General features: G+C 38.5%; 7 protein-coding genes and 1 long non-coding RNA gene across 26 annotated transcripts; 3 read left to right on the top strand and 5 right to left on the bottom strand.

Annotated features, from left to right (window-relative positions):
• Positions 1-618: 618 nt before the first annotated feature.
• Positions 619-7,962, bottom strand: tspan34a (tetraspanin 34a). 2 transcript variants are annotated; one of them, XM_077524703.1, is made up of 8 exons: positions 7,581-7,962; positions 4,180-4,255; positions 3,521-3,736; positions 1,999-2,073; positions 1,818-1,925; positions 1,363-1,515; positions 1,190-1,282; positions 619-1,044 (listed from the first exon to the last, which is right to left on the bottom strand). In XM_077524703.1, exons 2-8 carry the CDS (start codon positions 4,234-4,236, stop codon positions 988-990), a joined length of 759 nt encoding a protein of 252 aa, XP_077380829.1. In that variant the 5' UTR covers positions 4,237-4,255; positions 7,581-7,962; the 3' UTR covers positions 619-987. The 2 variants fall into 2 exon arrangements, with proteins under 2 accessions (XP_077380829.1, XP_077380830.1); XM_077524704.1 differs by lacking the exons at positions 4,180-4,255; positions 7,581-7,962 and adding an exon at positions 4,052-4,125.
• A 1,211-nt stretch (positions 7,963-9,173) lies between these two features.
• Positions 9,174-18,887, bottom strand: rab3da (RAB3D, member RAS oncogene family, a). 3 transcript variants are annotated; one of them, XM_077524799.1, is made up of 5 exons: positions 18,436-18,887; positions 15,300-15,533; positions 11,218-11,336; positions 11,022-11,146; positions 9,174-9,868 (listed from the first exon to the last, which is right to left on the bottom strand). In XM_077524799.1, the coding sequence occupies exons 2-5, from the start codon at positions 15,531-15,533 to the stop codon at positions 9,681-9,683; spliced, it is 666 nt and encodes a 221-aa protein (XP_077380925.1). In that variant the 5' UTR covers positions 18,436-18,887; the 3' UTR covers positions 9,174-9,680. The 3 variants fall into 3 exon arrangements, with proteins under 3 accessions (XP_077380925.1, XP_077380924.1, XP_077380926.1); XM_077524798.1 differs by lacking the exon at positions 18,436-18,887 and adding an exon at positions 16,569-16,763; XM_077524800.1 differs by lacking the exon at positions 18,436-18,887 and adding an exon at positions 16,569-16,653 and having other exon boundaries at positions 15,300-15,619.
• Positions 18,888-20,679: 1,792 nt separating this feature from the next.
• pld6 (phospholipase D family, member 6) lies at positions 20,680-28,615 on the bottom strand. Of its 6 annotated transcripts, XM_077524981.1 has the most exons (5): positions 28,043-28,062; positions 26,935-27,118; positions 26,166-26,231; positions 26,002-26,084; positions 20,680-21,807 (listed from the first exon to the last, which is right to left on the bottom strand). In XM_077524981.1, the coding sequence occupies exons 1-5, from the start codon at positions 28,059-28,061 to the stop codon at positions 21,530-21,532; spliced, it is 630 nt and encodes a 209-aa protein (XP_077381107.1). In that variant the 5' UTR covers position 28,062; the 3' UTR covers positions 20,680-21,529. The 6 variants fall into 6 exon arrangements, with proteins under 6 accessions (XP_077381107.1, XP_077381101.1, XP_077381103.1 ...); XM_077524975.1 differs by having other exon boundaries at positions 20,683-21,807; positions 26,002-26,231; XM_077524977.1 differs by lacking the exon at positions 28,043-28,062 and adding an exon at positions 28,414-28,615 and having other exon boundaries at positions 20,684-21,807; positions 26,002-26,231; positions 26,935-27,121.
• LOC144021012 (transcription elongation factor 1 homolog) lies at positions 28,108-33,126 on the top strand. Its single transcript, XM_077524982.1, has 4 exons — positions 28,108-28,227; positions 28,501-28,636; positions 28,714-28,784; positions 32,360-33,126. The coding sequence occupies exons 2-4, from the start codon at positions 28,521-28,523 to the stop codon at positions 32,422-32,424; spliced, it is 252 nt and encodes an 83-aa protein (XP_077381108.1). The 5' UTR covers positions 28,108-28,227; positions 28,501-28,520; the 3' UTR covers positions 32,425-33,126.
• A 3,406-nt stretch (positions 33,127-36,532) lies between these two features.
• On the bottom strand, positions 36,533-44,580 carry LOC144020893 (uncharacterized). Its single transcript, XR_013283991.1, has 3 exons — positions 44,423-44,580; positions 39,321-39,529; positions 36,533-39,215 (listed from the first exon to the last, which is right to left on the bottom strand). It is a non-coding gene; the product is annotated as an uncharacterized LOC144020893 (long non-coding RNA).
• Positions 44,581-52,738: 8,158 nt separating this feature from the next.
• Positions 52,739-104,781, bottom strand: plppr2b (phospholipid phosphatase related 2b). Of its 4 annotated transcripts, XM_077524283.1 has the most exons (10): positions 104,493-104,781; positions 98,290-98,370; positions 96,030-96,164; positions 89,057-89,164; positions 73,152-73,340; positions 58,462-58,582; positions 57,774-58,024; positions 57,130-57,306; positions 56,917-57,056; positions 52,739-55,259 (listed from the first exon to the last, which is right to left on the bottom strand). In XM_077524283.1, exons 4-10 carry the CDS (start codon positions 89,162-89,164, stop codon positions 55,157-55,159), a joined length of 1,089 nt encoding a protein of 362 aa, XP_077380409.1. In that variant the 5' UTR covers positions 96,030-96,164; positions 98,290-98,370; positions 104,493-104,781; the 3' UTR covers positions 52,739-55,156. The 4 variants fall into 4 exon arrangements, with proteins under 4 accessions (XP_077380409.1, XP_077380410.1, XP_077380408.1 ...); XM_077524284.1 differs by lacking the exons at positions 98,290-98,370; positions 104,493-104,781 and having other exon boundaries at positions 56,901-57,056; positions 96,030-96,409; XM_077524282.1 differs by lacking the exons at positions 98,290-98,370; positions 104,493-104,781 and having other exon boundaries at positions 96,030-96,409.
• palm3 (paralemmin 3) lies at positions 104,471-138,757 on the top strand. 8 transcript variants are annotated; one of them, XM_077524276.1, is made up of 8 exons: positions 104,672-104,972; positions 124,622-124,674; positions 126,947-127,027; positions 131,319-131,434; positions 133,602-133,668; positions 135,750-135,783; positions 136,987-137,376; positions 137,470-138,757. In XM_077524276.1, the coding sequence occupies exons 2-8, from the start codon at positions 124,630-124,632 to the stop codon at positions 137,781-137,783; spliced, it is 1,047 nt and encodes a 348-aa protein (XP_077380402.1). In that variant the 5' UTR covers positions 104,672-104,972; positions 124,622-124,629; the 3' UTR covers positions 137,784-138,757. The 8 variants fall into 8 exon arrangements, with proteins under 8 accessions (XP_077380400.1, XP_077380402.1, XP_077380399.1 ...); XM_077524274.1 differs by lacking the exon at positions 104,672-104,972 and adding an exon at positions 104,471-104,643 and having other exon boundaries at positions 136,987-138,757; XM_077524273.1 differs by having other exon boundaries at positions 104,676-104,972; positions 136,987-138,757.
• Positions 138,758-140,033: 1,276 nt separating this feature from the next.
• LOC144020972 (uncharacterized) lies at positions 140,034-141,168 on the top strand. The gene is made up of 2 exons (XM_077524907.1): positions 140,034-140,191; positions 140,587-141,168. Exons 1-2 carry the CDS (start codon positions 140,177-140,179, stop codon positions 141,133-141,135), a joined length of 564 nt encoding a protein of 187 aa, XP_077381033.1. The 5' UTR covers positions 140,034-140,176; the 3' UTR covers positions 141,136-141,168.
• The last annotated feature ends 3,011 nt before the right edge of the window (positions 141,169-144,179 follow it).

Here is a 144,179-nt window from a genome sequence, read left to right as displayed (position 1 = left end):
AAATATGTTTCAGTAGTAAGTGTGAATAGTTTATTTTGATTATTTTAAATTGTGGCATTGAAATCATTAGTATTTTATTTTTCTACATGTCATTCCAAACTATATTTTTAGTACCCTACATATAAACGTTTTAGCGACATGATTCGACTGGTCGAAAACATCTTGACGCACGGCAGCTTATGCCCTCATTTCTAACACATGAGGCACATTAAGTAGGTGTGTCTATAATAAAGTTTTATAAGGAGAATTACAGAGTCCCATCTGCAATAATCTGCTGAATAAATTTCCCGAAAGCTGTGAGCTGTCAAGAGATTTAAAAGAAATACAGATGCTACAAAAACCACAAAGTGCATTGACTGTAGGAGCTTATGTGATAAACTAGAAGACATTCGAACCCACGAGATTTATCAGGGCCATAAAGCGAGTGACCTGCATTATGCAATGACCGTGACTCATATACTTTAGTACCGTTCACATGCTGTTTAAGTACTTCAAATGACTTTACATATTGCAGGTGTGTTGGGAAGGTTTTTGAAACTGAGAAAGCTAATGAAAGATGCTGCTGTTAATAATAATAATCATGGCAAGAGCAATAATAAAACAAAGCAAAATCACCAGTCAATGTGTAAACTGAACATGAATGTTCAACTTTATTTCTTCAAGTAATTAAATATAAAAATAAACTCATCATCATATTAGCAATGGCGTGTATGTGACATTTTTTTGTTCGTTTTTAGATTCTGTTTACATTACAAGTTTAACGATTCCACATGTACAATGCCATCTCCTGACAGTTATTGAAACATAAATAAATCACTGTCAATCACTGAGACACTCGAGAACCAGAAGGTCAGACAAGCTCCATTGGCTGCTGATTTTTGATAAAACACAGTTTTATGCCGGTTTTCGGCCGAACCATCTTTACTCACTGGAAACAGCTGACACGCTAAATTATCGTTTGTCTTTACAAAATAAAAACAGTGATCATCATGCTTTGTTGCCTATGTCCTTGTAGAGAACCATTGAAACCACCATGGCAGCAATCTGAAAAACAACAGCAACAATTTTTATCCATTGTAAGTATTAGGACTTGATAATATAAATGCTCGGTGGGCGTATGTTTTGTGCGCTAATAGAGAAAAACAAGTAGTTTGAATGGATGCATTATAATTATTATTATTATTTTTACCTCAAGAGCGGCGATTCCGAGAGCCACGCCGGCAATGATGGTGGAGTTTTCCTCAATGAACTGCAGCAGCTTGTCGAAGCAGCCGTCCACCATCTGGCGGGAGAGATGACAAGTTCTAGCAACCCATTGACACAAAGATGGACAAACTGCTAAATAAGTGACCGCCAAAGTACCTTCAGTTCTGAGGCGAGATGCGCGGCCGACTGGGTGCACGTTTCGCCGATGGACGTCCCGTTGCAACACTGGGATGGATAAACGCCTCCATTTTGGACGTTGAAGGGAGAGCCGTTGAAATCGGTGTAGTTCTTGTATCCACAGCACATGAACTGTGAATGTTAACAGACAATATCGCAATCATGACATAGTCGTCAAGTACAAATACTTGTCAGCTATATGTGTTTATTTATATTTCTGGCAATTTCCACTTTTACTGTACTACATTTCCAGAATAAAATGTATACTTTTACTCTGAAACATTTCCCCTAACCATCTACTCATGACTACAAAATAAAGTCATATTTGTTCATTGATGTAGTTGCTTGAACCACAGAGCACAAATGGAAGATTAGCTAACAATAAGAGGTAGAACCGATGCCGAATAGTTACGTAAACAAAATGGTGGTCCTACCCCCTCCATGGTGGAGTTCCACAGCGATGTCAGGCTCTCATCCCTTCCGTACTCGGTGACGAGGCTTTTCTTGACTTCGTCCTCGAGACTGTCAAAGACCGTCTCCGCCTGGAGACCATGGACAAGTTCTTGGAACGTCTTCCACGCACCTCAAGGTTTAGAACCGGTCGTCTGTACTTACCAGATCCTTGAAAACGAGCAGCATGATGGCGCCAGCGACCTCAATGAGGAATATGATCAGCACGATACTGAAGAACTGAAGGAGGAGAAAGGAAGTGAAGTGAAATTAATGTCAATCGTGAGTCCACGCAATTGCACTGATTGAGCAACATTACGGCCACATACTAATTTCGTAGCAACCACCACCTTTTAAGCTTAACAAACATTTTATATTTCTACCTACAACAGATTCGCCCAGAATTAGCCCTAATACATGTTTACTTGAACTGTACAAAAACATTATATTATATGAATAATTCACTAAAGGAGTACCTTCACTTAATTTGTATTGTCTTACACCATCCACCAAGAACAAGGAAGAAGCTTACAAACAAAAGAGCAAATGCACAAAAATAGGTTTTGTGACTTTTGCTAGGAAATTTCAGGTGCTTTTTTTACATTCCCTTTAACTGAGGAATAAATGGTACGGTCCTGTCTGTTAATTTGTAATGTCTTACACCAGCTTTCACAAACCAGGAAGTAGCCTGCTAACTAACAAATGAGCAACAAATAAAAATAAGGAGGTCGACCATTGTTTTACTTTGGTTGGAAATTCAGTTCCTTTTTTAGCATTTCCTTCAACTGAGAAATAAATGGTACAGTCCTATCTATTAATGTTTAGAGTCTTTCACGAACCAGGAAGTAGTCTACCAACTAACAAATGAGCTAACAAACAAAAATATGCAGGTCTACCATTGTTTTTCCACTTTTGTTAGAATTTCAGTTTCTTTTTAGCATTTCCTTCAATGCAGAAAAAAAATGTTAACGTCCTATCTGTTAATTTTTAATGTCTTACAATTATATCATTTATCATTAACCAGGAAGTAGCCTGCTAACTAACAAATGAGCCAATAAAAAATGACGGCTACCATTGATTTTCACATTTGTTAGAGAATTTTAGTTCCCTTTTTGCTTTCCCTTAAACCTATTAAAAGATTTTATAGTCCTATCTGTTAATTTCTAATGTCTGAAATCATCCTTCATGAACGAGGAAATAGCCTGCTAACTAAATCCGCCGACAAACGAAACGAGCTACAAAAAAGGAGTTTGTTGGAAGGCAAAGTGGAAGCGGAAGCTTAAGATATATTGTTTTTGCTTGAAACTACGTCGATCACTACATTCATGGTGTAAATTGTCATTCATTAAATCGTTTGTGTCCGGATATACTTGTCTTGCTGTATATCGAAGTTTTCAAGCTATCTTAGTTTGCTAGCTGCTAACAAACAAATTGATGCTCTGCCCTCCACTGCGGGGGGCACACTTAAACGTGACGTCACACTGGAAGGGTCTATTAGTAAATTAATCCTCCATGAACGGGTAAGAAGCCTGCTAACTCACAAACAGATGGACAACACACAATCTCTTAAACTTTTTTTTCCAGGGAAATTTACAATACAACTTTACCACAAGTCCAACATTCTAGCAATGTTGCCGGAAACAATCCCATTTAGCGGGAGTCAATTAATGAATAAATGGATGCTCACCGTCAACAGCATGCACCTGCTCTCCTTGACGGCGCCGCAGCAACCCAGGAAGCCGATGACCAGCAGCACGGCGCCCACGCCAATGAGCAGGTAGCCCACGTTGGCCACCTGGGACACCTCCTGCGGAAGGGACTCCACTTCATCCAGGATTCCCATGAGGGAATTGCTGTCCACTTTCACCCAGATGCCCACTCCCAAGATGGCAGCACCTGCTACCTGAAAAACCAGCATGCCGAATGAGGCAAAAGCACCATGAGGCACTAGCGACATATTAGCATCATTAGCTTAGCATGGACTAAATTTAACAAACATCTGTCATTGGTCATTTTGTTTTTGTTAAATGGATTAACTTGCTTTTAATTGTTGTGGTTAAAAATTATGCTAACTACAGTATAGTGAGGCATCAGTTAGCTTAGCTTATTTTAGCTACTTTATGTTGGGACTTTCTATTTTGTAAATAATATTAACAATATACAGTTATTTGATTTGGAATCTTTTTTTACATATCATCTGTCTACAAAAAAACTACACCTTTTGGGGTAAATCTTGCGCCGCAACCCAACACACAAAAATGTAGTCAGCGGCAGTCAGTCACTTTCCAGCCAATCAAAACCATCTGCCGCTTCCTGATGATATGTAAAGGTTTATAATCAACTTACGAAGATGGTGCCATTGAAGATGAACATCATCATTTTGAGGAAACCTGAGCAACACATCTTGGCGGATGTTTTCACACTGCAAAATAAATAAATAAATAAATTGTTAGTTGTGATGTAGTAAATTGTAAATGATACAGTACATGCATCCAGCATTATTCGGGGGTTTTCAGGTATTTTTAAAGACAAAAAACAAGTGACACTAATAAAAATAAATTTAAAAAAAATATTGCCGTTCATCTTCCTACTTCAAAAAAAGTTTGTTAGTCATCAGGAAGTGAACCAACTCAATAAACAGTAATATGGCGCCGGTAAATGCCCCAACATGAGACTGCATCGCCATTACTCACATTTGCTTTAGATACACATTAACCAGCCAAAATAGCAGATAGGGACCTCCTCTTTCGTTATCTTAAGTTTCAGTTGGAGCGGGGCTTCAAATTGTTGTGGATGTTTGTTTCGCCTCATCATACAGTTCATATAGCTACCGCACAAAAACTAATAATAAAGGAGACAGAAGACAAAAGATCAAAATGTGGGCCTATTCCTAATTGGAGCAATTTTGGGCCTCACTCAAACTTTAGAACAGTGATTCTCAAAGTGTGGTATACTCATGACATTAGTAGTGGTGGTACTTAGCCACTCAGGTGGAACACGAAAGAATCAGTGCCCAAACTTTTTAGTTCATTAAAGTACATTTTTCCTCTATTTAGGGGCAGAGTTAATGTCCAAACTGTGCCAAATGTTTCCATGACTTGCAATATAACTTTCATGAACTTTTAGACGAAATAATATTAGTCGTAAATTTTCGTCAAGAAAAACTAAACAAAAATATTTTCATCAACACACATTTTTCACTAGACTAAAACTCTCATTAATAAACAACAACTGGGACTAAATCAGTTTGGATTTTTGTCAACTAATGAAAACGAGAGGAAAATGTTCTTCACTTAATAAAAACTGGACTAAAATCTATGGACATTGTAGTTCATAAGCAAAGATGAGGCAAAAGTGATATAATTTTGTCAAATTTTGACACTGTGTCACTGTGACACAGAGTGTCAAATCTGCAGCTAATGAGTGCAACATCAAAAAACACATGGGACCAATTGGAGGTGGAGTCGCAGTGAAAGGTTTAAAATAAATAAATAAATAAATAAATAAATAACTAAATAAATAAATAAATAAATAAATGTAAAAAAAAAAGGAAAAAAAAGAGAGAAGTAAATTATAGTTCTAACATAAGATTAATCCAACGGCTAAAACGTTTCAAACAATAATGTTAATCCGACCGCTAACTAGCTTGTAGCATAACATCTAAGTAGCATAAGTAGCATAACCGCTAACTAGCTTGTAGCATGGAGCCATAGTAGCCACTTGTTGATATACTGTAATTGTGTTTGTAAAGTTGTTTTCCGTCCAAAAGATGAGATTTAAAAAAAAAAAATAATTTTTTTTATGTTAAATAGGTTTAGATCTGAAACGTTCAATATAATCTGTTGACAAAGAAAATTAACAGGTAAAATGATTGTCCTGACTAAAACTAGACTAGTTTTTTGTTGACTAAAACTAGATGAATAAAATTACAATTTCTTGGACTAAAATAAAGACTAAAATGCTAGATTAATAGTTGACTAAAAGCTGACTAAATAAAAATAGGATGAGGTTGACTAACTTTGATAAAAACTAACATGTGTGACTGAAACTGGACTAAAACTGAGACTAAATTTAAAAATAAGATTAACACGGTGGTAGTACATGGAGCGCTCATTATTTTTAGGTGGCACTTCATGCAAGATATTTGAGAACAACAACTTAAGAGCATGCGCAAGCACATGCAAGTCAGCTCACACCGACCTTCAACCTTTGTACGCATTATTATGAAATCAATTTTATTATTACTCGATTTGATTAAGACGTCGGCAGGACAAAGTGTCTTTTTTTCCAATCAGGAGTAATCTCGCAGATAAAAGATACTCTCATAAAAGTTGATAAAAACTTGTTGCCACGTAAGCAAGCTTTGCGATTGATTATTGGGTTCCATTTATTCGTTTGGCCTCAGATAACGTATGTCATCAATGACGAGTGAGAAGCGGTGGTCACCACGCAGGTAGCACACTGATGTCATAAAACACACCTTGTTCCTGACCTGACGCACCTTTGTTAGCCTCTGATCCCGGCATAAAAAACATTTACAGTTGGCTTTTTTTCTTCTTCTTTATTGGCTCTTTAACTGTCAGTGACATCAGCCACCTACTTGGCAAATTTGTTCGCAGACACAATAAAATATTTTCCATGTCGTCAGCATCGGAATTTGTTTGAAGGTAGCAGAAATGGGAAAATAACAGAAGCAAACATTCAAAAACAAATTTTCCCCCCTTAGTTTTTTTTTTTTTTTTTTATTGTGGAGGAAAAAAAGATTAATCATGGAATATTTCAAATTATTACAATGAAATTAACAAATATATTTTTTCCCCAAGAATAGCCATAATGTTACAAAAATAACATTCCAGAGTAAAGTCATAATATAATGAAAAACATTACCATGTTACAAAATATATTGTGAGAATAAGTCATGTTACAACAAAAGTTGTAAAATAATGAGAAAAAGTCATAAGTTAAAACAATATGATAATGTATGTTAATGTCCTAACAAATCATGTGATTTTCCTCTCTGCTGCTCACAAATGCTTAAGGGGATTATTTGTATGGAATCTATGGATGGTAATGATATTCTGTTATGTATTAACCAGCCATTTTTTTTTTATTATTCTCAATATATTTCCTTATTTTGAGTAAACCTCATTGGGAGCATCACAATACATAGAAGATAGTAGAAAACGATCATTTATTTCAGTAGTTCAATTAAACAATTCATACATAATTTCTGCATTAAACATCTTATTCTTTCATGTGCAATCTTAAAATTGTAGTAGTGAATTTTTGGGTTTACGATAATCAAAATTATACAAAAAATTTAATGTGGAATAAATCTAAAGCTTGATCTTTTACTTTTTGAATTGAACTACTCTAATAAATCAGCTATATTTCATCACTGTTTAATAAAAAAGCACGTACAGTATAACAATAAATAAATTTAAAATATATTACATTTCTATATATTATTTTGGTAGATTAAAAGACAAAGCAAATTGAAGGTTTGGAGTTTGTAATGGATGGAATACTTTAAATATATATATATATATATATATATATATATATATATATAATTGTTATAATTTCAAGATGTTGGCATAGTTCATCTAACAGTTTGCCAGTTTTTTTTTAAATTCAGTTACAATTAATAAATGAGACAATTACTGCCATATCTGACTTTTGAAGAAGAGAAAATACAATTTCTGAGCTCTGCCTGACAACTTAAACACATGTAACAGAGTTCATACCTGTGCAGCAGTAACTTGTGTGGATCAATCAGAAGTGTGCACCAAAAAGTTTCCGCGTTCCTTTATCTTCTCTCCGGCGTCACACACATAACCAGATAGGGGAGGAGAAGTCAGTTCATGCCCTGCACGTCGCTGACTTTTTTTTTTTTTTGTTTGGCAGATAAGCAGCATTTCCTGGTGGTCAAAGTCCCTTCAGACATGGCAACATTTACGACACAATCACAAACAGCTTTACAGCTGATGTAGGATAAAAATAGAAATATTGACTTACCAATGAAAGATTTCTTATCTGGAGCACGTCAACTGGGTCGCGTCAAAATCGAGGCCAATAAAATAAACACAGTACAGGAGACAAGATACTCCGTAATATACTGAAATAAGGTCAATAGCTACCGAAGCGTATTAAAAACTCGTTCTCTCTGACTAATGTTGGGGGTGGTACCTTTGTCTTTTTTGTGTATTTGTATTTGACATTTTCTGTTTTTCAAATTTTTTTGTTCTGTTTTACAGATTGTTTTCCTGACAAAAACAGTAGTGGGGGGGGTTATCAGAAAAACAGGAGGGAAAATTACTCTTAAAAAACAAAACAAAATAATTCAGTAGAACAGAGAAAAAAAATCACAAAAAAAATAGAAAAAAAATATCCTGAAAAACAGAGCTCGTTTTTCAGAGTATTTATTATATATTACTATTATTTTTTTAACCTCTGAACTCCAAGTGACTTGTTGCAGACTCGCTAATGGCGGACTTTATCGCATACCTCCAACGTACCTTCAAATATATGACGTACTGGCTAGTTAAGGTTAGGCATGTACCGTAATTAGTAACACGCACAGTATTGGTAAAGTGTTGTAAAATTCTTTTTTTTTTTTTTTTTTTTTCCTACTGTATACTATCATTCTAATGCAGTGTTTCTCAATTCCGGTCCTCAGGCCCCCCTATCCAGCCTGTTTTCCGTGTCTCCCTATTCCCAATGCAGTTGATTCCAATGACAGCTAATCAGCAAGATCTGGAGAAGCCTGATAACGATCCTCACCTGCGTTGGAATTGGGAAACATGGAAAACAGGCTGGCTAGGGGGGGCCTAAGGACCGGAATTGAGAAATACTGCTCTAATGTAAGCTAGGTTTATCGTTTTATGGCGCATATAAGTATACGAACATGTCAATCGATCGGCATGATTTTAGTAAGCTAAAAGTTAAGTTTCTACGGATGCGTATTGCATGCGGGGAAAAAAAGAATTTGATGCTCTGTTTTTCTGATTTTTTTTTTATATATATATTTTCCCCTTTTTTTGGTGTTTTTTGGATTTTTTTACGATAGGAAAAAAAGGTAAAAACAGAAAAATAAATATTCAGAAAAACAGAATAATAAATAATACTCAAAACAAAGCCCCCCCCCCAAAAAAAAAAAAAAAAATTATAAAAAAAAAAAAAATAGAAGAACGGGTGGTTATCCCCCCCCCCCCCCCCCCCCAAGTATTTAATGTTGGATTAAAATTAAAACAAGGAAGGACAATGTTGGACCAAGTTTTTAGGTGGGTGAAACCCAAAAAGCTCAGTCATTTTGGTAATAAATAAATACTACTGCAATATAGAACAAAAAACAAAAAAACTATTTTATTCCGAAACATAACATCAGACATGTTGCAAAGCGCCCTTTAAATCCCCCAAGTTGGAGGCAGAAATACAAGAAAAACTTGGCAAAAGAAATATTGTCTTGCCATTGACAATTTACTATCGAGGAAAAAACAAATAAACACTCCAAAACAATTAATTACATAGCAAAAGCCCGCCAAGTACCTTGACATCAGTTATGCAACTTCCTAACGCGGCCACAAGGGGGCAGCATAACACAAGTACTGTGATCGTCACTGCTCCCAGGTTTGGTCAATGTGTTTGCCTGCAACAGGTGCCTGCTTCCACACACACACACACAAACAAAATAATGATAAATAATAAAGTCGCAAGCTAAAAGGCACGTATTTGCAAAGTAGCTCTTTGGCATTTCAGTGTAACAGTCACATTTAAATGAGGCCCGATTGAGGACCGATAGGTCGACAAGCATAGTAATGTGTGTGTTTGTATGCGTGTGTCGGCCATCAGCATGCACAGCCCCCTTGGATGCCGCGGGGCGTGTCCTTAAGGCCGGCTCCCTTGTGATTGGCCGACGGAGAGACGTCACAGTTGATGTTGTCGTTCATCTTGTCGCAGATGACGTCCACCAGCTTGTCAAAAACCTGATTCACGTTGATGCATTCTTTGGCGCTGGCCTCGAAGAACTCAAAGCCTATGAGGGCCAGCAGTACATAATACGTGATAGTGAGTTAGTAGTTAGCATTTTAGCCAGTCACAGTAGGATTTTGAACTTCACTAACAGACATAAGATTGGTCTCCCCTAGTGCTACCTGTACTGAAGTTGCAAAATCGTTATTTTTATGGACGTAGGAAGGAATTCCTGTAATCCCCATTTATGACGTCATTGGGAAAAGCCCGAGATCAGCCTCCATTTCTTTTGTTAGATTTTAATTTACTGAACGATTTAGTAGTAGTGTAGTGATTTGTTTTTGACAATAAGGTTTGTATTTAACGTTCTACTAGTTTTGGTGTTCACTGCCGTTTTCCTCAGAAGTTGTCAGCTGTGTGATGCATCCTTTTTATCAGCTGGTTGTTCCTGGATGTTGGAACATCAGTTGATAAAAAGGACAACTTTGTGGGTTTCTAATCTATCAAAGTGATCTTGGTGTCATTGGAAAATTTATTTCATGCTTTTTCAGGCTAAATGCATTAAAGAAATACTCATGGAATAATAAACTCGGCAGGTGTTTGAAGTCAGCAAACTTGTGACTCCACTAGTGGAGTTCAAAACAAAAACGGTGTGTCAGCATTTAGCCGTTATGATGCATGGAAATGCAATAAATTGTATATTCTTAAATTTATTTTTTTCCACTTAATTCTTTAGCCTTTAAAAGTTTTACTTCTTGAAGCACATCGAGTTACCTCTTGTTTATGAAATGTGAAATATAAATAAATCTACATTGTCTTGCCTTAATTTATTTTAGCATATAAACATTCTGAAAATTAGTCTAAACAAAATGTTAATCCTTCTGAATCTGCCTTGACGTTCTTTTACTTAAAGCAGCTCAAACTAGAGTATGCTAACCGTTAGCATGCTAACATTTTATTCAGTCTGATCAGGCTTCTGAAACAGTACCTGACTACTAGACAAACACAAACCAATGTTAGCATTTTATGAGGTGTTAGTAGGATTAGCATGCTAACTTTTAGCTTCTTAGCATAAGATGCTCCTATATTTAGCCTACGAAGATTACTAGCATGCAAGCTGTTAGCATACAATTTATTCTTTCACACTTCATGCTGATTACTAGACAAACAAACAAAAATCTGACCTGAGAAGCGTGTGCATGTTTTCCTGCACTGACCTAGATCTGTAGCGAGTCTCTGACCATCTTCAGTGGAGACCTGCCTCTCTTCCTCCAAGTCCAATTTATTTCCAACCAGGACCACCTGGGCATTGTCCCACGAGTATGTCTTGATTTGCGTTCCCCTGAGTAACAAAAATACAAGTTTGTGTTGCGGCGGCAAAAGCCTCAATCGCACGAACTAGGAACTGATTACCAGTCTTGTACTGCCACGAAGGACTCCTGGCTTGTGATGTCATATATGAGGAGGAATCCCATGGCTCCTCTGTAGTAAGCTGTGGTGATGGTGCGGTAGCGCTCCTGACCCGCTGTGTCCTGGGAAACACAAGAGCGCCTTACGGGAAGCGTGGTAGAAACGAGTGGACGCAGATTGCGATCGGACGATTCCCGTGGAAAAATCCGTTATGGACATATGTCGTTCTGCAGCCAACTCAAGACCAATAACGCAGTACAGTCAATTATACGTGATGCCCAAAAACCAAACGCAAGATCACACTTTTTACGTTGCAATGCCTGCAACTTCTCATTTTGGTCTGCAGCAAGCCTTACTACAAGACTAAAGTTCAATCATTTTCAAATATTCATACTGCATGGCACAGACACCAAGAATGCACCCTAGGAGGCAGCCACAAACTTGTAATGAATAGCAAAATCGATAAAGACGTGGGGGCATCTAAGGACTTCAAAGTAGTCATTTACGTGCTTATTTATTTGCTCTATGGAAAGGTGGCTCAAGTTGTGATGTGAAGTGTAATTTATATGTACTGTATATTCTAATGTAGGGATAGACCAATAAGTGGTAACGGCCTTTTTAAAAATCTGATGGCCGATATAAGGTAAATCTAAAACCATTTTATGTTATTAAAAATTTCAGTTCACTATAAGAAATGCTACTGGCAAAAGAGGTTTCAATTGAACTTTTTAAGACGTACAATGGGAGCTCTCCTTGAACATTTTGTTAGAAATTTAAAAGGATGTCTATTGTCTAAGAAAAAAAAAAAAAAAAGTCTGAAAAATTGTTCAATAAATTTTCTTTAAGACATGAAGACATTACAACAGGGTCAAGATTGACATTTGTATTTAAAAAAAAAAAAAAAAATGTGCCAATACTTAGAAATTTAAAAGGGTGTCCATTGTCCAAGATAAAAAAAATAATTTAAAAAAAAAATCTACGTTTTGAAAAGTCTGGGAATTTTTTTTTTTATAAATGTGCTTTAAGGCTTTAATGCTTTAATATGCTTTAATGCTTTAAGACATTACAACAGGGTCAAGATTGACATTTGTATTTAAAAAAAAAATGTGGCAAAACTTAGAAATTTAAAAGGGTGTCTAATGCTCAAGATAAAAAAAAAGTAATACTTTAAAAAATTCTACATTTTGAAGTCTGAAAAATTGTAAACTTGCTTTAAGACATTACAACAGGGTCAAGATTGATATTTGTATTTAAAATTTTTTATTATTATACTGTCAGTTGACAACCAATCACGGCTCTGCTTCAGAAAACAGCTTGTTTCTTCGAGACAGGAAGTAAGTATATTTGTCATTGCTGTTCTACTTTTTAGCAGCGTAGTACTGCTGAACTATAAATATTTAAAACAGAAGCTAAATAATAGAAGTTGTTGACGGATGTTGGCAGGCAAATGAAAAAGCATCACGGTAGCCTGGGCGATCCCCACAAGGAAACGTGAATGATTGACTTTGGAGACGAGTAAATCTCTCCAAACAGGAGACAGTGTTGCACCACCCAAAGCACACCAGGATATACTTTTTTTTTTTTTTTTTTTTTTGAAGCGCAATAATAAGTTGTGAAGGTGTACTGTTTGTCTTCTTTATGCGTAGTCTGCTGGGGAACTTGAATCATCATATAACGCTTCACGCGGCGGCACAGCAGATTTTAAAACAGATGAATTTAATATGCTGTTCCATTATGAAAAGTAATGCTAATGTTGTGGAGCAGAATGTAACAAAACTGAGCGGTTTCAGCGCTCCCGTGGAAGCCATTGTAACAGAATTTGATCATTGCTCCTGATGTGCGCGGAGTGCTTACTAGCGGAATACATTCCAACAAGGGTGGGGGGGGGGGGGGTGGATGTATTGCTTTCATCTCGCAGGAGTGCTGTGAGTGAGCCGAGTCTTGTCCTGGTGGGTGTCGGGCTGCATCGTAAGCACAGTGGGCCCCCGCCCGCTCAATGCCATGCATATTTCATGAAGTGTACTGTCTGGGGAGCGTGTTAAACATCAACTAGCATTAACGCCGCCGCGTGAGAAATGACTTGATGCCACATGCACGGTAGCCAGGCGGAGGCCAAACGGAGTTTTGGGGGGGCGACAATGGTCTCCAAGCCTCCGGGCTGCACACTAGAACCTTTTAACCTCAGCTTTTATTGGTTTAAGTCAATTTACAGCACTGACATTTAAGAGGCTATACTTTTTTTTTTTCCCTAATAATTTTGTTGATTTATTATCTGTCAAACCTGTTTTCCCTGCGGTGCTATTTATTTTAGCCTCTACACAGTAGAAACAAGATGAACTCCGCACCACGTATTATTGGCTTGAATTGTCCCAAATCTTTTCAAAATGACACCTTTGCTGGAGGCTAACGATTCATCTTTCACTTCATTTCTTAAACAAATCTTGATGACATTTTGGTCCTTTTTCGTTTATTTTCATCAAATCCCTGATGACTGTCAACGAGCATGCGGGCCACAGAAATTATACAATTTTACCAAAATAAAGTTGTAAAAAGTTATTGTTATTTATTACTATTATTACTATTCTCATTACATTTAATTTTTTCCTCTTAAGTTAAGATGCCAGTATAGCTCATGTCGAAAAACTTTGCAACCAGATGGACTTGGTTTAAGTCCTGCAACAGATTTTAAATAAAAAAAAAAAAAAAAAAAGCAACTACAACAGAGATGCTATTCCGCATCTTGACTACTGCCAGGGCCCTTGAGCAATTCCTAAAAAGTAAGACATTTTTCTTGGAAGTTTCTGAATTTATTCTCGTAATGATATACTTTTTCTTCTCCTAACTTTTACATTTCCGACTTTTTTCTTGAACATTTAAATTTTCTCCCATAATTTTATTATTTTGTACTTGAAACTTTTTTTTTTTTTTTTTGAAAAATACCTTTTTTTTCTTTTAATGTTGTAACCTATTTCATCCTAATTTTACGAATTAAGTCTCATGAGTAAACAACTTTGTTCTCGAAAATTAAAATATTTTCTTGGAATTTTATGACTCATAACTTAACATATGATGTTGAAACACAAATATGGAGAGTAGTTTCAGACTCACTGTGATATTCTTTAAATTGAAATTAAAAAAAAGCCTTTACAAAGCATCTTACAGTCTTGCTATGTATGTGATGGCGGAACACTGGCATGATTCATCTGATAAATTTGGGATTTTTCATTTTTTGTTTGAAGAGTTTAATTTTACATTGTGGCTAAAAAAAAAAAAAAAAAAAAGTAGGGTTATTTGGAAGTTCATAATCACAAGTTAAACAAGGCCAATAGTAGCCCACAGTTTGAGAACAAATGTGGTAAAAGTTTGTTTATTCAAATCTTTTTCTTTTTTTTTTTAAACAAATGTTTAGGAAGAAAAAGTGGTGTTAAATAAAATCTACATTATGCATCTGCATGTATATTTTTTATTTTTGCTTTTATGCCCTTAAATGCACCATATTTTGTCTTCTGTAATGTTGTATTTTTATTGCGTTTCATTGCCGGAGTGAATTGCCAGCATGCGTCTTCACGGTGCACTGGGGAGATGTAGTGAAGTCTACAGTATGTTGCTTCAGGTTTCTTTTAAATATTCATAAAGAGATCATAACTTCAATAAAGCTCCAGGGGTGTGAACACAAAGATTAGCAAATGTAAAGACCAATAAACATACATAAATAACACTTTAAGTGCTCTGTGCGCAGCCATTTTAGTAACCTAAGTATCTTTCCAGAGCCAGTATTCTTAAAATAATTAATAAATATAAAATGTAAAAGTACTGTTATAGTATCATTTAAACTTACTTATTTAATATACATGCTCACTACTCGCAAAAAGTTTGGGATATTGAGCTTGTGGGTGAAATTTCAGGTCGAACGCACCTAAAGGACACCCAGATAATTTGCCGCGTATAGTCAACGCTGAATCAGCAGCGCCCCTGCTGGTTGGAGACTAGTGGTGCGTTCCATTTTGCATTATAGCATTCATCATTTCCCCAAAACAAACGGACTTTTTGACAGATCGATGTAAAGACTGTCTGTTCCGCCTCACCCAGATCTGCAGCTTGATGCGCTTGTCGTTCCTGTAGATGGTCTTGACTTTGAAGTCGATGCCCACCGTGCTGACGAAGGCTGACGTGAACGAGTCGTCCGTGTAGCGGAACAGGAAGGACGTCTTCCCCACGCTGCTGTTTCCGATGATCAGCAGCTTGAACATGTAGTCGAAGTTCTGGTCTGCCGCGTCACTCTCCTCTCGGCCCGGCCCCGAATCGCTGGCTGACGCCATCTGTCAAAGCGGGAGACGGAGAGGAAAGACGCTCGTCAGGGAAAGCGGCGACCGACATCAGGATGTAGGATGTGCGATGACGTGGCCTGTAGCAATAGTAAGTACAAACATGTTATCATAAGCCGTGTTTGCTAGTCAAGGTGAGTCAAGAGCTCCACTGGCTCATCGTGTTCTTGGCAGACAATTGACAAATTCTTTCATCTCATGTTATTTGGTCATTATTCATCATTTGCTTGGATTTGGCATGCATGTCAGGAGAAGACAATAAAAGCAAACATCATCATGCTGTCAATACCATTTTCACATTGTATGATGCCGATATTTGGCATTTTCACAGGCCGATAATGTTGGTATCTTACTGAGCAGTGAACGCTTGCGAACGTAGAGAATTTAGGGTTTTCATAAGGATTTGTAAGATGTTCACAGATATTTCGAGCATATTCAAACAATTTTTCATTGTTTGCGAAGATCTTTTGAAACCTTTTACGAACCCTGACAAAAACACCAAATAGAGATCCGGACATCACGCGACTATTTCTCTGAACACGCCCCCCCGTGGTACGAAAGTAGTGACGCAGCATTAACCCCTGGACATTATCTTATTTTGAAATGACTTGGTCAGAACCATCAAAAGCCGAAAACCGGTCACAATAACGCCGAAGGGTTTTTAAGGAACTACAATGGAGAGGAGGAGGATTAAAACTAGCGTTTATCCGTTAACTTTCCTCCGAAGAGCATTGACAGTTACTTAACAGTTACTCTCCTGCCACCTGGTGGTCATTTTAATATTGTAATAACTACCATTGCTTTAAGAAACCTCTTCAGGTCAAAGACTGAATCAAAGCCTTCTGCATAAATAAATAAATAAATAAATAAATAAAATAAAATAAAATAAAATAAAAAAAACACACAAAATGTTTTTGGGACAATGGCAATATTTAAAATAGAATGTTTTTATACATTTTTGGGAGCAAAAGAAATAACTATACAATCAAACTACATCTACACGACTAACTGATTCAGTAATTGACACACCTGATGTGAAGTGATCTCTACACAAGCATTGAGGAGGATCCCAAATTTTCCGTCGTCTTGTTTACCCTTTTTTTTTGCTGCTGTGATCTGTTGGTTATGCATCGATTCCTCTTTTGTTAGTTAGGAAGAATGAGTGATCCTTTTTTTTTCCCATCTTCTCGTTGCGGCAGCTGGTCCACAACAGCTGTCAATAATTGTTCAAGTGTGGCGTTTGCGCTTAGCCAAAGTGGCAGACGTGTTTTCTATGCTGCCAAAATGGCTGCGCCAACGCCTATTCTGAGACGTGTGACGTCAACATCCGTATCTCTATTAGCTACATTCACTTTTCATTTATGGATGTATTTAAATTTTCACTTTAGAAAAATGATGCCGACACTGGGAACTCCCTACACTTTTTATTTTTAAAAATAAAAAATAAAAAAAATTAAGAAATTGTGTATTTTGGAAAACTTTATTTACAGCAGAAAACTGTAGGGAGCTATTTACTTGCTAAGTTTTTAATTTAGCTTAACACATGCTGCGGACCCTGGGAGCTCCTTAAAATTTTTGAAATATCGGTTATTGGTCTCCTTTACTAATAATCCGTATCGGCCTATCACTAGATGACATGAAGCAAATCAACATTCTCAACCAAGTTTGAATTACAGTATATTTTCGTTGTTGTCGCTGTAATGAAGTTGGAATGCACATATTCCTCCATCTGATAACTTGCTGTGATCCCGGCCGAGAAGGCCCGTGATGACACCGTAAAGGATTTCAGCCGCTCTACAATTCAAGTTAACGCTCACCCGTCAGAAATCCATCCCCCGGGTAATAGCCGAGTAAATGGTAAACGGAAGTGTTGCTTTAAAAACACTCCATCTTGGCTTGTCACATGAACGGCCATGAATCACGGCCTGGCCCGTGCCCCGCCCACCATCCCTCTCTATCCGTCGCCCGAGACTCCTGCTGGTCATTTCTCAACACGGCCTCCAAAGCTTATGGCGGCGGTCGATGCTGAGCGCTGCGCGTCTCATCCATCATCACCCACTCGTTCATCTTCAGCCATTCACCGTCTCCCAGCATCATCAGGATGCTGAAGCGTGCATTCGTCCTCACGTCCACCCACCATCCCCTCTCGCTCACTCGTTGTCTGGGGACCTGCCTGATCAGCATTACCGCTCCCACCGACATAAAGAAGGTCTGGCTCAGCAACACACACAAAAAAACATACAAATGTTGCTACGCATTATTGAGTTTTACAAAGTGTCGGGTTGAAACAGGAAATGTAGAGGATTTAGATCAGAGGTGTCAATCTTCAAAGTCCACGGTTTTAGTTTTAGTATTTGTCTTTCTTTTGGGATGGCTGCGGACAAACTCACAATGCGAATTATTATGCTAATGACAACATTTTCTATTGCTTTGGCTCCATCTAAAAAGCCCAGTTTGAATGTTTAAATGCAACTTGAAGTTGTGTTTGTACCACGCTTGTTTATTTATTTATTTATTTATTTAACTGACAGCCAGAAGCTGAGCTGCACTGAGTTTGTTTATGGACTAGGTATGTGGCTAGAGGGCAGTGCAGCTCCACGTCAGTTTTGAAATGAAGTCAAGAAAAATGTATGACAAGGTGTTCACAGGCCACATAGATTGATGTGGAGTCCTGGATCGGGCCGCGAGCCTGGAGTTTGAGACTCATGATTAAGATGTTGTTGACAAGTTTTAAGTACTTGTGACAAGCCTGCATGTCACGTGGGGACATGACACTTGTCGACGATTAATTCAATTATCCACACGCGCATTTTGAGATTCACAGGCGACATGAGCAGGTTTCACCTTCACCAAACTACTTTTGTTGTTGCTGTTTTTTGGAGCACGACGTCGGTACCTTAGCTGAGTTCGCTCCCTCCGTTACGCGTCGTCCTCTGCCTCCAGATGGGGATTGTTATGCGTTGCTCCAGGATCTGTGCATGTGTTCACCGCCGTGAAGTCAACTGTGCGGAGTGGTCAAGTGCGCTCTTGTGAAGACAAAACGCTTCCGGTCTTGTTTTTCGAAGTAAGACCGTAATTGAACTTGGAAGAATTGGTTGTGAAACGAGAGCGAGAAATAAATGAACGTGATGTGAATTGATTGATGGAGTAACATGATGCGTCATTCGAGGCTTTAAGTTTTCAGTTAGTTATAAGCGAACTGCGCATTAAGTTTGCGCATGCGCGAGGGAAAAAAACGAGGCTACCAACTACCCTATCAATTTGAATGGCGGAGAGCAGAGTGGTGACAATCTTTGCGTAACTGTACACTTTAAAGCTTGAAAGTCAACTTCCCCGGTGTCAGTTTACCACATGCCATGCATGTTAATAAAAACAGCAACTTTCCAGCGGTTGAAACGTTTCTATCAGAGCCAATTCCAAGATGCAAGGGCACTTTGATTTTTTTTTTTTTTTTTTTTTAACTCTAACTTATTAGACACGGAAAAACCCATCAAACAATTATACGTTGTTTTTATATTGTGGTTATTTTGAAAAACTGATATTTTCACAATTCAGATCTTGACACTAAGCAGAAAGCGATGTAGAACATTTTTGTTTCTCAAAATGAATAACCTTTATTCTACATATTGTAAGGAAGAGAAATTGTTACTGTTTTAGCTGTGAATTTATTTTTATTTGTCTTTGCCCGTCGAAAAGTTTATTATTAGTAGTAGTGGTGGTAGTCCCGACTCCCCATTACTCACATCCCTTCTCCTTTTGACAGCTACACTTCTAACAATGCCCACCTTAAATATAGCATTGCAATCCATGTCCAGTTATTTTTAGTATGTCCCGACCCGAGAGCTGCTAAAATTAAAAAAAAAAAATGTAAAAATGTATGGTGGGCCACAAATGGCCCCCGGCGGGGGCCGTAGCTTGGACATCCCGCTGTAGAGGACTGACTGTATTGTGCAATTTAGTCTATGACTCACGACTCTCTTTAATGAATTAATAAATTAATTAGTGAAAATGTGTTTCACATACATCATGAAATTGACTAATATTGGGTAATGCTTACTGCACTTTTTTTTTTCTTCTTTTACAGTCTTAAGTATTTAATGGTTGTTTTCTTTTCGGTCTGTGTTTTGTTTTTGTTTTTTTTGTCTACAACTATCATCCATTCCTCTTGATATAGCATTGCAGCGTTTTTTTTATTTTTTGGCAAAACGTAAATTTGCCACGTCTTTATTTTGAAAGTGGACTAAAATATGTTTCCGGCACCGGTCTCCTTGGTGCCCCCAAACCGTTTATGCGTAAAATGCGCAGGAGTTACGCATCAATTTGCGCATATAAACTCATGACCTACTTAGTTAAATCGGTCCCTTTAGTTCCGTAACGCGGCAGCTGATTCCTTATGTTTGACATGGTCATTTAGCACACATAACTCGCGCGAAGATGTTAAAACACTGGCGCAAGTAGTCATGCAAGCATTTCCAAAGCAGATCTGTTGTGTTCATAATACTGTATGCTTGCAGCCTCCATCCGCTAGGGGTGGTAGAGTGGAATGTAAGGGGGGAGAAGGAGTGGTGTTGGTGGACGAGAGGAAAATGGAGAGTAAAGAGAGGGACGAGAGAAAGCGGTTGTCCTTGTGTTTTCATTACGCACCAATAACAAGATCATGCTCAATGCGCCGTATTGTTGAGTGCTGATAAAACTTCTATGGTAGAGTATTGCTGCTGTGAGGCCTTCTTGGGAATCTAAATTGAGCTGGAAGAGCATTAGAGATAAGAAAAAAACGACAGCTGTGGAGCAGAGTAGTTGACATGCTGAAAAACAATTTGGATTTAATTGGCACTGAGACTGCCCATAAAACACAATAAACATAAACACTCACAGTCTTAATAAGTCCTTTCTAAATGATGTCAACAATTCTCTGGAAAAACGGGTGTTACAAAACAATGCCAGGCAGAGTTTTTGATTAAGAACTACACAAATAAATAAAGAAATAAGAATAATTGGGGATTAAAGAGACACTGAACTCAGTGAACAATTTTCAGCATTGAAAAATTTATATTTTGTCCAGAATTAATTTGATAACTTCTTTAATTTTCATGTACAATTAATACCTTTAAAAAGTATTTTTTTTTCTATTTGCTGTCGACTGATGATGACATCACCTGTGCTGAGGAAGTTGGTAACGGCCAATCACGGCTCACCTGTTTCCTGGGTTTGGTCAGTAAACTGAGCCATGATTGGTCGTTATTATCGACTTCCTCCGCACAGGTGATGTCATCATCAGTCGACAGCAAGGAGAAACATTACTTTTTAAAGATATTAACTGCATGAAAAATAATGAACACATTATCAACAAAATATTAACTTTTCACTGCTGAAAATGGCGCACTGAGTCAAGTATCCTTTTAAGCTCCACCAACATGCGCTACATAAAACGATATATTTTTTTCACACAAATACTATTTTGTAAAATTAGACAGATTGAGGGTCCCGCATCCATTTTCTTTTCCGCCAAGCTTCAATAGGGCTGGGTAGGATTGAGGGTTTTGACTATTTTTGTAGTAATCAACAAATACAAAGTAACTATTTTTTCCCCTCAAAAAGTGAACGAAGGTTTGACTTTACTTAATTTTGGTCATCCACATAAGTATATATATATGTATATATATATATATATATATATTTATTTATTTTTTTTAAAGTAATCAAATCACAAATTACCGGTAGGTTGATCTAACTTTACAAGTTTATTTTTTATGTTTGTCTAATTTAACATATACCTAAAAATATATATTAAAACAACTTTTTTTTTTTTTTATTAACCGAACAAAATGTAACTGTATAAAACCGTGTGAGATAATAACATGAAGTAAATCTAAAGTTGGTCAACAACTCAGCATATCCACATGTGGCATATGGAAGAAAAATGAAAACGCTCATAGTGTAGATGCTTATCTCTCAGCATCCACATTATGTCAAGTGTCGTCTTTTCAAACTCATTTTTTTTCCCCCTGGCTATCTCCCAACTTGTGAGCTTCATTTTGTTCACCTTTCGGCCCATTCTGAGATGGCTCATTGTCCGCCCATAACCTACGGAACTCTCTGACGAAGGGTTGGACCAGACGCGGCTCCTCGGTCACCAGCACGTTCTCGGCGTTGGACTGCACCGCCGCCAGCGTCCAGTTGAGGGAGCCGGTGATGAGGCGTCGGCCGTCCACCAGGGCGAACTTGTGATGCATGTGCACGTAGCGGCCCACGTGGCGCACGCAGATCCCTGTGGAGAGTGAGGAATGACAGGATTTCGATGCATTATGGATGAACTGGTCTGCTCTGGAAACAATCAGGTAGAACAAAGTTGGAAAAAGAAAGTGAAATGGTGATATTGATCCTACTACATACACAACTAATTTGACTGAGACTCCACTTCCAGGAGTACAAAGCTACCGTTTGAGGGCCATTTGAATAAACTGACACTTAATGTTTTATCATTTGGATGAGAATAAAAAATTTGTATTTGATCAGTGCTGGATCATGCAGCAATTAAGATTTGTCACTACACCATGGTTATGGCTAGACATGTGAGTACCAGTACTGACATGGAATTGTCTGATTGGCTGTTAACGCCGTAATTTCAGATAGTTCCTGACATCAACAAACATCATATAGCATAAAAGATTATTTATCACAGAAACATGTTGATGGATGATCTACTGGTAATACTGAGATGCTGCTTTTTATTCCCTATTATGACTGAGTATTGCCTCTTGAGGAATAAAACGGTATTACCGGTCAGGTTGGCACAATCTTGTTCAGTAAGGGATTAACGCACGTCGTATAGTGCTCAACATCTCCATGAAAATGTAAAACAGAACCTCTGGCCTTACAAAAAGAGAAATATCACCACAAGAGTGCATTGCGGGAAAAGCAATCAGATAAAATGTTGGCGTCTCCAGCGAGTCTGGCCGTGTTGCGAGACGGCGTATGTGGCTGGCTCAACTCGTCTGGCCTAAGAAAGGCTGAAATACAAACTATTTATCACGCTGGATGAAAGCCAACGCCGATTCAGTGAAAGGCGGCCGTGCGCGTGCGAGGGATTTATGCGAGTGTCATTGCGATTATACTGCACTCACTGCACGGTATATTGGCAAGTGAGCGTGATTTTCACGGGGTTGGTGAATGTTTCTGGAGTACTTTTGTTGATTTCCACTGTTCCTCCGTTGCCCCAAATGTTGAATCACTTTTCTGTGTGATTCATCAAAAATTTAAGAGAACATTGGAAACTGCAGCAGGCTCTTGTCTCAACAAGCTGCTACTTGACCCTGAAGAGGCCTTTTAATAACATGCACTCTCACTTGCACCTCTTGGCCAAACCTTCACAAAAACTGCAGTAAAAATATTATATATTCATATTTTCTCCTACTTAAAACAAATCCATTGATTAAAAGTACTTCAGCCTGAATTTGAGTGCCATGGCCCACTTGTGTTCCGCGAGAGCGTAAGGATGTGCAGTAGGATATTCTCCAATTTAACTTCATTTGCGAGAAGAAATATTAAATATTTGCTCATCTGCCAGCAATATAGTGATAGGCAGACCAATGAAAAGTAGAGCTGTCAAAAAAATTAATTGATTTAGTCGACAAGTAATTGATTATCAAGTTAATTGACAACTATTTTAGTGATTGAGTAATCGTTTGCAGCCATTTTTTCTATTTAAAGTTGTCCAAATCCTCTGATTTCAGCATATCAACAGTAGTTGTTGACTGATTTCTGTAGTCCTTCATGAAAGAAAACTTTGGTGTTTAATTAAAATAAGACATTTGCAAATATCTGTTTTTACTTTGGAAAACAATGACTGAACCGGTTACATAGGACAACATCAAGCCCCACCCACATTTTTTAATCACTATACGAATAAGAAGTACAAAATAAACACCAATCACTGGTTATTATACAGTAATGAGGGGGGAAAAATGCTTTTGTGAAATGAATCCGATTAGTCGATTAATCGATTGAATCATCGATAGATTAATTAATCCTAAAAATATTCGATAGTGACACACTAATGAAATGCTCTTCCATTATCCATAGACAGACTTCTCGTGAGTTTTCAAATGAAGCATTTTCACATCAAGGAAAATCCCTTTTAACATTTTACAATTTCCACAATATAATTTGTCTTTTTTTTTTTTTAAATATTTTGACTTTGGTTTGTCAATGAAAAATGAGAAGAATGAAGGATACACTGGTTCTGAAAGGTTACCAGAGGAGCAGAAATGGATTGATGTGCTCATGTGACTGATTCAGCCACTTAAGCACGAAAGCACCATGCGGGACAAAGACAAGACACAACGGCTGGATTGAAGTGCTCAACATCCTCACAAACGCACACACACACTCGCAAACACTTGGCCTAATGAAATCTGCCGTCCGCGTTGCCAATTTCTTACTTACTTAAACCTTACTTAACAATACACAGCAGCGGCAATTTAGCAAATGCGGAAGGCTGAAAGAGAAAGGGAGATAGCGAGAGGGAGACAGGGCACACAAAGCCTTTCACAGTGTGAGAGTCCATTAGGTCAGACAGCTGCTGTCATCCCTCTATTCACCACTGAACAACTACCAGGGAGAGACTTCTTGGCATTGATGCTGCTCGTCCAAGAACAGAATGAGCGAGCGCCTTCCATTGAGAAGGACCTGAGTCATTTCCGCAAAACTCTGCCAGTAGCTCCACAAAATCGCCCCGAGAGCTCGTCATTTAATTTCATTTATTTAAAGGGGAAGTTAGTCCAAAAATGTTCTTTACAATATGTTCTGTAATGCACCAACACTACTCTAAACACGGTATTCTGATTAATTATTGTGTCTGTGGAATTTGAACTAAGCATCAAAATCCAGCGGTTTTTATCAATATTAGAAGTCGGCCATTTTATTACTTGTGACAATGACATCACGGTTGCTCAAGGTTCAGGTTATGACCAATCAGTCAAGGGCTCAACTGTTTTCTGAGTTTGTTCATGTGACATTCACAAGCTGAGCTATGATTGGTCGTTACCTGATCAATGAGCAACTGTGATGTCTTTATTTGTTAACTCATTCACTCCCAGTACGTTTTTGCTGTTTTACTGGATTTGGACTGATTTTGCAAGGCCCACAGAATATTGTGTCCTATTGCTATAAAAATGTGGAACCTACCAAAACAAAGATTAGAGTCTCTTCTTACATCAGGATAAAAAAAAGAAAAAAAAGAAAAAGAAAAAAAAAAAGAGTATATTTCTATGTTTCCATTTTGCAGCAATTAGCATCAGAATATAGCAAAGTTTCATCATTATTCACAAATCTGTTTAAAACAGTGTGAACATTTCTTGACAATATGTTATATGTAACCTAGTCTAAACATGATATTCTGATTAATATTACGTACATTTGTGGAATATGAATTATGCAGCAAAATCCAACTGTTTTTATCCATCTCAGGGGGCGGCCATTTTGCCACTTGCTGTCGACTTAAGATGACATCACAGTTGCTCAGGGCTCAGGCATGGACCAATCATCGCTCACCTAGCTCACCTGTTTTCTGAAGCTGAGCTGTGATTGGTTGTTACATGAGACCTAAACAACTGTTATGTCATTTTCACAAATGGATGTCTTCTAATATTGATAAAAACCGCTGGATTTTGCTGCTTAACCCAAATTCCACGAAGGCAATATTGACCAGAATACCGCATTTCGACTAGTGGGGCTGCATATAACATATTGTCAAGAAGTATTTATTTTTTATTTTTTGGGGGGGTCGACTTCCTCTTTAATGGCTATATTTTGAGTTATTTTTGAGGGAATAATAAATTGACACTGCTATATAAACTTACAGTGACTACTTTGCATTTTGTCAAAGTGTCATTTCTTCACTGTTGTCCCATGAAAATCTAGAATTAAATATTTACAAAAATGTGAGGGGTGTACTCACTTTCATATGTTAGCCTTATTTTATATTGAAAATGCATGAAACCTCGGGGGCTTCTTTTGTCTTTGTGACACTGTCAATGTGACATGACACAGCAGTTACGATTTTGGTTCACTTGCACGAAAACCGTTTCGTCTAACAGGCAGTACTGAACAAAGTTGGAAAAAGGATATTGATCTCATCATCATTTAATTTGTTTGTCGGGTCCCAGCACACGGTGACATAGCAAGTTTCTTTCCTCATTTTTATGCCAATATTTATTTAATGATTTTTGACAGAAATGTGTCAATATATCGTATTACAGTACATACTTTCTCATACTGTCATTGTAATCTTTCAGGCACTTTGTAGAAGTCTTGGATGGGATGAAATGCTCGATGGTTCATTCAACAGAATTTGAAAGGGGGTCTCATAACTTTAGGTCATTTTTTGTTGGAAAAATAAATATTTCTCCAGAGATTTAGTCAACGTGATGTAATAACTAAATCATCTTTAAAATTCACTTACCTGCCCTGCGGAGGGCTCCAACCTGAGAGCCAGTTATGATAGAGTAGTCTTTGTCCACCAGGACTCTGATTGTTATCTTCTTTCTGTGCAAGTACAGAACAGCCCTGCTTAGGTCCATGTTGCAAAAAGAAAACAAACACAAGTCCAGAGAGGAGGAAGCTGACAGGACGAAGCGGAGAAGACGGGCGAAAGACGTCTCTTCACCATGAGGCAATGGGCAGCAATGCGAGCTGAAAGCACACAAAAATAGCAACCGTTGTTATTTTATCTATATCAGCTTCAGTTTTTAATTTATCGAGATCATCCTCAATTTGACGCTATTGTATTTAAACGAGCTTTAGTTTGATTTTATCAACAAGGTCTTCATTTTCTAGTTAGTTTATCCACATGAACTTCATTTCCTGGTTGGTTTATTAACATGATGTTCAGTTCCGAGTTACTTTATCTACACAATCCCTCAATTAGTCTTTATCATGGTCTGACTTTTATGGTTGTCTGATTGGCCAGGATTCACAACAGTTGTTCATAGTCTACTTATAAATGTTTTTTGTGTTAATTTGTTCATTTGCATGATAGCAGGACCAAATATGGTTGCAGGTTTCCCACCCCTGCTGTAGCTAAGACAACAACAACAAAAAAGATGTGACATTGCAATGCTAAGAATGCAGCAACCAAGGTTACATCCATGTAAGCTGCTGTCACGCAGAGAAGGACAAACAATTGCAAGACTCAGTTGACGGCAGATTTCTTTCAAACACTTGCCGATTGTCACTTCTATTCCTCAAGGACGTCGCGCCGGCTGAAAAGACGTACTTGTGCTGTAAAACGCGTTCATTGAAACACAAAAGGCGTGCTGAACACAAAGCTCGCTCTCGCACTGTTTTGCCGTGAATCACAGCAGGTTCATTATGCTCTACACAAAGAGTCACCCACTTGGGGGAAGCAGGAGAGAAGATGTGCTCCATGCAGGCCACCTCTGAGGGGAAGAAGAGGACCTCGTTCAGTGTTGTCGGCGTCTTGAGGCGACGCAGGAGCCGCCATAGCAGCTCCACACTAACGGAGAAGGCCACCACTCCAAGGCCCACCATCTTCACTTTCCACATCACTGACGACATTGCTGCTGTAACAACACAATGGTTGCTCACATTACTGTACTTTTCAAAATGGCCTTCACGTGGATAGACATCATACTCCAAATAACCAGCAATTGTTGTCCAATTGACAAGATGGATCATGAAATGATTTTTTTTTTTTTTAACCTCCTTTAGTTTAGTTTAATTTTTTAAACCTCTATGAATGACCTGGCCAAGCTGCCAATTTTTAAAACAAATGTGACCATTAAGCATAAAAGTGTGCAAGCCACCCTTGGCTTATTGATAAAAGGTGTTGCTGTATGCAGTGCAGAACATTGAAAAGCAAAATCGACAAAACAAAACAACATATGATATCACAACGTAATTGATTTTTTTCCACTCAGGGAGCAACATAATTGTGTGGAAAATTACGACCAAAACTAAATATTCTTTTTGGAAAATATTTGTTTCAATATACATTTGCGCAAAGGCCTCCCTTAGATACTCGCTGCACATCTCTGTACATTGCTCATACGATGAAATATTATTCTATTGTGTACCATTGCCTTATGTTACCAAATGCAAAATTTTTATTTTACGAGTTTGTTAAGAGTTGAAAAAGTTTATAAAAACTTGAACTGAAACTATGAAACGAAACATGAAACTATGAGCACGTGGTGTCATCATCCAAATGTTTGATATTAAGTCACGTTTGAAAAAGCCAGCACATAAGACAACTTTTGGACTTTTTCAAAGTGAATTGAATGGACATTGAGGGCGAGCTAACGTGTTTTAGCTAGGTGAAGTGTCAATTTCGGCTCACCTTGCACGTGACTTGAGCGACAGTAATATAAAAGTATTATTTATTCTTGAATAGTACGTAAATTCAGTCAATAACGTGTCCGCGTTCACTACGTATGTAGTTTAACCTGAGCAACGGTGTAGTTTGGAAATTGGCCTTGACAGACCTGTAGCTTCTGACGTCATCCCGTACTGCGTCATTGCTACCGACGTGACGGATGTGTGTACAAGCCAATGAATGGCCGTGGACTGACTTGACGTCGTCCAATCATTTAACCGCAAATGCTGTCAAAGCCGGTTCTTGCGGAAGTGGATTTCCTCTGTAATGCAACGTGTGTTTCTCCGAGGAAAGGTAAACAAGAGCTAACTATAAGCTCCTTGGCCTGTTTTAAATCTTCGTTCTGTTCACGCTTGTTTCTCTTTGATTCCTAATCGGCGATAAGATCACTATCGTTACTTGTGTGTGTGCCATTTAGTAGACGTAATTGTTCTCTGGGGAATCAACAACAAACATGCCGGTGTTAGCTTGTTTACTTACCAGAAAGTTTGGGGCATCTGTAGTGTAATCGCAAACAGTTTTGTCCTAGTCGCTCATTTCTATGATTGATCTCGTGTGTTAAAACAGATACACAATATTTTTGAACGATGGGTCGCCGCAAGTCCAAACGAAAACCCCCTCCCAAGAAGAAGATGACCGGGGATCTGGAAACTCAGTTCACCTGCCCCTTCTGCAACCACGAGAAGTCATGTGACGTCAAAATGTCAGTGTCCGCTGCTTATTAATGTGATGTTCCTTTCATGTACTTGCTACTAACATCTCATTTTTCCCCCACGACAGGGAGAGAACCAGAAATACTGGAATAATATCGTGTACAGTGTGTTTAGAGGAATTCCAGACGCCTATTACTTGTATCCTTTTCCATTGCCTCTTGCCTTCCTGTGTGCAATACAGATGAATTGAATCATTATCTAGTTTTTAATTTTCCCGTATTTAAGAGCAGCTTCCATTTAAAAAAAATTGCAGTGTTTTAGCATGGCTTACAAAAATATTAATGTAGCTTAGGAATAAAACTTCTGCCTTGTTTTTAACAAAGTTGCGAGTCACCATAAAGTGCTGACAACTTGTCACACTGCATTTTTTGCGAAACAAAAGCTACGTTGTAACTTCTGTAAAATGTTCGTATTGCACTGTGTTCCATAAGGATCCGCACGCACATACTGTCCTATTATGTTTCTTCACGACAAGCTTGGGACACTTCCATTAGCTTTACCACAGCGTCCATTTACTGGAAGCTTTCAGCGTAATCTTCTGGCCCTGGTGTTTAACCGCTGATTTATTGGCACATCATAACTCGCTGTGCTTTTTGGTCTTTGTGCCGCTCCTAATTGAGCATTTGGTGCCTCCCTCCTACGTGCTCAGACAGCCGATGTAGCGTCAGAGGTTATTGACGCTATGGCGTGGTCCGCGTCAAGGGGATGTCAAGTGTAGCTGACACAATGTTGGAAAAAGAATAGAATAGAATAGAATAGAATTCAACTTTATTGTCATTGCACTGTCACAAGTTCAGAACAACGAAATGCCGTTTGCATCCATCCAGAAGTCCTTTAGCAAGAGTAAATTATATATTTTAAAAATAAGATCGATTTAGTATGTACACATTATGGCAGGATATGAATATGTATATAATATTGATAAACAGCTAAATAATTGTATATGACTGTCTCTACAGTATTTACAGATATTTATTTACAGTAGTGCAATTATGATCAGGAGACAGTGTTCAGGAGTCTAACAACAGTAGGGAAGTAGCTATTCTGATATCTCGTGGTCTTAGTCCGGAGGCTCCTGTAACGCCTTCCAGAGGGCATGAGGGTAAAGTGTCCATGTGCTGGATGACTGGAGTCTTTCGTGATTTTCTTCGCCCTCTTCAGGCACCGCCTCATATAGATGTCCTCAACAGAGGTGAGTGGTGCACCGGCGATGCGCTGGGCGGCTTTCACCACCCTCTGCAAAGCCTTCCGGTCCATAGCTGAGCAGTTTCCATACCAAACTGTGATGCAATTGGTCAAAATACTCTCAATAGTGCAGCGGTAGAAGTTCACCAGAAGATGTGAGGACAGATGGTTCTTTCTCAGAGCCCTGAGGAAGAAGAGCCGTTGGTGAGCCTTTTTAACCAGCTTGGAGCAGCTAGTTGTCCATGTGAGATCCTCAGAGATGTGGATTCCCAGGAACTTGAAGTTGTTCACACGCTCCACCACCATCCCTTTAATGTGGATGGGTGTATGTGGGGCTGCATTCCTCCTGAAGTCCACAATTAGCTCCTTGGTCTTCTCAGTGTTGAGCAGCAAGTCGTTGGAGTCGCACCACTCAGCCAGATGATCCACCTCCTCCCTGTAGGCAGCCTCATCGTTGTCTTTGATGAGGCCAATCACCGTGGTGTCATCTGCAAACTTAATAATGGTATTGGAACCACTGAAAGGTCTGCAGTCGTGGGTGTAAAGAGAATAAAGGAAGGGACTCAACACACAGCCTTGTGGCACGCCGGTATTTATAGTGATGGTAGATGAACAATAATTATCTAGTCGGACATGTTGAGGCCGGCTAGTCAGGAAATCCAGTAACCAGTTGCACATGAGGGGACTGATGCCTAGATCCATAAGTTTTGCAATGAGTTTTGAGGGGCTGACTGTATTGAATGCAGAACTGAAGTCTATGAACAGCATTCTAGCGTAGGTGTTTCTATTATCCAAATGTGAGAGAACAGAGTGCAGCGCTATGGAGACGGCATCCTCTGTGCTCCTGTTCTGCCGATAGGCAAATTGGTGGGGATCCAAGGTGGGGGGAAGACAAGATCTGAGATGTGCCAAGACCAGCCGCTCAAAGCACTTTGCAATGATCGGGGTGAGGGCTACCGGACGGTAGTCACTGAGGCTTGATGGGATGGAGTTTTTGGGTATTGGTACGATGGAGGTGGATTTAAAGCAGGTTGGTACCACAGCATGAGCCAAGGACAGGTTGAATATGTCTGTAAGTACACCTGCCAGCTCACCAGAACACGCTCTAAGAACTCGTCCAGGAATGCCGTCAGGACCCGCAGCCTTGTATACTGTAATCTTGCTCAACATCAAAAAGGCATTCGTGTGTGAAATTCTTGTTCAGAATGTCAACCGAAGACTTGAAGTCACAAGTTATTAATAATAAGTGTTTCTGTGACAGCAGAGAGACATTTTTATTGAGGTTGACAAGTTGTGTATGTTGGAAAAAAGCCACAGTGGTGATAAGCTGATGTCAGTGCTTTTTTTTTTTTTTTTTTTTTTTTTTTTTTTTTTTAAAGCATTATATATATCACTAAAATAGTATTCATTCATACAGCTTTAATTTATAAAATGCTCCTTTTATTGCCCATAATTTAAAACTTTTATTATGGTAAAATTGCAACGTTTCGTCTTGCAATATTGTGACTTCCTTCTCGTAATATTGCCATTTTATTTTCATAATGTTACTAAATAAATATATATTTTAAATTTCATCCTAAAAAAAATATTAAAAATCTCATAAAATTAAAACATTTTTCTTAATTAAAATGATTGTTGATTTTGTGTCTGAAATTGTGCTTCAAGGTAAACTCGACATTTTTTTTATGCAAATTAATATAAAATTCTTAAGATTGCAACAATTTGTGAAGTTATGACATAATTCTCATAAAATGGCATTTGTGACATTATTGCGACTTTCTCATAGCATCACGCAAAGTGATGTCGCCATTACAACTTACTGCTTGGAAAATTACCCCTTTTTTTGCCTCATATTGTAATTATTTTCATAATATTTTGAATTGCAAAAATCTGAACTTTTTTTCTTGTAATGTGCCATATTTATCCTCGTAAAGTAGTAACTTCTCTAAAAAAGGACGCCTTTATTTGTCTGAACTTTTTTCTTTCAAACTTGTATTATTACTTCTAGGATTTTATTTTTATTTAAATTTTGAGCACGCTTGTAAAATTGCAACTTATACATTCAACTTGGCTCTCATGAAGTTACCAACAAAATCCTCATGCGTTTATGACTTAATGCTCCCAAAAATGCTGCTTTATTTTAATCAAATGATGATTAAAAAAAAAAAAAGTATAGCATTTCTTCTTGTCAGCGACTATCATTATTATTATTATGACTATTCTTAAATATGCATTACATCTCAACCCCACTTCATTTTCTTGTACTTCTAACAAAATTGCCATAAGTCTGTATTATATTTGAATGTAATCCTCTGTTGTTTTTTCCAATAAAATAATACATCTTGGGAAAACTCTTTGTTAAGTAGGGGATCTTTATAACCATCTAATCATGATGTGATTATTGATTGCGCAGCTCTTTCAGCGCCAGTGTCACTTTTTTCCTCCTATTGATTTCCAGAGATGATTTCATTTGCAACGCAAATAATATCCTGCAACAAAGTCTTTCTCCTTAACCCTTTACTCTCCAGATCTGTCAGAGCCGGTTGACGTGTACAGTGATTGGATAGACGCTTGTGAATCGGCCAATCAATAGCCCCGGAGGAGGAGGAGCAATTTTTTTATTTTTTTTTATTTTTATTTTTTTAAAGCATAATCATAATTTTTTTTCTCCCTCTGCTTTTATTTGAATATGTTTTTTGCTTGACTTTAACAGTGGAAATGTATTTAAAAATGCCTGCAAGAATTCAATGCTGAGGTGTGGCTGTGTGTCAACGTGTGGATCTGGACAGAAACTACATTGGATGACCACTTCATTAGGAACACCTGCACAATTGGACATCCAATCGTAAATTCAATTTCACTATACGTGTGAAGAAATTGGAGTAGAGATTAGCATACCCGCTTGACAGTTGTGAGGATTGGCATTTGAATCTTACATTCTCCTTCGGCTTCGAACGACATCCTAAAAATATAATTCATTCTTTTTGCCACCAAAAAAAAAAAAGAATATTAACTGTATATTATTATGTCACAATATTATGCTAATATTTTGCTGCGATAATTGCTCCACTAACCAATGGTCAAGCATCATGTCCAGTAAATAATTATGAGCCACTGCTCTCGTAATAGTGACATCGTATCAGATCATCTCGCTGAGGAATCAGGTGTATGGTTTATGGATTGTTATGTTTTCTATGCAACTAAAACATGGTGTGTGGAAAAACTTCTCACTCTAGTTGCGAGGACCTGGATGATTGTCAAAATAGAAGCAATAAGAATAAATGTATCAAACAGATGTTGGTTGTTTTCTCTCTTTTTATTACAGGCATATTTACAAAGTATTAAAAAAAATGTTTGTGTTTTTAAAATGAGAAAAAAAAAGTTTTTTCTTAGCCTGTTATAAATATTGCAAGACAATAATACAGGACGTTCGATAGAAATAGTAATATTGAAGTAGAAAAATTTTGTTAAAAACAGTTCCCAGGTGTCTTAACATAACTTATATACACAATAAATAAAGAATTGCAGCACATTTCTTCACTTTTCAAATCACTTGGGTTGCAGGGGTGGTCCTGTCTTATCCCATTGCCAAGTACTGCTGGTGTTACCGTGACGACGGGTGAAGCTATAACATGATGAAACGAGTAGCCATTCAATGTTGCCAACTTACCAACTTTGCTCTATTTAGAGACTTTTCTGTACCCACCAATGACTCGCACTATCTCTAGTGGCTTTTTGCGGTGATATTGAAGACTGTACTTGTTACCGGAAGCCAACAAGCTGTGCTAACGCTTCAGTTCTGCTTACCATTTGACTTTGACGTGTTGAGTAATTCCGTGGAGGCTCGCTGTTCCTTGACAATGGTGCCAAATCATAGGCGGGGAAACTGTGGGTAGTGGCGGTTGTCATGTAAATTAGTTGAAATGTGATGTCACAATGTGTCCAGCAAAAACAACTTGCTTGTACACGTTTCCAGAAAAAGGTGGATAAATTGGTTAATTAATTTCACAATTTATTTGTATACAAACATTAAAAAGGTGAAAATATAAAAACAAAATACTCGTAAAAGTAGTATGTTCAGTTTGGCTCATGCGGGTCTGATTTAAGAATAATAAGATTGATATAAAAATGGGTTTCATTAAAGCTGGTTGTAGTTTTTGTTTTTTTAAAGTACACACATCGTTTTTAGGTCCAGAACGGCAATTTGAAGGGTCCCTTGAAAGGGTTAGCACTACAACATAGATGCTATTTAGTGTTAGCATTAAGCTAGCAGAATGAAAGGCTAATGTTAGTTACTACAAAATAATACACATGGTGTAGGCTATTTGTCTTTGTTTTGTGATTAGTTTGAAAGTACACTTCAACTGGGAGTGGCAGTAAACAGCTTTTAAGAAGCCTCTTAATAGAAAAATTGTTCACAATTAGTCAAAATTAGTTGAATTCATTGTTACCATATAGTGTTTGGATGTCAAGTCTGCACTTGCAAGTCAAAGCAAAAATAATCTCAAGGCACTAATGTATAATTTAATTGAAAAAAAAAAGATTATTTATTCATTCATTTTTTCTTGAAAAAAATAATATATATAATTTTACGCAGACTACAAATGACCTAGTGCCTCTCTCCAAATTAAGTCAAATGTGACGCTTGGCTTCCATTTTGACTCAACTTAATACCATAATTCCAATAGAACAAATGGAAACCTATACACATTGAAATAGTACAAGAAATAGCTGGAATGATTTGTTTTTGTTAGATTTTTCCAGTTCAAACTACTGATTTAAAATGAACAAAAACCCAGGTTATTGACAAACAGACTGAGCCCGGAACATATTGTAATCAACGGGGCTACAAATCTAAAATGTTCCTGGTCATTCCAAATACAAAAGCATTTCTACTCCATCACGTTTTCCATTCATGACCGCAGTACACAGACGGCAACAGAAGTAGCCTGTGACAATAAATGAGATGTGGAGTGGTCGCCCGTGTGTGTGTTTGTGTGTGTGTTGTGTTTGATGACAGAGCCCAGCTGGAGCGCTATTGACGACACTTTATGAAACATGTTGGAGGACGATTACAATGGAGAATGATTATCACTTAGCCTCTCCTCCCCTCCGAGTGTGCGCACGCGCGCATGTACGTGTGCCCGCCCCCCCTATTGCTCTTTATCCTCTCTCATTCAGCACGTGGGGTCAGGGGTCACCCCGTGTACGTTGTCAAGTCTGCCAATCACCCACACAGTGACTGCGAGGCAACTGTTGCCAAGGAAACAGCGATGTGGTTGCTAAGCACCTGGAGCTGTGCTCACAATAGTCATTTTGTTGCTTAGCACACGCTCACATACACACGCTGACAAATCCAAACAAAAGTGCGCCCACAGCTCTGCCCAATCAACAAGTTTACACGACGCCAGAGTGGAAATTGTCATTAAAATCCTTAATTGCATTCTGCTGCGACGAAATGTGCGCGGTGCTCACGCAGTGGTTAAAACTCATGCAACATTAAGTGATATGAGCGCCATTTATCACGCGCGCAGATGCTAATATATTGCTGAATGCGCAGCCAAAAACGCCCGCTCGTTTATATCTCTTAGCAACAATGCTAATGGAGCTCAAATGTCTTCTTCCAATAGGGTGGTGGCCTCCTGATTAATCAGCATGCCCGGCGACCCGCAGCTCCGCTTGATCAATAAAAGACATAAACATCCATCATTCCGGCTAAAAATAGTAACAGCGACGCAAAGTCGATGCTTTATTTCCCTATTGGCATGTGGAGCGCTTGGATTTTTGCTAATGTGTGGCGATTCCTACATGGCCTTGGTCCACATTACCCTCGAGGTATGAAGGAGTAGTTCTATTGAACCATTTCCTATAGTGTTTGTGCTCATTAGGGTGGGCCGGAGGCTGACTTTGGGGCGAGAGGCGTGTTACACCCCGGGTTGGTCGGTGGCCAATATTGGGCATATAGTGGCAAACAACCACTGACCTGAATATATGACTGGATAGCTGATCCCATACATGCCCGTACAGGCCGTTGAAGTCGCAGGGCGGCCATTTGCTCCTCCCACCTCGCAAGCAGACTACTGTAACTGCACGGTATACGTACAGATGAGACATTATACAGATCTTAGGCAGTTAGTATAAGGCCGGGGGCGGGTGGGGAGTTTGTGCTCACTATTATTTAACAAGCAAAAAAAATAAAAAAATAAAAAATAAATAAATACATACATAAAAATAATAATAATAATACTAATAATACTAATAATAATAATGAAATAACAAGTGGATGGTATGTAATGCTTTGAAGACCCCCTTTTTCTTTTATCACTCAGTTCCTTAGACCCCCATATTAGTTTGGCAGAGGCGTCTTTTGTTGAATTACAGTTCTAATTCTTAAAAAAAAAAAAATTATAATAATAATAATAATAATACAATTTTCCTCCTGTAAACATCATTAAGCATATCATTTACACATGTATTTAAGGCAAGTTATAAAATGTCAGAAGTCCTCTTGTTTATGTTTAACAAATTTAAAGAAATTAAAACACCATAGCTCATTCTGTTTCTACTAAGTAACAGTACTTAGTAGAAACAGATATTATTCTCCAATTTCTATACTGTAAATGTATAGGATCGAGATGCCGAGAAATGTTTCGAAGTATTGTTTTTTATTATTATTATTATTTATCATTGTAGTTTTTATTTAATTTTGAATTTTGTTTTTTTAAATTTAGTTTGTTTTGGCTTTTTTAAATTAGTTTTTTTCATGCTTCATTTAGGTTTTATTAGTTTTTTTTTAACGTACTGTATTTGAAGTATTTGTATGATGATAATTGACTGCGATTTTATTTTCGCTTTTTTGTTAGTTTTATATACAAGAAACATAGTTTCTTTTTGTATTATTTGTTTTAAATGGGAAGTCAATACCAAAAAAACGTCTTTACAATAAACAACATGTCGTATGTGCCCCCACGAGTCTAAACACAACATTCTGATTCATATGATTTAGGCAGCAAAATCAACCCGTTTTTATCCATCTCAGAGTGTGGCCATTTTTCCACTTGTTGTTAACTGAAAATGACATCACAGTTGCTCAGGGCTAAGATAACGACCAATCACGTCTCAGCTTCAGAAAACAGGTGAGCCATGATTGGTTGTTACTTGAACCCTGAGTTATTGTGATGGTGTTTTCATTCAACAGCAATTGATCAAATCATTATTTACTGTACGTATTCAGAGAGAAAAGAAAATGACCCAAGTAGTGAATGCCAAGTGTGCATGTCAACAAAACAAAAATATAAAATGGGAACGTGCAAATTTAGATGTTGCCCAACATATCAATTTAAAGCTGCCCTATGGAGGAATTTACCGCAAAATATCTTTGCAATAGCCTTTTTATTTGACCATTTATGACTCAAATATCTGGACAATAATTTTCATACTGGATTTGGGTTTGGATTTCCCGCCCTTTGTCTGCAAACGTAACGTGTACATTGTGTATGTGAAGAAGGGTGTGTGCAGTTTCATTTTTCAGCCACACGCGGATCGTGATTCGAAATCCTATTTCCTGCATTGAGCAGCTTTAATATTGTACACAGTACTACAAACAAATGTAAATTTAAAAATACTTCTTTTTCATGGCATAAGATTCGAACCGCAAATCTCAGATTTTCACAGTAGATGTACTAAGTATGAAGCTCTGCCAGCAACCCACCTAATCTTAAACATATCTTTGCCTTGTAATACAAATTCAGTATGAAAGTGAACAAATATTTTCTACAGTGGAGCCTCTAAAGTGCATTTGGGATGCTGGTCAACCTCTGATTTATTGGGTTTTATAAACATTTCCCTACAGCAAATAATGGAAATAAGCCACGATTAAACTGTTGCCATCATAAAACTTTTATTAACTGCAGGCTATAGTGGGAATAGTTAAGGTTATTTACAAGTATTCATAATGTTTCAAGTAACCTTAAAAAGTAGAACTCTAATTGCAATAAACTCCTATTAAATTCATCCATCTGAAAGCTGCACATCGCCATCTCTCAAACTTCTGATTTATTTGGATTCATAAACATTTGTTCCTCATGGGAAATAATGGCAATCGAAATAATCCAGAATCAAATTGTCACCATATAAAAACCTTTATTACCTGTACAGATCATTTGAAGCGATATTCTAACATTAACTGCCATGCAAGCAGGCACGTGCACAGATTGACCCCTCGTGACGCTCCAGACCAGCACTTTTCTGACAGACGAGAAAACTGCCATAAATGTCTGTGCACGTGCCTGCAAACAAGGTTGAAAATTTAATCGATAATTTCTGTAGAGTAGAAATAAATGGAAATGTAGTAAGATTGCTCACCCTCGTGTAGAGTGTAAGGGAAACCAAGATGCATCCTCGGGTGTAAAAACTACCTTATAATTAAATTAAAAGACAATTACATAAATGTCATTGTAAAAAAAAAGTCTATTTCTCAAAAGTACGATAGGTATCTGTACTTTGTATTGGTGGTTACTGAAAGACTAAAACACAAAAAAAAGGCATTTTTTTTTTAAAGTTTCTGCCCCCCCACCATTTTTTTTATTATTATTTTTAGTTTCTGTTTTTCAAATGTTTTTATTTGTTTTACGGAAAATTCCCCCATTTTTTTCCAGAATAGTTTTTGTCTGTTTTTTTCGGAATATATTTTTTACCCCGTTTTTTTCTTCTTCTGTTTTTCAGAATATTGTTTTTCTGTTTTTGGAATTATTATTTTTTTCCTCTGTTTATCGGAATATTTTCTTTTCCGTTTTCTCGAATATATTTTTCTATGTTTTATATATTTGACAGGAAAAAAAATATTCCAAAAATAGACCAAAAAATTCGATAAAACATATTTAAAAAAAAAACAGTCACGCCAAAATTGCACGGAAAAACAGTTCCCCCACCACAAGTGAATGCAATACACTTCCATATTATCAAATATATCTCCCTTTGAAGTAACCTACAAAAAAGAAAAAAGTGATTTCTCCACTAAATCCATCCATCCATCCATCCATCCATCCATTTTCTTGACCGCTTATTCCATGTGTCGTTTTTGTGCAAAATCCTACTGAACTCAGGCTGAATCAGGACATTTGAGCTGCTCACCAGTAACACGATTATATAGTGTCTGTCTCTCTCTCTCTCTCTCTCTCTCTCTCTCCTGCAGGGCACGAGTGACTGAGTAGTTGCAGGTTTTGTAATGAACGTGTGTGACTGGAGCGTTCATCTCCCTGAACTAATAATGCCTGTGGGGAGTTGAGCTTAGTGTTAGGAGGTCGTCGCCATCAGAGCCTCTCATAGGAGATGCGAGCAAACTCATTTCCTCTACAGGTGCTAAGAGGGATACGCTTCATAAACCTAGAATGGTGAACCGACACAAAAAACAAACAAACAAAAAACAAAACAGCATTTTAAGAGAACGAGTTTGACGACGATCGGGATTGCGTCATGTTCAAAACTTACTTGAGTGCGCCTTTTTGTTTTGAAAGCTCTTCGGATGACAAAGCCTCCACTCGACTACGCGTATTCTCAAGCAATAACATCCACATCTGTATTATCAACCCAAGAATACCCGTGGTCGAGAGTGGAGACGAGAGACCCTCCTCTTCCTCATCATCATCATCATCATCATCATCCACTTCAGTTCTGCTCTTGTTGTAAGGAGACAGCACCTAGGGGAGAAGACGAATAAGAGGTAACTATCAATAATAATGTGCCATCCTTAATTTAATAATGCAAGGCAAGGCAAGGCAAGGCAAGTTTATTTGTATAGCACATTTCATACACAAGGCAACTCAATGTGCTTTACACAAGGAAAGACAACACATAAGCATCAAGAAACAGTCGTTAACATTCAGTGGAAGAAAAATAAATGAAAATAGGTTACAAAATTTGCTTAAAAAAGAACATACAATCTTAAAACATTATTCAACAAACTTTAAAACATTTAACATAAAGAAGTAAAAAAAAAAAAAGTGTATTCAGAATCAAATTAGGTAAGTACTTTTTTTTTTTCTACGCCGACAGTTAAGGAGTGCAGAGAGGTGTTCTTCCATAGATGTCGCTGTGTGTTACACGCTGCCCTCCAAACATGTTCTTACCGCCCCCCCGTCATCGGCTTTCCCGCCTCAGGCCCGTCCCGTGGAGAATTATGTCGGTACACACTTGCCAATTAGAGAGCAGGACGTGTCAATCAGGCAGCACACGGTGGATGGATGGAAGGGGAGGGAGGGAAGTGGGGGAGCCGAGAGGGGGGTTGGAGGGTTGACGGGGTGTTGCATCAGCACCAAGGAGAGCTCCCGGTGGGAAAAATGGTTTACAAACATTACCGATTTGTTTTTCTTTCGTTGTTTCACCTCTTTAACCTTGCCGCAGTTTTACTCTGCTCACCAGATGTTGTCTTAAGAGACAAGTTGAATTGTAATGAATAGAATTGTCATTCATCCGTTTAAAAAAAAAGAAATGCTAATGTCTATTTCAATTAGGGAAAATAGCAGAATATTGTACTTTATAAAAACAGTGTTTATCACACTGTATTAATTGTGTTGCCCGATTTGGCCACCTATGGGCAGTATAAGACAGACAGAGGCATCTCAACTCCTCCAATTATTTATTCTTTGCAGAGGATAAAGAATGTATAACTGAGTATCCTCATATTTGTCTACGTGTTGATACACTGTTTGTGTGCAATCAAGTTCTTCAGTGGTTTCTGCACCTAAACATAGTTGCTATTTAGCATTAGCATCTAGCTAGCGGACTAAAAGGCTAAGGAAGATTACTTACTTACATCAGAAGAAACACATTGAGGTTCAGAAATGCAAGCAAAATAATAATAATGATAATAATAATAATAATAATAATAATAATAATAATAATAATAATAATAATAATAATAATAATAATAATAATAATAATAAAAGGAAAAATTGAGTAAAACCCATATTGGCATATTGTGTTGTCTGGTATTATGAGGTGTATGATTTTGTATTGCTCTACACTGTGCTGTACTATATTGTAATTGTATTATGCGCTCATATTAATTTTATAAAATGATATGTCAAAGTGGAGATTGACATATAGGACTCTTAGTGGAGGCCGTGACTGTACATAGGGGTTTGGCTGTGCCCCAAATGACGAGCCACGACACTGGGCTGCGCCAGCGATGATGTCACCAACAGCCTGACACAGCCAAAGTTTGATTAGCGGCCCGTGTATTGATGAACAATGCAGCTGATCTCTACGAGAACTCATCTGAATTCACCATCATTTCATTCCTACGAAGCTCATCTGCACCCATTCAGTTATGTGGGACCTGAGTTGGGATTCTCCACTGCCCGTTCCCCTCGCTCTTTTTCGCCTGTAGTGGCTAACCTTGATTCCCGACTCAAAGCACAATTCAGCATTTTACATTTTGAAAAAGAATTGGGTAGCAGGACAACTCCATGAACGTAAATTATCTGCGAGAGGACACCGTAAACAACGAACCACCACGTCTGCAAATGGAATGATGTCGAACAGAAAGTATGGCAACTATTTCTTGCTCGTTTTTGGTTTTAGCAATTTGACCAATGAGATCGATAGTGATTGACATGCTAACAGCTAGCATTGATAGTTGCACTTTAATCAAGACACATTTGAGCGCAAATGGTGGCGCAGCATGTTTAGACAGATAATATAATGTGCAATATGCTATTACAGTATCTTACTAAGTCACTTACAGTAACAATAGGAAGAATTTAAAGGGATACTTTACTTATTTTACCATTTTTGGCAGTCAAACATTAATATTTTGCCTATAATAAATTTGATATTTTCATTATTTTTCATGTGCAATTAGTACTTTTAAAAACACATTTTGCAACTTGCTGTCAACTGAAAATGACATCACAAGGGCTCAGGTCACCAATCACAGCGCAGCTTGTGAATGTCACATGACCAAACCTAGAAATCAGGAGAAAAATAATGAAAGTGTCAAATTAATTATAGACAAAATATTAACTTTTTATTGCTATTATGGGCTAAATAAGTGAAGTATCTCTTTAAGAAATCTATTCTTCTTCTTGCCTGTACACATATACAGTATTATACTGCCTCCTGGTGGCCATGGCACACCAGAAGTCGGACAGGTTGCAGCATTAAATCATTATGCAACTTTTTAATTCTTGAAATTGTATTTATTGATGATATTCTATGTTTTTTTTAAAGTACAATATTATAGAATGCTTTTTCATTTAAAAAAAAACAACACAAAAATTAAAGTTTTGTGGGAAAGCTGGAACAAGTTAATGTCATTTCCATTCATTTAAATTTATACGTTTTTTCGAGATACCTGTAAACCTGTATTTCGAAGCACCCATGTATTATTTGTTATAAATATTGCAGTAATATACACCAGAGAGAACTGAATTGAATCATCATTTTACAGGTTACTTTAATTTGCTGCCTAAATAGGTTGCATAAATTTTTATTTTTTTTTAAATCAGAAACTCGTGCTGCGATCCTGACAATGCATAGCTAATGCTAATGCTAAATAGAAATAGAACAATGCTTTTTAAGAAGTCGACAGCATAGCAATACAGTATGAACTGGAGCACCAAATTATGCCATAAAGTAGTTTTTTTTTTTTAAATGACTAATGTCTGAGCAGAAACACAGAAAGGGCCAAACTTTGGTCCGAGCATCACAAATAAGTTTAAATTTATGAATTATAGTTTAAGGCATACATTTTTGTGGTTGACTGAACCAAGTTAGCAGACTTTTTTTTTTTTTTCCAGCCATACATAGCTTCAGCGCTATTTGTGTAACAACACCGCCAAAAACTGTAGATGCTAATTATTAGCCCGTATGTCTATGGAGTTTCCCATACATGTTAGCATTATGCTAGTGGAGGCTTTGCGGTTGCTTTCAAGACACAAGGTGTCATTCTCTTTGTTTAATGTTTAGTTAGACATTAACCTTCAGCTGAGATTGTCTTGGAACATCTTTTCTGAAGAAAATATTTACAATTTATAGTTGCCAAAATGCCACTTAGAGGGAGAAACAATCCTAGACATTCAAAGTAAAGAATCTTCCAGTACTCAATACTGAGGAAACTCTCTCAGTTAACTATCCCGACTATCCACGTCCAAGTTAAGAAGAATGTCTTCTTTTCTCACTGGAATGACGAGAGTGCGGTTGATGGCTCCAGTAAAGCATCATCTGCCTTCCTTCCTGTGAGAGCAGGCAGAAGGGTTGGGTCGGCGCGGGGGGTTGTGCACTCCTACGTTGACGTCACATGACCTCATCCCGCATCCTCATGATTAGCCTTTCATTTATTGCTGCGCTAACTTTATTTCGCGGCGGGTGGACGACATCTGGTTTTGCCATTTAGGGAGCGGCGGAGGGGGGGAATCAGCTTCCTGAACTGACGTGATTGGAAGTGAACTGGCTCCAGCTGGGGATTTTCTTTTTTTTCTTGAAAGCACGATTGCTGTCTCCTGCCATCCGCCCGTTGTGTCCATCAACTGGGACTGGACACCTGACATTTCAACACGCGTATGATAGGGGAGCGCATGCTGCATTGCTGCTTAATTGCTTGGAACTAAAGGCGCCTGCTATAATGATAATGATGATGATGATGACGCGGTATGACTGGATTTGGGTGCGCAACATATGGCACAGGGGCCATTTAGGGTCCTTAGATTATTTGAGCCCATCCACGGCGCAAAAAAAAAGAAAAAAAAAAAAGAAAAAGAACTTTGATGAAAAGCCAAAAATTCAAAATACTCATAATTTGTCATAGTATTTTTTTTGTGTTATATGTATTTATGAATGGTCACAATGCTCCTACAAAAATTGGATAATATTGATCATATCAACATGGTTATTGGTGTCAGGCAACTTTTAAGTAACAAGCTAAATACAGACTTTATTGTACTTTACTGTAAAAGTTGGGTCCATTATGATGACCTGTGAATTTATTTTTATTTATTTATTTTTGAAAATTTCTGCATTTTTATTGAAACTGTTGCTATGTTTAAATCTGGGCTGGAAAACTTTTTTCTTTTTTTTTTCCCAGCCACTGTTTTTTCATATGTAAAATTTTTTACGGTTTTGTTTAATCTTTTCAGTGATCCTACTTTTATGTTGAGATTTTATTTAACATTTCATTTTATGTTGCTTTTAAATATTTTTTTTTCTTTGCCTCTATAAGGCAAGAATGAATGGAATATCCCTTGACTAAATATATATATATATAAAAAAAAACTAAAATCAATAATTTATTTGTAATTATTCATTAATATTTGCATTTTTAAAATATTGATTGGCTATTTTTCCCTCCAATTAATTATTATTTTTTTGCCTTCCTTGCTATTGCTGCATTCTTCCCATCTGGGCCCCACTGTTGAGGAGCGCGACTGTTTGCTTCCCGTCCAATCAGAACGCACACCCAGAACCTCCCGTGGACCGTCTCAGTCATGCTGAATCCACTTGAAGGATGCTGATGCTGTTGTCATTCATCAGCCGGTTGCCATGGGAACCCTCACCTTGTGTCAGTAGTAGAAATAAGAAGAGATTCAACTTACCGCTCCCGACCGCTTCGAAGAAGAAGCCGCTCCGTTTGTTCCACATTGGATCCATGCCGGAGCGTATGTGTGTGTGTGTTGGGGGTGGGGGGCACCCCCCTACACCCCACCCCACCGCCTCCTCTTCCTCCTCCTCTTCCTCCACCCTCATGCCGTTTCTCTCTGTCTCGTGCGCTAAGCGGGAATCACAAAACCACTCCTTGTTTTTTTTTTTTCCTTACCCCCCTCCCTCCTCCACATCGGAGGGAGAGAGAGGGATGGAGGCAGCATGCAACAGCATCAGCATCCCATGCAAGTCAGCTATACAGACCACTCCAGTTTTCATCCTCCTCCTCCTCCTCTTCTCACTCTCTGCTCCTCCTCTTTCTCCTCCTCTGTTTGGTTTAACAAGGAGGGGAAAAACCCCCCAAAGGAACTGGATCGTCAAACATATTATATATGATCAGGAGCTTGCTCATATTTCGATTGATTCTGAAATAAATACAACTAATTAGCTGGGGGGGTTGAGCCCTGCTGCGGATATTAATACATCGAACACAATTTACATTACCGTTAAAAATAAATAGCTCAGCAATAACAGTCAAATAGTGTCTATAGTTTTAGAGCCAGTTCAGCAACATATTGAACACGTGTAGGGAGACAACAGCACTCACAGTCATACATTCTTTATCCTCTATGTAGAACGACTCATATTAGTGACGTACTGATGAGCAGAAAATATTCCTTTGAACAAATCAATTCACCGAAAAAGGTATAGGCTGAAGCAGCAAAAACAGGAAGGAAATGTGGGGTATTAAAAAAAAAAAACACACACAAAAAAGTGAAAATATTTTTCAAAATGCTGAAAAAAACTGAAGAAAAAAAATTGTGAATATATAAAGTATGTGAGGTCCACCTTATATCAGTCTTTCTTATACTGCCTCTTTGTTAGCGTGAGCTTTTCAATAGCCATCTCGCAGAGTATAAACACACAAGCAGTTAATAATAACTCATAACTAATCTCTTTCCTGACAAATTTTGAAAATTTGAACGGGGTGTGTAGACTTTTTATATCTACCCTAAGTGTTAATATGAGTGTGGGTGATTGTATGTGCTCTGTGATTGACAGCAAAGCACTAATGACTTGTGAATTGTGATGGCAAAGCTTTTACAACTTAATGTGTTCCAAAGCTATAAACGAGCGCTCGTCTATTTTCCACTTTTCCATTAAGGCTTTTTTTTTTTCCTCCGTATGAAAAGATGTCACTGCCACAACATGATTTATTCATGTGGCATGGTTGTCACTTATTGGTTAGTGCATACGTACACTTATTAGAAGGTGGGCAGAACACTGCGAGCAACTTTGGCAACAATAACTAACTTTTTTTTCTTAGAAGTCATATTATTTATGTGGGGGAGTTCATGAAATATTAACACACAATTTCACTTACCCTGCAGTTCTCCGAAACAACACTAGCATGTATTGTCTTCCTTTTTGTGCTCAGAAAATCGTGGAGATAAAAATGTTTATACTTGGTTATGTAATAAGGTGAGCTTTAAAAAGTGTCATTTTTTAAAGCTTAAATGTGTAATTTGATTTTAACATGCTGAATGTTTAAAGATGCATTCATAATCATTTTAACCTTTAGTTAAAATTAGATAACGGTGTAATTTGACAATTTCACTTTGAAACTCATTTGTTCCCAAAAACGTATAAATATGTTCTATTTTAAATGTTTCAAGTGTCCCGATGACGTATTTATATGTTTTTGTTTTTTTTTTAACGCAAGAGCATACAAAGGCTTTGATGCAGCCTCTCAATTGCAAAGAATGGTTGAAGAAATGGTAGTTACACAAAAGGCCAGCAGCTGGCAGCTGAGCAAAGGAGATTTAAAAAAAAAAAAAAAAAAAACTACACTGACTTATAATATTACTATCAATCAGCTCATAATTGACACCACCACCCAGCGCAAAAAAATGTTTTTCACATTTTTGTAAACACTGTGTACAATACTGAAAACTTCATTATGTAATAATTTCCATTTTATCAGTGTTTAAATGCCCCTTTTGTCTTTTAAAAATATATTTAATTTAGTATATCAAAAAATAAAAACGTTTGTACTTTTGCAGTAAACTTTTTTTTAAAATTTGTTTTAGCTTAATTCTAAAATGCATATATTTAAAGCTACATTATGTAAAAATTTAAATGTTTATACTTTATACTTCAATATGTAATATAGTTTTTAAATGATTATTCTAAAAAAAAAAAATCTGAATTTTACTTTTAAAAATGCATACAGTGCATTATTCAGTGGTCTTTTTTTCAAGTCTTGAACCACAAGCATGCAAGGGTACTTTTAAAAAGTATACTTCATTTGAACTTTTACATTACCTTGCCTGAAAACGTGCTCTTCTTTTTCTTTACAGTGAAGCGTGTCATGCCGATTTTGACTGAAGCTACTACATCCCTCTTTAATGATTTGTGATAGCATTCGTATACAAATACAAGCATGAAATAAGCCGAATAATGAGGTCTTTTAGCTAAAGCTTTGACAAGAGAAACCTCCAATGCAGTGTCCTGACGTAAACACATGAATGAGTGCAGTGGGGTGTGTATGCGTGTGTCCATACTCCTAATCCATTCTCCCGGGACGTCTGTATCCGCTTGATGGTCTTCCTGAGCAGACATGCTGGATGTGATTGCTGCTGAGGCCTGCAAAGGAGAGGCAACTCCGAAACGACTCGAAACCGTGGCGGTCCCAGCTTAAATGGCATCAAAATAAAAATTAAAAATTAAAATATATTGAATCGTAAACAAACCTGCATCCGTTGTTCATTTCATCTTTTTTTTTTCGTATGAAATTTTGCACCTTATGGCTTTGACATCTCACAACTCAACTTCACAAGGGATGCCAATTTCCCATACATGTCAAGCTGTTACGATTATGCAATAGAAAACTACTTCCTGTAGCATTTTTTTGTTTTTTCTTTTGGTGTAACACAGGCGAGTTTTCTTTATCCTCTGTGCAGATTTCTAATAATCCTGCCGCATTTACAAGCTAAGAGAGGAGTTGATACTCCAGTAGACTATATTTGTATGTCTCAGTTATACTGCCCCCAGGTGGCCAAGGCGCAAAAGTAAAACAGAACAGAAGTCAAAATAAAATAAAAGTTATGTGAAATGATTTTCTACTGTATTGTGCAATAGTATTATGTCGTGTCTGCCTTGTGGAGTCACCCTCTATTGAAGAGATGATGTGGGCGTGTTTTCTTTAGGAATGATGGCAAATGTAGGTTACACTTACTGAAAACATGGAGAGGAAAAGGTCAAAGCCATAAGAAAAATGGATTCACCCCGGTTTATCACTCCGTAGGGCTCTGCACCAATTAGCGGTAACTCAAATTGAAATACTAACTGGCCGTTAAAAACAAATGTAGAATCAGAATTTTTTTTTTTGCAGTTGAGTGAAAATGACAAACAGTGTGTTGTTGTGTCTAGTAGTGTCACAGGAAGAATGTTAGAATGGCAACACGTGTGACATAATACTGTATGTGGGGGTGCAAAACGTGTAAAGTCACAGAAATGTGTGCATGTGAACTGGAATGTTGAGCTGGCTAATAAGCATTAAAGTCAACTGTTAAGCAATCAGCAAATCAAGCCCATCTAGGCCTTTGTCGTTACTTTGGCTGTTAGTTGTTTGGCTGCATGAGATTTCAAACTTGTACATTGGACCGGGGAGACGAACCCTCTTCAGTACACACCAACAACAAAAGAATTAACCTTGCTATTCCAATACTTTTGAAGGGGACTATATATAATTCAGTCTATTTTCATTGACAAGAAAATATAAGGTCCACTCCTGTGTGTTTTTCACCAGTGTGTGAGTGTGTATGTGAGAGCGACATGGCCAGAAATGATCCGCACGAAAGCCGAACTGGCTTCTGTCACGATATTTGACAACACAATGTTTGTCATTTGTCTCGCTTGTCTCAAAAGACAAAAAGAAGACAATAAAGTTTAAATGTGACATTTGCGGGGCCGAGATGCTAATAAAAAAAAAAAAAAAGAGCTCATTTCCTCTCGTAATCCATCACGTTCTCCAAGTCACACACATGCACACACACACGTGCGAGTGCAGCGTTAATGGTTTCCTAATTGTGAGAGGCAGACCATTGAGAATAATCAGCAGAGTGCAGCGCGGTGAACACCAAATTAGTCATCGGCTGTGACGTGCGCAACAAAGCACACGACTCAACCACTTACTTCGACATGACTTTCCAAAGCATACGTTTGCGTATTTTCATCAAATATCTACACCCTTTATGGTTTTGCTTTTGCTGGAGGCATAACTATGAAAGTAGCGCAATAACGCATACAATAGATCGAGCATTATGAAAAAAAATGTGACCTTCATCCTGTTTATGGTATACATTTGATGTCTATAATATTAGTGGACCAGCCATGACAGTTACTGTTAGTGTCAGTGCTAACTGTTTAGACTGGTACACAGACTCGTGGTTGTATACTTAAGGGATACTTTACTAATTTACTAATAAAAACTATACTAACAGTAAAACATTAACATTTTGTTTATAATGAATTTCCTAACATCATTCTTGCTCATGTACAATAAATGCCTTTAAAAAAAACGACATCTCGTGTTGAGGCCTCAATCAATCACTGCTTACCTCCCATCTCCAAGTTTAGCCCTCAACATGTGATGTCATTTACAGTCGACAGCAAGTGGCAAAATGCCTTTTTAAAGGTGTTAATTCTACATGAAATAATATGACGTTCTCAGATATTCATGATACACAAAATATGAGCTTTTTACTGCTGAAAATTGCAAAATTAGTGAAGTAGCCCTTTAATTAATTAGAACAATGTTTATTTTTATTAAGGTGGTGTGGCAGCAGTACTTCTGCTTTAAATATCATAAATAATGAAAATGTAAAGAGAGTAGAGAAAGGGGGACATATTTGTTGCTTTATCAAAAAATATTGCAAAGATAAAAAGGAGAGAAAATCATTTTGCTTTAAAAGCAAAAAAAGAAAAGAAAGAAAAGGAATTGATTCCTTAATATTAATTTATAATTCCTAATTGTAAAGGGGAGTGCAGGGAGAAAAAAAATGTAGCTTTAAAAGTCACAAAGAATGTAAACGATCACAGAAAGTGAAATTAGTATTACTATTTTTACTTTTGCTTTAAAAGTCATAAATATTGCTATTGCATATAAATGGAACAAACATATTACTTAGTGTGACTTAAAATCCCCCAAACAAAGGTTACAAATCTAAAAGCCGTACAAATGAAGAAATAAGTATTGCTTATATAACTTTTAAAATGTATGTAAGTGCTGGAGGATGCTACTTAATGTAACTTTAATAAAAGTACTGTAATACAAATTGTACATGCATGCTGGTGTGATGGGGATTTGTTTTAAATTTCTGTATCTTTAAAAGTGATAAATATTAGACATGTAAATGGGGAGCTGGGAGCAACGTTAGGCTACTTAGTGTAGCTTTAAAAGTCACTAATATTGTAATTCTAAGTGGAGCACTCCGTCCACCCAAACTTACTTACTCTAGCTTGAATAAAACATTTTCAAACTACGTGGAGTGCCGGGGAAGGAAAAAAATGTCACTTAGCGTAGCTTTAAAAGTCAGTATGGCAAATGATGATGCGGCAGGTAAAATGCGAGTGAGTCATGGTCTAATTGGCGAAGAAAAGGGCTTTTTGTTGCTGCTCGCTGGATTGACAAGCGGGCGACTGGCAATCAGGATAGACAAATTGTGTTGTGTGTCAATGTTAACAAGAGGGACAAATAGGACGCAGAGAGAGAGAGAGAGAGAGAGAGAGAGAGAGAGAGAGAGAGAGAGAGAGAGAGAGAGAGAGAGAGAGAGAGAGAGAGAGAGAGAAGCAGGTGTATCACTAATGGCTTTTTAAAAAGGTTACAGCGCAGAGCTCTTCTTTTCTAATGGGGCTCCGGCTGTGCTCGAGAAGCAATTTCCGGAAAGGATAATGTTGTGGAGAGAGTGCACAGTGTTCCGTGTGCGTGAGTGAGTGTGTGTTGTCGTTTACAAGAGTGACAAACACAACAGGCTGTGGGGTTTGGGGACGGGAAAGAGAGCGATTGGCTGTCTACATTTCAAAGTAATTGTTTTGCATTTATTATTATTATTTTTTTAATTTTATTTTTATTTTGGGAAAAAAAAGCTCTTTTCTGTCTTTTGCACAGTAAAAAAAACAAAACAAAAAAACAAAAAAACAACAACTCATGTTTCTGTTTGCTTCCCTGATGGATACAACGTCTGTTTGTTGCATATGGTCACCTGCTGGTCACACACTCTCCCTACACATTGTCTGATAAAGTGGTTGAACACTTAAATTGACCACTAAGAGGCAGTATTTTAGTAGTAGCAATAAACCGCCACACATTACAGGGCACTGACTATCGCATTAATTTCAAGAGAAAAATACAAATAATCTATTAACAACTGAAATTGCAACAAAATATTCTATTGATAACGCTTTCAAATCAATGAACAGGCAAGAGATTTTTTGACGTGCGCTTCACTTAATTTGCAGATACCATCCCGTGACTGCACTTGTGCAGTCACCTAACACCGTCAAAATTAAGTTCAAAAGAATTCTTGATCATGGACAAAATACAATAAAGCATAAAACTGTATTTTTATAAACAACTACCTCGTTCCCCTTGCCAAGGGAGCTAATCTAAGATTAAAGTCTAGACTCTGTTTCTTCTTTCTGGGACTTGGGTTTGGTTTGTTTTAAGATTTAAGGCTTTTGTGTGTGTGTTGAATCCTGAAGCTCTTCTCTACAAAGCCCCAGTTCTATTCCCAATTCTATGTTACATCGCCTTGAAAGAATAAAGTATAATAAACAAAGCTCAAGCTGCTCGCCACCTCAAAAGTCCTGAAACTATTTTTGTTACATCACCTAGTTCATGATGACATACAGTGTAGAAAAACAATATTGATCCCTACAAATGTAAGTGCATAGAAAAAAATCGGATTAAAATCTCATTCTTATTAACCACTCATGTAATAATTATTTTTTTTTTTAAATGGTAAAGTGACTTCGTGGACACCCCATGTATGTAAAAAAAAAAATAAAAATAAAAAAAAAAATAAAAAAAATAAAAAATAAAAATAAAAAAAATAAAAAGCTCTCCACATCTTTGAATTTGTTTGTATGCTTAATTGGTCCAAAAATTATTCATTTACTACAATTTCTCTTTGTTCGTCTATCTATGCCAGCGATGTATATAGTGATAGCATAGCAGTAAAATGTTCTTCCACTAGATGTCGGGAAAAAAACAAACACTATTTTTGCTACATCACCTCGCTCTTAATGACATACAGTATATAAAAACAATATAATATCCATAATTACCTTCATTGATCCTTTGATTTTCTGTATGTGGCCCTTGGAAGAAAAAGTTTAGACACTCTGTCATAAACACTGTTATTCTAATACATTACTCCCAATTACGAGCCCATTGCATCGTCCACGTGAAAAAATTGGACATCACAATAACATATGTGGGAATGCTTCAGCATGTTATCGTGATTTTTATTCTCCACACTTTTTTTTGCCGCCTATCAACTCCCACATAATACTTCCAATTTATATTGCTCAAATTTCAACTAGCTTAAAAAATTCACGCCTCACGGGGTATATATATCGTCCGATTCTGCATTACTTACAGTATTTCCACAATTTAACATTTAATATCAACTTTTCCTCATTCATTTTCAATGGGACAGTCATTGAACTTTTTCTAATTATCACTTTCCACGCCCACTTCCATATATATAACTTATAATTAGCATGTGTCTGATACTGCTCGGTGGCACAGTTGGTGAAGCGCATTGTCCAGTAACCAGGAGTTTCTAATTTTATAATTTATCTCTCAATGTGCTTTCAGCATTCCCACACAATTTCTCCAGAAATTTCATTTAGTCTAGTTGTGGGAATGCTGAAGCATTCCCACATATGTTGTAATGATTTTTATTCTCCACACTTTTTTGCCGCCTAACTACTCCCATATAATACTTCCAATTTACATTGCTCAAATTTCTACTAGCTTCAAAAATTCACGCCTCACGGGGTATATGTCGTCTGATTCCACATTACTTACAGTATTTGCACAATACTGCTCGGTGGCACAGTTGGTAAAGCGCATTGTCCAGTAACCAGGAGGTTATAATTTCATAATTTATCTCTCAATGTGCTTTCAGCATTCCCACGCAATTTCTCCAGAAATTTCACTTAGTCTAGTTGTATGTGTTAGAAATCATTTGACCATCCCATTGTGTGGTAATTGCAGTTTATTTTGCTAAATACAAAACATTTAACACAAAAATACCATAATTTGGACTTTAGTGTGTCCTTCACCCTCTTTTCTTTAGAAAAAAAATCTAACTGCAACAGTTTAATGTAAGTAATCTGCGAGGTATAGTATAATGAGCACCCTCTGTTATGATATGGCAGAGGTTTCTCTTTTTGTCCTAGGTGGTCTTGGCAAGGATCCTTCAAAGAAAGAGTTCCGCACAGAAGTGTAATTATACAGCAACACTGTGTTGGTTCAACTTAAGTGAAACGAGTTGCCTAACAGTTGTGCTGTCTTTCTGTGTGTTCACTAACACACATACACAAACACATTTAAAGACATAGTAGCGATATCTATCCTTTTTTTTTTTTTTCCAATACTATTGTTCTCTAATTGGAGCCTATCCCAGCTGAATTTAGCCAAGGTTGGCACACCCTGGACTGGTCGCCAGTCAATCTAGACAAACACAGTTAGTCCTTTTGATATGACGCAAAACAAGCTCTCACACATTTCCGTCCCTCCCATGAGACCATCATAAAAATGTGACGTTTCTGAAAACCTTTGATTTACTGCACAAAACAGCTTGTTTGTCTTTTCCTCTATGTTAGTTGCTTTCTATATCCTGGAATGAAGCCGGAAGAAAATGAACGGGACGTCAATAAGAAAACTGCAACAATAAATATTTGCGCGGCATAGGCAGGAGGAGTTCCTGTCAATTGGACTGACCCCCAACAAGTATCAAAAGAGAAACGTCAGTAAACACGCACATGAAAATATATTTTGTTAGCCTAATAGCATAATTGCACAAGTCATTTGTAACTTATAAAAACGACCAATGTGGTTGCTAAAAATTGTTTTTATACGGCTCACAGATATCCACAAATGCTGAATAGAACAACCAGATTCATTTGTTTTCTTTTCTAGCTTTCCGTCTTAAACAACTATGCTATTAAGCTTGAGATTTGTGGAGTATAAATGTCCTTTCTATCACATCACTCAGTGCACGACACAATAACAAAATGACAGTTTGTTAAAACCCTAAATCTGTGCTATATGATTGACAAAAGTGCTTTCTGCTTTTTATTTTAGCCCCTTTGACACTGACTATTAAAAAAAAAAAAGTATTTTCCCACCTTTTTCTTATTCAGCCATTCTCTATAAACAGCACAGGATTTACTGACTTGGGAGGTGGCATCACAGCTGTAACAGAAGCAGGACCGGTGCCTGTGTGCAAGGGAATACTGGAAAGGCAGAAATGGATTCAGCTTCACTTGCAATGTTGCAACGTTGCCTTGAACGCTAGTGCTAGCATTGCAGGAGCGCAGCAATATCCCGCCTTCACTCGGTTCACTGTTAAAGGCGAAGGAGGCAAATGACAGATGTTACAGCTGTTACGGATTTGATGCGACCAATTTTGGAGGATATCTGTGTGAAAGAGGCTTTACAGCAGGGTTGTCCAGAAGGTTGATATTGACACAAAAAAAAAAAAAAAAAAAAAAAAAATCACTGATGTCCGCAAAAAATAATGTTAAATAAGGGTTATATACTAAAAATTCATTCTATGTCCTGCAGTTCGAATTTCAATGGCAATTCTGCTTCCTTCTTACCACCTCATATCAAATTCAAGAATTGGATTGGAATTTAGGGGTCATTCTCAATTCAATTCCGAAATTTGTCCAGCCCTGGTACAGGGAGATCAAATTTATGAGATATGACACAGAGCTTATAATTGACCTGAAGCGAAGATAAGCAGGAGTAATTGATTAAGTAAGTTTATTTTATTGTAGCTGAGTACTTTTTTTTAAGCAGTAAAATGTTCTTCCACTAGATGTCAGAAGGTAAAAACTGACTGCATTTCACACTGAGATCATTATTTCATACTTTTTGTGATATTTTTGTTTGATGATGTGCTGTTGGATTTTTCTGAAACAATGCTTGTAATGTGTATTTGTTGACATATAATAAACATCTTTCCACACTGAATTGTCCTGAGCGTTAGAAAAACATCTCCAGTGGACCATCCACTGGTCTTATTAGGCTTTTCTCCCGGTCCTCAAAGCGTCTGCTCCACTTAGTTTTGATCAGAGTGTCTAACTTGTTGTGGAGTCTTGGTTGGGGACGCGGGGGCGGAGTATTGCTTCAACACAGCTGGCTAGATCGAGCCTTACCTCGGCTCTTTCGCTCCCAAGAGAGGAGAGGGGAGAAAAAACAAGGACTAACAAGACAGGAAGTGGAGCGGCCGGTCGCCGCCTTGTGACAGTTCGGCGCGCCGGCCGCGCACTCTCGCCGCCGTTCCGCCCGTGGACCTTTCACACCTGCGTGGACTTCACCCGGCGGAGAGGAAGCCGCCCCCCGTGGTGGGCGGGGCAGGGCTGGGAGGCGCCGTCGTCAGGCCGGTCTAGACTGAGCTGGTGAGGCACCTCCGCAAGGGGTGGTGCACGGGGGTGGGGTGCGGGATTGGCTGATGGTCATGTGATCTCAGAATATGGTAACCCTGGAGTCTAAAACCAGAAAACGGCACCAAGAGTGTAAAATGGTAGGATTTTATTAACTCCAATTGTATCATTTTCAAATATGGGAGGAAGCTGGAGAAATATAACCCACGCAAAAAGAACATGCAAATGCCACACATGCGGGCCTAAACTGAGATTCGAACCCTATTAACTGTGAGGCAGTTTTCAAAGGGATACTTGACTCACTGAACAATTTTCAGCAGTGAAGAGTTAATATTTTGTCCAGAATGAATTTGATAACCTCATTATTTTTCATGTAAAATTAATACCTTTACATCTTGACATCACCTGTTCTGAGGAATTAGGTAACGGCCAATCATGGCTCACCTGTTTTCTGGGTTTGGTCAGTAAACTGAGCCATGAATGGTCGTTACCTACTTCCTCAGCACAGGTGATGTCATCATCAGTCGACAGGAAGTAGAAACATTACTTTTTAAATGTACTATTGAACATGAAAAATAATGAAGTTACCACATTAATTATAGACAAAATATTAACTTTTTACTGCTGAAACTGGCTTAATGAGTCAAGTATCCCTTTAAGGCCACTAAAAAAAAATATATATTTCTTGATGTGGTTGGACACAAATGGAGAAAACTGGCAATGTAAGGGTTATTTTTAAACGGGAAGTCCAAATTAAACATTTCTAACAATATGTGATCTCACTAATCTAAACATGACATTTTGATTAATATTACATTTGCAGAATATGAGTTATGAAGCAAAATCCAGCTGTTTTTATCCATCTCAGGGGGCGGCCATTTTGGCACTGTCGACTGAAGATGACGTCACAGTTACTCAGGGCTCAGGCAACGACCAATCATAGTTCACCTGTTTACTGAAGCTGAACTGTGATTGGTTGTTAGCTGAGACCTGAGCAACTGTGATGTCATTTTCACTCAACAGCAAGTAGCAAAATGGCCGCCTTCTGATATTGATAAAAATGGTTTGTTTAAGTCATATTCCACCAATTCAATATTAACTCATTTTCTCCCCAAAACATATACAATTAATTAATTAATTACATTACATTACATTACATTTAAATATTGCTATGCTCCCAAAGACGTATTTATACGGTTAAAAAAAAAATATTTTTCAATGTAGAGCATACAAATACAGCCTCTGAACTGAATAGAATGCTTGAAGCAATGGTAGTCACTGCAAAAACAGCCAGCAGGTGGCAGCAGAGTATAGAGATCAACCAGGGCCATGTTGCAAAAGGCTGTTTCCCCCACTGTTTTAAACAGATTTGGGAATAATGATGAAACTTAGCTATATTCTAATGCAAAACGGAAACAGATAGAAATATACTTTTTTTTCCCCTGATGAAAGAAGAGACTCTAATTTTTCCTTTTGATATGTTCCATGTTTTTATAGCAATAGAACACAATATTCAGTGGGCCTTGCAAAATTCAGTTAAAATGGCTGGGAGTGAATGAGTTAAAACAGAATACCATATTTAGATTAGTGGGGCTGAATAGAACATATTATTGTCAAGATTTTGGGGGGGTCGACTTCCCCTTTAAAATAATGAATTTTAGAATGTGAGAGGACAAGGCCACCATGCTGACAATTCTACATGAGAATTTTAATTCTCATTTTAGGTCTTCCTCACCCACCCCTTACCTGAAGGCCACTTAACTTTTCGAGTGGACTCTCAACGCGAGGCAGAGTGAGCAGAGGAATCCCGGCTGGCGTCTCCAAAGGTTGCGGCGCAGGAGGAGGTGGAGGGTTCGGCACCGCCGTTTGGGCCGGCCGGAAATTGTTGATGACACAAGACACCTAATGGTAACGTGAAAAGGAAAAATGGCATTAGGAACAAAATGGAGGCGCATTCGGTCATTCCTCGTCTCACCAAGAAGGCGGCGATGGCTCCTCCGGTGATGAACCCGGCCAGGACGTCGCTCCAGTGGTTCCTGTGCTCCGTCACCCTCACCACGCCCACGAGCACGGCCAGCGACAGCAGCACCAGGCACAATGTCGGCTTGGTCAGACGGGTCCCTTTGGTGCGGAAAATCAGGGTCACATACATCTGGAATGAAAAGACATGGAAGGAAACAGAGATGAATTTCATTTATTACCATATGAGGGCACACTTTGCAATGCTAACACTAAATGGAACTCCTCATGACAAATAAGGGCAACTGATAAAATATAAATGAGGGCAGATTTAACACTTTAGTTGTTATCAGCAGCAGTCTGTACATAGTCATTCGCTATTGTGAATGTGTTTAAGTGGAGTCTACTTGCTGCTCATTAGGAAAGCTATTCTTGCAAACAAGGGTAATTAAAAAGTTTGTTGGCTATTCATGAAGCAAAACATTTCAGCTGGACCAATTTCATTATGTGCGCAGAGGTTGATGGTTTAAACTAAAAAGTGAAAAGAGGATGTTTGCTATCTATCTATCTATCTATCTATCTATCCATCCATCCATCCATCCATCCATCCATCCATCCATCCGCTGTAGGAAATAGAACGGCAAAGAAATTTTCAGTTACCACAGTGTAGATGGCCGAGTAAAAGCTGAGTGCTGCGTCTTTGGAAGGGAACGACTTGCGGGCCGACGCCACCAGGAAAGGATTTCCCGTGCAGGCACGTTGCTCTGTGATGTACTGCAGCGAGGACTGGCAGCCCAGCGCCGTGTAGTTGGGCTTGCAGGCGCTCAGGAAATGGGGCGCCTGGTTCCCTGTTACCACTTGGCCCGCGTTGGCGAAGATGGTGGTCGTGAAGAGGCCGAAGGAGTAGACGCCTGCGATCAGAGGGGTGCGTAATTGAATTGGGATTGAATAGCTTCACTGACTCCTTATAATTAAGTGGACCTTTTGAGTAACTAAGTAGGCATCCTCCTGGCAGGATTATTCTGATAAATGTGACACTGGAGAAAAAAAAAAAAGGTTCAAGATAAATCTTTATGAAGCTGGAATTTTGGAGACAACGTATGTATTATATATTATTAGGTTTTCTAATACTGCAATAAAGTGTAATGGTGAGTGCAAATATGAGTGAGTATAGCTCCGCCAAAAAAGATTACAAAGACAAAACAATAAAATCCAAACTAACATCAAAGGCTGTGTTTCTGCCTCGTCCGCAAACCGCCTGACTTTTAGCTTCGGTCCCAAGAAACGGAAGCCCCTCCTGAGTTCAACAAAAGAGGCGGTTCTTATCTGCAAAGAAACGAGGACTGACCCAGAAAGCGTACAATCCTGCGGAGGAGCGGGTTGAAATAGCAGCAGTCTGCGGTCACGATGGTCTTCTCCTGAGCGCCCTCCGACTTGACAAAGAAGCTGGTCACTTCTCCAATCAGAATCTGGGACAGAAAAGCAGGAAAATGATAAAGAGCGAGGGAGCGAGAAAGTGAGCGTGCCAATCAAATGGAGATAAAACTGCGTGGTTAAGCGCCGATGACCCTCACTGACTATTCTGTCACTTTCATGTAGCGCACGGCAAAATTATTCATGAGTGTTCCTCCCTCTCTGCCTGGCAGCGATTATGCTGTATGTTGCCTTGGCCTGCCTGCATTTGCTTTGCCTCGCTATTTGGCAGCTTTAGCAAAGCCAGACATTAACAATCTTTCGCTAGCATCTTTGTTCATTTTCATTTCATGAGCTTCTCAAAGAACAACACACAAACAACTGATGAAAAAAAGATGATGCCACAGTCAAATGCGTTTTTTGTTTTGTTTTGTTTTTTTGTACAGAGAATCCATCCATCGTTTTCTACAGTGCAGGCGAGAGAAGGGATACACCTTGGACTGCTCGCCAGCCAATTGCAGGTTTGGGCATAATCAGGTAGGAAAAAAAGTATAATAAAAAATAAAAAATCATGCTAATTACTTGAGAAATTGTAATTAAAGTGATACTTTACTTATTTAGATATTTTTGACAGTCAAAAGTTAATATTTGTTTATAATAAATTTGATATTTTCATTATTTTTCCTGTACCATTAGTACCTTTTAAAAACACATTTTGCAACTTGCTGTCAACTGAAAATGACATCACAATGTGCTCAGGGCTCGGGTAACGACCAATCACAGCTCACCTTGTGAATGTCACATGACCAAACTTAGAAAACAGGTGAGCTGTGATTGGTCGTTACCCGAGCCCTGAGCAACTGTGATGTCATTTTCAGTCGACAAGTGGCAAAAAATTTTTTATTTTATTTTATTATTTTTTTTAATTGTACATGAAAAGGCTCTGGGTGGAGGACTGGAACTGTCACGTGGGTTTGCTTCCCCACCTGGGAGACCACGTTCATTTGTGTGCATGTTTGTGTGAGTGAGTGGGGAAACAAACAAACAAAAAATGTACATGGAAAATATCAAATTAATTACAGATGAAATATTAACATTTTATTGCTATATAGGCTAAATAAGGGAAGTATCCCTTTAAATTATTTCTAATGAATCATTCATATAATTAAAAAAAATGTACGACTTAAGGATATACACGTTTTAATTTTATAGTACTAGTGTTTTGAAATAAGAGTTTAATTAATTCTGTGACAACACTCAAAACACTCACATCTCAAATCATTTTACCCCACTCAATAAATGGAAATGCCTTTAAGACTTTTATTTATTTATTTTTTTGTCAAGGAAAATAACTACAGAGTAATTCTGCACTTTAAAATAACATTTTTTTTAAAGGTGTATATACTTGTTTTATTTTTATTTATTTATTTATTTATTTATTTTGCCAAACTTCTGCTCATTAGGAGTGAGTTTGGTGAATGAAAAACAGAATAAATTCAACAAATATATCTCTTAATAATGTTTCTGAGCTGGATTAAATAAATGAATGTGCTGCATGTGACCCACAGTTTATCAAGCCAAGTCAAGTCAAGTCATCTTTGCCAACCACTGATACAGTCAAGCAGTCACTCAAGCAAGCACAAGATGCAAACTCTCAACTATGAGGCAGAAATGTCAACCATAACGAAAAGTTTCTAAAAGTTTCTTTTCAAATACTGTCTCTGTGGATCCCCTACCTCTGCTCGACAGTAAACAAATGGCTTGCATCAAATCAATGAAACCTTTTCCATCAATAAAATCACCATTAAAATGAAACTATTGTGATTCCATAAGGAATCCAATCCACGGGATATCGATCCACCATGCAAGGCCAGTTTCTCGCTGACAGCAGCATGGAATAGATGTAGGTTACAAGCCCATACAAAATACATGGCTCACGGCCTGCAGTGGCGGCTGATGCTAATGCGCCACATGTAGCTGAGCGTGTGCATCAGTGTGACTGACAGATGGATGCCGCCACCGCTATTGTACAGGGAGAGCCCCTAATGAAGGGTTCACCGAGAATGATGGGATCCTGAAATGAGTGCCATAGAAAAGGGACTGATTAATATTTTTATAAACATAAAAGTACAATAAACTTGACCAAACATCACTTTCCTCATTTTTTTTGCAGTCTTTTGGCATGCAGCTGTAGTGGTGTAAAGATTTTTTTTTCCCTACACTAAGACAGTGAGAATCAGGTTGCTTCAAAGAGCGGTCTTACAATTATTACAGCAATGACAAGCTTCATATTTTGAAAAAGGTTACAAGCTTATGCTAAGCACCAAGCGCACACGCAATTACACCCGGAGCTGCTAGCTAGAGCAATGGTGGGCGCTGGAGATTAGACAGCTGGATTATATGTAGCGTTCTTTACCTTCAAGCTGCTCCAATTTCCCATTACCGACTGGCCACAGTGAATATGGCTTCATAATTCATAAGAATGTGCAGGTAAAGTATTTTATGTTATGGCCAGTGAGTGTATGCAAATGGTTTGCGTACTATATTCTTGGGAAGCTGACATTACAAACCGGGGAGAATAATGGAATATTATTGTCGGTACTTGTAATATTACTAACGCCATTCAACGTCTGCACGCAGTTGTGCACTTCCCTGAGGGGAATTTCATAAAGCATTCAACATTTCAAACAACAAGAGAATTTCCCAGGATGCACATTCCAACCAATGTGATATGAGTTGTTGCAATAAATATACAGTATAATGTTATGCTGTGGCGATATTTAGAGCAGCAAAATGTGACAACAAAAATAGATACAGCAGTTGAAATGCCAAAGAAATTTGTAGAGTTCACAGTGAAGTTAATGGATTTGCAGTAACTAGCAATAAATAAATAAACTAGTAGTATATGCCCCTTATGATGATGACGCTGTCAGTTACTATGCAGTTGTTATGGTCATGTATTAGTCACTCTTAGTTTGTCTAGTCACTCTTATTTTGTAGTTGGTATGCAGTTGTTATGTCCCTTATGATGATGATGTCAGTTACTATGCAGTTGCTATGGTCCTGCATTAGTCACTCTTAGCTTGTCTAGTCACTCTTATTTTGTAGTTGGTATGCAGTTGCTATGCCCCTTATGATGATGTCAGTTACTATACAGTTGCTATGGTTGTTGATTAGTCACTCTTAGTTTGTCCAGTCCCTTATTTTGTCATATATATTAGTGTTCATTGAGAGAGTATTGTATGTGCCGCACTGTATGCACCACATTGCTGTACACTAATAAGTCTACTTGCCACATCTTCTCACTTAGCAACTACTCAGTTACAACTCCACCACCATGCTTTCAGCGAGCGCGTTCGAGGCACACATTCCACCTCTGCCGAGTTACCACTTTACCCCCCATCTATTCAAAAGTATCTCACGTCAATACTCATCCCTTCTCATAGGCATCTCACTCAGAAGGTCACTTGTTTCTGACTCAGCCAGCACCCGCTTCCATTACAATTAAAAATGAGATGTATTGACTGCCCCTTGAATGAAAGAAAGAAATCTTTGTTCAGACACTGTCTCTAAAAAAATTAAGACCCTTGGATTTGAGGCTGGATTTCTTGTTCTGCTTTTGTAATGTCTGCCTTCAAAACCAATCTCTTCCATTCAAATGATGTCATTTCACAGTCTTGCAAGAAGCCTGCTTCTGCTTGCTCCAATTTGCACCGTCTGGTAGCCTACTTACAACACATCTCCCAAATAAAATTGAAAGTACCAAGAATGCATTAAGCTTTATGTGATGCTTTGAAATATGAGTTTCTCAAGTTGTTTGGCTTTGGCTGGTATTTTCCTTGAATAAGGGCCTAGGCAGATCCAAATATCTATTCTTTATATAGCTTAGCCTTTAGTCCACTATCTTAAGGTCACTGCTAACGCGGTAGTAATTTTTATCCTCTCAAAGACTGACTACATGAATCCCACGTGAGTTTTAACTGACCCCAGGTAGCCAAGGTGCTCACATCATAATGAACAGTACATTGTATAGACAAGGTACGGGAATTGGGAAACAGAGAATCTTTATATACAAATACAAAGTAACAACAGAGGGCTGGGGGCAGAACACATGGAAGTCAGCTTGCAACTAAGAAACCTCAACGTGCTGAGAGAAAACCTCGACTAAGGCATCTCAATGTACTGACACATGCGTCACTCAGAAACTCCAGCTAGGGCAAGGCACAATTCTATATGACAAAATAAAGGCTTATATGATGTCATGTGAGTGACTAGACAAACTAAGAGTGACTAATACAGGACCATAGAAACTGCATAGAAACTGACAACCTCATTATAATAAGGAACATAGAAACTGCATAGCAACTGCAAAATAAGAGTGACTGGACAAACTAAGAGTGACAAACATATCTTTATCATATTGGACATTATACAAGACCGTAACACCACAATGGCCCCATGACCCAACTTTGACAAATCATGAAGCATGGAGTAATGGAAAATACATTAAAATAAAATAAGAGATTAAGTTCAGAATGACTGACAAGTTTTCTATTCCTCCCAAAGAGATCAGAAGGCCTCTCATGCTGTGAGAGGCGGCACTGCCGAATCAGGTTAGTAAGACTCAGTAGAAGTAGCGCTGGTCTCTTTTCGTTTTCTTTTTTTCCCAATTACGCATCAGCAATATTTCAAAGTGTTGCACGTCGAAGTGATGAAGTGAAGTTGTGAGGATGTCTGTGGGAATAAGACGTGCACAGAGACAACATACTCCAAAGGCTGAGTCGCTCCTAATTGGCTCGCTTTCACTTTGTAGCCTTTGCGGTGAGGTGACAGTCAAATGTAACTTTGTGAAAAGCGACTCCATAGTGTGGACGTCTGTTGTCCTTACTATATCTATTTTTTATTTTGAACATAAATACAGGTCAAAACAGACAGTATACATGCCTATGAACCATGATAAGATCTGACTGGACAGATAACCGTCCACTAAAGCCACAGGAAGGATTGATGCAGCAGTAATTTAAAAAAAAAAACACCCGGGGCTCCAAGGTCGAAGATGGAAGTACGTGTGACCATTTGCAGATGTTTCAATCGTTCCCATCATCATTTACACCTCGGGCTTGTTGTGCGACGGCACTAAAATTAGATACCCATTTACACCACAAAGTGTGAATTATATCTGCCACGCCACGGTGTTAAATGCATTAAATGCATCTTTGGCAGCATGGTTGACGAATGTTGGGAAAACGGACTGAAAGTAGCAGAGAAGGATCCTATATGAGAAGACTGTGCAAAGCCTCTGTAAATATCCGATGTGGACATTGCAAGTTGGGCGCTAGTCTTTCAACACACACATGCACGAATACAGGCTCACACACTCGTGCTGGTAACCATGACAATTGAGCTACAGCTCCATTATCATCACCCACATCCTCTTCTTGCATCTCCTATCTGTCTCGCCCCGTTTTTTAGTCACTTTGCCAGGGCAGCTTTCCCGACTCTTTGTGGAAGAGAAACTAGGCTACTGGAAACACTGTAATTATTTCAGCAGTGTTTATTTTTCAATCGCTTTTTTTTTGTTTTGTTTTTTTAACATGCTCTCCCCACTCTGAGAATAAGGGGAAGATTAGTTTAGTATGAGGTATGACCCCATTCCTCTTCGCCTCTTTCCCTGATCACCCGTTCATGTTCGTCTTGCGTCTTCTCCCCCTCCTCCTGGAATTATCCTTCACTTCCTATAAAACGGTTGTGTTTTCATCAAGGGTTTTATGTTGGACCCTGTGGGAACAGCTAATCTTGTGGTGCTGTGAGAGAATTGCCGGATTAAAGGCTCTGGTGTATGGGCTCAAGTGTTTCCTCCAGACCAGAGAGCTGGTCAGGCGTGTGATCATGGGGCAACATGGCTTCCTGTCTCCATCTTTCAGGCCTCTGTCTTACGTGATTGGCAGTGAGAGGATAAAGCCTTGATTATCTGTCGCTATCCCACGGATGATGATGATGATGATGATGATGATGATGATGATGATGATGATGATGATGCACTCTAAAAACTTCTAGGTCAAATCAACCCAAATTCGGTGAACTAGCTAACCCAGCTTCAGGTCCGAAATGGACAGAGCCAGCACTGGGTTATTTTTACCCACTTTCCTCCATTTTCCTTCTGATTACATTCAATTTACTCAAACTTTCAGTACACAACAGAACTGTCAAATATGAACACCAACTTCAGATCTTCAACCACCCAAATCCAACTTTGAACCCAATCTGCTAGGCCAAAAATAATTAATTAACCCAATTAACCATTGGTAAAAAGTAACTCAATCTGCTCCACATCCACAGCTACTCAGCAAGTTGTGTAGAAAAACAACCCAGCATTTTTTTCCAGTGTGTGCAATGCCCTTTCATATAACAAACCCGCTACCAACAATGTTGACATTACAGTATCACATTCACTTCAAAGAAGTACACATTTCCATTATTAATCCACTTAATCCTTTTTTGACAAAGATGTGACGTCATCCTCTCTCCCAAACCTTCCCGAGGAGGGAAACATCATGGGAAGTGATCTTCTACTAAACAATGCACTGGCAAGAAGACGGAGTTTCAGTACAAGGCACAAATCTTGTCTTTCACTTTGTAGTACTTCCAAAGCCTCTTCTGTCTGTCTGCCTGTCTGTCTGTCTGTCAACATGGGGGCTCCATTATTCATGAAAGATTGTCCCGCGGCTTCGCAAAATGCAAACTTCTGGACAATTTGCATATGGGCATTGGACGGATGTGCGAGTGTGCTTTTTGCACATCGACAGCGTGTTGCAGAGCTGTTGACAACTGCAATCAACAGAAGAATGCCACAGACGAGGATGATTACCTCACATTCTTTTGATCGACGAAAACTTGGCGAATGCACGGGGGTTCGCTTGTCAAAGATGACAGGAAAACGGCACGAGTTTCTGAATAACCGGAATTTAGCATAACAACAGAGCAGACAGGGGAAATGACAAGAGCTATAATCACGCAAGGCAGATGCATTGTAGCGTCGGCACACCTCATAATTGGAATGGTTTTGTGTATCCGCAGGAGCACGGCCTAGCAGAGTTATGTTATCTGAACAAGAAGATGTTAAACGGCAAATAAAACGTGTTTTTTCCTTATCGTCGCTGTAAGACCATGTGAATCCTCATTTATCTTTAAGCCATACTTGTTTGTCTGAAGCCGTGATAACGCTAACAACAAAAGTTGTGGTTGCAGACCACAGTAGTGTTGCAACATTATGTTTTGGGGAACAAAAAAAAAAATCTCATTATTAATTTTCGCCACCTCTCAGGAACATTCTGAATATATTACAAGAACATTTTGATTTGTCAGAAACAGTTGTGCCTCAGCCAAAACAAACACTCACCAGCAAAAAGAGTCCACTAGTATTTTTAAAAGTGAAGTTAACCCCCCAATTTGTTCTTTACAATATATTTTATGCAGCCCCACTAATCTAACTACAGTATTCTGGTTAATATTGTGTTAGTGGAATATAAGTTCATCAGCAAAATCCAGCAGTATTTATCAATATCAGAAGGCAGCCATTTTGCCATTTGCTGTCGAATGAATGACATCACAGTTGCTCGGCTCGCAGACAACAACCAATCACAACTCAGCTTCAGACAACAGGTGGGCTGTGATTGGTGGCTGCCTGATCCTTCAGCAACTGTGATGTCATCTTCAGTCGACAGCAAGTGGCAAAATAGCCGCCCCCTGAGATCTGAAAAAAAAGGCAGGATTTTGCTTCATAAGTCTTATCCCACAAATGCAATATTAATCAGAATGTCACGTATAGACTAGTGAGGTCATATGTAACATATTCTTGTCAAGAAATGTTAAGGTTGACTCCCCATTTAATATGTCTTGACCTAAATTCTAACATGATTTTGACAATGACCCGGAATGAAATTGGGAGAGCATTTACGCAATACAGGCAAGGCGGAGCTAAGATTCGAACCCAAACCTCAGAATTGTGAGGAAGACATGTTAACCACACAACAACCACTTTGCGGAATGGATTAAATATTCATGGTTTGGTATTTGCATATTCTGAGGACCTCTCCTACATTATTTGCTGTTTTAGTGCAGAAAGTATTTTTTGGGGGCCATCTGGTGGTTTCCTGATGTCAAGAAAGCACATTGAAGTGAGTTGGTTAATTTCATTCCAACATACGTATTTACTGGGGACGTCTATTGTTCACAGTTTTTACCTGTCCACTGCAAATTCCAGGGCTTTCCTCAACAGCGTTTCTATTCTCAAAGTCGAAGGAACAGACAATGCCTGTTCGATTTCAGACGTTCCAGAGCAAACTCAGATTTGCGCCACTGAGCCAAGCCCCTCAAGTGGCCCTCTTTAACTCCCCACTTCGGTCGGCTCAGGCAGAAAATACCGAAGCATCCAAGCACAATGAAGCATTGTTTACGTCCAGCTTGGTCTCGAAGATATGACAGCACAATTTTCATGCATCCGCAGCTCTCGCTAAACAAAACCTGGCATGTCTGGATGATATGGTTCGCCGCCATGATTTTCCGCAATCTCTCGCGTCATGGAGACGCATTATGCATGAGGGCTCTTCCCGGGCTTTAGCAGACGGCAACAAATAAACCTAGGAAAACTTTGTCCTGTTATATCTTCATTTTTTAGCATATTGTTTCCCTAATGATGTAGCGGTACCTTGGGTTGACTTTGGGTTCTGTTCCAATTCAGTGACGGTGTGAATGTAAGAGTGAGTGGTGAGTCAGTCTCTATATGTGCCCAGAGCTGATGACCAGTCCAGAGTCTGTCTTTTTAGCTTCCTATACAGTTATAGAAGTTTGTAATGTATTTAGCCACATTAGCACAGAAGACTTAGCATTGTGTGTTTGGGTCACATTCAGTACTAATTGAGCAGAAATAATGCCCCGCGCCCAAACTCACACTTCTGAAATATCATTCAATCACTGCATCCTATCCTATTTGCTTGTACTTATGAGAGCGTAGCACAGCACGAGTGCTTTGCCACATGCATATGAAGCGTGTAATTACCATTTGATCCATGATTGGCCAAAGGTTAATGACGCCATTTGGCAGGAAAACTGAAGCGTGTTACAAGCAGAGAAACAGCACCAAAAGGAAAAACATTACTAGCTGTTATGTTCTGGAGTTGGATCCCAAAACCGCAGACAAAAATAAAAGCTTAACACTTTATTCGCATAACATCAGGAGGCGTAGAACTAACTTGACTAGACCAGAAACAACGAAAAGGCGTCATGGATCCAGAGGCATGGAACTAACTTGAGCTGCGGCGACGAGCCGAGGAACAGATGAACAGACGAGCAGGTGGCCAGATGGACAGAAGAATAATTCGGCAACAACACACTTCTCTGTCAGACTTATATAGTCAGCGAATGGATCGGATTGGCTGCGGCCAGACATGTGGGTAAGCCTGATAGGTCGCTGAAACAGGACTGACATGGATTTATCTGATTCGCTGCTGACTGACACGCGGGTAAAACTGACCAGATAAAGAGTTTAAAGTTTCCTAACATCACATAGTTACACGCCCATAAATATTCCTGACATCACATAGCTTCTGACATCACATCGCTTCTGACCAGTTGAAACTAGATGCTGGTTACATGCTGAATGCATCAGTTCAAATATAGTCAAATAAAACCAAACATCAGACATTTGCCACAATCAAAACACAGTCATGACATTAGCAAACATGTCAAACAGCAGTTCACATCACTTTTTCGTCTCGAATTGCAATCCACTGCATAAGACAAGATTTGAAATAGGTATGTATAGACTTATATTGTATATATGTACAGGCGGAGGACCATAATTATCTCTTACAAGTATGACATAAAGGCCCAATCTCACAAGGATTTAGGAGGATTTCATTGAAGAAAAAAACTAATAATAATACACAGCTATTTGCAGAGGTTCGAAATCAAGAATACAAAACAGTTCTAAATAGAGAAAAAGACACACAAAAATGTTTAGAATAGCCTATGCGGTTGTCGTTCGCCATATTGCGGTTCACTTGAAACATTGCAACTCCTCTCAGTTAATCAGTACGGCACTAATAATAGTCATTCTTCACAGAGAATAAAGATTCTATATGTATATGTATGGTAATTCGCATTGGAATTAAGCTAGAGAATTGAAAAGCTATGTAGCTGTTTTAAACACAATGTAATTCTCTTTTTTAGTTTACTTTGTAAGTTTAGTTTGACAGTAAACATTGACTGGGAGTGGAAATAAACAGTTTGAAGAATTGTTCAGTCGTTACCAAAGTGCTGCTTATTGAGAAGTGAGGTGAGTTTACTTCCACTATATAGCGCTCGTATGTCAAGTTTGTGCACAAAACATCCAAAGGACGGCTTATATCTTAAAAAAAAAAGAAAAAAAGAAAAAGAAAAAAAAGAAACAGAGACAAATTGAGTCATGTATCCCATGGCAACACTTATAGGATTTGTGTTGGAAAATACTGCACACAGAACAGAGGATTCCCAACCATTAGTGATGATCTCTTATGCCTGCTTTTAAACACACACATACACACGCCAACAGAACGAGGACTCACTGGCAGAGGGGATGTGCGGTGACATCCACCCACACACTCACCTTTACTGATCCATTGAAACTTGCAGCATTATTTCCAAGTAGCACATAAGTGCCTCTATTTGCCTCTCAGGCTCACTTCCTCACTCTCTATCTGCTTCGCAAGCCGGCACAAAAACCGGCTCTGATTTCAATTCAGTTGCCACGTCATTGCTCAACAGTGGTCATCTGTGCTGTTCTTTATTTGACATGCAGAATTGGTTGACACCATTTTGAAGTGAAGTACTTTTAATCATCATTCATCCAAATTCAGGCTGCTGACTAGTCTATTGACAGTGTATTATTGAAGAAGACATCAGACTGATTGTCATGAAAAATTGATTACCGTATTTTCACGACTATAAGGCGCACCTAAAAGCCTTCTATTTCTTTCAAAAGCTGACCATGCGCTTTATATTCCAGTGCGCCTTATATATGGATCAATATTGAGCCGCAACAGGTCTCGCTGTCAAGACGCTATCGCTGACCCTGCGCGATCGTTGACGCGCATCCGCAGAAGATCCCGCCATCTTGGATCGCTAACTAATACTAATACTTTACCTCAGAGAAAATAATAAAACAGCTGTTTATTCATTTTGGGAGTGAATGGAGTTGTCAGAAAGCTGGTTTGGAATCTATTAATAAAGTTTGACTGACCTATCTGACTGTTTTGTTGACATTCCCTTTAGCGCAGCACCATCTAATGGATGCATAAAGTAACCCCAGCCTCTCCTGTAGCGCCTTATATATGGAAAAAAGTTTTAAAATATGACATACATTGAAGGTGCGCCTTATAGTGCGGAAAATACGGTACTTTTTACCAGTGTGAACATCACAGTTATCCATTTCAGGACATGCAGGAATGATAGAAAATGGATGGATCAATCGACATACATGTCTGAATGTGATCCCCTCAACATGCAACAGTGTTCCTGGCAGTTCAAATTATTCATTGACATTGGTGACATCAACCACAGCGCACAAATGATTGACACTAGCATCTATCTACATTCACCCTGCACATGGGAGGGCTCACCGGTGAGTTTCAAAAAGCAATTTCGAAGATGAATTTGATTGATGTTAGTGGAGGAATATGTCCTTTTGCGGTTTGTAACATAAAAGTCTGAGTCAGATTTGAGAGAGGAGTGAAATCTACTTTTTTTTTTTTTTCCCTAGCCATGTTTGAACACACAGGCTTGTGGGATGGTGTGCTTTTTCCTGAAGCAAGAGTGAACACAGATGCTCTTACTTTGGGAAAAAAAAAAAAACACTTCCCACTCCAGGCAAAATCATGCCACTCCGCTCCCACTCTGAGAACCTCACATAGCCTCGCGCTTGCCTGCAGCCCCTCACTAATCGACTGCAAGCTCGGCTAACATAAATACGCTGTCAAAGCTGCCATCTCTGTGTTAGAAAATCGTTCAGGACATTTCAGGGGAGCCTAAACTGCTATCTTATATGTAAACAAAAGATAGAGTGACACACATGACAGGAAGGCTTTATGCTTACTGTCAACTCCTATGACAAAGCATTTTGACTCTCATTGTACTAACTGAGTCATCATAATTATAAAAACAATCAACTAAGAAAGCCACTGCCAGAAGTATTGGGACATGTAGTTGTTACTCTTCCAGAATGAATATGGACAGAATCATGCTGATGCTCAAACCTGTCTCAAAATCTCTGTTTATCTCAAGTGGTGTTTTTCATTTTTAACTCATTCACTCCCAGCCATTTTCACAGAAGCAATCCCGTTCGCTGCCGGCTGTTTTACTGAATTTTGACTGATTTTGCAAGGCCCACAGAATATTGTGTTCTATTGCTATAAAAACATGGAACCTATCAAAAGAAAGATTAAAGTCTTCTTTCATCAGTAATAAAACATATATTTTTATCTGTTTCCGATTTGCAGCAATTAGCTATAAATTTTAAAGTTTAATAAAGTTTAATCAATTTTCACAAATCTACTTAGAATTGTGAGTAATTGAGCTTTTTTTTCAGTATGGCCCTGGTTGCGCTCCTTTGCTCTGCTGCCATCTGCTGGCCGTTTGTGTAATAACTACCATTTCTGCAACCGTTCTTTGCAGTTGAGAGGCTGCATCAAAGCCTTCTGTATGCTCTAGCATAAAAAAACTAAACAAAACCCAAAACGTATAAATATGTCTTTGGGACACTTAAAACATTTAAAAAAAAACAAAAAAACAAAAACGTATTTATAAGTCATTGGGAGTAAATGAGTTAAAGGGGTCGAGGTTTGAACCTAGCTTTCCAATGTGCATTAAAGGGCCTTCCACAAAATTTTCCCACAGAGTTGGAAGCACAGAATTGTCCAAAATGTCAAAATGTTAAAGGAAAATCATAAGAGGGTTTAGCCAAAGTCAGTCTATAAGGAATTTTCAACTTTTTATTTGTTATTTAAACCATGTGAAATCATTTTGGCGCAGGCTTTCTGACAATTGAGGGGTTCTGGGTTTTCACTGGGTATTCCGGCTTCATTCCACATTCTAAAACATGCACATGAGGTTAATAAGTTACGCTAAATTACTCATAGGTGTGAATGTGAAAGTGTGCAGTTATTTGTCCATGTGCCTTGCAGTTGACTGGCGATCATTCTAGGGTGTAGCCCGTCTCTCGCCCAAAGTCAGCTGGGATAGGTTTCAGCCAAATGAGCACAAATTATATAGAAAAGTGATCAACGAGACAAATTTAATAACTACATCCTAAGACTTATGCTCATAGAGCTTTGATAGCAATTTAAATTTACTTTACACATTGCAGCTCTGGTAAAATGAATTGGTTCACTTGTGTGAACGTGGGGGTGCGCCGTGCTTGTGTGTAATGTTCTGTTATGTCGCACAGAGGCAACCGTGTCGTAACGCCACTTTACTGTAGGACATCAAAGAGACAACAAGCCCAGGGGGACAAGGCAGACATGGAGACACAGCTTTGATGAGGATGTGCAGATGTTTCATTATTAATAATATGCTCGTGTGTAGCCAGGAACGTGTAACTACATTTGGATTTACTTCTCGTTGAGAATTGATTAAATGTGCGTGTTTTGGAGTGATTCATTGATTGCATTACAGAAATTACAACAGTAAATTCAAAAGAAGTTAATGAAATCACAATGACAAGAAATGACAATCGCATCTCAATTGACCTCTACATCAAAATGTGCTTTGCTCTCTATGTTGGCTTCTTTTCTTTTTTTTTGGTGACAATTGGATTTTTACAGTAATCAACCACTAGCAGCGGGGGAAAAGGACAGGCCCTGCCATAAAACGCAAAGCAAAACAAAATACAAAAAAAAACATGAGTGATGCCGATGAAAATGTGTTTTATTTGAACCAGATATTGTTCAAAAATGCAAAACACAAACTTTTCTTGAATGTAGTAAATGTTTCAGTGGGTCTCGGTCCGCTTGTTTGTCCGCACCAGGATTCGTTTGTGTGTATCTAGACCTGCACGAAACTCAACTCAACTTTAATAAAAGTTATAATCCAAATTTGAATATTACCCTATTTTTAAAAGTTTTAAAATGGCGGACGAATTGCTACAAATATAATCGATCACAGGTAAAGTTTTGGTTTGAGTTTGAAACTTGGGCCAAATGAGAATAATGGATGAATAATTGATCTCAAAGTACATTTCTGCTTTGAAATACAGACAAGTGAAGCTAGACCAGTGTCACGATACACTGTAAAAACAACTAATGAATTCATGTTTAATTCTGTTCTAAAGCTGTGAACAGATTTGAACAGACACTCTGAACACTGAAATCTGTGGAGGACAAATTTAGTGCCGGTTGCCATGGTTATGACACGGAACGCATGCACACACAAACCGAGAAGCGAGACCACGAGGACGCACTCCTACACACATCGCTCCCCTCTCAAACCACAAGCGCCATGTGCACGAGGAGAATCATGGATTGGTGTGTGCGTGTCACACATTTTTAAACACCTGTGGAAGCGTGTCATCTTTACTGATGGATACTGACTCACCGTCACAGTAGGGATGGCCGTAACCAGGGAGTAGACGAGAACGGGAGGCGCCTTGCTGTAGTCCTCTGGTCCTGGGTACGGTTTGGAGTACGCTTTATCGAAGCAGAAGAAGCCCTGGATGTGCACGGGGAAGGTGTCCGTGTATTCAAAGTAGTATGCCAGCAACACGGTCCCTGCCATGATGACCAGCTGGAAATAAAACATATTGGTCCCAGCTTTAGGGCTTGGATCCACTCAAAAAAGTGAAACATACACCTTTAGAATCCTCCACCGCGCAAAAACGATAGATTCCTCCGCGATGTGTCAAATGAATCAAGAGTGCATGGAGAGATAGCGAGGGAAGGAGGGAGGAGGGGGAGGGCGGGAGTTAGCGAGGAAGTCGGTGGGAGACGGATCAGGAGAAATATGTATCGACGAGCGGTGATAAGAGCCACGGAGCACAAGATAGATACCTTCAGCGGCGTGAGCGGGCAGAGAAACACATTAATGAGGAGGGGGGGGAAAGACTTTTTGGAAGAGGAGGAGGACAGGAGAGGAAGAGGGGGATGAGGCACAGATGGCATGAATTAGAGCAGAGCGGTTCAGAGAAGACGAAGCAGGACACGGACGAAAAGCATCTTGGAGGCAAGAGCGAAGGGTCGGCGAGATTACACGCTTGCATGACCTTTTTGCATAACCCAACTTATAACGCCGCACTTGTATCCTGCTTTTATAAAACACCAGCTACGCATTATGCAAAAGAATGTGCCATCAAGCATGAAATATGACCTTTTGAGCAAAGAGTCACAAAGCATAAAATCAAGAATGACGTAAGTGAATGCAGAACATAAAAAAACCCCTCACAATTCTGCACAAGCGAGACTGATGAGCTGAATATTCATTTGCACTCCAATTATTATCAGAACACTAATTCCTATACACAGACACCCGCGCAACTGTTCTAATTTTTGTCAGATGTGTCTGCCTGATAGAAAGGGTTTCAAGAGAAAGTTCCTAATCGGCAAAACAAATGCTAGCAACAACAGCAATAACTTTAGAAACTGTGACATTATAAAAATTCAGTGGCATTTCCATTCATTTCAACTAGAGTAAGTGCAATTTCTGGAGAAATTGCGTGAGAATGCTGAAAGCAGAATGCTAAGATTTGAATGCATATGGAATGCTTATGAAGTAAATTGAGAGATAAATTATGAAATTATGACCTCTTGGTTACTGGACAATGCACATTACCAGCTGTGCCACCAAGCGGTATCACACACCTGGTAAAAACGGTAAGTTACATGCACGGAAGTGGGTATGGAAAGTAATACTTAGAAAAAGTTCAGTCTCTCCCATTGAAAATGAATGGGTAAAAGTTGATGTTAAATGTTAAATTGTGCAAATACTGTAAGTAATGTGGAATCAGACGATATATATACCCCAGGAGGCGTCAATTTTTGAAGCTAGTTAAAATGTGAACAGTATAAATTGGAAGTATTATGTGGGAGATATTACACGGCAAAAAAGTGTGGAGAATAAAAATCACAATAACATATGTGGGAATGTTTCAGCATTCCCACTATAAGGAAATATGATTTATGATATGGGTGTGACGTACAAGTATTTTCATGGAACAGTTAAAACTCATATCTGAAGGCATCACTTTCATATCTTTAAAATGTCCGTATCGTCAACAGATCTCCTGGAAATGAATTAATCGTAACTATCAAGGCAAACGTGTATTTGAGGCTGTACACAACTTCTCTCTAATGTTTGATGTTGCAAATGAAGAATACATTATCATAATAAACAGGCAACAAAATTGGCATTTAAGTTAATATAGGATACACGTTTGTGCTGATTTTATACTTATTTATTCATTCGGAGAGAGTCCAAGTCTCCATCAAAGCTTCCACCTCATTCATTATGGAGATGAAGGGACCTGCAACACTTAACACTCACTCAGCCTTAATATGGAAGTGTCATGGTGACCTGATTCCCCCTTACTGTGTGCATGCTCTTTTTTTTTTTAAAACAGAGGGCAAGCTAAAAAGAAACCGTAATGAAAAAAAACAAAAACTGTTCAACATTTTGCCAAGTTTAATACACAGAATAGAGGTTTAGAATCCACTTTATATTTTTTTGTTATAACAATCATCATCCATTCCTTAAAATGATTAGATGGAAAAAAATAATTAACTACTTAACTAATTAATTTATCATAAAAAAATTAATCACATTAATCGTTTATTAACACAGATTAATCACACTATTAATTTTGACCTTTAGCTGACAGCGGATAGTTATGTTAAATGTAGCACAGGTTGTACTTGAGCAATAAAGATAACTACATGCATTAAAGTAAAGCAATTAATTCATGTTTGCATATGACATTCAGAATATATTTGTTCATCTCAAACTATTGGGGTCATTTTTCCCCATTTGAAATTAGGCAAGTAATTAACTGATTAGAAAAAGAGGAGGATGAGCATGTGTAGTGGATAAATGTTTTTGAATACTTACTCATAAAATTAAATGTCGAAAGAATTAACACATAACAGATGCTCTTTAAGTGTTGATCAAAAGCCTTTTTAACTCAGCGATTAATCATGATTAATCAAAATTATAAGATGTAATTAATCCGATTAAAAACTTGAATCGTTTGACTGCTCTAATACAAATACAGTGCAACCTCAAGTTTCAAACTTAATTGGTGGGTAAGCTGAAATGTTAATAAATCGAGGATTCCCATTGAAATGAATGGAAAGGCAATTAATCCGTTCCAGCTCCAATAAGTTATACTTTCCTTCTTTAATGTATAAATATAATGCAATATACAAATAAGTGGAAACACATTTTTCATTCATTCATTCATTCATTCATTCATTCATTCATTTCCCATTGAAATGAATGGTAATGCAATTAATCCGTTCCAGCTCCAATACGTTATACTTTCCTTCTTTAATGTATAAATATAAAACAATATAGAAATGAGTGGAAACACATTTTTATAAAGAAATAAAACATTTAAAAATATGATAATAAAGCACAACAGGAAAAGGGTTTGAAAAAAGCCTTTTTTTTCCCATGATAACGACATGGGGAAATTATGATTCAATTATTTTTTTAAATTATTAATTGTGTTTCTTTTCTAATTCATTGGTTGATTTCGGCATAACGATACAGTTTTAATAAATATTCATAAAGTGGTTTGTTATGTCATTTATGAATGTATTGCACGCATGTGGAACCAAAGAGTGAAGTGAACTGAGCAAATCAAAGCAAAAGAAAAAACAAAAAAAATGGCAAGATCTCCTATCTTGAAAAACTCAGGTCAGTTTAAGGCACCACTGTACACATCATATCTTGAAATAATCATTGTCTGTTCAAGAACATTACTACTGGAGCATTAACACTTGTTCAAGCACTAATGCAGCCAAGAAAGGCATCCACCAAAGCAGGAGATCCACGGTTCCCATGACAACGTCAGGAACGCTATCCTCCTTTCTTCGTTCAAGCAAGCGCACCATGAGCATGATTTTAAGTAATTAAAATACTAAAATACGATGGTAAACGCTTGCTTTAAAACGCGTAATCACGAAGGATGCCAGCACCCACACGCTTCTCTGAACACGCTGGCAAATCCTACAAACACCCACGGCTTCTCGTTTATATATAGGCCAACAATATCAAGCGGCTCTTTCCACGGCCTTTTCCCATGATTGTCGCCTTCGACATGAGTTGTGTGTGTGTTGACTGCGTGGGATTGCGTGTGCGTGTTTTTAGTGCGAGTACGTCTGTGGACGTGTGGGTGCATTCCTGCGTCTGAGGCGGAACTCATCCGTCCTCACCGGACTACAGAAGGCGCGAGGGAGGGATGGCGAAGAGAGAAAGGTCTAGGATGAGTGAGAAAAAGATTTACATTGTTTAATCGGGACGACCTTCCCAAGGGAGTTTTAGCATCCGGTATTACATTTCATAAGCATAATACCTGACTGATCTCATTGACTCTCATACTGTCAGTCCAACATTTCAGACCATTTCACCTCCACTTGAGCAAATAACCGTCTTCTGGTATGCAGGCTCATCTGAATATTCATAAAGGTCATGCTGATGATTTCTAATTTACGTCGAGTCACTTAGGAGTCGCATTTGCATAAAAGTCATTCTTAAAGCAGCAAGAAGACAAGGCGACTGCTGACAAACTCCGGCCAGGTCGAAGAGGGTCAAGCCGGGCTGTCGGAATTCTCAGCGGTGTTTATTAGTTCAATCTGGTCTCCAAAAGGGTGTAACCTTAACGTCAAGGGAAATGGCAAATGTCTTGAGTTCACACAAAACACCTGCTTACAGTTGGCTCATCTCAAAGGCTGTTTAAAGGCCCAGTATGCCGGTTTCACTCAGGAAAATGCACTTTTTAAATACAGGATGTACACACTTTAACTTTCTCTCAGTCTACACATCTGGGTTTATGTTAATCTTTGGAGGTGATTTTGTCCTAAACCCCCACACCCCCAGCCTGTAGTTTGTCATTCTGTGTTTGTATTGTAAACAGCGGGGCGTTTCTGTTCAAAGACAGTGTTTACACCCCTCCAGCCAATCGCAGAGCTGGGGGTGGCGTGTCGCAAACGGGGCTGGGCACACACAGATTTTTTTTTTTTCTCACTCACTCACTCACTCACTCATAGAAGCTTATGTGTGTGAATGAGTGAGTGAAGAAAAAAAAATCCGTGCGTGCTTTCAAATTGCCGCAGGAGTGACGTCATAACAGAACTCTAAATCCAATGGCTGCTGAATGCTGATACCTCAGTTTTTAAGCAACTCTTCATCTGACTGATGTGCAGAACACTATCAAGTTCAATGAGTATTGAGGATGAAAATGAAAGTGGTTCAGGAGATCATCTTGAAAGATGAAAGAACCCAATATTGACTTTGTCATATCAAAGACTTAACTCGATTTTCATCTGAGGAGGCTCAACAGTTTGATATCACATTGTAACACGTCAGACATGTCCAAATCCTTTAACAAAGTCTAAAAATGTGCACAGCTCAAGTGCACCACTCAAGATATTTTTTCTTGTAAGAAAAGTAGTCAAGAATAAACGCATTAAACAGCCTCCATATTATGTACAATGCGTACATTCAAAAGTAGGGATGTAACGCAACATCGTGATAATGTGATATTAAAACTGCCACAATATCGTTGTCGTCATGTTCACGATATTTAAATGTAACACATCTGTTAAAAAAAAAAGCAGGTTGATTTCCATTCGTGCAGTTCTAGCACCCTCTCGTGGCTAGTTTTTTAGCGCAATTTCATTTTCATTAGGGATGTTTTGGCCCTTCTATGTTTAAAATCTACGCTAATTGTCAGATAATGGGGAATGTAATATGCCTGTGAAGCAAGTCAATATGTGGAGGAACTCAATGTGTGCGTGCATTAACAACATAGCATAATAATAATAACATAATAAGAATAAAACATAATAATAACAACATTGATGTTGTGTACAAAAAGCATAAAATTGTGCTTTTTTATCATACGTATCCATATCCCTATTCAAAAGCAGACATTTTTTTGTGGTATTTTAGTTAATAGTTAATATGTGATACACAAGAGGTTAATTCAATTCAAAGAGATTTTTGATATCTATGCAAAACCAGACCAATCCATAAAATGATTTAGTTGCAAAACAGAAAACTCCAACATAATTATAAAATTACACTGAAGTCATAAGTATTAATATTTGTGACTAAAAAATAATAACAGGTGAGAGCACAGAACTAGAACAAACTTGCTAAGCCTTAATCCTAACTTTTCAAGAGAGAGAGAAAATTCATATTAATTAAAATTAATATTGCCTGCTTATATGGAGATGAATGTAACTGTGCCAAAATGTGGGTTGCTTGGTGGTTTCTGCAATTAATCTTTATTTTTGACAAGTTTTATGTTGTAGTAGTTTGGTTTTGCAGGGTTAGGAATTGCACCATCGAACAACCCCGTGTTGGTGTGGCTCTATTTTTGTCCAAACGTTGCTAGACAAGCTTTTGTATTTGAGCTCTTAAACTGTACACAATTGGTACAATAAGCATATTGGAGTGTCAACTTTACGGTAGCTTCAATCAGGTGAATTTGTAGGATGACCCTCCTTTGACTGGCCTAGTAAATTAAAAGGATTTATCCACCACACAATTCAGCTTTAATGAACACACCTCTCAACTTCAAATGCAGTGAAAAGCAAAGAAATCAGTGACAGTTGTGACAGGCAAAAAAAAAAAAAAAAAAAAAAAAGGCAAATCCCTCGTTAAAAGTCGTTCAACTGCACGAGTGTAAAATAAAATACGGAATAATAACATGCTTTTGGTTTGATGTCTCTTGGGGCCAAAATGTGTGCATGCATGTCTTCTCCAGATGGCAAAGGAGGGTGAGGAGATGTATGTGGGTGCTGGTGTTAAGTGGACAGCACCCTGCTGGGAAAACAAAACAAAAAACAAAAAACAAAAAAATGCACCACATGGCTCGGGATGAGGTGTTTGACCTTTCTCACCAAGCACCTGATAGGATTTGGAATGAGTTCATTATGCACCCATCCATTATCAATAGCCGAGTTGAGTGGGAAAGAAGCGCAATAATATATTGTACTGCAACATGCACCTCATATTTGTCACTTTTCTGTTTTTAATATGGACAACAAACTCTACTGTGAGATTTCAGTTTTTAGCTATAAATAGTTTTCAGGTTTAAATACCTGATGAGCAATGACTGTTCCAGTCAGCTCTTAAACTACAACATGATTTCAAGACTGAGCTTTCACTGGTCTTCACAGGAAGAAAGGTTGACGACTGCATGACAGCTACTTGAGACTGATTTGACATCATCTCTTATTTGCAGATGGATGATAAATACATGCGGAGCACATCTTAGTGGTTAGCGCGCCTCCTAGTGCCCCCATGCTGCATTGCAATACAATGCACAAAGTGAGAACAAAATAGATGAGCAGACAGCAAGAGCGGGAGGAGCTTAAAGAGGGGACTAAGAACAGAGCAGGATGGAGGAAGATGAAGTGTAGGAAATGGGGAACAAGACAGAAAGTGGGAATAAGGGTGAAGAAGAGGATCGCAACATTTTGTTTATGTCTGACCACCGTTTATCTACAACTCTCCGCACCCCTTTTTGCATGTCCAGCATTTTTTCTTGTTTTGTCTCATGCTCATCAATGATTTATCTGTTCTGAGAATTTCAAACAAAATACTGCAAGCACTAAGTCTCACTTTGTTGCAAAATTGTTGTAACATTTCATTCAATTATCACAAAGTAGAGTTTAATGTGAGACTGGTCTATTGTGTAATGATGTCATTAGTGTTTGTGTGGGGAATGTGAACCCCTTTGTAGATGATTTTTCATCAAGAAAGGCCAGAAGCAAAGACTTTTTAAATAATTTAACAATCTAATTCTGAACATAAAAGAAACCAAGCACCCTGAGAAACAAAACATAAATTATTACAATAAGGTTCCCTTTTTTCTTAAAATTTAGCAATGCAATATCTGGTTTTTTTTTCCTACGTTTTCACAAAAAATAAAAAATAAAAACAGCTAACAAAAGCGTCCTTCTGCTGCACACTGAAATAACACAAGATTAGCTGAAGTCATGAATTATGTCACGCACGGCAGCCATTCGAGATGTTTTTCATGTAAATTAAGGGGCACATTTTTTCCCTATGCACTTATACATAATTCATTAATCAAAATAACAGGACAGAATTGAAGTGAAAATATATCCATCCATCCATAGGCGACTGTTGGTCCTAATTAGAGTTCACCATGGAATGGTCGCCATTAAATCGCCAGGAAAGAAAGAATATAAAACAAACCAATTGAACAAACTGGAAATAACTCACATTAAGTTCACATCAAAGCATACAGCACAGATATTAATTTCTTAAGGGGATACTTCACTTATTTAGCCTATTATAGCAATAAAAAGTTAATATTTTGTCTATAATTAATTTGATACTTTCATTATTTTTCACGTACAATTAGTACCTTTAAAAACACATTTTGCAACTTGCTGTCGACTGAAAATGACATCACAAGGGTTCAGCTAACCAATCACAGCTCAGCTTGTGAATGTCACATGACCAAACCTAGAAAACAGGTGAGCTGTGATTGGTGACCTGAGCCCCTGTGATGTCATTTTTAGTCGACAGCATGTTGCAAAATGTGTTTTTAAAGGTACTAATTGTACATGAAAAATAATGAAAAATCACATTTATTATAGGCAAAATATTCATGTTTGACTGCCAAAAATGGCTAAATAAGTAAAGTATCTTTTTAATATTCATGTAGCTCAATAAGTAAAGTGAAGAACAAAATCAATTTTACAGTACAACTATAAATAGGTGGCACAGCCTTTATTCCATTCCATATTCAATGGTAATAAGGCGAAACATATGATCCGGCTCCACCTCCCATCTATCTAAAGTGGTAACAGGTGGGAAGCTGGCAGCTAACAAGTGTTTCCACCATCCTCTCGACAACCAAGAAATCCCAGCGCAGCATAATGTCAGGCAGGTGCTATTCACGGAAATAATGAGGGGATGAGCGCTGACTGTATCTTTGTGCACGTGGCGGGTTTTCATATTATCATCTATGTGAATGTGCGTATTGAAGAGGGAGTATGAAGATTCTAAGAATGTTTTTAATTAAATGAGCAGTAAACGAGCTCCGGAGATTAATCATGGATATATTTTAAGCGCGCAGTAACCGTCCCTTTCATATTAGTGTGAATTGTACTTCGTTTTCTTCTAGTTTGGTATACTAAATGAAAGAGCTTCGTTAGTGAGTGTATCTGGAAAAACTGTGAGTTTAAATTTGTTTTGGGGGGGTGTTTGGCAAGAGTAAAGCAGCGTGGAACAAACGATTTTTTTCTTCTTTTTTTTTTTTGGAAAAGAGCAAACACACAACAAAAGTGTTGCCTGGAGGTAAAAGATGTACGGAGGCACAGTCAATCCGGGCAAGGAATGAGGATGAAAAGCGTGAATGCAAAAGGAAAAGGAAGATGTTTTGTTGTAGGGAGCTGTGGGCCTGATGCAGCTAGATAAATAGGATGCTATTTATAATTGGTGCAGTCGGTGCTCTGCTGAATTCACTACAGTAATAGAGAAAGACGCTCAAGGCACCAGCACACCTTGTGCCTGCATGATGAAGGCTCACCTGGGGATGAAGATGATGTCATTCAGGTATACGCACAAATTTGACCGACATTATAAGTAACGGTGGGAATCGTCTCGTTAGGATTAATTTAAAGTTTGGGTTTTTCTTCATTTTTTATTGTATGCCAGGTAGGGCTGGGTCTAAAATATTGATATATCGATATCGAATCGGTATTCCTTTTCATAGCCCAATATCGATTCATAAAACCATGAATTGATGCTTTTAATATGGCTTTTATTAAACATGACACGAACAGGTGAGAAGACACAGTTTAAAGCTTGCAAGGAGAGAGGAGAGGAACTAACTGATACAATTCATTACTGCACTCCCTGAATAAAAAAATCCTCTCCTCACCCTCTCTTTTTATTTGGTTTTCACGCCCCTAGTTACATGGGTGCTTCAACTCCAAAAATGCAAATATATATTTACAATTATTCCTACAATGGAACCTTAGTATAAAATCTGCCACGGGCATGTAAATGTGTGATTTGCCACTTTATTTATATAGCGCTTTGACTGTAATTGATTTCATTTATTATAAAATATATATATATATATACATGATTAATGTAACTGTGTTGGAATCAATTATAAATGTAAATATTCACATTTTTACTAATGTACCAAGTAAAAGAAAAAAATTTCTACTATTTTTGCAGATATTGGTACTTTTGGGAAGGTCTTCCGTATAAAAGTAAAATTGGTACTGCATGAAATCCTTAACTGAATCAAAAATCAATGTGAATCGTAAATCGAATCAAATCGGGCCTTTCTGAATTGAATCGACTCGATTTTGGAATTCTGAATCGATACCCAGCCATAATGCCAGAGTTGAATGACTCACGATTTTTGTAGTTGACTGTAACGTAAGTTGATTTAATGTACTTTGACAATTTATTTAATACAAAACCGACACAAACTAAACTAACTAAATTCAATTACTGGTAACATAAACACATATGACAAGGATTAACGTCCTTATAACTTCATTAACTGCACCACACAATGCATTCTGGGAACAATATATGCAGGTAACTACAACACGTCCGGAACTCATACAGGCAAAGCGTTGCTGCATTCCATTTTGCATTTGTGCCCTTTTGGAACAATATATTTAAAATTGCGTATAATTGACGCCATATGTTTTTAGGTTATATACCACGATTTTACCGATCCAGCCCATGTGCCGTTGACCTAATATGAGTTTGACCCCCCTGGACTAGTCGAAGCTAGTGAAGCTAACTGCAATTCTCAGCCACAACCAGCCTTTTCTTTTCATAATCTCAAACACACGCAGACATCTAAAGACTATTTTCACTTTGTCAGGTGGACATTTTGCTGATCCACTAAGCAAGAACAGCAGTTAGTCAAATTCAAATTCAGGTTTGCACGCTTCTAATTCCAAGATATCAAATTCAATAAGGAGTCCGTCAGATTTTCAAAGGATTTTTGAGCTTTTATAATGTCAGAAAATATTCATACTTTTGGGGAGCGCTGAAGGAAAGGGAAAAGGCAGGCTCTCACATCCCCACTCCACAAGAACGAGCAAATGGAAAGAAAATGACGAGTCAGTGAGAATAAAGAAGAGGCTTCAAACTTGGAAAGTCGGAGCACAAGATAAAATGTGCTATCTTAGATAGTGGCAGACCGGCCTTAAGACAAGAAGTGATATGAAACAGAGCCCATCAACACATAGATATGAAGGAAATGGAGAGCAGCACACAGCAGATTGTAGAAAGATTCGCAGTAAGAAACTTGTGAAAAGCGACGGAGTCAGCAGCAACAATGCACTATAGGAAGCGAAACTAAGAAAGAATGAGAATAAGAAAATAGGTAATGAGATGGTAATGTAACAACAAAGGAGTGAGCGCCCTACGGGGAGAGCTATGTTACAGCATGATGCTTCAATAAGAACATGAAAAAAGGGGGCAGAATGAACAAAAGTCCTCTTGATCACATTTTCATTGTGTTGGCCAAAGCAGAGTGCTCCCAGGTTAAAAAAAAAAAAAAAAAAAGAAGAAGAAAAAGAGAGAAAGATGCTCATAACAAACTGCTGTATGTGTCATGAGGTGGGCATAATGGCAAGCTTCGAGGAAAGTCAGTTTGCTGGCCTGCAACAGAGCTCGGGATGTCATGCCGAGAGACAAGAGGAAATTGAAAATATAATGCAGCAAAAAAGAAAGCGTGAGGGCGAAGAGAGTTCTTTGCCACGGCACAACTTTTAGAGAGAAGAAAAGGCAGGTTGGTAATGGAGAGCGCCAATAGCTATACATTATTACTCAAGGCAATGAGTGCCGGAGAGCGATGACACTTGATGGATCTCGAATCTGTCGGGAGAGACCGACTGACTGGGGAGAGGCTGAGAGGCTGTCAGAGAGAATAACGGGCGATGAGAAGGTGCATCATCGAAGTGTTACATTAAAAAAAAAAAAAAAAAAAAAAAAAAAAAAAAAAAGAAAGCTTGAAAAATGCTTTTATCTCCAAAGGATGTCAAGAATAAGCCAATGTGAGAGGACAAGAAGGGAAATAAAAGCAAGCTTAAGATGCTGGCTGAACCTGCGGGGATTGTGGGATATTTGTGCAGCTGGAACAAAGGTGTGTCGTGTTGCACAATAAAGCTATTAATGCGTTGGATGCAGCACAAAGAAGACACGCAGACATTAGATCACACAATGAAACAGGTTTTTGCACAGTGGACCTCAAATTTTTTGGGGAAAGATATGCTTTCATGTCAGACATTTTGAAAGTCCATATTCATGATGATGAGGGGAAGTTGATGACTAGACATTATTACAGGATTGTGTGTTTCAGGGTTATGATCAATAAGTCTTGGTTTCGTTATACCGCGTTTAATGTAGTTACTACTCGTGCTGGGTATCGATTCAATTTAGATTTTCCCCCCAGATTCGATTCAATTAAATATCGATAAACAGCCATTGACCATCAATTCTTAAATATCTAGGACATGATTAAAAAAAATCCACAAATATTAAATTCCATATTAAACTAGACTAAGTGCAATTTCTGGATAAATTGCGTGGGAATGCTGAATGCTAAGATTTGAATGCATGTGGAATGCTTATGAAGTAAATGGAGAAATAAATCATGAAATCATGACCACCTGGTTACTGGGCGTTGCACTTTACCAACTGTGCCATCGAGCTAACCTTGCTCTCGCAAGGTTCATTCTCGCTGTATTTGTTAGTTCACAAACTCCGGAGAATACATCTTGTACCGCTCCCGCAGATAACCGCCGTTCCTGAATCACTGGTGGTTCGGACCAATCACAGAGCTTGTGTTTAGGGGCGGGATATGCAACTGTGACGAAACCACTGACTAGTAATTTGTCCAAATCAAAATGGACCAAGATCAAACCAGAACTTGAGCAGTATCACAAAACTACATAGTATATGCTTGTCGGTTTAATTCTGTCCTCCATTGTAGGGATTCCAGCTTTTGTTTTGTCACATAAGCAGTTATTTATTTCAAAAAACCCAAACTTTTCTACTCAACTCTTAAACTGTAAGCTTTTAATAATTTAACTTTGCTTTGTTGGTCACAATTCAAAGACGCCGAGTGGAGAACAAAGCTCATCCAGCTGATTGTTGCAGTGGCTCGGAGGACCTGCAGGCGTGGATTGTGTTAGCAGTGGCACAGGCTAATTGGGTTTCATTCCTAATTAGGTCAATTAATTAGGGAATGCAACTGAGACCACAAGCGCTCCATCGGGTCATTTGAGGATTATGCAGAGAGGAGGGGGGAAGAAAGTCGTGGGAAGAGTTGAGGATTACATTAGTCAAGGTAATTCAGCCACAGATGGGGTTTCCCTTAAGAAAGGAAGCGATTATGAATCGTCAAAGACAGCATTTGTGTGATAATGTATAGTCCTCCTGAGCGTTGAAGGAATACATTAAATGGATTGTTAACATCGCTGCACACAATCAAAGCTGAAATGTTGACTTAATTTACCTATTGGTAAATAAAGGTGAGCAATCACAAAGCAGTCCCTTCTGCAGAGAATCTGTGACGCTTGTCTGGGAACATATAAAAGTGAATGCCTGACAACTTCTTCAGACACCTCCTCACTATCCTTACTGCCAAATATCCATAACAACTAGGACAGCTTCGGTTTTGTTATCTTAAAAAGAAGAAGAGGAAAAAAAAAACCTTCTGGAACAAGTTAGGAGTTCAGCATCAGTTACCATGGCGATGCTTCCAGCTGAAAAGCGACCCATTGCCATGACAGCCAAGATTCCTTGCTGTCGTTGTGTATTGGCTTTTAAAAAAGACCAGTAGAATCTTTGCATTACATTTTCTGTTTTTTTCTTAATTTGGAACCACAAAATTATTTCAGGAAAATATGGCTCAAAAGTTGCACAATAATGACATCATGGAGAGAGCAGCAGAAATATCAACTCTACTCTGCATGATTGTTTTGCCTTGGCTTTTTGGGATGAACTATTGTTGCAAAGCACTGCAATACAACAATAAAAAAGTGGCTTTTACACATGTATGACAATTAAGCCGAAATGTACAACTTCCTAAACACAGTACATCTTTTCAAATAGAAATTTAGAGCTAAATTGTAGAAAAGTAAAAATGACTAGAAATATAACATTGCATTTATTGTGTAAAAAAAAAAAAAAAACACACAAAAAAACTGCACATAAAAGATGTAGTAGATGGATGCAACAGTGCCAACTTGTAAAGTGCCTTGCCCTGATCATTTGCAGCTTGGCTAATTTAATCAAATCAATCACATCTTATGGGAGCCAGTGGACTGAATAAAAATCCAGCTAATTGTGCCACTTTCCCAGCTGATGCCCCTTGTTGTTTTTAATCCGTCTTAAAAAGCTTGTGAAACGATAAAAGAAAGAAATGTGAAGCCAAGTGGATGAAACAAGAGACGGAATGAAGGGAACAGTGATATGCAAATGATTCATTTGCCCATCAGATGAGTTAGTTTTTTTAAATCTGTTCCCTCATTCACCAGCATTTCTTGTTAATAACTAGACTAAGTGCAATTTCTGGAGAAATTGCGTGGGAATGCTGAAAGCTGAATGCTAAGATTTTGAATGCAAGTGGAATGGTTATGAAGTAAATTGAGAGATAAATTATGAAATTATGACCTCCTGGTTACTGGGAAATGGACTTTACCAACTGAGCCGCCGAGCAGTATCAGACACCAGACACCAATGATGATACGTTATATGTATGGAAGTGGGCGTGAAAAGTGATACTTGGAAAAAGTTCAATGTCTGTCCCATTGAGAATGAATGAGGAAAAGTTTATCCATCCATCCATCCATTTTCTGAACTGCTTGCTCATCACAAGGGTCGCGGGGGGTGCTGGAGCCTATCTCAGCTGGCTATGGGCAGTAGGCAGGGTACAGCCTGAACTGGTTGCCAGCCAATCGCAGGGGAAAAGTTTATATTAAATGTTAAATTGTGCAAAGAAGTTTAGATGCAGTTATTCTACGGTCAAACTGACCTCGAATTGAACTATTGTTGAGCCACGATTACATATAACGTCAATGCAGTTAGTGTGGATACGTGAATCCATAATGGGCAGCACGATTGAAGCGTGTGAGGCAGTGCAAGTCTCAAATTGATAAATTTGAACTGCAAGATCATGTGACAGCCAATCGGCATCCAGAATGCACTTACTAATCAAGTTTCCATCAAATTGTTTCAAATTTTTAAGGCAATATCCGATCAAAACATTCACATTTCCTTTTTTCGATACGCTTCAAAATCCACCTGAATTTTGGGCCCTTTTTTTTTTCGAATTTCTAGCGTTTCCATTCAGTTTTATTTTTGCATTTCTTCAAAATTTGAAACAAAATGGGTTCATGGAAACCTGACTTATGTCACACACAAATATGGCGTCTTGTGCTGGTAGCGTGGAGAAACAATGTAGGACAAAATAATCATTTCAGTCTGACAGACAGACATGATAATTACGTCCAAATGTGAAGTTGGAATGAAATTAGAAGGCTTTCCATTGCTCACTGTTTTTGCTCCATGCACAGATTTCGCGAACAGCCAATCAGAGTGATCAAATCTCACGACGGACCGAAGAGTTTTAGCTTACTATTGGCCACTTGAATGACTAGCTAATGAATTTCAATTATCTAAAGCACGTCTTATCAGCCATCAATCCATTTACTGGATTTATTTCATCCATAATTAAAAACATGCTTTCGTAAGTCATTTTCAAAATTAAAGTGGGCTTTAACATTTTCACGAATTTCAATGACATTGACAAGCGTCGGGAAAACTCCAATATTCCAGATAATATTTTTTTAATATTTTCAGAAACTGTGAAGTGAGAGTTCTTAAATCATTTACGCACTTCAGTTCCGACATAGTTCAACAAAATCATTCATATTACTCTCAAATTGTGTAAGATGTCGGCTACGGTTATACCCTCGTTATTATGATTTCTCACAATTTTCTAAGCACTGTGATCATACAGCATTCAATAATATCACAGCGAAGAACGTGCTGTATCACCCCTCCCACATCGCGCATACCTAATTAGGACCAGCTGGCATGCTCTTGCGACTTATCAGGAGTTATATTTAAGAAGACAGGTGTGGACTGTTTTGCACAGCTCCTCATGCATGCGGCATTGAAAGTTCTTCACAAGAACATTACGCAAAACTGCGCCATCATATTTGGTCAATGAGGTCAAAAGTGTGTGAGTGTCTCACCTCTACAAAGAGGAAGCAGGGTACAATGTAGGTGCTGGTCTTTTGATAGCTGCTGTCACCGAGAAGTTTCATCTCCCGTCTCTGGGCCGCCAGCCGTGTGTCAATCATCTGTAGAGGTCAAGAATCACGAATTAAAATAACCACCGCAAATAAAATAGTGCAATTTTGGCACTTGAATTATAGATTTTATATTAGATTTATCAACAATAGCAATTGCTGAGCTCTCGGCACCAAAGCTGGCAATTTGTCACCCCTTTTTGTATAAAGTTCATAATGACTCTTTCAAAATTAATTGAAATGCGCCAAATGCGTATCATCAGAATTGCCGATCCATTTCTTCACGGAGAGCAGCAGCCTATCTGAGTTGTATTAAATACTGTAACTTGCAGAAAGTACTGTATATTTGTGTTTTTATAGATTAGAGACAGGGGTGGGATTAAATAAGTTTTCTTCTCCCCACTCCCTTTCAGGCAAAATCATAAATTTTCCTCTCTTTTCTCTTATTTTTTTTCTCTTATTTTTTTCTGTTTATATTATGAAACTACAGTATGAATTGTTGCTCCTGTGTTCAACTGTACATTATTGCCCGAAATAAAATGAGAGAACAAAAAAAAATATTTTACACTAGAAAGAGAGTAAAATAAAAATTGAATAAAATAAAATAAAATAAAATAAAACTCACTCCAGGGTTAATGTTCGCACTCATTACCATCTTGGGAGACTGGCACACTACCACCTAAATTATGCCCCTACTACTGTTTGCTTTTCTCCAAGAGACCAAAGACATTGTTTTTGGTCTGTTCGAATTAGGAAGATTCCATGCAATCATGGAATCAACTGCACTTGACACTACCAAGCAGAAAGGAGGAACTGTGTGGCTCAGGAAGTAGATCGGCTGTTCCCAAACTGAAGTTTGTGAGTTTGTTCCTACATTGAGTCGCTTTTATTTGTTTCCAATTCTTGATTTCACTCTCTTCCAAGTATAAATATTACTCTAAAACTGAGTCTATTTGGTCCATTTCTAAATAGAGTCAAATTGACTCTACAAAATTATAAGCGCCGTAAAATTGAGACTATATCGTGCACTGGATTATGAGCTGCATATTGGGCATAAAAATACCAGGGTGTGCTTCCCACTCTGTTGTGCACACGTTATAGCCTGACAGTAGTGTGACATAGATTGTTAAAGACAGTTATGAACTCAAGCTAAAGCAGTGGCAGTGATGAAACTAAAACTCTGGCAGTGATGCTCTGTGATTCAAAGGACTTCGAATGACAATTTATGGTGATAGGCAAGAACACACGGGCTCTCATTTGGAGAACTCTTAGTTGTCTCTCAAACTAAACAATGCACATTCAGGGAGGTCAGAAACAAGTGAAAACAAAAAGCATAAACTGTAGGAAATCAACCCAAGTGAAAAGCGAACACAGAAGCCACAATGCACAGCAAAATAATGTTTTCCGTATGATGAGGGTGTGCGCTCGAGCAGAGCAGACATGAATAGCTACCAATCGGAACGCTTTCATGTGTGCGGATTTGATTTAAAAGCGTGAAGAGTGAACACCCCAACGTGAAGCTCATCAAAAGATTCATGAACAGTAAACACAATTTCGGTGAGTTAAAGAGAAGCTAAGAATAAACGAGAACATGATGCTCCTGGGATTGGGAAAATACGCAAATAAGCCACATCCTTGTTTAAGCTGCAGGGGTTGCAGATGGGGGGGGAGTGGTGGCTTATGTTTTGAACTTTATGGTAAATCAGTTGGTAGCCATTTGTTATTGTTGACATCCATGTCAGCTTTTTGAAAGCATTGTTGTGTGCTTTGCATGCATTATGAGATGATGAGCTGAGGAGCGTTATTGTTATCATCAAGAAGCCATGTTGTTGCACCCAAACCAGGTTGCCGTGCACACGTTACCCAAAGACGGGAAAATTCTGATGTATACAAAAAAATACATTGGTAACCTACAATTCTCTGGCTCATTCTGTTACGTTCTGGGGTTGGATCACAAAGCACAGACACAAATAAGGTTTTAACTCTTTATTCGCATAACATCGAGAGGCGTAGAACAAACTTGACTAGACGAGAAACAATGAGAATGCATCGATAATCACGAGACGCCAAGCCCCCTTGGGCTGCGGAGATGCACAAAGGAACAGAGGCAAAAATCAGACAAAACACACACTTCTCAGTTTGGCTTAAATAGACAGTGAATCGATCTCATTGGTTGTGGCTAGACATGTGGGTAACAGTACTGACATAGAATTAATCTGGTTGGCTGTTGACCCAGTAAAGAGATTAAAGATTCTTGACATCACATAGCTCCTGACATCATATAGCCTAAAACCAGTTGAAACTAGATGCCAATTAGAACAGCTCAAAACATCAGTTCAAAACAGACACTTGACCTCAAGGTCATGACCCAAATTTGACCCTGGCGTGACCCAGTCATGAGTCAAGACCAAAACATTACCCCTGCATGACCCTAGTCATGACACATTCAATAGATTCAAGGCTTCTACTCGCAAAGAAACTGGTGGAAGCCCATTAAACACTGCTACTTTTCATTTCTAATATACACCTAATTAGCTGTTCGGTATATATTTCATATACACCCACCCATACACATGTATATTGCATACACATCCACCAACTATATTGAGGGGAAGCAGAGGTAATAGTGAACAGAAGTGATCAAAAACAAAAGCCTGGTAGAAAGAGATAAGAGAGACAAAAAGTCATGATGCAGACATCGGGAGAGAGACAGAAAGAGAGAAAGAGTGTGTGAACGCTCGCAGGCTCAGCAGCGGGAAAATAACAGCGAGATAAAACGGCAAAAGTTGTGGGAAAACTGTGCCACTTCCAAGAGGTAACCCTAAGTGGAACAAAAAATGAATAGGAGGTAACAAGAGGAAGGCCATCTTTGTAAAATGAAGGAGTTTCTCACATGAAAAGGGACAGTCTCAACTTTGAATAAAAAGGAAAAAAAGCGATTCCGCGATGTTCACATCTCTAAGATCAGACAACTTTAAATCATATTTTTATCAAAAGGCCACCAGCAAAATTTCAATATTGGAGATTATTTTTCGAATCTCACATTGTAAGTGCGTTTGTTTATCTCCATGATGACAACTTGAGATCTTCTTCCGCCTTGTCAGCCTTCACCCCGATCGATGGTAGTTACCGTTGTAAGGGAGGATTACAAAGCACAAAGCACCTGAACAACCAAGATAGCAGTGAATGAACGTTGACGCTTAAGTTTATTGGTTTGTCTCCGTTAATTCTCCTTTTCAGTTAACTCGTGTATATCACCAAGTGTAGTTTGTGGAGTTCTCTTGTTTAGGCTTCTGTTTTTGTCATGGAAATGTTCTTTTGTATCCATTTTACGTTGTGCAGTACGCAGGAATCTAATCATAGCTTTAATCACTATACACTGTTGTATTGACAGAAATTGGAGTGTGACGATATATCGATATCGCGGTAAATCACGATACCTTGTCTCCCAATAGATTGTCGATACGCCTACGCAAGTATTGCGATATTTGTAGTTAATATACAGCCACTATAACTGCTCCATTGTTCATTACTTATTGAGCAATTACTTGACGGGCCACTAGAGGGAGCGCCTCGTAAGAGTGGCGGGGAAATGGACGCAAGTCTTGAGGCAAAGAAGACTCATGAGCTTACTTTGACTTGTGGAAGAGATTTATCTGTCCAGCAACTGACTCACCCTTGCATATGTTTCTATGAAAAATGTGGATTATATATTCAATTTAAAAAAATTTAAATATATTTTATGCTTCAACTTTTTAAAGCACACAATTTCTGAGGAATATTAATATTGATTTATTTGGATTTAATATTTAAGTAATTTAATTTATTGACTTTTGCAATGTGACAAAAAAAATGTTTAGAAAATGAAACGATTGGCTATGTGACTGACATGTTGTACGACAATTGTGTTTAAGAAAGACACAAATTTGTTGACAAAAAATTGTCTCTGTTAAGAAGACATTTGTAACATTAGAATAAATGGGTTGAAACAAAAGCAATTAAAAAACACATGCTAAGGTTGAACTAAAATTTAACTCCTTATCGACCAACAACTGAGAAATAAAAACTTGAGGTCCTTTTTTTCCCCCTCCATTGTTGTTCTTAATTGTCTCGTGGCAACTAATATGTTGAAAGCTGAATGAATGTAGCATCTTGGAGCATAATATTTGAGGTGGGGGAAAAAAACAAAAACAACCACCCATAAATTCATGTTCAGAATTCTCCGCTGCACCTCTTAGCGCTACTTGCCTCGCTACCAACACACTAGGTGTAGCTGTTCATTCATTGATTTTGCAGGTGATGCTGTAAATGAAGCCCTTGGCTGAGGTCTGTTCTCACTGATCGCTCTTGTTGAGCAACAAAAGCCCTTCCTAGATTATCCTGTCATTTGATGGCCTCGTTTGTGTGAAGTAAAAGTTTTCCTGAATGTTTTATTAAGACAAGCAATTAGGGATTGTATGTGACAGGGTTTGCTTTACAACCAATTGATTCAAGGTTGTTTCACAAAGGGGAGGTGAACCACTTACCGGTGCATAACATTTCACATTGGAAGCGGCAGCTATCTAAATGGTTCCAGCAGGGAACCTTCCTTTCAGGTATAGAAACCAATTTATGTCGGGGTTAAAGCTTCTGAATGGTTTGTCATTTGATATGTGAACCAGAACAGAGCTCGTTCACAGCTGTTGGTAAAGAGGTCACACAGTCTTCCAGCCTTCACCTTCGCTAAGTAGCAGGGTTTATAATTATGCTCTGTGCACACATAAACAACATTTTGTGTACTGTACTCACAGGAAAGACAATAGTTATGGGATCATTATTCATGCTATCTGATCTCATACTTGTACGGCCCCCTTTCTCTTGTATTTTCGTCTGCCTCGTGGGAGACACTAATTCATTATTATGCCTGCGACTATTCACTATTAGCTGAGCCTCAGCTCATTAAGTTTTTAACGAGTTTAATAGCATTCACTGAACCTATGAGGTAAGAACTTGCAATGATAATACAGAATGTGCAGAGTACAATTGCTTGCCACTTAACAAGTAACAACCATGAAACCAAACGACATATTGCAATTTGACCTGCAATGAATACCCTCCTAATGAGAATTACAATAAGAGGGGTTGATTGGCGACTGGAATCTGAGGTAATTATATTTCCTCATATAGTAGCCTCAGGTATTAATGGCCCCAATTAATTTCCAAATTAAAAGGTGGTTGATCAAGATGGCTGTACTGTAATTACCTTTTCTATAATGTGGTACCACCACGTGTCGCAAATCTGTGTCAGAGTTGGAGAGAATACTTTTATGGTGGATTTATTGTGGGAATGCTTCAGCATTCAGCAATGCTGTGCAGCAATATGGTATTGTGATTTTTATTCTCCACACTTTTTTTTGCCGCCAAACTCCCACATAATACTTCCAATTTACCCTGTTTAAATTTCAAGTAGCTAAAAAAATTCACCCCTCCCGGGGTATATATTGTCTGATTCCACATTACTTACAGTAATTACAATATATATATATATATTGATATTACAATTTAACGTGTAATATCAACTCTTCCCCATTCATTTTCAATGGGACAGTCGTTGAACTTTTTCTAAATATCACTTTCCACGGCCACTTCCATATATATATAACTTATCATCATTACCAGGTGTCTTGATACTGCTTGGTGGCACAGTTGGTAAAGCGCATTGTCCAGTAACCAGGAGGTTATAATTTCATAATTTATCTCTTAATTTACATCATAAGCATTCCACATGCATTCAAATCTTAGCGTTCCGCTATTAGCATTCAGCTTTCAGCATTCCCACGCAATTTCTCCAGAAATTGCACTTAGTCTAGTTTTTAGTGCTGTCACTATCGAAAATCTTTAAAATCGACTGTTCAATCTCATTCATTTTAATTCATTTTTAATTTTGAAAATTACGAAAACCTTTTTCCCTGATTACTGATTAGTGATTGTTTATTTTGTATTTTGTATTCGTATAGTGATTTAAAAAAAAAGAGGGGATTGACGTTATACTATGTATGATCATTGTTTTCCAAAGTAAAAACGGATTCTTACAAATGTCTTTTTATTGAACACAGAAGATAATCAGTCTTGGTTCAGACGACAGAAATCAGTGAACAATTACTGTTGATTTGCTGAAATTAGAATATTTCAAATAAAAAGAAATAGCTCCAAATGATTGCTCGATTATTAAAATAGATGTTGATTAATTTGATAATCGCATACTCGATTAATTTTGACAGCGCTAATTTATTTAATTGGGATTTAATTTACTTCATATTCATTAGATATTTCATTACAAATATAGTGTATATCTCAATATATGCATACGATGTGACTGTATTTAGCACAAGAAAAGTCTCCCTCTTAATAAATACCTTAGAAACATGTTAGTACTCAAGAGTAATACGAAGCCACCATATGAAGAAAAACAGCATACTTAATTGTGCCATGCAGTGCAAAAACTGACAGCTGTTCTAAAGATTTTGCCAAGCCAAATGCACCATAAATGTGGATTGATACGCGCTCATGAAGTTGCGCTAGAAATGCACTATGGCTTTTTTTTTTCTTTTTTTTTATGTGCCTGTCATCTCAAGCAAGAGATGCCATCAGGCATAAAGCTGGCGTGACTGATTGTCTCTGGTGCTGCTGTCCGTGTCTTTCACATTGATGCGCTTCCATCGGCTTCCCTTGGGCACAAAGAAGCCAGTTCGCTATCTCGCTGGTGCGCACACATGCAAGCGCACATGCCCGCGCTCTTCCAGATCGCGCATCACACTATCATATTTGTCCGATAGACTTCACACATCAAATAGACAAATAGAAGTCATGAAAAAAAATATACATGTCAACTTGGGTGTCAATCCAACAAGTGGCGCTACATAAAAATTCAACTCACCTTAAACCGCTGCTTGTTTCAAGCTGTCACAAGGGCTTGCTCGGAGTCTCCCCCTCTAGCAAGATTTGCTCCAGCGGTCCATTCTGTGGTTCCGTCTCAAAGCACAACCTTCTTCTCACTTCCGCCACTTGATCGCTGAAAAGTCAGAGAGGCTCAGTGAGCTTCTTGCCCGTGCCCGATACCCCCGCAGCCTCGCAGCCTATGTACACGTCCGCTGCTAGGTCGTCGAGATGAACATGATGATCTTTCAACATCACTTCAAGGCTAATTAGTCAAGTACTTGGGGATCCACAGCGAGAGAGAGAGGCTGCCGGGTGTCGTTGCTGGTGAATACGAGAGGATGGAGAGGGAGAAAAAGAGAGGAGGGGGATGGAGAGAAAGTGTGTGCGCATCTGCATGCATGTGTGGGAGCAGAGAGGCGGAGAGGAGGAGGGAAAAAACAGAGGGTGGGAAATGGGAATAAGAAAATGTGACAGCGGGAGAAGAGCACATGAAACGGTCAGCGTGTGTGCCAGGGAGTGAGGTACAAAATGGGAGAAAGATGTGGAGAGTGTGGCAAAAATGGAAGCCACCCTGGCCTGCGCATCAGTGCTTCGTAGATCTAAAAGGTCTACAAATGCCAGGCTTTTGTTATATATGAAAAAAATGAGAGCAAGATGTCTCAAAACTTTCTAGACCAGTAATGTGGTTTAGTACAACCTGTTCAACTCAATTTGAAAGGGTAAGTAAATATAAATAACTAAAATAATGTGTGTCATGACTAGGGTCATTCAAGGGTTATGCTTACTGTGACTATGGTCATGTAAGGGTTATGTTTACTGTCATGACTAGGGTCATGCAAGGGTTATGGTTGGGTCACCTGTCTGTCAAGTGTCTGTTCTGAACTGATGTAACCGGCATCTAGTTTCAACTGGTAATACGCTATGTGATGTCAGGAATCTTTAATCTCTTTATCTAGTCAACAGCCAATCAGATAATTCCATGTCAGTTCTGTTACCCACCCATGTCTAGCCACAACCAATCAGATCGATTCACTGTCTATTCCACCCTGTCTGAGAAGTGCGTGTTTTTGTTGGATTTTTACCTCTGTTCCTCTGTGCAACTCTCGTTGTTTCTCATCTAGTCAAGTTTGTCCCACGCCTCTCGACGTGAACAAATAGTTAAAATCTTATTTGTGTCTGTCTTTTTGGGATCCAACAAAACCTAACAATGTGTTTGCACAAGCGTGTATTGTAATTGGAATGTGACTGTTTTAGAATTATGGTAACCTAACCACTCACATCACTGATGTTAATGAGAGTTAGCACACACCTGCCAAATGTGGGTTTTTCCTAACATTTTATTTTTTTTGCTTTCTAGTACAAGCCTGGGGCTTGTGTGCTGCTATTACGAAATGTTCATAATTCATTCCACCTTGCCTAAAGGTTCCAGCTGAAGAGAAAGAGGCTAAAGGCATGATGCTGTCAACACTTCACTCTAAAAATTATTGATTACCTTTTTTCATAGGTTACAAAAACGGTGAGAAAAGTGTTGAATGTGTTGTTTTCATTTTCATCACAAAAACCTGGCATGGCAAATGAAAATCAATAGAAAAACTAATGTTGCATTGGAGGATGGTCGGAAATCGGACTTTTCCGTGTTCAAACCAGGAAGTGTGTATGGGAACGCCCCCTCGAACGCGGAAATTCCACTTGCAAAGTCGGAAAAAAAGGGCCCCAACTTCACCAACAGACTACAAGTGATGTCACTCTACAATGGCGACCCATTTGTAAACACAGACGCTGAATGGTATAGCACAATTTACTTGAGTATAAAACTAGATAGCTTTCTTCATTCAGAAATATTCCACATAACTTCACACAACGTACGTGACAGTATGCTACTATCTGCCTGCATGAAATTATACAGTGAACTACTAAACTATATGGTTATGAAATAAGATCAAAACAATAAATGAAGCAAAATTGCGAGGAGGTAAGTTTGCTGAAGGTCAACATGATAACCAAAATAAAAAACAATTTATCACTATCCACCATTTTGGTTGTTTACTTTCGCCTCGAACGCTTTCATGTCGGAACTGGGAAAAACCAACTCGGATAAATCCGACTTCTGGCCATTCTCAAATGCAGCATAAGCTACACTACTGTATACAATAGACTCTACTGTAATACAGTACAGTTACGGTATGCGTCTTATTATGTCACACAAGCTGTCGTTTGCAAGAAGAGGTTGCAGAGATAAGCAGAAAAGTGGGACATACCCAGTACATGGTCCTAAATGGGTCAGAGGCTCACAGATACAAGCACACCAGCAATTGTACTAGTTTTGTGCAAGTCTTTCCCTGAAAAAAATGGAAAGAGATGAAAGAAAAGTTATAACGTTTTGGCAAATTGTCTAATTCTGACCCCCAACCCCCCGCCCCCCCCTCAAAATTGCAATTTCATTTTCAATTGTTTTTTAAGGTCCTTTTTTAATGAAATATTCAAAAACCAAGCAATTAATATTGATTCCAACAAACAATATCAGACTTATTATTATAGGACACTAAGATAAGACAAATGAATCTTTCATTAACTCATTTGCTCCCAAAAACATATACATACGTTCTATGTTAAATGATTAAAGTGTCCGAAAGACGTATTTATACGTTTTTTTTGTTTTGTTTTGTTTTTTTATGCTAGAGCGTCTATACTGCATAGAACAGTCGAAGCAATGGTAGTTATTACAAAAACAGCCAGCAGGTGGCAGCAGAGTATGAAATCAACCAGGGCAGTGTTAAAACAAGCTTGATTTCCCCACAGTTCTAAGCAGATTTGTGCATAATGATGAAACGTAGCTATATTCTAATACTAATTGCTGCAAAACAGAAACAGATATAAATACAGTTTGTTTGTTTTTTCCTGATAAAAGAAAAGACTCTCATCTTTCTTTTGGAAGGTTTGTGTTTTTATAGCAGTAGAACACAATATTCTGTGGGCCTTGCAAAATAAGTCAAAATCCAGTCAAACAGCCGGGAGCAAAGGGAATTGTTCAGTGAAAATGGCTGGGAGTGAACGAGTTAGTATGAAAGATAGTTTATCTACTACAATTACAAGTATAAACTGTCCACATGTAAAATGCAGCTGAACGTCAAGTTACGAACTTAATTCGTTTTGTGGGCCCGATGTGGATACAGAACCTGGTGGGGAAATCAGCCCTGAAAACGAGCGACATAACAGAATAAGCTCAATTATTCCACGCAAGTTCCTCTTATATTACAGTGCACAATGAGCATAATGTAATTATGTGGTTAAACACATTTTGGAATTGCTAGCATGCAGCTAACAGTTGTTAGGAGAGCACAGACCACTCATGGCAAATTAGCTTCCCCCTCACACCGCTACGAAGAACGATCAACTCTTGTGTTGTCAAAGATGACAAGCTGCAGTTCCCATGGAAACCTGTGCGCATATGCGTTTAAAGAGCACATACAGTGTAGATGAAACAAGTGCCACTTGAAAATGGCCTTGCACAGAAGAGAGAAAAATGAGCAAAGTTGAGGGAACTGAGAGGGGGTGGATACGTTCAGCTAAGATGCCTGGGCCCTCAAATTAAATGTCAGCTAATGACTTTGAAGCAACTACGCTCTCTCAAAAAGCTCAATCATTAGAACACACTCTAGTCAGCAAGGAATCTAATATTGGTTTTTCCATTCGATTTTTTTTTTCGTGAATGCAAAAAAACTGTACTGCAGGATACTTCAATGAGAAGTGCAAGTACAACTATTCCCTATATTAAAAAATACATACTTATTTTTGTTCTGTACGATATCAATTACCATAGCTAGCACAATGATAAGGCTAAAGATTGTTATGATGAAAGAAATGGTAAAGCAAAGTTTTAATCATCTGAATGAAGTTTTTGTCAGTTATTCTCAGTGTGGTAATGTTATCACTCGTGGGACACAGGCTCCCTCTAGTGGTACGTGACAGAATTACTGCCCAGGGGCAGTTCAGGTGTCTTTAACGTTTTTGTACTAGTACAAGGCAAAGTCAACCTAAAAAAATGTTTGTTTGTTTTTTTGACAATAATATGTTCTATGCCGCCCCACTAGTCTAAATTTGGCATTTTGGTTAATATTGTGTTAGTGGAATATGAGTTAAGCAGCAAAATCCAGCCACTTGTATCCATCTCAGGGGGCTGCCATTTTGCCACTTGCTGTCGACCAAAGATGGTGTCAATGTTGTTCAGGTTTTCAGGTTATCCAATCACAGCTCAGCTTCAGAAAACAGGTGAGCCGGGATTGGTTGTTGCCTGAGCCCTGAGCAATTGTGATGTCATCTTCAGTCAACAGCAAGTGGCAAAATGGCTGCCCCCTAAGATGGAGAAAAACGGCTGGCTGCTTCATAACTCATTAATCAGAATTTCATGTTTAGACTAGTGAAGTCACATATAGGCTAACATATTATTGTAGAAATGTTTATTTGTGTCCCTCCATCAAAATCAATTTCCCCCCACCTTTTTATGCATAAATTTCAATTTTAAAAAAATCATCTGTGACCTGTTTTAAGTGTAACATGGCACTTGGTGAATTGGATGCAATAGCCGATAAAAAGCAAAAGGCTTGCTAAAGGCTCAGATTTGAATTCAGCGCCTAAAACTTTGCACATTTTTGAATATCAATAGGAAAAGGGATCATTCAAAATCATAGTTCCAAGTTAACCCAAATTATTTTGCTAACACAATTAAAAGGATATCAAAGATTCCACTTATATACATCATGTATTTCAAAATACCTTCCTTTTTTTTTTCTCTGAGTCTACATTTAAAAGCTGTGTGAGCACATTTTTTCCAATGTAAAAGAATAAAATAAATAAATAAATAAATTTTAAAAAAAGCAAGCAATTTAAAGTCTTTTGAGACTAGTCCATAAAACAGTACATAAAGATGCTGAAGTGTTCTGTGAGTCAGATCAGGGTAGCCGAGTGATTCAAGCAGAAGATTCCTTTGCTGCTTATCACAAGCAACCTTTTCTTTGTTGTCACATGTTGGTTTTGCATTGATCTTGCCCCTATTTACTCGAGCATGCTACTCATACTGTAGTGTGCACATTTGTAATTGGGTCTTTTTCCACAAAGGCACACGCACACAACGCGGCATTTAGAAGCTTCTGGTCCTCGTGCATGGACACACAGGTATAAAAGCACCCGCTCACTGCATTGTGAATGGAAAAACGCCTAACAAAACATATCCCCAAGCTGACACAGGCACGCAAAAAAAAAAAAAAAAAATCTTGCTTTTTTTTTTTTTTTTGTGAGGACAAAGTTGTGCACATCTGGATGTGTTCACAAAGACGACCACCTCATATCATCCTGGGAAATCTGAAGTAGGCCGAGTGAGTGAGCGGCTGTGCTCATTTCACACAAGTGTCACTGCAAATCTCAGCCAAGGACTTTCTAGCTTCAAAGATATTTCATTGATAAAGTCTTGACAGGATTATTGTCAGGAGCTGCTGAATACTGTATATTAGCCATCTAATTGATTTAGTACCCGACTATATATTTTTTAAGCTCATTCTTATGCTTGTCCTTAATACGTTTCTGGGTATGCATCACTCCACAAATGACATTTTGATAAGATTCTACATTCATGGGGTACGATACAATTCAAGGATGTAACGATTTTAAAAATTTAATGACTCAATTTGGTTCGACTCAATATGGTCCAGCTGTAGCATTTGTCATATGTCAAAACATTAAAAGAACTACAAAGCCCAACCAATCAAAGTTAATTAGAGTCAAAGAAACAAACAACACAAAATTCATCAGTTAGGCATGGACCAATTACTGGTTTAACGGTTTACCTTGGTTTTAAAAAGTCAAGATTACATTAACTGCTAATACAATCTGTCACCGGCACAATACGATTGGCTGCTTGCACAGTTGAGTAGTAAATGTGCCGCCTTTTTGAAGATAACATGAATAGTGCATGGGTTTGTTTTAAAAATAACTAGTACTCACCAGTGATGAAACACTGACTTACTAAGAAGAATTATAACAGAAGAATGTTAACATTTTTTTTTTTTTTTTTTACTAAACTTAAAATAATAAAGGGTTTTTAATGTACCAAAAAATCTATATTTTGTTGAAAAATAAAAAGGAATGTTTTTGAATGGGGAAAACCCACTATTTAAAAAATGCCATTTTAGGGCTATATTTTACGGTTATCATATGGTTGGAATCTAATATCAGCCCCTGCCAATTGTCAGGAATACCAAACCGAATTGTGTGTGGCGTACAGCTCTCATAAAAGACGATCCGATACACATAAATACTACATAAATAACATATATAAAATGAAACGATTTGATTTGGCGTGTCAAATCATAACCAATTTTCTGATTCTTATCGGCTTTTGTTACACCACTTCACTCTAATTTTTATCTTTCAAGAAAAAAAATCAATAATTTCAAGAGATTTAAAAGCATCATAAATGTACAATGAATAATGATAAATGTTCCATACATATTGCTTTGAGTGGCCTTATGTACGTCCCTTTATTCCTCTCGAGGGTCAACGTGGTAAGTACAAGTGTTAGCTTATAGTGTTGCAGGCAAAACCAATACACTCTTCCGAAGTGGAAAATTTGATTTTTTGTCAATAGACTGACTTTTTATGATCAATACAGGGAGAATAAGCAACCTGGCCAATTGAACCATTTTATAAATTATCTATCTTGAGGAATTACCATGATATGGAAGATTAATTTTTTACACTCTTTTCACACTGCACTCGAAAGTGGGATACCAGACATACCGAAATTCAGGCCAAATTTGGAAATTTTTCCTCCCTTGTGATCCAAGTCAGCAGAGGACCCAATTCTCGGATGTCTCTGAAATATTATCCTGAATGATTATCTTGTTGTGTAGGGTGTGTTAAGAGGAATTTTTCTTCCCGACGATCTGCTGTGAAACCGGTGGCTAACGGGAAGACCAAAGAGATTTATTGATGTGGTGAAGGAAGAATTGCAGATGACTGTAGATAACGCAGAGAAAAGTGAGAGAAGAAGGTGAAGACTAAGGTTAAGCCAAAAGAGAATGAAGACCTTAAAATCAATTTTTTAATATTTTTTTTAAATAATGTACAGTGGTACGTTGACTTGTCTGAGAGCGCCCCAACCTTATACGTTTTTCAAGTTACGAGTAGCCACTTGCTATTATTTATTTATTTATTTGCTTTGCGTATTGAGCCAGAATTTATATTACCAGCGAGCGTCAAATACGAATGAAAGGAAAGTGACAGTTGAGCCAGACATGTTTACCCGGGCATGACGATTTATTGACGGGATTCACTGCGATGTGGCTTTAGCTTGTTCAGTCCTACTTTGTAGTTAAATATACTTGTCTATTGTGTTTTTTCAACATTACTGTAATATGTGGGGGCGCTTCGGATTCTGCTCCACTGTAAATGTCAAACTTGTAAACAACTTTACTGATGTACAACCACCAGTAGATGACATCAGTGTCCCATTTTAGATGAGATCAAAACAGTTTGAGAGTCCACCGGGAGAAATGGCTGAATGTTGTGAACCTACATTTTTTTTCTACTGCTGATAAAAGAATGGAAAAAGACAGAAAGGAGAAAGTATACTTTTCATATGGTATATTTGGTGTATTGAACACAAAACACTGTGTGGGTATTGAAATATTCAAAACGCTCAAAAAGGGCTGCCATGAAAAGTATCACACTGCACTTTGTGAAAGTCATGAAACTGCCACTCACACAATGGGTCATTTTCAAAATGAATAAACTAAAGGTTGTGCTGCCACTAAAGGATGATTTTATATTTGATTTATACAAAGATGAAAAAAAAACACAAAAATTGGGAGGATAAAAATAAAAGTGTTAAGATTGAATTAGGCACATTTACAAATCATTTTTTAAGATTCATACAACCTTTCCATTTCCACCAAGTACTTTCAAGTCATGTTGCTCAGATAGGATAGGAAAGTTAATAAGAAAAAAGGAAAAAGAGGACCAGAGACTAACCTGCCATGTTCTTGACAGCACTGGTTATACATTATTTACACTTTATAAATCCCGTTTATTTTTTCACATTCATACAATATTGAGCATTTCTTTTTCTTTTTTTTCAAACAACGTGATGGAAAAACTGGTGTCTTTCTGGTATTAAACCGGATTGTTGAAATTCCATTCATTTTAGTGGAGAATATTGATGTGCGATAAAATAGTACACTTTAACTGCTTGGCTGCAAAACAAATTAAACGTAATATGCAAGCCAAGAACCTTCTGCATATTGTTTATAAAACATTTCTATTACATTACATTTTATTTTATTTTATTCCGTCATGTTTAGTAGCCTACTCAGCATGGCAGACAATTAGCCGGCTATATACCAGCTAATTGTGGAGCAAAAGTGGGCAGCTGCTGTTTGCATGGCCATTCGTCACTTTCACTACTCACGCTGGAAGCCACAAGGCGGGCCATGGCGCCGGTTCAAGCGAGACAAGCATCCCAATCTGATGTCATTGCAGCCGACATTTGGACACTCGAAGCAGCCTGCCTGCGTGAGGAGGGGCCGGCACAACTAGAAGCTCACCACCACCGGAGTCAGGTAACCAGCGCCGACTGGCTTCATCTTCTTCCTCCTCCTCCTCCTCTCACTCGCTAGTACGGACGCGAGGGCTGCGTACTTGTGCGTCGGGAATGTTTCTATTGTTTTTACCGATGTAGCAAAAACTTTCCTCCAGTTTTGGACACCATCTTTAAAGTTGGTGGTCAAGCGCGCGAAATGTTTTAATAGCGCTTGCTGGCTCAGGTGTTCAGGAAACGTCCCTTTTTTTCCCAGTAAAGCTGGCACTACAGCGATTTATTTGATTATTTCCGCGTATTTGTTTTATTTTAAACTCCACGCTCAGTTGGATTTAATCAAGTCAGCCGCAGGTGAGTTTGAGTTAAGCTCCATAATTGAAACTGTACTGCATTTATTTCCCTTGCAAATGTTTCTGTCCGTGCTGTTGACACCTTTTGGAAAACGGTCCATGCTGCTGGAAACCAGCCCAGTCGAGAGTCGCACAAGCTCAACAGCTGTTAACTTGTCTGACCTGAACACTTCAACGGGGAATAGTATGTGACTTTTGTTTTCAAACGTGTTGAACCTTACCAAATCATGCCAAGTGGCACTCACATGATTGAAAAGTGTTTTTACGGTAGCCTGTTAGGTTTGTATGCATGGGACCACCAGGAACACTTTAAGTTTGCTTTTGAACACTTTTTACGAGTAATAAAGTTCAGGTCTGCAGGCTATGTTTTATGATGCAGTAGTTTTTAAAAAGCCAGCCTGACTTTTGGCACTTCCAAGCTCTTACTCTGCCTTTTGCAGTTTGCCTCTAACCATTTTATTTTGGCTATTTACATGCACTTCAGGGTCACTGATGATGTAGTGCAGGGGTGTCAGAAGCATTTTCTCTACAGGCAACATCATAGTTATGATCCTCTTACAGTACTATGTACGCAAATATTTTGAGACTGTAAATTACAGGTGTCAAACTCAAGGCCCGGGGGCCATATTCGGCCTACCACTTCATTTTATGGGGCCAACCATATTGTCATGTTTTTTTTTTTTTTTTTTCCCCCCCCATTGATAGTAGATAGGAAAATAAGTACATATTAAAAGAAAACAAACAATAGAATTTTTCTCAATAATATCAAAATGTAGGATAACAAAAAAAATTCTTAACTATTTTTCTGCTTTGTGAAGTATCATAGTGGAAATAAACTGATGTGAGCCATGCTCATAGATAGTTGTCAGTAGTGATGTGCTTCTCGGGTCGAATCCCTGAAGCGTGTGCCGAGTAATGTAGATGAGTGGTTCATGAACGGCGATTCAATGCGTGTGTCGATGACGTACGTGATGACGTTTGAAGCCCCGCGAAGCGGGTGTACCACGTGACTGATTCAGGAAATGATTCGCTAGGTTTGAGTGTAGTTCGAAATAAAAGCGGCAAAGAAACGCTATGGATTCCCCTTCACTTTTTGTGTTTTCGGGTCCCTTACTGCGGTACTTCTTTGCATTTTGCATTCGATTTGACCGACGACGACGAGCTTCTTTTTTTGCGATGGAGTTCAAGGAACCAGCAAGAAAGAGAAGAAAATATCCCCAGAGTTGAAAATCCCCTTCAGTACTGGGAATCACAGAAATATGCGCTTCCAAGTTCATACAAACTTGCTGTCTCATATCTATGCACCCCTGCTTCATCAGTAGGCTACCATGTGAAAGAGTTTTTTCAAAAGCAGGTGAAATTCTATGCACAAAAAGAAACCGCCTGAGTCCAAAAACTTTGGAAAAAATATTGTTTTTAAATAAAAATGAATAAGCACTTTATTTTACCTCATTTTTTCACATTTTCACTTGTTGCATAAGCACAAACATAGACAAAGTAACACAGAACAATTCATGTTAAAACACTCTTCAAATATATATTCTTTTGTATTTAGAGCATGATTTACACCCCACCATTTTATTGCATGCACCAAGCATGTTATACATTTTTCTGTCCACATGATGGCGTAGTCGAGGAAATGAATCATCTTGAAGCCCCTACGTGTGTGTGAAGCATTTCACTGCAGGGCTTCATTGCTTTACGGGGCTTCATTTTGCCATCACTAGTTGTCAGCCTTGGTAGTGGGTCTATAGTAGGCTATTTATTTCACTGATTGTACACGTGCTAACTCTTGTAGCTAGTTGGAAAACAGTAATTTCAAGATGGCGATAGAAAACATTACTTTTTGTGGGTGGCACTCTCAAATATGTGTTATCCTATATTATCTCCTATACCAGCTAATTTTCGTAAGCATGTTTTGCATATCCCTTCATGTACCAAAATAAAATTTAAAAATATATATATATCCAAGTACATTAACTGAAACAAATGCTAAGAGTAAACGTTTTAGAGAAGGGGAATAGTTGCTAAGCTCACTGATTGCTCGCATCATCAGTGGAGGAGGGTTGTGTGACTTGTTTTGCACTGATTTAAAAAAAAAAAAAAAAAAAAACGCTGACTTTTTTTCATATTTTGCATATTTATAGTATATTGTTTAAACCTTTAAGAAAACATTAGTTCTGTGAAGTAGCTTTTTTTTTCTTGCATGGATGGGTTTTCTTTTTTCTTTCATTCCAAAAAAATAACTGAATATTGAACATTTTCTGGGCTTTATATCTTGTTCAAGCCAATCCTTATGGAAGGATTTCACCTGACGGGCAAAAATGTGCATGGGAAAAAGCTTAGTGATGATTGACCAACTTAAGTTGGATAAAACTCAAAACGCTGAACATTAAATATTCAAAAGCAAAAATGTGTTAACCTGCTGTCATTATATTCATACATGAAATAATCTGTACTGGCCCACTCAGTCAGGCCAGTGTCAGTGAACTTTGATGGCCCGACACGGCCACGTAGTGTTATTCAGGCCACTTTAATAAGTTGGAATGCAAAACATTGTGACTTGGACAAACTGTATGTAACTTAATCCCGCCTCCATCATTTAGTTGTGCTGCCTCCATTGATTTAAATGGATGTAACCACTGCATCACTTGACTGGCTGCCCTCAGCAGTCATTTAGCTTATTAATGATGGACAGACACACTTCTAATGTAGCATATTTAGACCTTATTAAATTGTCTATGTGTTTGCTTTCTGTTGTTTACAATGACAGCTGTTTTTCTGTTTGTGCTGTTTGGGCAGACACAGGTGTGTAATGCCTCACCAATTGGCTACACTCACATTGATCCGTTACATATCCGATTTTCATCTACTTGTGGAAGAGGGCTGATTGTCATCTGGAGTTGCATATTTTTTCTATTCACGTGACAATGAGGCATATCTGAATTGTGCTGCACTTAAGAACAAAAAATAAATAAAAATAAAAATCACGATTGTGCTACTTGAACCATGCAGTGTTACTCCATCTTAATACACATGCCAACGTCACACATACTTGCATGTAAAATCTCAAGCTCTTCCATTTTAACCACACATTTGTTTTCAGGATTTTATGTCTCACCGAGGCCTACTTAATGGCAACACCCTTGCAACCACAGCTATTCTCGCCCTGGAAGTTTATTTGTAAGGAACTTCAGTTGAGCAATCCATCAAACAGACACTGCTTTGCATGCTGATTTACAAACAAAGATCCCAGCAGGAGCTCCTCAAATGCTGCTTCTTCTGTCAGGCTCGAGACGGAGGAGTCTTGAGGTCTTTTCCGATGGGGGTGCCGCTCGCACGCTCGCTCGCTGCTCATATAATTTGGCTCACAGGAAAGACATTCTTTTTGAAGGCTGATTAACAAGCATACTTTTGCGACACAGTGAATTGAGAATATTTTTTTTTCTTTTGTAATTGACTGTTATGTGCTAGGGTTGGATCCCAAAGTGCAGACACAAATAAGATTTTAACTATTTATTCACATCGAGAGGGTATCGAGGGTTGCATAGGGGAACAGAGGTAATAATCCGACAAAACACACACTTCTCAGTCTGGCTTATATAGACAGCGAATCGATCTGATTGGCTGTGGCTAGACATGCAGGTAAACAGGACTGACATGGAATTATCTGATTGGCTGTTGACCAGATACAGAGAATAAAGATTCCTGACATTACATAGGTTCTGACATCACATAGCGTCTTACCAGTTGAAACCAAATGCTGGTTACATCAGTTCAAAACAGACACTTGACCGCACGGTCACGACCCAAACGTAACCCTTGCATGGCCCTAGTCACAACAGTAAGCATAACCATTGCATGACACTAGTCATGACAGTACAAAACACTACCCTTGCATGACCCTGGTCATAACAGTAAGCATAACCCTTGCATGACCCTAGTCATGACAATATAAGCATAACAGTAAGCATGACCCTAGTCATGACATTGACAACTGACGTAGATCACTGTAAAGTAGCTCAGACTTATTCATCTCCGTATTGCATCAACTGCTTCAAGATACAATGAGTACAATGTAATACAATCAAAAGAATTGTTAAGTAATTACGGTAATTGATTATCTGTTATTATGCTCAAGCCTCCCTTCTAATGGCACATTGTCCTGCATGAGATTGTATTTCAACTACCCTGTCGAAATGAATTTAGATCAATCAAAAAAAAAAGAAAAAAAGATGATAATAAAACATCTTTCACGAATGGCCCCTTAGGCCATTTCAGGTAGATGTTGAATGTAAGGAATCCCTACACAAGATGTGTGAAAGAATGCCCTGATAGCCAAAGAACACAATCTTCTGATGATTTGCAGCCCACTAAATCACCACTTGAGGCAGTTCATGTCCTAACAAAAACACAAATTGAACTACAACTGCTGACACAGACTGTTCAAGGTTTTACTAAAGTGAAACGACCACGGCTGAGGTGCTGTAAATGATTTGTGATGCCTAAATTTATCACGTGGCTGTGGAGGAACTTTGCACTGCTTGTTGTGTTCAAGTTACTGTTTTTTTTTTTTTTTTTTTTTTTTTTTTTTTTTTCTCTCTCTCTCTCGTTTGGACAAAAACATGAAGACAGTCACAAGATTTGTACGAGACACTAAAGGTTGTTTGTTTGCAAACATACTAGTGAAGCGCTTTATTGATATATCCTTGGCTCTATCCTAGGGGAGCACCATTAGGTTATTTTTTTTATATCAATACTGATGTGCAGAGGATAGCTGCAGATGATGCATTGTGTCATATTGATTAAACTTCTTGTTTGACAACTTGCATTTATTTTAAGCTCGAGTCAGCCCTCGTTTCTGTATTGCATAATATATAGTCAAATAAATGTTGTCTCACTTTATATGAATCAATAATGACCTCACCACCTGAACAGGAAATGTTTGCTATTCATATCCATCATGTGAACACAAGCTGGTTTTGTCAGACTAATTTGTTTCACCTCATTGTTATGATGTGATGGCTGCTGTTTTCAGCATGCCGTATTGTAATTATTTTAATTATTCTAATTATTTCTAACTTCAGGATTTCATTTTGTTTGCGCCAGGATACTTGTCGACTAACTTCTGTGTGGATGATGCCCAAACACTCATGCCACACAACTTATATGTCATCTTATTTTGCCATATGACTGGTTCGCTCATCCCTAAAAAATGCAAAAAGCATATTTTTGCCTCGGCCATTTTTTATTAATACCAACATCATTTATGCCACGTAAGGCTCATGTTGCATGTCAACTACTGTATGCCACAACCTCATCACTTATACCGACTATCTCCCTTCTGTTGCACATTTAATGTAATTTCCCATTCAACCGCTTTAATAGTCACATCTTTATGTTAAAAAAATAAATAAATAAATAAAAAGATCATGTATTATATCACAAACTACTGCATTGAGCTCTTGTTGTCTGTTACGGACGTTCGGTGTCACTTAAAATGGTTGAACTTTCATTATTGTTTTATTAAAACCATTTGTTTTCCCCTTGCCTTCTCTTCTTCTCTGCTCCACTTGGATAACTCAGCTTAATTTCCCCCACAACACTCCAAAACGTTTGTTTGGCTGAATCAAGTCTCTTATTAAGCGTGTGAATTAAGATGAAAACAGTGCTTGCTTTAAATTGAAGAATTCGTTAATAAAGCATATTCTGCTTTCCCTGCGTGTCTGTGTGTAGTTTCGCAGAGCAAACAGTTCTTCAAAAAAAGTTCAACTGTGCTTGCTTCAAGCTGTTAATTGACACTCCGAGCTGATGTTTACTGCAAAACTAGCACAAAATAAAGAGAGTAGCACATTGTATATTTAACTAAACTCCTAGCGCCGTCATACAGAAGTCCAGTAGATCAACGATAACACATTAAAGAATAAATGTAAAACCCTGTGGTAGTCCAAAGGTGAATTCTTAGAAATAAGATCTCATTCAGTTCATTGCGTTTCAGCTGTTTTGAAACTACTGCAGCGAAACTCAAGAAACAGGAGATCCAGTGTTTTGAATCTGAACGCGGCATCTTGGAAACTAAAAAGAGAAACATGGAGGGGTTTGGAATGAAGAGGTGAAAATGAAATTCACATCTTTCCACGAGCTTGTCAACCTGGTTGATGGATGGATTTTCAGGAAGAGGGAAATTCCTCACTGCATTGCTCCTGGCATATCTCTCCCTCCATTCCATCCACAGTTAATGTCATATTGGACTTTCTCATCTCTTTTCCCATTACTAGCGCTAGCAATGTTACCTTTTTACGGGCTCCAATATAAACTGAGCAGCAAGTGTGTGGTGTTTTTACCAAATAGTCAGATTAATATGATGAACAAACCCTGATAGATCTAAAAAAAAAAAAAAAGTTTGAAAAATATATGTTTAAAATGTATTATAGAGGTACTTTGCACGAACTTTGTTGCAATTTAGAAGAAAAAAAATCCCATAGAAATAAATGGAAATTTGAATCAGTCCACTTCAAGTAAAAAGTCAACATTCCCTACCCATCATACAAACAAAATTAATTACAAAATTAATTCAGCTGTTCTTTATATTCTAAATATGCGTAATCAAAGTTTGGGATCCTGGAAATTCCTACTACCAGAGTACTGGCGAAATGCACCAATAATTGGTCAAATGACTCCTGTTCTGTTTGGGTTGCAGTCACAAGTTCACGAGTTTACCCTGTTATGTCGATATAGCTTGTTAGTGCTGCTACAACTGTGTTTAAAGGTTGCACACAAAACTTTGCGCAGCCCTGTGTTTATTATGGCTCCACTGGAAGCACGTCTCTCGCAAAGATGGTTGACCTGGGAACAACATTATACTAAGATATGAGCTTAATGCCCTCAATTGTGTACAGATGACAGCGCTAACTGAGCCATAGCTGGATTTCCATGTACCATTAATGATTTTTTTTCATTGTGGGTTTAATTTATAAATGTAGCAAGATTGTGCTTGATTGTTGTCCAGAAAATGAAATAAAATCTCCATTTGAAACTTTTTTGTCAGACCAGCAAACTGCTCATTTTTAAGTACGTAGCATAGAAGGAAAAAAAAAAAAAAACGAAACAAGAGCAAGACCAGATTTAGTTAATGTTTGAATGTGCTGAAAAAACAAGTGTGTTTGTTCTTTGCAGGATAACACTGATTTACGTGAAACTTTTTTTGATAGGTGAACAAAAACGGGAAAATATTTAAAATACTTTATAATATAATATTAATATTTAACATTCTCAGATTCTATTCATACTTCAACATTCAAGTGTGATTTATCTTTTTATCCGTTTTTGCGAGGAAACTGTGTCGGGACAGGGCACTTCCATTTGCAATAATCTGTTGATTTAAAGTCTCAGAAGTCCTTTTCCCATAGAGAGGACAGTAAAAACATTCAACAACATTCTGTTGACTTTATCTGTTGTTCCCATTCCCCAATCCTCTTGCCCTTCCTTTGCCACCATCAGCAATGTATTGATCAAGCAGATAAATATTAGACTGTAAGGACATGTGAAGGTGATAACTTGTTTTGCCAACTGTCATAAAGCTTTCTAGACTTCGAGAACTGGCTTTTTTTCCCCTTCATGGGTAATAATTTAAGTAACATTTTACCAAGTGAGTAAATGTCACTATAAAAAGAAGCGCAGAAATATTGTAATGTTGAAAATATATTTTAACGGTGTTAGTTGCTTAGTTCAAGTCTGATATAGTCTTCAGAATGAATGTTTTTTTTTTGCGAGATTTGTTGATTTATCGCGCTGTATGTTCACGTCGGTGGTTTTGTGCAATTTTAGAGGCATCATTTCTGGTCAAAGACCTCCAGGGTATTTTACTGAAGAGGCGCTATGGTATCCAAATCATGTATCCTAAGGACAATGTTAAACACGAGAAACAGAAATTGCAAATGCTAACCGCAATTGCCCGAGTGGTGCTGCCTGTACTAAATAAATGTGCTTCACTTGCTTCCTTGCTTTTTGGTCACATGCCCTAAACACAACAATAGAGCATGTATCCAGGCTGGATTTTGTTGTGCGTGCAATCTATGCGTTGGAATGTGTGCCTACTTTTACACATATTCACAACCTTAGTCAATAAAGAAAGCTTGATTTGACCAACTGTTGGTGTACGAAGTCAGCTCGACAAATCTGCCATCTCAATTTGGCCAAATGTGGATGCCGTGCAAATGAACACATTCACTGCCAGCCCAGCAAAAATGCATCATTTGACGTCTTTTTCCGTCAATGGCAGTGAATGAGATAAACATCCTTTATGTGAGTTTGTTCATTTTGACATTCAGGAAACTTTTTTTTTTTTTTTTTTTAAATACATCTTTTCAACAATTTCTTGAAAATAGAATTGTAACACAGACTATGCTTCTTAGGAAAATCGGAAGTTCACACTATTTGTCCAATCCAAGTTTTGGGCTTATCTTTTTTAAGTAACATCTGATTGATGTTGAACACTATGAGACTGCTAAACATGACCCAGAACATGTAGTGCAACTGTGAGCAGAAAATAGTCTTTGGTTTGAAAGGCTTATGTCATCACTTCCTGTTGTCTACCTCAAAAGATTCTTTGCTGTCACTCTTGGCTTTGTTTGATTTCTTCACTGTAGTATAAAACAACACATCCAAACCTAGACGAGTCATACTCGAACTCAAGAAGGCTTCAATGTTTATTTTCTATTTGTACAGAAATATTACAGCCAGCAAAAATATGGGAATGATGGTTACACTCCTTTTATGATATGCCTGCCTTGTAGATCCGACATGTTGAACAACCAAGCGACTATTTTTCTGTGTTGGACTGTTTGAACAGTAGAAAGAAGTTACTGTATTGGTGCTACCATGTGCCATGGAATTCCGCTTGGAGTGCAAAAGCACAATCTATTGTTGGCGCAATAGCCCTAGAGACAGCAAAAACTAAACCTGATCAACCCCCCACAAGTCATCTGACAACATTGTGGTGTGGAGTGTGTGCTTGGTGTAAATGCTCGAGGTGTTTTCTGTGGTTAATATTTATTTTTATTTTAAGGTGAGGCGAAAATTTTACTTAGAACTTAACACTTTCATCTTCATTCTCATCCCTCTTTGAAACATAATTTTGCAGCAAGGGTTGCCATATATTTTCCCTTACTGCTAATGAGCGGTTGCTTAATGCTAGGACGCATAATTTTGATGGCTATTTGTCCTTCAGTGTGCTATTAACAACAACCTCTGAGTCTTCATTTGTTCCAAGGGGGCTGTAATGTCACTTTGTTTGTCCTCACTGATAATTGAGAAGGAGGAAAGTTAAATATTTGACAGCCTAAGTAGCAAGGTGACCTGACTACAAAAGAAAAGTAGCAATTAATACTTGTGGACGACATCACCGTATCCTTCCAGACATCCTCCAGCTGTAATCATGAGATGAACTTGAATGTGTGGAATTGATTGATGATTTGCACTTTGAATAATGGCAAAGATGGAGTGCATATATACACTTGTGCAACAATAGATTTCTTTTTTCACCATGGCAAGAAATCTGAAATGTTGATGAAAGCATGCCGCAGACTTGAAACCAGTTTTAAATTGTGGACAAAACTTTCTCCTTTAAACCTCGCCTCTGCAATGTTTTGTGACCTCTGGCGAGCAGGCCTACGGGCTTTTTGATGTAATGACAATAGTGAAAATGAGCCGAGGGCAGATTACACTAGCGCCGCATTCCTCTCTAAACCTGTTTGACACGCACGCTAATCCTGCACACACACAAAGCAAGCAAGTCAAACACTGCCGGGAGCACGATTACCTCCGAGAATAATGGCACACATTATACGCTTGTTCATGAAGCATCAGAAAATGCATTAATAGCAAGAATTATTGGACTTCTTGAGTGATGTCATGCAAAGTACAATGGAGAAATCTTGTACCCATTTTAAATGTCAGGCGAAAAACAGGAGTGTCAAAATTAGTGCGTTAATTATGAGTGAATTTAAAGTTCCTTTAATGCCACAAAAAAAATGTCACGCACCAATAATGCCATCCATCCATCCATTTTCTTGACCGCTTATTCCTCACAAGGTTGACGGGGGGTGCTGGCGCCTATCTCAGCTGGCTTTGGGCAGAAGGCGGGGGACACCCTGGACTGGTTGCCAGCCAATCGCAGTGCACCAATAATGACCGCCTCTTACTTGGAAAGCCTGTACTAGGGGAATTCCAGTCGCAACACAGCAAACATGTCCACGTCAACTTTTAGCAGTAATAAATGTAATGATTATGCAGATATTTGTGGAGAATGGGGTCAAGTTGTATTTTACAATTTTAAAAATTTACAGAATTTCACAAGTTATTTCATGTTAAAGATTAAAGGGATACTTGATTCATTGAGCCATTTTAAGCAGTAAAAAAGTTAATAATTTGTCTTTAATTAATTAAACTTCACCTATTTTCTGGGTTTGGTCAGTAAACTGAGCCATGATTGGTCGTTACCTACTTCCTCAGCACAGGTGATGTTATCATCAGTCGACAGCAAGTAGAAAATTTACTTTTTAAAGGTATTCATTGTACATGAAAAATAATGAAGTTACCAAATTCATCCATCCACCGCTTATTCCTCACGAGGGTCGCAGGGGCGCTGGAGCCTATCCCAGCCGGCTTCGGGCAGTCGGCGACTGCTATTTATGTTTTGCTCTTTTGGAGGCAAATTGTGGTCCAGTCATTGACTGTCACACATCTCTCTGTCAAGGTCGTATGTACATGTACCGACAAATGCACATGGGGGGGGTACCTTTTTGTGAGCTTCGTGCGTATGCATCATTGAGGCTTCTTTGATGTCAATAGGTGACAACATGTTTGTGTCACATCCTCAGATACCTTGTCAGGACTTGTAAGCCGGCAAGTCTTGAGTCACCTGAAAGCGTCACCACTTGGAGCTCTCTTATTCTTTCCTTATTAACCTCTGGTTTCTTGTATGATCGTATATTTGTTTATGACTCTTGTGTTTACTGTTTTTATGTTATTCATTTATGTCTCTGTTTCTAGTTTATGTACATCACTTTGTACAGTATGTGGCTGTGCTTGTTTTTAAAGCTCTCTGTAAATAAAGTTGAGTTATATGACGTTATCACACAACGACAATGGGTATGTTTTTTTTAGTTGCTTAGAATAAATAATTCACAACGGAAGAAAAATGACATGCATGATTTGTAACAATCATGGATGGGAAGTGACTCATCATATTGACCTTCAGTCAGCATTTCCAGACAGATTTTCCCTCAGTCACGCTGTCTGTGCCCATGGAAATACTGCGAGTTTGTAATCCGCAACCAACACACACGCAGTTCCTCCTCACATTTAAAAGCCGCTGTCCGCCTGCTTATCATATGAGCCTCAATTATCTGTACACAAAGTTTTAAGAGAGAAAGCTGTAAATTCAGAATTAATGTATTCCAAAATATTTGAAGGCCATACTTGACCTTAATTGATAAAAACATATTCTACTTCTTGTAACTGTCGTGACTAGGGTCATGGAAGGGTTATGTTTACTGTCATGCAAGGGTTAAGTTTGGGTCTTGACCGTGAGGTCAAGTGTCTGTTTTGAACTGATGTAACCAGCAATTAGTTTCAACTAGTCTTAAACTATGTGATGTCAGAAGCTATGTGATATCAGGAATCTTTAATTTCTTTATCTGGTCAACAGCCAATCAGATAATACCATGTCAGTCCTGTTACCCACATGTCTAGCCACAGCCAATCAGATCGATTCGTTGTCTATATAAGCCTAACTGAGAAGTGTGTGTTTTTGTCGGATTATTACCTCTGTTCCATCTGGCCACCCGCTCCTCTGTTCCTCGATGCCTTCTCGTTGTTTCTGGTCTCGTCAAGTTAGTTCCTCGCCTTTTGATATTATGCGAATAAAATGTTACACTCTTATTTGTGTCTACGTTTTTGGGATCCAACTCCAGAACGTAACCATAACTGATGGAATCGTGTGACGTCACAAAGTTTTGTGCAACTTTAGAGGCATATTGTGGTCAAAAATTCCAAATTTGTTGATGTTTCCACACTAATAATCTTGCATATGTCTTGCAGAAGTGCACTTACAATATGTGGTGTAACTGAATCTGTATTGTATTGTTTACAAGCACGAGGAGAAATCAATGTTTTACGGGTTAGCAAATAGTAATGTGACATATAATCCCATTAATGTATTAAAACATCTATTTAAAAAAAATCAATTTAAAAAATGCAGTTGAACGTTTCCGCTAGGATTCCTATGCTACGCTATGTGCGGCATGATTACATGAAATGGCTTCGCTCTAGAAATGACATGATATTCAAAAAGGAAGCATCCTTGGAAATAGCATTCGGCTCAACTGATGCAACACTGGTCCATTCACAGAGGGATTTTACAGCATGCTAATCACTTTTAATGTTGGCTAGCCAAGATCACTGATTTGAAATGTGCAATTGTTTCCATCATGACTATGAGCGTCTTAGATGACCGAATTAATATGGTGGCTGATTTGAAGGATGGCTGACAAGCTTTTGTACAAAAAAGCATCACCATGCTGTCGCTTCAAATCGACGCCTCGGCTCCAAGGCTGTGAAACTGATTCTCTTCAGCAAAATCCTTCCACACTTCATGTTTTAAACGTGGGTGGCAGATGGACATTTCGACATTTACTCGTGATCAGAAGCATGTCCAGAACGGGCGCTATTTAAGGGGCGATATGGAGACGTTTACAGCGATCTGAAGAATGAAGGTGCCTGTCAATCATCTTCGGATTGGCTGCAACCAAATGTTCTACCATTCTACCAAATGTGGCTTTTATAATATCCAGGCTTGTATCGGTCTGTGATGGAGGATGCAATGAGCTTGTGATTTTGGGCAGAATGTTTTGTGGATTTAGGTCGGACCCCTCGAACACAAGATGGCTGCTCATCTGAAACGTCTATCCATAAATAAAACTGAAAATTTAATATTTGACCTCAGAAATATCTGTGAAGCTAAAAGCATCAAATCCACCTGGTGTTACATGAACCAGTTACAATGTATAATAATGTCTAACTGTTGAATATTATTATTTGGCAGACATTGGCAGCATAGTGATGAGTGGCTCAGGAGTTAACCCTCCCCCCCCCCCACACACACACACACATTTGCACTTTACCAATGTAGAATTAGCACCGTCGTGTGAAGTGGTTTCGCCTGTTTCTGTTGTCTATGCCTGTCTTCCATGTGTGTGTCTGCAAAACACTGCAAAGGAATTTTCACCATTTGCTGTCTCGACACTTATGACAGATTTATACTAGGTGTTTTAAGAGCCAATTCTGATTTCATTATCTCTCATGTGGCGTGACCCAATTTGGAGAGGCTATCCCATCACGTTCAAATTTGGGACTTCATTCGTGATTTCAAATATCAGTCAAAGGAACTTGGCACTGTCATGTTTCAGCAGCCATTCTTCCAGAGATGATCCATTTTGTAGACAATGTACACGTGCAAATCCATTCCCAACCACTGTGTCGGATTTATATCCGCCTAGATTAGCAGAATATCCGTCTCCAATAAGGCAATTTCTGCTGAACTGAAAATCGATAGCTGATAGAAAAGCACTTAACCACAATTTTGGTGCTCCTGCTTATAACCCATGAGCTATAGACAGGGATTGCCTCTATCATTTTTATGTTGCCATTTGGCCGCCCAAGTCTAGCTTTTCCTCAGCAACGGACAATGACGATAGCAGAGGATGCGCACAGGTTCAGGGATCAGGGTCACTGCGATTGCTTTCCGTTGCCAAGCATCTGGAGGACAGTGGTGTTTGTGCACTTCCTTTTCACAAGGGTGGGAGGATGTGTACAGTTTACAGTTGCCTTGGAAGACCCCCATACATTAAATGAACCTGAGTTATTTGTCATTCATTTTCCATTTAGTCTACAAAATGCACCCTTTTGTGCATTATTGCTGTTTGTAGTTACAAAGATGACAGATGACAGATTATTTTTTTTATTATTTTTTAATCTCCCGAAGTTATCTGATGAACCTCAACTTGTTTTGGTCATTTGCCGATTTTTAAATTATTTTGCTGCTTTGTTGGTGATCACCATCACTGTAAAACAGAAAGAAACTGCTTGTATTTGTTTCACCCCCACACTTTCCCCATTATATTCACCCACCCTCTTGTAATATTAATAAAAGGTCCTGTGTAAGAATAGATGACCAAAAAGGAATACAATATTATTCAGGGAAACTACTGTAGTCTCTTGAAGAAGCGAGTTGATGTTTGCACATTTTATTAATCCCATTTGAATATGCATGCATGCACGGTTATAAAGAAAAAAAAAAGTCAATCCAAGTCTAACATAAAAGACATAAAAAGTAAATCTTATTGCCATCCTTAGTCATTTCATTATTAAAATATGAGCCTGATTTACTAATGGTGTGCAGTGTGCACATCGAAAAAAAAAAACTGATGCAAACTTGATCACTCAGATAAATAGCCGTGGAAGTTGATCTATTAACTTATTCACTCCCAGCAGCCATTTTTACTGAAGCAACTCCCTTCGCTCCCGGCTGTTTTAGTGGATTTTGACTGATTTTGCAAGGCCCACAGAATGTTGTGTTCCAGTGCTATAAAAACATGGAACCTACTAAAAGAAACATTAGAGTCTCTTCTGTCATCGGGGAAAAAAAAAAAACACTGGGGAAAAAAAGAGTTTGTTGCAACATCGCCCTGGCTGATCTCTTATACTCTTCTGCCAACTGATGGCTGTTTTTTTTTGTTTTTTTTTGTTTTTGGTAATAACTACCATAGCGACCTGTTCAGGTCAGAAGCTGTGTCAAAGCCTTCTGTTTGCTTTAGCATAAAAAAGAACATGTTTTTGGGAGAGAAGGACAAAGTTTTAAAAACGTATTTTTACGTTTTGGAGATTGAATGAGTTAACTGGGTGCAGCCAGGATTGTGTCTGCGCAAAATAGCAGCACAGTTCATTTTTGCAGTATCTACGAGGAGTATATCGTCGCTGCTATGTGGAAAAACACTGTCCGTTTTTTCCTTTTTTTTTAGGTTTTTGGGATGAATGCAGATTCTCAAACGATTACTCAATTAATTGGATAATCTATTAGTTGTTGATTTGATATTGACACATCCACTATCTTACCAATCCCTGCTTGCAACAGTTTTTTTTTTAAATAAACCTATTTACGAGTGCAGGAAGAGCAGGCAGGCATAAGGCAATCAACTGAATAAGTCCATCATCACAAAAAAAATAAAAATGTAATTGAATGGCATGACTTTGGCCCCTTTCTAATGCCTCCCTCTGCGCCCTTTCTGCCAAGACCTGAAGCAACTTTACCCTGTGTTCGTCCAATCTAACCTAGACTCAGTCTATCAAATTACAAGAATCTCATCATCAGTGTTAAGGCACTGGCGATCATTAGTCTCATTATGTCTGTCCAACTGTTTGGGAAAAGCTGGTGAGGCAACAGCCAGGATTTGCCAAATAATATCCCAGCTGAGTGAATCCTGGACTAGAAAATGGCCTGACCAGCAGTTTTCATCCACCACACCTCCCACTCACGTAAAAAAAGCCCCTGTGGCCTAACCTCACCAGAAAGATATGCAACTGTGTCCATGCTTTGAGTGCACTGCCCCATTTCCATCATTCATGAGTTGAATTCCTCAAGCTCGAGCTTTTCCTCGACAGCACGCTGATGTCATCTGTTAGACGTGCAGTCCTTTAGCAACAACGTTCAACATTCTTCAAGCAGCTGGCGTTATGTAAACAATGACTTTGGGCAAACGTGCATTATGTCATGCCTCTGCCGCTGTCTGTTAAAAAAAAAAAAAGACAATGAAATGCTTTTTTTTTGAAGTTATAAAACACTTTTCTTGATACAACTTGCAGCAATGGCCTCTCAGATTGAAAGAACAAATATTTCTCTGCCCGTTTAAACCTTGTGTTTTTTCAGAGCCACAAGCGGAAAGCTGATATGAACTCAAATCTTAAAAGTTTTTCGTGGTTGACACCCTGCTGTTCTTCCATCTGTTCCCACTGAGCCAATGTCACCACGCCCAGGATATACAATTCATTTCCCCCTACCATGCAAATATATACACTCTTAAATACGCAAACACGCACACCGAAGGCAAATATACATTTTTGGTCTTGAGGCAAGAGGAATGTGTGCCTGTTACTTTATTTATTTATTTATTTTAAATAGATCATTCTTGGGAATTGAGTGTAGGATGACTATTTAGACGGATCTTCTCTGTAATGCAGTACCCTCTTGTTTCGACTATACATGTTTGACTTTGTATGACTTTGTGTATCACATATGTGCCCAAAAAAACTATTTGGAGGTCATATCACTGAGATGAATAAGCAGATGATTGCCTTGAAGAGCAAAAGAGTGCTTGTTTTTTTTGACGCACGTCGAAAGTTACCGGTTTATTTTAAGCAATAGATGACAACTCCCGTAAGAGGGAGACTCTTACCTTTAACGCTCGGTTTGTTATGGTTATATTATTGTTAATGTTTTATGGCATGTGTTCTGTAAAGTGCTTTGTTACAGCTGCAGCTGTTGTGCACGTGCTCAAGTTGAGTTGTCTATAATTTTCTTTCTAATCTCCAAAGAAAATTTTCTCCTTTGCTTTCTGTTTCTGAAACTGTTTGGAAAGGTTTGGCAAAAATGTAAATGGGCAAGAGTCAATGAGGTATAGGCACTTAGCGCTTAAGCCCACATTTTGGTCAATTGCAGTTTTTCTAACCAAAGAGATGTATGAAATGAAAATGCCAGATGTATGAAATCTCTTCACGTGAGTAGATGCTGCATGTTAATAAAAGTAGGTCAGAAGTGAAGTTACAGTGATATTTCAATTAAGTCATAATCTGGGTCACTCCAAATCCATTTTTGTGTTAAATAATAATGTGGCCCATGCATGAATGTATGGACAAGTCGATAGAAAAACGCATCCCTATCTATGGTACATGTGATCCTTCAATTTGTACCAAAATGAAGACCGTAGTTTGCATTAATACAGGTCTTAAAAAGTCTTCCTTCTACACTTCCGTACAACCACAAGATAAACCTAAAGTATTGTGTTTTTTCAAGTTGAGGAAGAGTATATCTAGAACCCCAATGACCTCGATTTCCTTTTTATTTTAGAAAGGCAGATACTTTATCAGTGTTTGTTCCGATTGATATTTTTACTTTACCTCCCATGACCCAACACTAGATAACTGCTATGATCTTCTTCCTGCAGTCTGGTATTTTTACCTTTTTGTGACACACAAATCTGTGCTTGGTGATCACTGCTAAAGTCATAACCCTGCTTTTTTGAGAGCTTTTTGAACTCATGAACCAGCAGCAAAGCTGCGAGCTGATTGACCGCAATTTACCTCTTAATGACGAGGTTCTTAAGAGAAGCAGACGTTAGTTAGCAACACCTCCTCTTCCCTTCATCTTTGCTCTCTGACCATCTCAACTTTTCCACTCCCTCGAACTTTTTGAGTATGTCAGCTCGATTCTCCTGTATTACATCTAATTATCAGAGTCAGTGTTTGTCTTCGGGGAGCTTCTCAATATCGCTTCATCAAAGCTGCCAATTGGCTCTGCTTGTTTATCTCGGCCTGCTTTTTCTCATCTGTAACCCTGTTGAGATGCAAGATTACGGTCCCGGAGGAGTCTTACACTTTAAGCTGCCACCTCCAGTCATTGAGAGCACCACTTCCTTTGTTGTATTGTTTATATAGTATATACGGTAGTGGATCTGCCGTTCTCCATCTCACACTTCCCCTATACAGTCGGTTTTCCTTCCTATTATTCTTATTTGATCATGTTGTGCTTCCTCTCTCATAGCCATGCATTTGTATCAGTCGCTCAACAGCCGTAGGGGATTGTATGACTCCTTCAGATTCTTTCTAGATTCTCGCCATGATAACTACCAGTCCCCAAGGCCATGAAAGAGCTACCACTTTGAAGAAATAACAGATGAGACACGAGGAGGAAGATCTAACTCAGTGTGTGTGTTCCAAAAGAACCAGTTGAGAAGAATATACAAGCAGACTTAAATTAGGAACTATACTACGAGTAGTTCCTTAATCGACTATGGGGAACATTCACAATCAATAACTCAACTGTTAACGAAATTAAATGGTAACTCGACCTCTTGGGTTGCCAAATGTAGCTGAAAATTCTCATAGCCAATGTTGAGTTGCACGAATAAAAGGAGTGCGCATCTCGAATTCAAGGTGCATTATGGGTAGCGGCGTGGTGCATTGTGGGTAGGCGAAACTACCAAACGGTCATTGAAAATGAATTGGATCCAATGGAGTCGGCTCTAATAGAAAAGTTTCAACCGCTGGAAAGTTGCAGTATTTTTATTATTTTTTTATTAACATGCATAGCATGTGGTTTACTGACATCGGGGAAGTTGACTTGCAAGCTCTAAAGTGTACAGTTACGCAAAGATTGTCACCACTCTTATCTCCGCCATTCAAATTGCTAGGGTAGTTGGTAGCCACGTTTTTTCCCTCGCGCATGCGCAAGCTTAATGTGCACTTCGCTTATAGACACTAAACTGAGAGTGAATCAACAGCGCCTCTGCTGGTTGCAGCCAAGTAGTGAATTCTGCTTTGTCTACTCTACATATCAACAATTTCCACAACAGAATTCATAAAAATCAACTAAATTATTTCTTTGCGCATCTCTACTGCAAACACAATGACACTCCAGCTTCACCATCCATATTTTTATTTTATTTTTTTTGTTTTTAATACGTAACCTTTTTCAGTTGTGTGACAAGTACCAATGTGAAAATGAGGGATGAGTTTGGCATTCCTGCAAGTCCTGCATGTGATAATAGAACGAAACTCGGGATGGGTTAGATCGGGCAATAGCTTTCCTTTAATGCTAAAGCTTGTTTATAAGGTCATATGCAAAGTATGGTGCATGCATATAATGTAGAAAGCGCTATATAAACTCTGTCCATTTACCTATGTTACCTATTGTATGTATTTTTCTTATTTTATTTTATTATTATTATTATTTCATTATTATTATTATTATTATTATTATTTTACAAGGATTTAAGAAACCCTGCAGGACTGATATTTACAGGAAAAATACCGTTGGCCATTTTATGCCAAGAATAGTTTTGCATAATTTTAAATCATCTAAATCATGTTTAGTAAAAGATCCACAAAACTGGAGATATTGCTTTAGAAAAAAAAAAAGTATGTAAAGTGTGTCCTGAAATGTTTTAAAGACCTTGTGAGTTTTTATGGTAAATTCAAATATTGACACTCACATTCCGCAACGTTTGCTGGAGAACAAATATGTATTTCCTGTACAAATTTGCTTGCAGTAGCTTAAGACTGGCGTGATTTGGCTGGATGGGAGGTGTTCATGGTACAAGGGGAAAATAAGTTGGCTTAACTCAAGTTAAAAACTTGCACCTTTTAGCCAACTATCATTGGATGGTGATTACTTTTTGGCGCATAAATGCATATGACCACCGACAACTCGTTTAATGAACCATCTCTGTTCCATTCCCTTGAGCCAGTGAACAGTCAACCTCAACAATACACGGTTGTACTCTTTAACCTTTTCACCTGTCTTTGTCTGTGTCACAGGTGCCAGGATGGATGAGGCGGAGAAGTACCAACAGCGACTAGAGGCCATCGCTGTGAGTCCACAGAGAAGAGCTGTTTGTTGCTTGCTCATACATAATTCAAAAGGAGTGAAAACAACACCAGGCTGCACTGAGCATTAACGGGCTGGAGTGCTGTTGATATTTGGATCAACAAAGCCTTGATAGAAACACAGTGGAACTTCCAAAGTCCAATACACTCTGTTCTGGGATGCTGGTTCCAATTTGTTCTTATAAACACAATTTCAAAATAATTTAAATCCAATTAGAAATAATGTAAAGTTGTTTGCAGATTGAAAGCACCTTAAATCCTTTAATGGCACAGGCAATATTTGAAGTCACATTTAACATCATTAACTACCATAATAGTAGTGATCCCCCAAAAATTAATATGATTTTAATTATGAGCATTTGAGTAGGTAAGTGTCCAAAACAAATTAAGTTTTTAATAGGCTTTATGTTGAGGGGGGAAAAAAACGATAAAGATTTTATAACGGATTTTCAAAGCTTGTCAAGTTTTCATTATTTCCACCACCTCTGAGACAACACACATTTTCCTCTCCTCCTTCCTCTTTAAATAATTTGTATCATGTCCAAATCCATTTTCCGGTTAGTGGATTATTTGTATTAAATTTCCCCCAAGAATGCACACTTTTGTTTGACTGTGTTTTAGCATATTCTAGATATTGGTCAAACTCTGGAATATTCAAACCCAAACCCCGCCCACCCCCCGTCTGTATTTTGCTATTTTGTGTATGTTTTGTCAACAGACTCACTCGTGAGTGAGTGGGGGAAAAAAAATAATAATAATCCGTGCGTGCTGTCAAGTTGCCGCGGGAGTAACGTCATGCAGCCGACAAATTTGCCCGGCCCTGTCTGCAGACAGTGAGTGACACGCCCCCCAGCTCTGCGATTGGCTGGATGGGTAAACAACTGTCTGTCCACAGAAACGTCCCGCTGTTGACAAAACAAACACAAAATGTCAAAATACAGGCTGGGGGGGGGGTTTAGGAAAAAATCATCACCACACATTAACAGAAGCCCAGATGTGTCGATTGAGACGGAGTTCATGGGTATAACCCCGGGTTTTCACTGACTGCGGTTGCGGTGCGGTTGCGGTGCGGTGCGTCTTGACTGCGTGCTCCGGACGGGTCAATTTTTTTGTCAATCCACACCGGCTCCGCACAGCTGCGGTCCGGCAGCTCCGTCGCCGCCCACTTCCCAACGTGTCTCGCGGGACCGTGCGCGCGCGATCATGTGGCATTTCACAACGACAAACATACAGAAAGTCTGTGCTTCTTCTGCTATGAGATTCCATGCAGCATCTTTTTTTTGGTTGTCCTTGTAAAGTATATTAATAACGAGAGTCGGGTCAGTCACTCTTTATTTCTGTCTTCCGCGTCCGGCTGCCGCTCAGTACGGCAAGCGAGACGGGCACAACAAGCAATCGCGAACATCAAACTCACAATACATTACAGTCCTTATAAAAAGGATGTGCCGTGTCATATATTATTTTGTGGTTTTCCACCTCCAATTTATTAAACCTCTCCGCGTCCATGTTCGCTGGTGTCTATACCGTGAATGAGCACATGGCCCGGCGACGCCCACGTCACGTTCTGCTGATAAGCTTGCGAAATACGAGCTGGCGAGTGTTTTATTCTGAAAGGTAACCGGAAATTTATTTTGAAACTGCGTCGGTCTTCCTGTCCCGCTCGATGTGTTTTGTGCTAGCTTGCCATTTGCCGGAGGCCTACCGCATGCGGCGTCCGGCAAAAATAGAAAATAGGTCTATCCTTGCGGAAGGCTTGCGGCACGCCGCAGGCCTTCCGCAGTCAATACGCAACGCACCCGCAAGCGGTGTAGACTGCACCATTCGAATGAATGGAATCTAATTGCTTGCGGCGCCGCACCGCACCGCAACCGCACCGCAACCGCAACCGGTGAAAACCCGGGGTAAATCCTGTATTTATATAGTGCATTTTCTTGAGTGAAAACAGAAGATTCTGCCTTTAAGCAGAGTAATCCGGTCAGAAAAATTGCCGTAGCCATGCCGCAATGAGCGGAATAATGCTGACCCGTTTTGAGGCTTGTGTTCAACGTTTTGTTCGACAGCAACTAGTTGTGAATGAATCAACAGCACCCCTACTGGTTGCAACCACGTCTTGCACTCCGTTGGGCCTCAGTTGCTTCAAGACATGATTAATGAAATTCATACAATGTTGGGGGGAATCAATGAATCGATTAATCACTCAATCCGGCTGCTCAATTATCGCTTCAATTGAATTTCTGGCCTACGTGCCGTCTCCAGGAGAAGCGGCGTCTGCAAGAGGAGCAAGAGCGAGCCAAGAGAGAGATGGAGGATGAAAAACTCAGACTGCAGCAGCTCAAGGTCTGACACCTTAGCAAGATCTTTTTAAATGTCTTATTTCACTTCTTGCTCTCGCTCTCTTTCTTTGTCTTTCTCTTTTTCTCTCTCCTCTCTTTCTCAGTCTTCTCTCTCACTTTTCTCAATCGACTCTTCGTGGCTTGTTTGGGAGCAGATAGCCTTCCTTGTCTGTTTCCTTTTCACACACCTCTCAGCTCTTGTGGCAGTGTTTCCACTCAGTGAAAGTCACAGAGCACCTCCATTGTTTTCACATCATTTCCACATTGCCGTTCCCACTTCCTACTCCGCCGTGTTACGCTGCCTTCGGCACATTCTTCAAATTCTTCACTTTGTGTGTGTGTGTGGCATGTGTTACTGGGCAAGCAGGTATAAGGCGTCGGTTACCGTTATTTATGTCCATCCATAAGCTTGTTGACATTCTTTATTGTGGCCATAAAACTAAGTTGAAGGACGCTTTAATTTTTAATGAGTTAATTCTTTCTACTTTTGAGACAGCTCACGGCATTAGTGTGAACAGTTGCTGCAGTCACAAAAGGATCAATGAGTTGTTGTATTTTACCTTCCGCTAAATCTGTCATTGTTTATGTCGGCTGATTGGCATTAAAAACCAAAAAAGGGAAGGCGCATCGGCGTGAGCGCCACTCCTGGAATGTTTGGAGGTCGTCTGCATGCAGCTAGCTGAAGGGGGCAGGCAAGGTAACAGAGAGGAGTTTGTTCTCTGCGGCAGGAGAAGACAGAGATGGTTTTGTGCCCATTTTAGTTAATGGGAGGTAGCCAATAACACTGGGCAGACTTTTTGGAAATATGAGGATGTTGGGTAGCCTGGAGATTTTGAGATTTCAGTTGCAAGTGAAAAAACATCATGTGTCACTGGTGTGCACTGTGCTTGGAGAAATGTGGTTAAAGGGAATTTATTTTGTGGTATAGTGATGCATCTCGAAGTAGAATATCGTCAAACTGAATTTATTTGTTCAATTTTAAAAGAAGCAATTAGAATGCTACATTAAAGTTGCATGCGTCTGAAACCATAAAATTTAAACATTTTCAGGGAAGAATATGAATAGATCACGTTAATCTTCAGATATCACACAAGATGAGTTTTTTTGTTTGTTTGTTTTTTCTGAGAATTTTTTATTTTTATTTATTTTTTATTTTATTTTTTGTCATTCCAATAAGATGGACTGTCACCACTGAATCATCGTTAAGTTGGAAACAATGAAGTAATTCTGAGGGCCTGATTTACTAAGATACCTAATAGCAGAGTTTATATTTTGTGTTCACGCTAATAGATTGCAAACGCTGTTGGTAACAGGTGGAAAAGTGAGTTTGGGGTTTTAAGTAGCACTGATGTTTTAATCGTGCAAGCACAAAATGAAGCTTGAAGTGATGGAATTGGAAGTGTTAGTGGAAGACAAATAAGAAAATTTATATATATGCATATGTGGTTAAAGAGATACTTGACTCATTGAACAATTTTCAGCACTAAAAAGTTAATATTTTGTCCAGAATGAATTTGATAACTTCATTATTTTTCATGTACAATTAATACCTTTTAAAAAGTAATTTTTCTACTTGCTGTCGACTGATGATGACATCACCTTTGCTGAGGAAGTAGCAAACGGCCAATCATGGCTCACCTGTTTTCTGGGTTTGGTCAGTAAACTGAGTCGACAGCAAGTAGAAAAAATACTTTTTAAAGGTAATGATTGTACATGAAAAATAATGAAGTTATCACACTAATTAATGAATTAATAGACAAAATATTAACTTTTTACTGCTGAAAATGGCTCATTGAGTCAAGTATCCCTTTAAGTTAGTTGTTTAGAATGTTAAAATGTTACTTAGACGCTAACTACACAGTTGATGAAGGTTTTATGATGGTGACATCTTAATTTGTTTCAAGAACTTTGCCTCCAAGAACTGACTTTCAAAGTGTTACTGTACTTGTCTGAAGGCAAAAAAAATGAGTTGGATTTTTAGGATCAGCCCAAGATGCTTGCAGAAAAAAGAAGGTGCCTGAAATGAAGGTGAACAGGCTGCAACTCTGCTGTCATAGTTACTGAAAAAACCGTGCCGGTTCTCATATGAATCCAAACATACACTGAAACTGGCCAATTTATAAGAAGTTGAGGGGGAAAATAAAATAAACAGTGCATATTAGATATGGTTAAAATGAGTTTCTGCGAGTATCCGTCAGTTCAACCTAGATCATTGGGGTAAGATTTATTTTTAAAGTCCTCTCTTACTGACAAGCCCTGCTGAAAAATTCATTCGTAATAAGGCTATCATAATTTTCATTCCATTTTTGTTGCTTGGGTACACGCGAATGACCTGCTTTTTAGCAGGGGTAGACAAATGTAGTTTACTTGAAATGAAAGCAGTTTTATTTGATTTCATTATTTGGAGCCACCAATTGGACCCACTTTCAGCAATGTCGTTTTAGTGGTGAAAGCGAGAAACAGAATCTTGCTAGCATGAATGAAGAACAAAGTGAGCCAGCAGACCGCATTTGTGTGTACAAACTACAGACCATTCACTTCCATTAAATGTTGTATTACATGATCTTTCTCTTGAAGTGCTCCAATAATATTTGCTCAGTGGAGAAAATGGCTGAAATAAGTCATTTGCAATGAATATAACGCAATGTTTGTCTTGGGAGATGAAACCTCATTTGTAGGCGTGTTTAAAAGGAGTATCTTATCATTTTCCAAGGAGTCAGGCAGTGCCAAAGCAATACAGCCTTAGAACAGAAGTCCTTTTTTCTTTTCAGCAGGAGGCGTGCAGTTAGGCAGCGCCAGTGATCTTTATGAAAAAAGATGATAGGGAATCAGCAGGAGAGAAGCCGAACAGCACATGAGGAAACAATAATGAAGATGAATGTGGCAAAGATAATTATAACTAGCAGAGAGAACACAGTGCAGACTTACTTTAGGCTAATCAAGTGGTACCTCCAAATTCAATCATGATTTGTTCTGTGACGGTTGTGGCATTTGATTTGGTTGATTATAAATAGCTATTAATGATTCCACAAAGAGTACAGACTGTCATCATTATAAAAGCCTTTTTATTTTTTATTTTTTTTTAGTTATTTATTTATTTATTTATTTTTACGGTTTTGGCAATGTTTTAAGTGAAATTGTACAATTGTTAATAGCCATATTTATTTAATTGCACATTGACAACAAACCAATACAACATAACCAGTAACATAGGAAGAGATTGTGAGGGCAAGCGTAGTACAGTACAGCTCGTTTTTTCTCAAATTGGGAGAGGCTGGTGCTTGGAGAGCAGAATGACCTAGAATTTCTCGTAGAGGGGCGAATGGAGGAAAACACCCACTTCCGTCATGTTTTTGGTGAGGAGTTAGCATCAACCAAATCAACCAAAAAGTAGATTTTTCATGTTGCTGTCCCTTTTAAATTCACTCCCAGCCATTTTCACAGAAGCAGTCCCGCTCCCGGCTGTTTTACTGGATTTTGACTGATTTTGCAAGGCCCACAGAATATTGTGTTCTATTGCTATAAAAGCATGGAACCTATCAAAAGAAAGATTAAAGTCTCTTCTTTCATCAGGAAAAAAAATTATGTTTCTATCTGTTTCCGTTTTGCAGCTATTAGCATTAGAAGAGAGCTAAGTTTCAACAGTTTTCACAAATCTATTTAAAATTGTAAGTAATTGAGCTTTTTTTTTTTTCTACATGGCCCTGGATCATCTCCTTTGCTCTGCTGTCACCTGCTGGCCGTTTGTGTAATAACTACAATTTCTGCAACCGTTCTTTGCAGTTGAGAAGCTGCATCAAAGCCTTCTGTATGCTCTAGCATAAAAATAAAAATAAAAAAAAAACGTATAAATACGTCTTTGGTACACTTAGAACATTAAAAAAACATGTTTATACGTTATTGGGAGTAAATGAGTTAAATGCATGACACAAATTGTGGAAGATCCCAATCAAAGTCATGTGTTGGCAAAAAGCTGCTTGATGCTGACAACCCTTAAATTCCAGTCAAGCCTGTTGCAACGGCACAAAGAACAGAAAGTGTGACCCTAGCAAGATAAAACCATTAACAAGGAAACAGTAAAACACAAGCAGAGCTAATCCTTTGATGCTGGTTGAAATGAGTTCTATTGATGTTCACTGTCAGCTCTCCGACATGCTGACGTTACAGATAAACATATTTGAAACTCCAAAGCTTTTAAGGCACGTTATTCTCAAAATATGCTCTGAATTGTGCAACATTTGAAGACCACTGTATTCTACGCTCCTAGTATCCGCCTCTTCTCTGTATTCCTCCAGAGGAAGTCTTTAAGGGATCAATGGCTGATGGAGGGTGCTCCTTTGTCCCAATCCTCAGGGGATTCCCAAAGCCCACGCTCCCCTTCGTGGGCCTCTCAGGAGGTGGGAAATCACAGGTACGAGCTCAGCCGCAATATAGAAGACATGCTCTGCACCTCATGCATAACGTATGGCGCCCTGCTCCCTTTTTTTTCCTCGTTTGTTTCACTTTGGAAGTTCTGTTGTTGTGTATTATGCATGTATTTACAAGAGCTTTAACTCTGCGACTCAACACGTTTCTTTTGTCTGCTGCACTCGATACTATTGTCAAGACGTCGCTCTTGGGGTTAAACAGTGATTATTACGCTAACGCCATTTTAAATGTACCCTCCAGGGAATGTAAACACACCGCTTCAGCAGAAACGTGCCTGCAGAGGTGTGCCGTAACAACAGATGATAGCAAAAATTATTTAGGCATTCATGTCTCTATGCTAGTCAAAAGGTCGGTAACAGTATTTTTTATTTTTTTTTGTGGCGCCACCAACTGCTGTGAAGTGTAAGTCAGCATACATGTCATGCATCTTTTGAATCATTTTTGAAATTTGACTTAAATGTATCAAAGGCAAAAGAAAACAAATGTGCAATATACATTTACATGCTAAATGTCAATTTAAGTGTATGGCAAACTTTGTTTGTATACCCCTACTTGACATACTATGAATATTATACTTGACATATATGAATATTATTCTATATATTAACATTATGACGGACACTTAAGAGCTGTTCAGAATAGTCCATCAATTTCATAAACAGGTGGTTCTCAATCTTTCTATTTTGTCCCTCACCGACTGCCAGAATTCACAGCAAGCACTGCACTTCGCTTCACAAATATGGCACTTTACTGTACTTTAATTTAATTCAATCTCCGGTGTAATAACCTTATTTATTGATTGATTGAATTTTTTTTTCTTATGATGATTATTATTATTATTTTTATTATTATTATTATTATTATTAATTCAATTTATGGTGTAATAACCTTATTTATTGATTGATTGAATTCTTATTTTTCATTTTATTATTATTATTATTATTATTATTGTTATTATTAATTCAATCTCTGGTGTAATAACCTTATTTATTGATTGAATGAATTATTTATTATTTTATTCTGTTCTCATTGCTGCTGGACATATAAATTTACCAGAGGGAGCCATCCCAAAGGGATCAATAAAGTCAAGTCTAAGTCTATAAGTCTAAGTCATGACAACATGACTAAAATATAGTTGTGCAAAAGTGATTTCATTAAAATAGAATTCCATTGAAATGTATTGCACTTAAATGATTTTTTTTGGCTTACTGCTAGGGCAGCCCAGCATTCCACTTGTGTTATCCGTATCGCACTTTGACAATCACTGACATCAACCACTCGATCCAGCAGTGTTGCCTTGATCATCATCGTGAAGCAGTTCTCTTTATTACACGCCATTGTTCAATCACAACAAAATACTGTCATCATTGACACTTCAGGGCACGATGCCATATCCGGATTGTTTAAGTCTGATGTTTTTACGTACTTGTGCACAGAACAAAAACACTATTTATGGGAAATGAGACGACACTTTTCATCGAGACGTCTCCTCAAGATGTCGGTTGGATTATCGCCACAAATGTCCACTTTATGTTGGATTGCATTAAAGTCATATCTAAAATCACTCTACATAACCTTGCAGCTGCACAAACAATTGTGAGTAGTCTCTCAAGCAATCTCCCTCGCTTGCTCAGAGCACATATTTGCATTTTCATATTGTAAAAAAAAAAAAAAAAAAAAAATCAGAATTGTCATTTTGACAAATCAGTTTCATGTCACAAATAGAAATTGACCTGCAGTGTGAACAGCCTTAGAAGCTATGAAACTATTACGTAGATTATAGGAAATAGATACACGGGTTTACAGAAGAGCATTTAATTGTCCTGCCTGTCGTTATACATTAGTGGCATACATACATACAGAATACGAACCAAGATACTTTATAATTAATAATAATGTGCTAAGAAAAGACATGAAATTGAATTCCTGCAGCGCCCCCGATGATCTCGCACAGCACACGTGGATACTCTGGTAAACTGGTTTGGAATCAAAGTATGCGATCCAGCGTTGCCATGGTAATGACAGAGATGATTTTCTCCTTATTACAAGACAGCGCGCCATTGAGATGATTTGAAGATGTTGCTTTTATGGTAAACTGACAGTGTTATATTATTTGAAATGTACATATGATGCGTGTGGTTTCATTTTAGGTTGCTATCATGGAATGCGGGGTTTGCAGGGGAGGATGCGAAACAACAGATCGCAGAGGACCAAACAGTGAGACGCGTGCACGCACACACACACACACAACACGCCCACATTGTTAACAAAAGCTGTTAGAATGTGTGTCAAACAAGCTTTCGCTATCATCTTCCATTAGGAAGCTTTTCTCACATTTGTGTCCATGGCGTTGTCACTTGAATAATACATTTTCTGCCTACGTGCTCCTTTGGCAGTAATGCCTGTATTTGAAACCAAGAGTTGGAGAATATTTCTCTGAATGTTGTGAACTTGAGTTTTCATCCCAGTGTTGCAATGATACAGATACATTGTGGACGTCAGTGTGGAAAAATACACGCAATTTACTATCTAAAGTGTGGTCTGGTTCTGCTATAAGACGCACTCACTGAATTTATTTAATTAAAAAAATAATCATTTGTTTGCACATAAACTGCATTTATATGTGAGTATTTCACATACAAGAGCCTCCCTGGTGGCAGTCACGTGACACAGGTGGAGTGTAGTAAGAGTTGCCAGTAAACTAAACTTGAAGACAAACTCCAGCAATTCCAATTGTTTTCACAGAGCTGAAGAATATACTCTGTTTAAACTACAATATAACTAGTGTTGTTCCGATACCGATACTGGTATCGGCATTAAAACAGTGGTATCGGTATCGGTGACTACTCACAAGTAACATGCCGATACCATTAATTCCAACACTAATATAGGACTTTGGATGCAGCATCTTGTGTCTGCTTGTGCACGACGTTCACTGATATGTGACATGCTATCTAAGATATCCTATTGGCCCATGAATGCTCTGAACTAATGGCAGGACAGCTTTTTCCTGTTGAGGGGGAAAAAAAAACGTCGGCATCGGTATTGGACGATACTGCAAAGCTGGGTATCGGAATCGGTATTGGGGGCCAAAAAAAACGGTATCGGAACAACACTAAATATAACAATGCTAATTTCTATTAGCCCATGTATGTTCGCAATAAGCTAGCTGACCTATGTTTTGCTAATGATAATAGCAGTGAATCTGTGTTGAAAATATATTGAATAACAATTAATTCAAGAGTAAATCAGGTTTACGTGGCAGGATTTAAAGCTGTAAGTTAGCATAGCGAGCATAGCATAGCAGCTACATCAACCGTTCAACAACTCCAGCCGAGCCCCATTTGGGTTTAACTTAAGTTTAAACTACAGTATAACAATGATAACTTCAATTAGCCCATGTATGTTTGCAATAAGCTAGCAGCCTTATGTTTTGCTAATGATAATAGCAGTGAAGCTGTGTTGAAAATATATTGAATAAGAATTAATTCGTTAGTAAATTAGGTTTACGTGGCAGGATTTAAAGCTATAAGTTAGCATAGCTAGCATAGCAGCTACATCAATCGTTCAACACTTCAACACCAACCTAGCCCCATTTGGGTTTAAGTTTAAACTACAGTATAACAATGCTAATTTCAATTAGCCCATGTATGTTCGCAATAAGCTAGCAGCTTTATGTTTTGCTAATAATAGCAGTGAAGCTGTGTTGAAAATACTTGGAATGATAAATCGGGTTTACATGTCAGGATTTGAAGCTATAAGTTAGCATAGCTAGCGTAGCAGCTACATCGACAGTTCAACACTTCAACTCCATCCTAGACCCTTTGTGTAATAATATTTTAAGGTTCTTGTTTCTTTAAATGTCACATCGTGACCCTTTTTAGAAACAAATCAAATGAAAGTATTTTGTTGATTAGCGATGCAGACAGCGTTGGAAGTGTCTATAATGTGTGACCTTTACATCAATTTGACAGCAACAAATTCTGCCAGAAAATCTGTCCGTGGGCACGTTGAGTGTAATTGACAGCAAATGTCTGACACTTTTTTTTTCTTGTCACTCATAAACTCAAACATGCTGAAAATGTTCATAGCCTTGAAAGCAGGCTCGTCTTTGTTTTCATGCATACCGGCTTTACTCTTAGATGACCTGTAAACTTTATGATGATGTGGCTTTATGAAGTCATATAAGCAATACAACAAAGGACAACCGCTTCTGATTTTGTGTGGTCTGTGGTGCATGTTGCATAACGATTAGCTCCAGCACAGTGAACTGAACTCACAGTTTGTCTTTTGCCCAGCAGGAAGCCGTGGACATGGAAGCAGGAGATATGGGTAAGGTGAAGCGTTAAATCTGTATTCTAAAAATGTATTCTTCAAGATGAGTTCAAATGGGTGTGTTCATTTCAAACACCTTGATGTGTTGGTTATAGAGGCTAACAACTATCTGGCCATCCCATGCATGGTGTTTAGATGTAATACATTAGTTGAATGTTTTTATAGTAGTTGAAAGTAAAACGTGGAGATAAGAAGAAGACGAAGAGGTGACCTGTTTGTAACAACACTCACATGTGACGTGCGTCAAAATGTTGTCCTAAATTGCCCACGCTGAGGTCAAGCTTCATTGACCCCGAAACACATCCGGCACAAAATCCAGATGGTAGAAGTCAAAATGTCTCCTCGTTTAACTCATTCGCTGCCAAGCCACGCCTCGTAGTTGCGCTGCAGATTTGACATTTGTACACATCAATGAGAATGAACTTGAATTGTAAGCTTGTTGTAATGATGTTGATTTGTTTCAAATCTCCTTAAATATTTTACAGTATGTCAAATACATGAGTCTATATCCCTGTAATGTGATTTTTTTATTATTATTATTATTATTTTAATGTAGTATTTTGGATTATTTTTTTCAACAATGCTTTTTGTTTTGTTTAGTATTTTTTATGGCATATTTGTTAAACAGTCACTCAATAAAAGAGATCATTTTACATTTTTCCACAAATCATATACAGGTACTTTTAGTCAGCCTAACAGTAGGGCTGCACGATATTGGAAAAATATGCGATATAGTAGATAGATATCATTGTGATATTTAACATGTACCTAAAGAAATGACATTTTTATTACCTTTGAATACCTTTGAGTATTGAAAGTACTCTGTGTTCCAACTATGTTTTGCATTTTGCATTATTAGGGTTGGAACACCCATGTAACTAGGGGCGTGGAAACCAAATAAGAAGAGAGGGTGAGGAGGGGATATTATATTTATATCTCGATATTGATATTATTTCGATATATTGCGCAGCCCTACCTAACAGCATCTAATACATACAACGAAAATGAAGTTAATGTTTTAGTCTTGTTAATTAATACAGAAATGAGTTGTGAAACGCGAACACGCTGTTGGCACAACAGCCTATAATTGTAGTCAAGCAACTGTCACTGAAAATGTTTTGCTAATTAACCACACAGCTTTCTTCATTGTATTATGAAATGCTTGAACGAGATGGAAATTAATCAAAGTCATGTCTTCAGGGATAGTTGAGGATTACGCCGCCAAGGCGATCCACGAAGCGGCATCTGTGATGAACGGCGAAGGGGACTGTGGCCTCAAACACCACGAAGACGCTTTGGAGAAGCCCGTCACCACAAACGGACCCAGCGGAAGCGTCCCGGTGGAGGAGAATCATCTAAGCTGCGTGGAGGTGGACGAAGGCGTCCTGATCATGCAGGCTGAACGCGTCGTCATCACTGATGAGGATGATGAGGAGGAGGAGGAGGAGGAAGTTGCGCCCCAAGAGCGTCCGAAGGAGGGAGGAGTAATTGTGGAGGTGCAAGTAGCTCCAGAAGCTTCCAAGGAGTTGGCAGCGGATGAAACTAGCGTGGCGGCGAAGCAAGCGGAGAGGAACCACGAGGAGACAAAAGGCAAGAACAAAAAAAACGTGCTGCAATCAACAGCTGATCCTCTAGGGGTCACTCCGGTCTACTCTCAATCGAAACCTGCCTGTCCTCCTTCAGAGGAGGCCCCACAAGGCCAAGATGAAGAAGCAGCGATCCTACCAGCAGCGGAGGCAGCCCACGTGTCCTCAAAAGGCCAAGGCGACACCCTGGCCACGCCCCCTCCGTACCAGGAAGTTCCCCTGAGCGACCTCACGGAGAACCACAGAACTGAGGCGCTACCCGCTGAGCGGCAGCCCCTCCTGGAGGAGGCCAAAGCCCCCGAAGTTCAAGATGACGTCGCCACCGATAACCAGTCGCTTTCCACGGAAACACAGGCGGAGGCCGTGCGGGTCCCCAAGGCGAAAACCTGCCTGTGCTGCTCGGTCATGTAAACGTAAACAAAAAAATACAAACGCAACACTTTTTAACACGTGCTTTATTTTGTTTGCTTTATGAGGATTCCGCTAATCACAGTAGCCCCGAAGTCCACTTTAAGAGGTGCACTTCATGTTTTACAACCACTGTTGTTAATAAACTCTGTTGCGCTGACTTAATTAGGTCAGTGGTCCTTTAAAAAGGACTTTTGTGAAGTTTGAGTTCAGCGCCAAATAAATGTGTTGCTGTAGCATAAACTACAAAGTGTTTTAAAGGAACATCTGACACCATTAGATGCACCTTTATTACATTCCAACTAATTCAATTATATAAAAACAATATTGAAAGCAACTTAATTCCATGCTAAATGGGAGCAACAACAAAAAAAGTGTTGTGTTTTTATTTTCCACAGTTTTTTTATTCACACACATAAAGGCCAAAATGGAGGTGGTGTTATTTTTTTAACCTCCTGTTTGTCTGGTAACGATGTCTGGATTTATATCATCAAAGTAAACTCAACCCAAAATATTTTAATGCAGTGAGATGAAAAAGGATTTATCATAAAGGAATTAATCTAATAATAATTCATTTGAATGTAAATACAAGTTTTGTTAAAATTATTTGAGTGGTAAATAGAGGATATTTTTCTAATTAATGGGCAATATAGTTGAATTATTAAACAGATTTGGGAATTGCTAGGTAACTTTTTTTTTTTTTTTTTGCTAGCTCCCACATATTTGGTTGAGTGATGCAAGTTGCATATATTCACTCTTCCCAGTTATGAAAACAAAGTGACATTCCTGTGGCTCAATCTCATAACACATTTTTACTGAAATATGAATTTTGTATTTAATCAGATCTCTGTACATGTGTAACGTATTTATACCAGATGCAAAAAAAAAAAAAAAACATGTTGGGATTTGTATCCACTGTCACGTTTTTGGAATGACTGCATTAACTATTAAACTGACTTTGGAGTCATTGAGTAAAATTTGTTTGGTTCTGCACAGCATTTTTTTTCTCCTTTGGACTTTTGCCATATTAACCTAATTGTTGTTTTTTATTTATTTATTTTTTTATTATTATTCATACACCTGAAGTAACGCTCTATTTTAATAAAGTGACATGCAATATCTGAACGTTAATACTCATTTTGGACAACTAAATTATTTTTGCTTTGATGTTTTAATTAGAAGAAAGGTTGTTTTTTTATAAGTACAATCCATGGTAATGGACTTGCAAGCAGTTATAAGAGTGAATGAATAATTGTTTTACGGTCAACTTGTGTGCGAAGATGTTTACTCAAACAGCAGCCGCAGTTTGACACTGAAACTGATCATGATTATAACCATTATTAATCCCACTGGCAAAAATAGCTTTGAATTCAAGCTTTACTGTGGATGTCATCGGAACCTTCCATGCAGTTTAACTTGTGACCCAGTCGGAGCATCATCATTTACTTGAAATCACAACACAAATGAAGACTAAAGCAGCAATGATGTGGCTAGCCCGGACAAGACAACGTGAATGAAATCTCTAGTTCCTTATATAAAGTGAAATGTTATGACCTCTCATTGCAATTTGCCTTGATGATACAATGACAATATGGCCTTTGAAGTGGTTTAAAACATGCTCTTGACGCCACTAAAATATTACTGGATCAGCCAGGAACCCTCTCTAAACATCCATCCATCCATTGTCTTGACCGCTTATTCCTCACAAGGGTTGCTGGAGCCTATCTCAGCTGGCTTTTGGGCAGTAGGCAGGGTACACCCAGCCAGCCAATCGCAGGGCACATAGAGACAAACAACCATCCACACTCACAAGCACACCTAGGGACAATTCGGAGCGCCCAATTAACCTGCCATGCATGTCTTTGGAATGTGGGAGGAGACCGGAGTACCCAGAGAACACCCACGCAGGCACGGGAAGAACATGCAAACTCCACCCAGGAAGGCCGGAGCCTGGACTCGAACCCGAGTTCTCAGAACTGGGAGGCGGACGTGCTAACCAGTCATCCACCATGACTCCCTCCTCGCTAAACATATTTAATTAAACCAGGGATGGGCAACTTGTAGCCAGCAGTAGACCCCTTGATTATCTATCGATCTGTCTGTATAATTATTTTATTAATATAACCCCCCCCCACCCCCCCAAAAAAAAAATTAATAAATAAATAAATAAAATAAAAGGAATAAAATAAAAAATACAATTTAAAAAAAGCAACAACAACAAAAAAAACGTTTTATAAAGCCTGATCAGGGTAGGGGGAATCCAGCTGTGGTTTGAGCCACAGGTGCTTCTACTCAACAGGTAACGACGAGCTCGTTTACCTGCACCTGTGCCTATAAAGCCAATCTGTGGCAGTGTTTTTCTTTACAGGACCGAGATTTTCCAAACATCAACATTCATGTGCAATTTACAGGTAAGGAAATGGGGGGGGGAATTTTTTTTTTATCTCTATTTTTTTTTGTTTGCTTCAGTTTAAGTCCTTTTTATTATTGTTTTAAGTATAGTTTTTTTTTTTATGAATTATTGGCCTTTTAATTGTTGTTGTTGGGTTAGTGTGGTGGACATTTCATACATGCATTGAAAAACATTACCAAAAATGTAATGTCAAGAGTATGTAATTTGCATATATCAACATTTTGTTGGTTTCATAAATTTGGTATTAGACATTGTTTGATTTGTGTGAATCATTCAGCAAGTGGGACTTGCTGTTTTTTGTTTTGAACTGTGAAAGTGTGCGCTCTGTTTTAAAAGCAAATTCTTTGGGTGCAAATTCTCAGCGTGACTGACACTTGTTTCCATTTCCCAAAGGCTTGTCCTGCTCGCTCCTTCACAATGTTTCTCCTGGCGTACACCATCGTCGTGGCCTGCCTGCTGTCCGGCACCGCTTGCGTCCCTCTGGCCTGCGAAAATCTGATTCGTCCTCTGGTGGACATGCCTCCCAACCATCTGAACGGAACGTGGGCCTTGGTCGCTGCCAGTTTGAACAGATCTGTGGACGAAGACGCCCTCAAGAAAACGGACAGTATCACTTTTGACATATACAACTCCTACATCCAACTTGATCGCGTGGCGGACAAGTGCCAGTCGTACACGCTCAACGCCACCAGGCAAGGCCACGTCTTGACCCTGAGGGAGGGCAACTATCTCTTCACAGCCACCTTCCATAATACCACCTGCGAGAGCTGTCTGTTGTTCCGCTTCGACGTGGAGGCGGCAAGCCACAAAACCACCGACCTCTACCTGGTGAGCACGAAGCGAGAGTTGGACACCAGCGAGAAGGAAGAGTTCCAAGCTCAGGCTAACTGTCTGGGCTTGCGAAAACCCATCTGGATGGATCCCACCAAGGAGCTTTGTTAGTTCTGATTCAGTCAATAAATCTGTTGATGCACACTCTGCTTGTGTGGTGTTCTGCTAAAATTCATTTTTAACTGAGTGGTCTGAACAGGGAAGTAAGTACAAATGTTTTGTTGGTGCACTCGAATGCTATTTCTTTGTAACCTCCAGAAAGAAAATGGCGTAGAGGTTAGGCCTATATTAACCTACAAATTAAAACTTGGTTAAAAGTGAAGACTATTTACAAAATTTAAACAAACTACTTGCAAATCCATTGAACTTAATTGGAAAGGAATTTCAGTGATAGTGGACATCAAATTGGGTGTTTGCCAGCTTAACACAGCGTGCCGAGCTAGATGTATCTTTTCCTAGCAAGAAAAAAAAGTCAGCTGAAGTGACCTACAGTTAAATGCAGGTACAATAAATTCTGGTTATGGTGTGGTGATTAACAGTTGAAACTTGCCAGGCAAAAAAAAAAGTCTCCCACCCAAAAGTTTCACTTGACAAACGAATGTGATGTTCATTGTTCCGTTGATGTCTCAGCTCATCAGTGTGGCGCAAGTAAATTTCAGAGAATTTAAAATGTATGCCTGTGAACCGGGTTACACTATCGATTAAACTACCTTTTAAAAGTTCTCAACCCAAAATATTTTAATGGTGAGATGAAAAAGTATCACAAATTAATGTAATATCCAATTCATTTGAATGTAAATGCAAGTTTTGTTAAAATGATTTGAGTGGTTCATAGAGGATATTTTTCTAATTAATGGGCTCTATAGCTGAATTATTGAACAGATTTGGGAGTTGTGGTCTGTCTTTTATTTTAACTGTTCTTATTGCTGCTGGACATGTAAATTGCCACCAGCTGTGACGTCAAACAGAATGTAGCCAAACAAGAGGCGTCCTAACTGAAAAAGGCGGAAGTGCGCATATACTGACCAGGAGCACAAAGTTTTTCTTTTCTTTTTTTTTTTTTTTTTTTTTTAATACTTTTGTTCATTCCAAAACTCTTCCATGGAGGATTAGATCGTGGAAGCAGTCCGCGAACCATCATTACTTCCAGTTTGTTGTCTTCCATGATGTGTTTCGTTTTACAGCAAAAAAATAAAGTTTTATACAAGCAAATTGCATGTTTAAACATTTTCTGTTGTTTTCATAAATCTGGTATGAGATGTTCAAAGCTGACAATTAGCATCAGGGGGCCATTTGTATTTGTCATACAAGTTGTTATATATTAAGTTAATCTTATGTTTGTCCTCACTGTTTGAGTTGTGTGAATCATTCAGTAAGTGGGACTTTGTCTGTCTGCGTTTTTGTTTGAACTGTGAAAGTGGGCGCTCTCTGTATAAAAGCTACCTTCGGCTATGACCATGCACACTTCATCACTGACTGACACTTGTGTCCACATTCCAAAGGTCCGTCCTGCTCGCTCCTTCACAATGATTCTCCTGGCGTGCACCGTCGTCGTGGCCTGCCTGCTGTCCGGCACCGCTTGCGTCCCTCTGGCCTGCGAAAATCTGATTCGGCCTCTGGTGGACATGCCTCCCAACCATCTGGACGGATCGTGGGCGTTGGTCGCCGGCAGTTTGAACAGATCTGTGGACGAAGACGTCCTCAAGACTAGGGACAGTGTCACTTTCGAAGCATCCAACTCCTTCATCCAACGTAACCGCGAGGCGGACAAGTGCCAGTCGTACACGCTCAACGCTACCAGGCAAGGCCACGTCATGACCCTGAAGGGGGCCAACTATCTCTTCACAGCCACCTTCCATCGCACCTCCTGCGCGACCTGCCTGTTGTTCCGCTTCGACGTGGAGGCGGCAAGCCACAACACCACCGACCTCTACATGGTGAGCACGAAGCGAGAGTTGGACGCCAGCGAGAAGCAGGAGTTCGCAGCTCAGGCTAACTGTCTGGGCTTGCGAAAACCCATCTGGATGGATCCCACCAAGGAGCTTTGTTAGTTCTGATTCAGTCAATAAATCTGTTGATGCACATGCTTTTGTGTTGTTCCTGCTAAAGTTCGCATGATTTAACTATAGAGTGCTTCAGAATGTAGTGGTGACAAGTAAAGTACACATATTGTGTTTGCGCACTTGAGTACTGTTTCTTTGTAACCTCAAAGAAAATGGCGTTAGACTGTAGTCATTTATTGTGCTGGTCTCCTATATTAAACCACAAACAAGTGAAAACTGACCATAAAAACACCATTTAAACGCAAACTCCTCACAGAAATCAGTTGAACTTAATTATGACATGAAAGGAATTACAGTGACAGCACATTTGCTAATTTAAGACATTAGCATAAATCTGATCTACAGTTAAATGCAGCAAAAATTTGTTCTGGTAATGATGTTCTGATACTGAACAGTAGACATTGAGAAAATTGCTAGGTAACGAAAAAGGTTGACTTTTGACAGATGAATCCACAGGTGCTAAACCGCAAAGTACAAGTATGTGGGTGTCCACTGTACTGTTCATTGACCCAGCTCAGCTCCTCGGTATGGCACAAAGTCATTTTCTGTCCAAATGTAAAATATATGCCTGTGAACAGGGCTGCACAACATACATGATTAAACTACCTTTTAGATAGTAATCAGATGGCTCTCACTGCAGCCGCTAGCATTGTTAGTGCCCTAACGTTAGCATGCTAACAGTGCTAGCACCCTTAATTAGGGATTGAACGTGATTTCAGGATGAAGTTGTGTTATTGGTCATAATAATTTGACAGGTGCCGGTCACGGCTTCAAAATAAAAGCATTCCAACTAAGGCGTTGCTGTCCACATATTTGGGATAGTGAAGTTTATTTTTTACTTTTAAGTTTGCCTCCTCACTGCTTTGGTGGCGTGGTGCCAGACGTGTCAAAAATTCCCCACAATGTAAACTGTTTACTTTGGTGTAAAATCTGGAGATTAGCGGGTGAAATGACGGATTGGGAGCCATGCGGGAGATCGGGTTGAATTTTTTAAATCTCACGCCTGAATCGGGCGAGTTGGCAAGTGACTACTGTACTGTGAATATTGAGATTAGTGTCATATCGTATGTCTTATTACTCTATTGTGTTACA

This window comes from Festucalex cinctus, chromosome 6 (genome assembly GCF_051991245.1).
Source record: "Festucalex cinctus isolate MCC-2025b chromosome 6, RoL_Fcin_1.0, whole genome shotgun sequence".
In the NCBI taxonomy this organism is placed as follows: Eukaryota; Metazoa; Chordata; class Actinopteri; order Syngnathiformes; family Syngnathidae; genus Festucalex; species Festucalex cinctus.
This window is presented reverse-complemented; position numbering and strand designations above follow the sequence as displayed.

Bases quoted from the DNA above. Each gene is read 5' to 3' on its own strand.
- tspan34a (XM_077524703.1), bottom strand. From the start codon at position 4,236: ATGTGTTGCTCAGGTTTCCTCAAAATGATGATGTTCATCTTCAATGGC. The intron at 1,926-1,998 runs GTAAGTACAGAC...CATGGTCTCCAG, and splicing joins TGCTCGTTTTCAAGGATCTG to GCGGAGACGGTCTTTGACAG. The intron at 1,045-1,189 runs GTAAAAATAATA...GTTGTTTTTCAG, and splicing joins TCGGAATCGCCGCTCTTGAG to ATTGCTGCCATGGTGGTTTC.
- rab3da (XM_077524798.1), bottom strand. From the start codon at position 16,670: ATGCATAACCAACAGATCACAGCAGCAAAAAAAAAGGGTAAACAAGAC. The intron at 11,337-15,299 runs GTGAGGCGGAAC...TGTGTTTCCCAG, and splicing joins GCATCAAGCTGCAGATCTGG to GACACAGCGGGTCAGGAGCG. The intron at 11,147-11,217 runs GTAATCAGTTCC...TTTGTTACTCAG, and splicing joins TTCGTGGCAGTACAAGACTG to GGGAACGCAAATCAAGACAT.
- pld6 (XM_077524975.1), bottom strand. The intron at 26,232-26,934 runs GTGGGTGACTCT...GTGTGCTTTCAG, and splicing joins TTCTCTCCTGCTTCCCCCAA to CTCGCATTGCTGCCCATTGC. The intron at 21,808-26,001 runs GTAAGTGAATTT...CACTCTCCACAG, and splicing joins TGGAGCCCTCCGCAGGGCAG to GGATCTGCGTGCGCCACGTG.
- LOC144021012 (XM_077524982.1), top strand. From the start codon at position 28,521: ATGGGTCGCCGCAAGTCCAAACGAAAACCCCCTCCCAAGAAGAAGATG. The intron at 28,637-28,713 runs GTCAGTGTCCGC...CCCCCACGACAG, and splicing joins AAGTCATGTGACGTCAAAAT to GGAGAGAACCAGAAATACTG. The intron at 28,785-32,359 runs GTATCCTTTTCC...TTTACTCTCCAG, and splicing joins ATTCCAGACGCCTATTACTT to ATCTGTCAGAGCCGGTTGAC.
- plppr2b (XM_077524283.1), bottom strand. From the start codon at position 89,164: ATGATTGACACACGGCTGGCGGCCCAGAGACGGGAGATGAAACTTCTC. The intron at 58,583-73,151 runs GTGAGTCAGTAT...TTTCTGTCCCAG, and splicing joins CGGCCATCCCTACTGTGACG to ATTCTGATTGGAGAAGTGAC. The intron at 55,260-56,916 runs GTTAAGTGGCCT...TTCTGGTTTTAG, and splicing joins GTTGAGAGTCCACTCGAAAA to ACTCCAGGGTTACCATATTC.
- palm3 (XM_077524274.1), top strand. From the start codon at position 124,630: ATGGATGAGGCGGAGAAGTACCAACAGCGACTAGAGGCCATCGCT. The intron at 131,435-133,601 runs GTACGAGCTCAG...GTTTCATTTTAG, and splicing joins CAGGAGGTGGGAAATCACAG to GTTGCTATCATGGAATGCGG. The intron at 133,669-135,749 runs GTGAGACGCGTG...TCTTTTGCCCAG, and splicing joins AGATCGCAGAGGACCAAACA to CAGGAAGCCGTGGACATGGA.